This window comes from Arvicanthis niloticus, chromosome 8 (assembly GCF_011762505.2).
Source record: "Arvicanthis niloticus isolate mArvNil1 chromosome 8, mArvNil1.pat.X, whole genome shotgun sequence".
NCBI lineage: Eukaryota > Metazoa > Chordata > Mammalia > Rodentia > Muridae > Arvicanthis > Arvicanthis niloticus.
The window spans coordinates 2,642,210-2,786,388 of NC_047665.1; the positions used below are offsets into that span (position 1 = coordinate 2,642,210).

General features: G+C 39.3%; 3 protein-coding genes across 4 annotated transcripts; all 3 read left to right on the top strand.

Moving 5' to 3' along the window:
* Nucleotides 1-26,359: 26,359 nt before the first annotated feature.
* Nucleotides 26,360-93,573, top strand: LOC117713738 (uncharacterized). The gene is made up of 5 exons (XM_076939830.1): nucleotides 26,360-26,398; nucleotides 27,361-27,487; nucleotides 27,678-27,738; nucleotides 28,849-29,261; nucleotides 93,086-93,573. The coding sequence occupies exons 1-5, from the start codon at nucleotides 26,360-26,362 to the stop codon at nucleotides 93,571-93,573; spliced, it is 1,128 nt and encodes a 375-aa protein (XP_076795945.1).
* Nucleotides 64,463-68,033, top strand: LOC117713962 (cathepsin M-like). Its single transcript, XM_034510528.1, has 7 exons — nucleotides 64,463-64,588; nucleotides 64,775-64,897; nucleotides 65,046-65,195; nucleotides 65,615-65,836; nucleotides 66,206-66,368; nucleotides 66,953-67,070; nucleotides 67,934-68,033. The coding sequence occupies exons 1-7, from the start codon at nucleotides 64,463-64,465 to the stop codon at nucleotides 68,031-68,033; spliced, it is 1,002 nt and encodes a 333-aa protein (XP_034366419.1).
* A 17,080-nt stretch (nucleotides 93,574-110,653) lies between the features above and the next one.
* LOC117713988 (cathepsin 7-like) lies at nucleotides 110,654-114,990 on the top strand. Of its 2 annotated transcripts, none has more exons than XM_034510564.1 (7): nucleotides 110,654-110,779; nucleotides 111,076-111,198; nucleotides 111,321-111,461; nucleotides 112,207-112,435; nucleotides 112,810-112,968; nucleotides 113,738-113,855; nucleotides 114,891-114,990. In XM_034510564.1, exons 1-7 carry the CDS (start codon nucleotides 110,654-110,656, stop codon nucleotides 114,988-114,990), a joined length of 996 nt encoding a protein of 331 aa, XP_034366455.1. The 2 variants fall into 2 exon arrangements, with proteins under 2 accessions (XP_034366455.1, XP_034366454.1); XM_034510563.1 differs by having other exon boundaries at nucleotides 112,207-112,431; nucleotides 112,806-112,968.
* The last annotated feature ends 29,189 nt before the right edge of the window (nucleotides 114,991-144,179 follow it).

Consider the following 144,179-nt stretch of genomic DNA (forward strand, 5'->3'; position numbering starts at 1 on the left):
GCAAATTGTCTCCTTGACATATGCATTCGAGGGTATGGAAATTTTATAATAATAAAGATTCATCCTCATAGATATGCACATGCATTCAAGGGTATGGAAATTTTATAATAATAAAGATTCATCCTCATAGTTCTTTTGATTTAAATTTCCCTTATAACTAAGGGCTTTGAACATTTCTTAATGTGTTTCACAGCAATTCATGGTATCTCTGTTGAGAATTCTCTGTTTAGCTCTGTACCCTATATTTTACTTGGGATATTTTGGTTGTTGGTATCTAACCTCTTGAATTTCTTAGAAATTTTGGATATTAACCCGAGTCAGTTGAAGGGTTAGTGAAGATTTTGTCCCAATCTGTAGGCTGACCTTTTGTCCTACTGACAGTATCCTTTGCCTTACGGAACTTTTGTCATTTCATGAAATCCTATTTATCAGTTGCTGATCTTAGTGCCTGGACCATTGCTGTTCTCATCAGCAAACTGTCTCCTTGACATATGCATTCAAGGGTATGGAAATTTCATAATGATAATGTAAACAATATATAAACTATATATGTATAAACTATAATTTATGTATAACTTACATTATATATATATTTATATATATGAAGAAAAAGTATTTATCAGCTCTAGGAATTCTCTGGAAGAATTTTAGGTGTCAGATATTTATACCTTTATATTATCTGCAAGGAGTGACACTTGACTTTTTTCTTTCCAGTTTGTATCTCCTTATTCTTTCTTGTTGTCTTATTGTATAAGCTAGTACTTCAGGTACTGTATTGTATGAGATATAGTGTGTCAACTATTATGTTGAGGTCCCTGATCCACTAGGACTAGGGTTTTGTGCAGGATGATTAACCTGGCTCTATTTGCAGACCCAAACATACATGTAGACATCCTGTTAGGCAAGTAACATTTGTTGAAGTTGATTTCCATCTTATTCCATTGTATGGTTTTGTGGTTTTGGTGACTTTTTCAAAAATCAATTGTGCATAAGTGTCCATTGGTCACTTGTCTGTTTCTATACCAACAAAATGCAGTTTTTTCATTGTTGCTCTGTAGGACAGCCTATGATCAGGAATGGTGTATTCCTCCAGGTGTTCTTTTATTTTTCAGAATGGTTTTTACATTCCTGGGTTTTTTCTTCATTGTTGTTGTTTATATGAAGATTTGAGTTTCTTTCTCTTTTATTGTCTGTAAAAATTTGTGTTGGAAGATTTTAATTGAAATTGCATTGAAGTTGTAGGTTGCTTTTGGTAAGATGTCCATTTTCACTGTGTTGATGCTACCTCTCCATGTACAAGGAAGATCTTTTCATCACCTGGAATCCTCTTCAGCTTCTTGCTTCAGGGACATGAAGTTCTTGTCATACAAAACTTTCACTTGCTTTGTTAGAGTTATACCAAGATATTTTACATTATTTGTGGATAATGTGAAGGGTGTTGTCTTCCTGAATTCTTTCACAGCATATGTGTGTGTATTAATTATATATTATGTATAAATGAGGACTACTGATTTACTGAAGTTAATTGGTTTCCAGTCATTTTGTGAAGGTGTTTATCAGGTATAGGAATTCTCTGGAAGAATTTTAGGCATCAGATATTTATACCATTATTCTATCTGGGAGGAGTGACACTTGACTTCTTCCTTTCCAGTTTGTATCTCCTTATTCTCTCTTGTCTTATTGTACTAGCTAGTACTTCAAGTACTGTATTGCATAGATACAGAGTAGAGATCTTTGTCTTATCTCTGATTTCTTTAAGCTTCTCTCCATTAAACTTGATATTGCCTATAGGCTTGCTGCATATAGATTTTATTGTGTTATTTATGTATGCTATATTCCAGATCTCCTCATGAATTTTGACATAAAGTGGTGTTCGAGTTTGTCAAAGGAGTTTTCATCACATAATGATATAATCATGTGATTTTTTTTTCTACCAGTTTGTATATATGGTGGGTTATGTTGATGGATTTTCATATATTGGACTATTACTGCATCCCTGGAATGAAGACTTCTAGACCATGGTGAATTATGTCTGCATACTTTCTTGGATACCAGTTTGGGGTGGGGGGGGGGTGTGACTTCATTTTCATTGAATTTAAGAAAGACTTTAATTTCATTCATTTTTTTCCTTCCTGACCCAATGATCAGAAAACAAAGAATACTTAGGTTCCATGAACTTGTAGGCTATCCTTTCTGTTCATGTAGAGAATGTTACCTAGTACAACTGTTTGTGTTTCACCTTCCCACTGAGGAAGACTTGCTAGCCAACAATAGTGCTCCATAGTGATTTTCATCCGTTTCCTTCTTTCTTCTGGGTTGTCTGGAGTCTCTAGGTAGCAGGTACATACTAGTTGCACTGATCCTGATGCCAGCATGAAGTCGTAGAAACAAATATCATATTTGTATCCTAAAATCTCTTTTTTATTGGTTATTTCCTTGGAACAGTTCTGCCTGTGAATTTGTAAGTTCACCCTGCTGCAAGTTGAATAATGGACTGTGCAAGCTATCCATCTTGATTCCCGGAGGAAGAAGAGGAAATGCCTACTGAGTGCTAGAAGACAGATAGGTCATGGGAGGACAGGCACAAATGCTACCAAAACACAAATCTTTGTGGATCTAGAAAGGGTCAGCTCCTAATAGAATCCCGTGCCCTGATGTCGGGCCCTGGAAGGATGTCTTGGAACCCCAGGAGAAATGGCAGGCGTTTGGCCATGCCCCCAGAATCCAGGCTCCTACATGTGGTCCACATCTCTCATTAACCTGCACTGTCAGTCACATAGGACACAGGTAGAGGGCGTGACTAATAGACCTCCGCCTCGAGATTTCCATATTCATGAGTTATCTAAAGGGGGGCATAGCTCAGTTAAGTTATTCCTCCCCAGTCCCTCCTCCCTCCCTATTTAATCCAGCACCCCCTGGCTTTTGGAGAGGGGAGCGCTGTGGAACATTTGCCATGAACTATAAAGCTTTATTTTTTCCCTTTTTTTCCATTTTTATTAGATATTTTATTTACACTTCAGATGCCATCTCCTTTCCCCATTCCCCCCCTTAGGAAACCCCTATCCTATGCCTCCTTTTCCTTTTTGCATTTATACATTTTTTTTAAATGTTAATCATAGGCTTTATAAGTTTGGTATTGCTCAATCAGAGGTGTAACCCACTACCCAACCTAGATATATCAACTATCTTTGACTGGTGGAGATATATGAACATCTGCCTCCCTCTCTCCCCCGTCGTTCTCTCTTTCATCACCTAGCTTCTCTTCTCCTTCTTCTCCTCCTCTTCTTACTCCTTCTCTTCCTCTCAGTACTCCTCCCACCTTAGCTCCTCCTACATATCACCCTTCCTGTTAAAATGAAACTTTTCTCTCAAAATACAATTAGAGCATAATTATGCCAATTTGTACCCGTGAGGTACAAGATAGTCCTAATACCCAGTCCATCATTTTGTTGACTAACCAGCACCTCTGTCATCTATCCTAACTAATACATTTAGTTCTGAACCTGGCTTTAGGATGAATGTCAGCTGATGACCATCCACTCAAATCTTTTCTCTCAAGGTAAACAGCCAGGATTGGCTATGAGGCTATAAGTTTTCAACCCCGTCAGAAATCTAGAATGACTGAGTTAACTATAATTGTGGAAAGCACAAAGCATAGCTTCTAAAACTTAGCCAATTTATAGAGACCTCTGAACACCTGGACACTCCCTCTACTACAAAACTTTGGAGCATCTGTTCTTTTGTCTTCTGGCCCAGGATCATCAGACAGACCTTAGTGCTGCAGAATTATTAAGGGCTGATTAGTCTGTCTAGGCAGATATAATCAGTTGGCTATTCTGCAAGTGTCTTCTTTTCTGGACAGTAATTTGTCTGTAGAAGGAAAGAGGCAATTCTTATCTAGTGGCTGTCTCACCACAACTGGAGTAACTCCAACAATAAAGCTTTAGAACTCTTGGACTCCACGTGTCTTCTGGGGCCTGCTGCGCCAAGGTTTCTAGCCTTTGGAACCTTGGACTTTCTCGTGTATGTGGGAAAGTCCAATGGCCAGACTTTCTTGTATCTGTTGGGACCCCCAGTCGTGTGGCCAGAGTGGAGGACTTCCTGACCCAGCTGCCGGTCCACCACCCCGGCTGTGTGTCTGTGGGACCTGGCGGCATGGAAAGCCTGCCCAGGACCCTGCCACCGGCCACTGCAGGGTTTGTTCCCACGCCCTGAAACTTTATGCTGTGTGCCTTCAATATACTCTACCCCTAAGGAAGGTGTTCATGCCACTCAAGGATCTAACGTGTATACCACCCAAATTCATCTGTTTCTAGAGATGTAATTACAAAGGAAAACCAACTATAAATCACAACATAACTTGAAGTGATATATTAAGTGATATATATATATATATATATATATGTATAATATTTAACAATTATATTTGCGTGATTTACATTTGTTGTGTGATCTACATTTGGCCATCTTTATATGGTGATCAAGGTCAGTTTCCTAACCTTTGACATCAGAGACATTCCACAATGAGCCTTCTCACTGACGCTCAAATTAAAACTAAGTGAAACATTTCATCAGAAAATACTGTCTTCTATTCAGATTGTAAACATACTGTCCTATAAAGGCATGTGCCACCACCGCCCTGCTAAATCTTTTTTAATGTGTTATTTCATTCTTAGATGGAAACATTTCTTCAGAATACTTTTCTCCCTTTTCTCAGAACCACAAATGAATGCCAGACAACTGTCTTAGTGGGGACAGCTCGTTGCTTCTAAACCTGATCACCTGATTTCAATTTCTGATAGACCCATGTTATCTACATTTTTTCTTATTTCTGTACTTAGACTCTGGCATATGTATGTCATACCAGCAATATATAAAATGTTAAACAAAATAAGGAATAATGATGTCACTTACAGCCCAAAGCCTCCTTGGGTTTTTTCTCTAGAACTCACATAGTGGACATAGATAACAGACACCTGTAAGCTGTTTTCTCACTGCTCCCTACACCCAGGGCACAGTGTTTATCTACAAACACAGCTGAAACATTTTTACATGGAAGAATTTAACAAAACAAAGAAAATAACGCTATTTTTGAGAACATATGAAATAATTTGTCAGTTTAACTTATTTTTATAAAATTTCAGTAGGTATTTCTGAACATCAAAGCCATGAGGTTTACTCTTTAATTCTTACCTTGTCATTCATTGTTTGATTCAAAGGTAAGTCACTGAAAAAAACATCTCAGCTGGGCTTAGAGGTGCATACCTGTAAACCTAAGACATTGGGTAAGTTGACAGTTTCTCTGAGTTTTAGGCCAGGGTGGTGTACATAGTGAGTTCTTGGACTGTCTTACTTTATAGTGACATTTTGTCTCAAGAAAAAAAAAATCCAAAAAGAAAGAGAATACTTCATTTCATGGAAATTTTCTGACTGGCCTCTGGACTCATTTGGCAGCAGTGGGATCCCACGGCAGTGCATGTCAGTTATACCTCTGGTGTAATTTATGCTTCCTGTAAGGAGAGAAAAGGAGCATGCATGCATAAAGATCGACTTGCTGAATGGGATCCTTTTCTGGTTCCTTGATGCCTGAAAAACTTTCTCTTAGGGACTCTAAGTGGTGGTGACTCTAGATGACATAAAGGCTGTCCTCAGGGGACCCTGGATGTTATATGCAATATGCATACCCTATATGGTATGCATATAACCAAGTAAACCTTAAAGCCCTTCAGTCCACACCCAATTGTCCTTGTAAAGTGCTAGCCTGGTAGGAATCGGATAATCTAAAGAGACATTCATATTTCTCCCTTTGGTTATGACCTAGTATAACAGTGGACCCTATGACCTTTGAATTTCCCTTAGGATCTCATTCTGAAAAACGACTGACTCTTCTAGGTAAAGACTTCTCTGCATAATAAAAATGTATTCGTTAACTGAATGTTGTTTAGGGGAGGAGCTAAAACGCAGTTAAGCAATGAAAAAAGAGAAAATTCACTGTTCCAAATGAATCAAACTGACCATATGTGTTCATCAGTTTTCAATTTTTATTAATATTTCCTTTCTTTCGAAATCATTTCTGTTTTTGTTTTAGGACTTGTAGGTGTCTGGATTGTGTTTAGGGGTCCCTGGCATTCTAAGAGATGAGAATAAAAACCTCATGCAGATTGTGTTTTTCAACTTTGATTAGACTTCAGGTGAGTTGAATACCAAGGAAGAGGAGCAGCAGCACCCTGAGGAAGAGGAGGAGGAGGACTAGGTTAAGGAAAAGAAGGAGGAGGAGGAAGGGGAAGAAATTCCTGCTTAGTGCTGGAAGACAGAGGGGTAGACTGTTAAAGGACAGGCAAAGCGATGTGAAACAGAAATCTTGCAGATCTGAATAAAGGGTTCGCCCCTGGACTAGGATACTGGGCCAGAAAACCATATGCTGCTGCTGTGTGCCTTCAGCACAGTCTAACCCCAAGGGAGGTGTTCATGTCAATCAAGATTCATTACCCAATCCTGGCCTCCAGGAACACCCTCCAATCAGAAGAAGAGGAGGGTTCTTTCTTGTGCTTTGTTCCCTCCCTGCTTCAGTTCTGCTCCATTGCTGAGCATGCTTTACTGATTGGTGTGATATGCTTTTACCTCTGCTGATGAGTGCTTTAGGGGAGTGTCAGCCGTGAGCTACTAAGTCTCATCATGGTGAGCTTGTGACCACTGCCCCTAACCTGAATTAGCAGTGGACTGAGAAGACGGAAGCCGGGGTGGTGGCCCTCTCCTGGGCAGGGTGAGGTTCCTATGGTCCTAGCCACTAGATATTCTCATTTTGAGACAGTAGTAAACACCATCTCATGGGCTGGGTAGCACTCCAGATTTAAGCTGTGATGAGAAGAGTAGAATCGATGATGTAAAGGATTTCCCAGTGCTTAGGAAATAGTTGTTGCGCTTACTGGAGCCTGATGTTGGACGCCAAACTGTTGCAGCCGGTACTGCCCGTTCCGGTCCGAGGGTCAGGGTCTAGCGAGAGAGAGAGAGTGGGGATAAAGGGGAAGAGACACGAAGAATGGAGACAAGACAGAGATTCTGATCAAGTCTCGTTTATTGAAGGGAATTCTGAGCTATTTATAGGCTTTTGCCACGTGCCTTGTAGGCGCGTGGATACCACGTGCCTTGCAGGTGTTGATATGACGTAAGCCTTACAGGCGTCTATAGCGTGGACAGCACGTGCACCGCAATGTCTTGCAGGCGTGGATAGCACATGCGCCTTATAAGCATGTATGGCGTAGATAGCACGTGGACAGCACGTGAACTGCAATACCTTGCAGGCGTGGCCACCACGTGCACCTTGCAGCTGGGGGCAGTAAACAGCAACACAAAATATGTGGGATATCAGAGTGTGCTTCAGCTGTTGTAGGCTATTGAAAACCAAATCTTTCGTCAGGGTATATGGTTCCAGATGGCTGCAAAGTTGATCTAGCCGCTTTCTGCTAAAGTCGGCTCCCAACAAATAGTAAGTCACACTGAGTAGAATTTAGCTGAGGAAGGGACTGCCTCTAAAACACCCAGAGGTAAGTAGCATGGTGACAGAGAGTCTTAGAGACTAGGATACCAGGATACACATGTTTGTTCATCAGGATTGTCAGGAAATATGGCTCCCAGTCATAACAAAGGAGACAATCCTGATTAACAAACAGCCACTTGACACATCCCCAGATCAAGGTCACTCTTTTAAAAATCTGCTCTAAGGAACATTGCAGCATCACAACCAACTCTCATGCCTGGTGTGCTATAAAGGATCGTTTTTCTTCTTGAGAAAGCCATAGTTCTTCCACATGGGCAAGACATCTGGTGAAACCGTTTGAAAAGAAAAGAAAACCAAACCAAACCAAACCACTGTTGAGGTAAGGACTGGCCTGCCCAAGCAAGGATTTCCACGAGTCCTCATGGATAGAGAATGACATAGCTCCTTCTCAAAGCCAGCCACATGCTTGGCCGAACCTGTAATGGCCTGGGGCCTACGACCTGGGGCCTTTCCCTAAGGCTTTGAGGTGTTTATCAAAAAACAAAACAAAAAACAAACAAAAAAACAAAAAACAAAAACCAAAAACCAGAGGTCTTTTGAAAGCAGGCAGTAGGCATATGTTTGGGAGAGCTGGTAATGGTCTGGGCCCAGGTTCTTTGGAGAGGGCATGTCTCTCATCCGGAGATTCCAACAGTTCCTACCACATGGGGCTGATGATTTCAGTCACAAAACCATTGTAGGCATGGTCAGTAATGTTGGTGAGATCACCCTGTTCTCAGTGGGCAATATTGTTTGATTAGATCCATCTTTAGTTTGTCCCATTGTATGGTGTGGATTCTGCTGACTTCATGAAAGTCTCCCACCTCTTTCCATGTTCCCTGTAGGTAGTATACAAGCTGCTATTCTCCAGAAGCTTCCTCAGCATAAGCCTTATCTCTAGCTAACCACCCCAACTTTATACTTTGTATCTTCTACTTTTTTAACTTTTGTATCCTCTGAGACCTTCCACTTAGGACTGTGTCACTGAAGAATGAACTGCTCTTTTAGGGTATTGGTGAAGTTAAGAAATAATTGTTGAAATATATTTGCTATGTAAATCTCCCAACTTCCAAGTGGCTAAACCAAGTAGTCTCCTCTTCATCCTTAAATTGTTCATAGTATAACCTAGGGTGTAAACCTAAAAGAGACATAAGGATGACAGTATTTATGGAATGCAGTGTCTCTTCTGGCCTGGTTCTTCTTTCAGCATTAGCCAGGGTTAGATGTATGCTACTGTTACAAAGATTTTTTTCTCTTAATTAATATTTTCATTGTGTCTTCTCTGACTTCCTCCCTGGGAAGACATATTGTTTCTAGAACAGCTGTATTTTCAGCCCTTTAGAAAAAAACTATGTTGCCTCAGGGAAACTGCCACTGATCCCAGTGTATTGCTCCCCAGAGCATTGACATTGCTTTCCTCTTGATTAAAGTTTCTAAATTCTTAAGTTAAAGGGTAGTAGTACAACAGAGAATTAAAATTACCCACCGGAGTCATGAAATGAACTGTGCATTGCAGTCACAGGGAAAGGATTTGCATGTGGAACATGGCTTCTGCCCTCAGACCATAACAAGAGGAACAGTGTTCTGTGTTTATTGCATAGTGAAACCGGGTAGGCAATAGCTAGATCACAGACTAACTAAAGGTTAAACTGCAGGGCTTATGAACCCTGCAGTTCAACCATTATGAAGAAAGACCTGATTGATGCAGACTGGGTGATTTTGTAATTTCCTAGCATGTGTTAATTTGTAAGTTTTAAAATAAACACACAAGATTGGTAGGTGTATAAGTTAGAGACATTAGGTTGATCTGGTGAATATTGAATTTCCAGTTAGGGTAATGTCCTATGTGGATCTGTGCAGTCCTCATTGACATATTTAGTCAGCTTAGATGTTTGAGACACAGTCCATTCATTGGCTGCAGCTGTGCATGTCAGGTTACAGGAGTCAATAGCTACCTGTCCACATAGGAGCAAGATCAAAAAGTATTTTATTAATGCCATTGCCTCCGCCAGAGAATGGCCTGCTCTTTTTCAAAGTCAATATATTTATGCATTTTTTGCAATTATATTTATTTTACTCAAAAGTCCATTCTTGGCATTACTTTTTACATTTTATTTTTAAAACAACCATTGCTTAATCCTTATTTGTTCCAATTCACCAGCGTTTCCCTATCACTAAGAATTTCAATTCTTTTCCAAATTGCTTTGATTATCTGTCTCTATTCATAGCAGTATCTTCTGTAGCTCAGGCTTGCCTTATCCTGTATAATTGAGAATTACTTTGAACAGTCAATTTTGCCTCTGCCACCTAGTTCCTGGAAGATAGTTCTAGAACACCTTCCAGGCTGTGCCCTGGCTCATCAGTAGGAAGGAAAAAGGTGAGTACATGAGTGTTTTCTGAGCTCTCAGTTTTTTTGGGTGGTAATTACAAATAAAGAAGAACTTGTGTGAGAACTGACTTCACTGACAATCTTTGAAGCTGACATTGTCACAACACAAGGGAGGGGGAGGAAGGAAGGTGTCAGTTTTCCTGTGTGACAGTACTTGGTATTGGCATTGAGTAGTCAGGTCATCAGTTTAGATGATCAGTTGAAACATATAGAAAACTTATGAAAAATATAGAAAGTTTTTATGACCCTTAGACCTGAGCAAAAGAATGCAGGTTCATTAGTGCCAAGAATTCGGAACTAAATATAAGATTTTAGGCCTTCACTGCCCCAGATACATTCCACATTCTCGGAGGGTTACATTATCCCTGAGTCAGAGGACACTTGCTGGATTAACATTCAAGAGAGGAAGTGAGGCTAATTAACATTTTTTAGACCTCAGGGAAGAGAATCCACCTGCTGGTGGGGAAGGCCCAAAGCAGGAAGACAAATTCTGACCACAAAGAAAGATGCAAGTCATCTGGGTGGTTCCAGAAACTAGCTGACTTTCCACAGTTTTTATGTTATGTTTCCTTGGTTACCCCCCCACCCCCTTGGTTTGTGGTTCAGCCCTATATAAGCCCTCCACTCCCAGCCTACAGGGTCGACACTCCTCTGCCCCTGCATGGGTTACCAGTCTCAGCCTCAGTCGACTGATCCGGAAATATACTTCTTGCTGTTGCATCAAGAATGGTGTCTTGTGAGTTATTGGGTGGCTGCAAATTCCTGAGGCTTAAGGGAGGTCCTCTCTTTGGGGGGTGGGGTGGGTCTTACATCAGTCATTGCAGGGCAGGTGCCGACCTTTGTACTTCTTGTGTTTGTTGTGACGTTATGTTAGAAAGTCTATGAATTTTGCCTGTATGCATGATTATACACCTCAAAAAGTTCACCAGGTCAATAAAACAAAATCCACTTAGCAAATATGGAAACAAAACATGGGACAGAAACTGAAGGAGGGGCCATCTGGAGACCATTCCACCTGGGTATCCATCCCATGTACAGTCACCTAAGCTAAACACTGATGTAGATGTCTGGAAGTGCATGCTGTCAAGAACATGAGATAGCTATCTTTTTAGAGGTCTGGCAAAGACTGACACATTCAGAGGACGATGCTCACAATTAACCACTGATATGATCAAGGGTTTCCCAATGGAGGAGTTAGAAGACTGAAGGAACAGAATGGGTTTGTGACCCCATGAGGAAAGCAACAATACCAAACAACCAGAGCCCCCCAGGGTCTAAACCACCAGCCTGGGAGCACATAGGGAGGGACCCAGGACTCCATCAGTATATGTAGGGGAGGATGGCCTTGTTGGGCATAGGTGGGAGAGGCGATTTGTTGGGGGCCGACTTTTAGCAGAAAGCGGCTATCAGCTTTGCAGCCATCTTGAGCCATATACCCTGACATGAGAATTGGATTACAATAGCCTACAACAGCTGAGCACACTCTGATAATCTTGGTTTAGATACCTTGGGTGTGTGAGATTAAAGGTGTGTGAGATTAAAGGTGTGTAACTTAAGAGTGTGACTTAGAAGTGTAGAGATCAGATTTAGAGACAAGACCCAAGGGCATGATTAAAGGTGTGACCAAAAGGCATGGCTTAGAAGTGAGACTTATAAAGGCGAGAGGCAGACAGAAGAGAGAGGAGAGAATCAGACACTTTAGAGAGTAGAGAACAATTTGGAGTAACAGAGATTCAGACACTAAGAGTAGGTGTAGACATTAGACACTTGGAAGAGAATGGAAGGAGTACAACTAGGAACTAGGAACTCAAGACTTGGGACTTGGACTAGGAAGAGAGACTGAAAAATAAATCAGATTGAAACACACTCTGTCTGGTCTCCATTCTTCGAGTCTGTCCTCACTGTCTCTCTTGCTGAACCCGGACCCACAGACCAGAGCGGCAGCTTGGGCGGGGATACAGTGGCCACCAAAGTGGGCCAGCCTCGGGCTGAAACATTTTTGGTGCCCGAACAGGAACTAGTGCGGTTCTCAACAGAGATTCTTGGTCCCACAAAAACGAACACAGAGTGTGTGTGGGGGGGGGTGAGGCTGGGGAGGGGGTAGATGCGGGCACAGCCTCATAGAAGCATGAGGAGGGGGATGGGATAGGAGGTTTGTGGGTGGTGGGAGGAAGAGGAGTAAGGGGATAAAATCTGAAATGTAAATATAGTACCCAATTTTAAAAAAAGATGAAATAAAAGGAAAAAAAGAGAAAAAAAGAAAAAAAAGAAAAATGGGAGATTTAATAACACAAATGGAAGGATTTAGAAATTTAGGAGGCAGTTTATGTTAATGGAAACAACAGCATAGAAATTGGAAAATCACACCCTTATAGAAGCACAAGGAAGGGGGATGGGATAAGGGGTTCCTGGGTGGTGGGGTGAAGGGGATAAAATTTGAAATGTAAATATTATAACCAATTAAAAAAAAGGGAAAAAAAGAGAAAAGTTGTTAGAACCAATATCTTTTTAAAAAAAATAAAATAAAATGTCAGCCCTCTAGTGTTGAGGACCGCACTCTGCCTGGCTTGGCAGCTACTGTGTTGCTGACCGCACTGCCCCACGCTTTGGGGCTAAGTGCTCTGGTCAAGAGAGAGAGTGGGGATGGAGGGCAAGAGATTCGAAGAATGGAGACAAACCAGAGTGTGTGGTCAGGTCTCGTTTACTCCTTTATTTCCCTATTCACTCTATTACAAGAAAATCCTGGGTATTTATAAGCACAGGCAGGAGAACACAGGTGAAGACATTTTACCACGTGTACCATGCAGCTGGGGTCACTAAACAGCAAAACAAGCTATGTGGGATAAACAAGATTTTTATCAGAGTGCGCTCAGCTGTTGTAGGCTATTGAAAAACAAGTCTCTATCAGGGTATATGGTTCCAGATGGCTGCAAAGATAATCTAGACGCTTTCTGCTAAAAGTTGACTCCCAACACTGTAGAAAAAAAATCTTGATACTAAAACTTGTTCTGAGAATTGTATATTGCAGAATACACAGCCTTGGTGTATCGACTCATCAAGCAAACTGAGCTGACCCGCTCAAACCTCTGAAGTCCTGGAATTCCATCTGGATGCAGTGAAGAAACAGCATCAGAGGCTTATCAATTTACTCTTCCCCCCACCCCTCTTCTAATATCTCAACGCCCATAATCAGCTTGAAGAAGTTAAAGAAGAGTCAGCGCCCCTATTCCCTGGGCTTGGGGACTAAGGCGGTTAATATTGGGCTGTCTTTCTAGGGAAAAGTAGTGGTTTTGTTGGAACAGGGAGGATTAGCTAGGACTTATTGCATAGCCATAACCTATTGGTAGAAATGTGTATAATTATTATCAAGATCAAGTTATAATTTCCTAAATGGTACAAAATTTATTTTGGTTTCAAATTTAAGGTTTTTATTGGTATGAGCTTCTTATTGATATAAAAGTGAGATGAATATTGACACTCTCATGGGCATTTTGCCTGTATAACACATTTAGGAATACAAGGCTTAGACCCAGTCCTTCTTTAACTTTTTTAAACTGATTTGAGATGGTTAGCCTATGAGTTAAGGGACTATAGCAAATTCAAGGCTTGGAGTTTATTGTTAGGGTGTTTTCCATATTTTATTTAGAAATAGCTGAGAGGAGTTAACAGACAACAGTCAAGGTTACCTTACATGGATAGTTGGTTTTCAAAACGTTAGAAATCTATAGAATTGACGTTATACACATTTCTATATTAATGTTCATTTTGATTAGAGACCTATCTGCTCCTGACAGCTTCCTGTCTTGGATTCTAAGAAGAAATTGAGCATCCTTGGAGTTATTCCAGTTGTGCGGTGACAGCCACGAGGCAAGAATTGCCTGTTTCCATCTATAGACAAATCACTGTCCAGAAAAGGACACACTTGCAGAGCAGTCGACTGATTATATCTGCCTAGACAGAGCAATCAGCCCTTAATAATTCTGCATCACTAAGGTCTGTCAGATGATCCTGGGCCAGAAGGCTGAAGATTTGATGCTCTAATGTTTGGTAGTATAGGGGCTTTTCAGGTGTTCAGCAGTCTCTATAAATTGGCTAAGTTTTAGAAGCTATGCTTAGTGCTTCCCATAATTTCAGTTAACTCAGTCATTCTGGATTTCTCAGGGGGTTGAAAACTTATAGTCTCATAGCCAATCCTGGCTATTTACTTTGAGAGAAAAGATTTGAGTGGATGGGTTTTAGCTGACATTCATTCTAAAGCCAAGAAAAAAGCCAGGTTCAAAAGTAAGTGTTTTAGTTAGGAGAGATGACAGAGGTGCTGGTTAGTCAACAAAATGATGGACGGGGTATTAGGACTATCTTGTACCTCACTGGTACAAATTGGCATAATTATGCTCTAATTGTATTTTGAGAGAAAAGTTTTCTTTAAACAGGAAGGGTGATATGTAGGAGGAGCTAAGGGAGAAGGAGTACCTAGAGGAAGAGAAGGAGTAAGGAGAGGAGAAGAAGAAGGAGAGGAGAAGCTAGGTGATGAGAGAGATAAAGAGTGAGAAAGAGGGGGGGGGCATGGAGGCAGATGTTCACGTGTCTCCATCAGTCAAAGATAGTTGATATATCTAGGTTGGGTATTGGGTTACACTTCTGATTGTGCATTACCAAACTTATAAAGCCTTTGATTAACATTTAAAAAAAATGTATAAAAGCAAAAAGGAGAAGGGGGCATGGGATAGGGGTTTTCTAGGAAGGGCATCTGAAATGTAAATAAAATATCTAATAAAAAATTTTAAAAAATCCACTTAACCCTTTGGATTTAATGCTTGTACTTTTTCTCCTTCATAGGGGAGAGGCCCCTTCCTTATTCTCCTAGTGATCTGTGGGTGATTTGTGCTCCCCAAGTTCTGTGGCTTATTAAAATTGGAACTTTACCGAAATTAGGAGAATTAGCCTCTGGCAATGAGTTGCTCTTTGGCTAATCAATGAAAATGGATCAGTCCTTGAGCCATATACACACAACCAATACAAATGCAGGGAGCAAGATGTATTTATATATTTGAGAATTCATTTTCACACATACATAACAGGGAAGAAATTGGAAGGGAAGAATTTTGGATGGAGAGGGAGAAGTAAGGGGGTAAACTGTTGAAGGATATTTGATTATGGTTCATAAAAAACCTAATTGGTTGTAAAGTACCCAAGCTTAGGAAGATACTGTGTTTTAAAATGCAGCTAGGTGTGTCCTGAAAAGATGTAGTTGGGTGTGCCTCTGAAAGCCAAAGCCTCAATAGAATGCTAAAGAATGGAAACTTTCTGCCTATTTTCAGGCAAATTACTTGGGAGGAGTCTTATCAACTTTGCTGCATGACCTTGAGGAGCTATTCAGAAAAGGTGAAAAGTTTAGACCCCTACAGACTTGACTTGGATCCCCAACCCCACCCTCAACCCTATGACAAACCCTCTGCCTGCCTTCTAAGGTGTACAGAGGGAGCTAAAGTCTTCTTTTATATCAGTTAGACCTTTGAGAGCTCTCCTGGTGGGCACTTTCTTTGGACTCTCTATCTCTCTTAGCTAAGCATAGCTTCATGGAAGAAGAGGCTTAAGAAATAGCAGGATACAGATGAAACAGAATTTTAGGAAGGAGAGCAATGGAGCTCACATAGGTTTCAAAAGAAAAGTAGACTAGCTACATAAAAGGGCATAGATAAAAGAAGATTTCTGAACAGCTAGCAATTTAATTATAGAATCAAGCTTGTAAATAGATATTTTGTATAGAGTTAAGAAAATGAAATTAGGGTTGGAGAGATGGATCAGGGGCTAAGAGCACTGGCTCCTTGATCTTCCAGAGGTCCTGAGTTCAATTCCCAGCAACCACATGGTTGCTCACAACCATCTGTAATGGGGATCTGATGCCCTCTTCTGGTGTCTGAAGACAGCTACAGTGTACTCATATAAATGAAATAAATCTTAAAAAAAAAAAAAAAGAAAGAAAATGAAATTAGCTCACTGTGCTAGCATGTTTTTACCATACCTCTTACCTCATTTGTCATTATTGGGAATACATATTAGAAAAATGTAAAAAGGTAAAAGTTACAGAAAGTGATATATTATGCTTTAATTCAAATGTATAAAATTTATTTTAAACGAAAAATATTGTAAATAGAGAAATGGCTTAGTTATGAACATTGGATATTGTTTCAGATGACACAAGTTTCATTCCCAGAAACCACATGGCAATAATCCAGCTGCTGTAACTGCAATCCCAAAGAATTTAATACCCTCTTCTGACCACTGCAGATACTGCACACAGACAAGTACCAACAAAACACTCATAGACATAAAATAAAAATAAAATATAAACTATGGAATCTTTTACATGGATGTCACAGCCTTGAGACCCACAGCATTCAGGACAAGGTATAATGCACTTCTTTCTGATCCTACAGAGAAGCACCTGTGGCTTTCCTCTGAACCACTGTGCTCAGAAAGGAGCCTTATTCTGAGGTTAGACTAGCTCAGCAGAGACGTTCATGTAAGAACAGTAACCACAGTGCTGTTAGGTGATGTTTTCTTGATATTTTCTGCATTTCTGTTCTCTGTCTTTTATATATGAGAGAGCTGTGGCATCAATGCATCTCTGAAATCTGTCTTGTAGATCACACATTATGGATTAGGAGACAGTTTTGCTCTGCAAATCTCCAACTCCCTCAGTGACTAAACTTGTAAGGTCCTATCCCCATTTAAGTTGTTCAAACTCTAATCTGGGGCTCAAACCTAAAGGAGACTTGTGCATGACAGCATATGTGGAACTCACACTGTGTCCTAGGCTGGCTCTTCTGTGGGCATCAGCCTGAGCTGAATAAGTGATCTCTTCCTGGGAAAGATGTTAATTGTACAGCAGCTGTACCTCCAGGCTTTAAAACAATGTTTCTAATACAGGGTTTCCTATGCTGAGTCAGGTAGCATTCATTTCACTCTGTTATTCTTCCACAATTCAACCCAACAAAGGACCCACACACACCACAAACCCACAGACAAAGACATTGCTCTCCTATTGATTAAACCAACTAAATGCTTAAGTTTAAATCTCTACCACCACTGTTGTTTAAAATTGCTTGCTGGGTCATGTATGTGTAAACTTTTTTTTTTTTTTTTTTGGTGGAAGAGGAACAGGATTTCCATGAAGGGCATAGCTTCTGCATTCACACCAGAATGGAAGGAAGTTTATTGTGTACCCTACTGTGGGAAACAGGGTAGGCAATCAGCTGCTGGAGTCACTATTTTGAAAAAGACCTGATTATGGCAGGGAGGTGATTTTTTAATTTTGCATCATGTATTAATTCATGTTCCGTAATGAAGACACAGATTGGTGGTTCTTTGATTTGTGAATGTCAGTTAAGCCAATGAGTATTCAGTTTGCACTCAAGGTGCTTTTCTATGGATCTATGTGAAATCTTCACTGACATCATTAAGTCAGCTCTAGAAGTTGATGCTCAGGCCATTGGGTGTAGTTGTGTTTGTCAAGTTACAGGTCTCAGCAACTAGCAGTTTACATAGAGGCAAGTTCAAATAGTATTTGGTCAATGCTATTCCTGCTATGAGGAATTGAGCTGCTGTTTTTAAATGTCAATATGGTGGACTGGCCATTACTCTGGCCACAGAAAAGGGAAACATAAATCTGGATAAAGAACTGAACTTATTGACAAATGTAGTTCACAGTAGTTCAAGTACTTCCAGTTACTATGGCTGAACAGGTTAGATTACCTAAAACCCAAACACATGACCACTGTGAAAGCTTTCTATTATTTGCAATATTTATGATGGGAAAACCCTTCTTTAAGTCTGAGCTTTAGAATCGACTAGAACATTCTTTAATCTAGGCCATAGCTTCTGTTGGCAGCCTACATACATAAAGCATATTGAAGATGGTAGCTCCTTCTCTTTTTCTTCTTGCCATAGTCTGGCAAAAGAGATCATTTTATTTCTCTTGCATGGCAGGCTCCTTCTTTGGAATTCTGTTTTATGCTGAAGACCAGCTGAGACATATACAGTGAGCACTCTGTAGTCTTCAACCTCCCCTGTTACACAGTCTTTGTTTTACCAGCTGGACCACATTCTGTGAGCCATTCTTATAGATCCACTTTCTGCATACATAGAGAGTTCCATGCTATGAGTTCTGTTTATCTGGAAAACTAATCCAGATATGTTTCTTCACATTCCCACTGAGGGAGATGTGCTGGCTAACAATAGTGCTCCATAGTGATCGGCATCTGTTTCCTGCTTTACTCCCAGGGTTGTCTGGAGAATCAAATTGAAATGGCAAAATAAACCCCATTTGTCTCCATTTAAGAACCCCTTTGTTTCCATTTGAGGACCAGTCCTGATTTCAAAAAGGACATAAGGTACAAGCTTCAGGAATAAACCATAAGTGCCCAAAGTAAGTCATAAGACACAGGTCTAGGAACAGACCATAAAATCCAGAAGATCATAGAACCCCCTCCTAGAGACCAGACAGGATAACCACAGAAATGGGGAAAGATTTCAGCATGGGCCATTTGGGCTGGGCAGCCCTATTTCATCATGTGGTAAAAAATTCATGACATAGGAATGCAGATCATTGACAACCTGGGACCCCTTAGCACCCATCAATAAAATCTGAGATTACTGTATCCTTCTAAAGAGTTCCACCTCTTGGAGTTCTGTGTGCCTTTGTCTGGGGTTCACTATTTCTCTTTTTTTCTTTTATTTCTTTTTTTCCCCCAGGACCAGGGAGGCGGCAGGCCAGCACCCCCATTTGCGCGGGCACTCTCTCCCACACACACCGCCCCCCAATTCCGGGTTTCCGCTAGGGGTGGGTGGGGAAATGGAGGAACCAAAGGTTGCCCAGACACTGGAGAAAGAAAAGTGAGCGCGCCCGGGGCTCCACGTCGCCCTAGCTTGGGGCCGGCCTTGCCTTTCGCTCCCACCCTGTGCCCCGGACTTTACCCCCTCAACTTTCTCTAGTCCTAGCACTCCTGACCACCGTGCCCTCCCCCAATGGACCTGAAAGAACCAGTGACTTCTTCTTTCCCCAAGTGGAAGTTACCCACATCAAGCAATTCACAAGGACACATCAAGAAAAGTAGGCAGGTTCAAGTCAACCATGAAATGGTCACTTTTTAACCCAGTCCTGTTCTCATTAGGGAAATGCTCAAACACAGTCCGTTTTCATAAAGCGCTCTTAATGAGGCGAGCTTGCCAAGTCTACCAGCTGCAGCCCCTGTAAACCAAGAGCCTGGTGAAGAAAGGCGCGCTGGGTGGGGGGGATGGGGCTGGGGGTGGGGGTGGGGCGGGCGGGTCTGGGACTACTGGTAAAATTGGGGAAAACCTGAGAACCCGGGCGAGTTAACCCTTTAGGGGACGAGCCACGGGGAGCGGCCTCCGTGGCCCCGCTAGGCAAATCCTCTAGATAGCGTTCTGACGACGTTAATTTCCTTTGTACTGGTCATTTCTTCTTCTTGAAAAGCTGGGATAAAGTTGACAGTCTTTATAGATGGAAGGAGGTGACAGTAGGGGTTAAAACAAATAAATACTTCTCTCATAAATTTTAGGCAACCTCATCTTGACTTTTAAAAGAAAGACCGGAAGGAAAGAAAGGAAAAAAAAAAAAAAAAAAAAAAAAAAAAAAAAAAAAAAAAAAAAAACCACAACAACAACCGAACAATCCCAAAGCATCACTTTGTACTGAGTTGCATCCCTTTTCTCACCCTCAGCAGAATCTGTTGGATGGGGCCGGGACTCTCCACTGATAATACTGCTTTAACTACTGGAGTTTCCCTTTGAACAAATATTCTATTTAACTGGAGTTAATTTACCATAAAAGACATTCCCCTTGGCACGAATGCACTCATGTCCTTGTACACACCTCTTTGAATGCCTGGACTCTTCCAGAAGCCATTATTTCGGTGTCTCTTTAAAAATCCAGTGCCCATCTCTCTGCTTCCCTTCCTTCCTCCCTTCCTCCCTCCCTCTGTCCTCACTACACCACCCCCAGGGAAATCCTGGCACCCAGAGAGCACTCTTTTTCAGCCAGAGCCCAGAAACAGCCATTGTCCCCTGGCAAAAGAGGCCCAGTGCTGAGCCCTGGGCAGGTGTCTCCAGACATCCCTACCTTTTCTCCCTTCATTAAGTTTTCTTTCCCAACAGAACCCATTTCCTTTGCCACTAAAACTAGGTCGCACCCAAAAGTTTCTCACAAGCTTAAAAAAGAAAAATTGACATCATTATAGGGAAGAAGTCACAAAAGCTGCAGAGCTCCAGGGCAGAGAAGCAGCGACAGACACAGGACACAGGGAAGAACCCAGAGAGCTGGGGTTCCCTATTTCAAAGAATGCTGATTGTTTGTTCAGAACAATTGCTTTTGTTTTTGCGTACTTATCTAAATCTGGGGTCTTCTTTCAAGGATTTTTGAACCGTTACAATGTATAGCAGGTGAATATCAGCTTCAGTACTCCTGACATCAGTGTAAACTCATGGAAACAAATATCATATTTTGTATCTTAAAATGTCTCTTTAATTGTTAATAGGCATGGAACCATTCTGCCTGTGGGTCACATAGTTCACTCTGCTCCAAGATGGATAATGGACTGACTGTGCAAGGAATCCATCTTGATTCTACATGGAGGAGAGGCAGAGGGGGAAATGAGGAGGAGGAGAAGTAAGAGGAGGAGGAAGAGAAAGAGGAGGAGAAGGTGGTGGTGAAGGAGGAGGAGGAGGAGGGGGGGGAGAACAGGGGGAGTTGAAAGATGTTGAGGCCCACATTCTGCCTCAACACTTTTGCCTCAACGCTTTTGGGGCTAAGTGCTCTGGTCAAGAGAGAGTGTGGCTCTTGGGGCAAGAGACGCGAAGAATGGAGACAAGACAGGGTGTGATTCAGTCTCTTCTATTTTCTCAAGTCTCCCTTATTGAAGGGAATTCTGAGGTATTTATATACACAAGCAGGAGAACACAGGTGAAAACATTTTACCACATGCACCATACAGCTGAGGTCACTAAACAGCAAAACAAGCTATGTGGGATAAACAATATATTTATCAGAGTGTGCTTCTGCTGTTATAGGCTTTTGACAACCAAGTCTTTCATCAGGGTATATGGTTCCAGATGGCTGCAAAGTTGATCTAGCCGCTTTCTACTAAAATCTGCTCCCAACAGAAAGAGGAAGGGGGAAAAGTAGGACTAGGAAGTTAAGGAGGGGTAAGATATTCGTGCTGAGTGCTGGAAGCCAGAAAGATAGGCTATTGAAGGACAGTCAGTCGTGATACTGAAAAGAAAATGTTGCAGCCCTGGAAAAGATCAGATCCTGTACTTAATTCCTCCTGCAGGGTAAGTACCTTCAGGGCTCAAGTCACTCAAGATTCACTGCCCTATCAGGACCTCCAGGAAAACCGTCCAATCAGGAGAAGAGGAGGGTTCTTCCGGGGCTTTGTTCCATGCTGCAGGTTTAGCTCCACTGCCAGCAGGCTTGTATGCTTTGTTGTCCTTTGACCTCTGCAGCTTGGTCCCTGATAGCGAGCTACTAAATCTCATCATGGTGAGCATGGGAACACTTCTACTAACCTTAAGGAGCAGTGGTCTGAGAAGCAGGAGTCTTGGTAATGGGCCCTGCCGTGGGTTAGGTGGAAACTATGAACTACCTGTGAGGTTCCATGTGGTTTTAGCCACTAGTTGTTCTCAGTGGTGGCATCAGAATAACTTCATTATGGAGCTGTGTCCGCACAAACCGTTTGGAGCAAGGGCTTGAATGTAGAAACATCCTTAGCAGGATGCCAAATTCGGAGAAACCGAGATTCTCTGGTATCTTTTAGAACTTGTGTACTTGCCTTTTAAGATCCATTTGGAGTTAATTTTGTGGCGGTTGTAAACCCCATCTCACAGGCTGGGTAGCACTCCAAATTTAAACTGTGATGAGAAGAGTAGAATCGATGATGTAAAGGATTTTCTAATGCTTAGGAAATGGTAAGTCACACCTAGTGGAATTTAGTTGAGAGAGGGGCTGCCTCGGAAACACACTACAGGTAAGTAGCACGGTATCCGAATATCTTAGAGATGTTTGTTCATCAGGATTATCCGGAAATAGGGCTCCAGATCCTAACAAAGGAGAAAACCCCAAATAACAAACAGCTCGTAGGCCCATCCCCAGATCAAAAGTCAGTACTTTAAAAATCTACTCAATTGGGCATTGCGGGATCACAACCAACACTAAGGCCTGGTGTGCCATAAAGGACCACTCTTCTTGAAAAAACTTAGTTCTGCCATATGGGCAAGACATCTGTTGAAATCATTTGAAAAGGAAAAACACCGTGGTAAGGACTGGTCTGCTCAAGCAGTGCTTTCCATGAGGCCTTCATGGATAGAGAATTACATAGCTCCTTCTCAAACTCAGCGACATGCTTGGCAGAGCCTGTAACAGCCCTTGGTCTACGAACTGGGGAAACTCCTGCAGTATTTATTTATTTATTTATTTATTTATTTATTTAAAAAAAACAAAAGAGAGCTGCTTCCCTTAAACCAGGCACATGTTTGAGAGAGCTGGTAATGGTCTGGGGCCTGGTCCTGTGGATTGGGGATGTCTCTGATCTTGGGATTTCAAGATTTCCTACCTCAGCCCCGAACCACTGTAGGCATGGTCAGTAATGTTGATGGATGACCTGTGTTCTCCTAGAGCAGCACTGTTTGATCAGATTCCTCCTTTCTTTGTTCCATTGAGTGGTAGTTTCTGCGACTTCATTGAAGTCTCCCATTTCTTTGCATGTTCTCTGTAGGTAGTGTACAAGCTGCTATTCTCCAGAAGCTTCCTTAGCAGCCTTATCTCCTGGCTAACCACCCCAAGTTTATACTTTGTATCTTCTACTTTTTTTAACTTTTGTATCCTCTGAGACCTTCCACTTAGGACTGTGTCATTAAAGAATGGCCTACTCTTTCAGGGTATTGGTATACTTTAGAAATAATTGGTGAAATATATTTGCTGTATAAATCTGCCAACTGCCAAGTGGCTAAACCAAGGAGTCTCCAATCCATCCTTAAACTGTTCACAATATAACCTAGGGTGTAAGGGAGACATGAGGATGACAGCATATGTGGAATGCAAAAGTCTCTTCTGGCCTGGTCTTTGAGCATTAATCAGACCTAGATGAGTGCTAGTGTTCAGAGATTTTTTAAATCAATATGTTAATTGTGTGTTATCTGGTTTCCTCCCTGGGAAGACATATTAATTCTATAACAGCTGTATTCTCAGTCCTTTAGAAAAATGTTTCTGACAAAACTATGCTGTCTCAGGGGCACTGGCACTGATCACAGAGTGTTGCTTCCCAGGACAATGACCTTGCTTTTTTTTTTTTTTTTTTTTTTTTTTTTTGGTTTTTTGAGACAGGGTTTCTCTGTGTAGCCCTGGCTGTCCTGGAACTCACTCTGTAGACCAGGCTGGCCTCTAACTCAGAAATCCGCCTGCCTCTGCCTCCCAAGTGCTGGGATTAAAGGCATGTGCCACCACTGCCCGGCTTACTTTCCTCTTGATTAAAGTTTCTAAATTCTTAAGGTAAAGGGTAGTAGCACAACAGAGAATTAAAATTACCCCTTTGAGCCATGGAATGAGCTGTGTATTGCAGTAACTGGGAAAGGATTTGCATGTGGAGCATGGCATCTGCCCTCAGTCCAGAATAGGAGGAACAGTGTCCTGTGTACAGTGCAGAGTGAAACAGGGTAGGCAATAGCTAGAGCACAGACTAACTAAAGGTTAAGGCAGCAGCTGCAGGGCTCACTGTTATGAAGAAGGACATGATTGATGCTGGGTGGGCGATTCTAAAATTTACCAGCATGTAACAATTCATGTATATCAATAAAAACACATAATTTGTGGTTTTACAATTAGGAGATTGGGTTGAACATTGAATTTCCAGTTAGGGTAATGTCCTATGTGGATATATGGAGTCCTCATTGACATGGTTAAGTCAGCTCAGATTTTTGAGACACAGTCCATTCATTGGCTGCAGCTGTGTGTGTCAGGTTAAAGGACTCAACAGCTACCAGTCCACATAGGGGCAAGATCAAACAGTATTTTATTAATGCCATTGCCTCCGCCAGGGAATGGCCTGCTCTTTTTCAAAGTCAATATACCTATGTGTTTTTGTGTATATATATATATTCTTTTCCAAAAATCCATCATTGTCATTACACTTAAAGTTTCAATTTTTATTTTAAAGATTCACAGCCTAATCCCTTATTTGTTTCAGTTCTCCAATTTTCCCTGATAACTAATGTTTTCACTCCCCCCCCCCCCCCAATTACTTTGTTTAGTTGTTTCTATTCACAGCAGTATGTTCTTTAGCTCAGGCTTGACTTGTCCTGTATAGTTGAGAATTAATATAATTGAGAATTATAATTGAGAATTAATTAGAAAACTCAATCTTGACTATGCCACCCAGTTCCTAGAAGATAGTACTGTAACACCTTCCAAGATGTTCATGTTGTTGTTTCTCTAGGAAATGATAAACCTTCACCCCTTTTGGTCTTCTGATAATTTACTATGTTATAAGTCCCTTGAGATTTTGTTGGTTTGGGAACTTTCTCAGGAGAAACAGTTTTAGTTTTCTCTTTTTAACCTGAAAAGATTGCCTCTCTTATTTCTTGGAAAATCCGTTTTCCAGTTCTTGCAGTAATCAATGTTTGGATTTTTAATACTTAAGTGACTGATTAAGTTTGGGTTTCTTAAATTTTTCTCATATATTATTGTCTCTGTCTTCTAATTTGCTTAAGTTGTCAGCATTTCAGAGCCTACACTCATTTGAGGGAGCTACAATTGAGGAAGTGCCCCAATCAGAATGGCTGTTTGCTAACTTGTTGGGAGATTGTGATGATTGCCAATTGACTAGTGAAGCCTCTTCCACTGAGTGTGGAAGAATCCCAAGGAAGTGGGCCTGGGCTGGAAGAGCCAGCATGAGCACGAGACAGTGACCAAGCAAGAGAGTAGGTCAGGAAACAGTGTTTGCTCATGGTTTTTGCTTTTGTTTTGGAATCTGAGTTTCTATCATAAGTTTCCTCAATAATGGAATGTGGTCAGAAAGAATCAGCCAAATAAACCTGTTTGTTGTTTGAGATACTTTTGCTTTTATGATTTAATCACAACAGTTCTAACATGCAAGTTAGAAAAATTAAATGAAGGAAACATGTTTGCTTAGATGCAACTCCTTATTCAGATGGAATTTAAGTACCTATAGACTTAATACAATTCCCCTTCTTTCTTTTTATTCTGCTTTGCTTGAAACTCATCATTCAGCTTCCTTCTCATGTCCTTCCTTCCTGTCATGCATCCCTATAATAGACTCTGTGCTTAAATTGCATAGTATACAGTAGATGCAATAGCTACTTCAGTGCTAAGCTATTTTGCTTACTTAATGTTTTCATAGCTTAAAATTTTGTTTTTGTTTTTGAAGACAATGTTTATCTTTATGGCCCTGGCTGTCCTCATATTAGGCCTGTAGACCAGGCAGGCCTTATGTAGAGAGAATAAAATTATTTTGGCTTAAAGTGGTGAGAGCAAATGTGGGCCAACATGCTTGGCCTTTATTTATTTATTTAATTGTCAGATGAGTCTGTAATGTACGTGCTTTTACATGGCAAGCATGTGCTTTTGTGCTGAACTTCACCCACATCTTGATTTTTCAAATTTTGGCCATATAATCATTCTATTACCTAGGATGGCACTACTCACAACTTTAATACTGCTGAGCCTCCTCAGCTATTGAATGGCAGGTGCTGTTCTTCTCTCTACCTGATGTGGTTGTTGTGACTTTATGGTAGAAAGTCTATGAGTCTTTTGCCTGTATGCATGAATATTCACCTCATGTGTGCCCAGTCCTCACAGTAGTCAGAAAATGGCCTGAGACCTCCTGAAAGTAGAATAAATGATAGCTGTGAAACTCCTTTAAATAGAGGGAAATGAGCTCACTTATTTGCTGGACCAGCAAGAGTTCTTCATATAGTGTGTAGCCTTTTAACTACCCCTTCTTAAGATCCGTACAGGCACACTACCAGCCCCCACCCTGGTTCCCCTGAATTTGCGGATGATAGTCACACACACACACACACACACACACACACACCCAAACACAAACACACAAACACACACACACACACACACAGACACACACACACACACACATACACAGTAATATTTTTGTTCTGCCTTATGGCTCAGTGGCTGGGCTTTTCCAGCCTCTTGCAGCTACTGTATCCTTTCTTTAATCCTTGCTCAACACTGAATCTGCCATTAGCTTAGTTGCCATTAACTTCTCTTTGCTCAACATCTTAAATCTGCACTCAGCTTAGTTGCCCAGTTACCTCGTCCTTGCTCAACACCCTAAACCTGCTATCAGCTTAGTTGCATTTCTAATCTCCCACCTGGGAAAATGGCCAATGTCTACTCCACCGGGGATCTCATATGGATGGTGACTCCCTCTCCTTCCCAAGCATGGCCAATCCCCCTTTCCTGCCTCCTGCCTCACTTTTCTTGAGTTTAGGAACCTGGAAGACCTGCCTCTTCCACCCGTCCATTGGCTGCTGGCAACTTTATTGATTAGTCAAGATCCAATTGGAAACTAGGACCTTCAGAGTTTACAGGCTGAATCACAGTCAGAGCATCAGAACCATGCCCTATACATCACTGCTGAGCTATCTCTCTTGCCCTATGTTGTTTACAGCAGATTAACATTAACATTGCTAATATTTTTTTCTGTCCAGTTGTAACCGTTGAAACATATGTTCTTTTTTGGTAATAACTTTTTAATGTTATAGTTTGAACTATAATATATAGTATTTCAGGTTTTTGGAAGATGAATACAGAACTGGATTGTATGTATCACTGTCTTGAGAATTTAAGTAAAAAAACCTGTAAGTTCTTTTAACTTTCTGGTTTGGTAGGTTAACTCTGGCGAGGGGCACAGGGTCTTACTATGTATCTTTGGCTGTACTAGAACTCATTGCATACTCCACATTGGCATGCAAATCAATGTGATACCTCTACCTCTGACTTCTGACTGCAGTGTTAAAAGCATAAACCAATAGATGCAGCATGCTTACTGATTTTTATGGTTAGTAACTGTTGATGTTAATACAATTTCTATGATGTGTGGTAAGCACTATTGATCTTGTAGAGCTTGTCTCCTCTTTATATCTGTAATTGCTATTTCTCTAGAAAGACTACATCGTATTCAAAGGGCTGAGAAATGACAGGGGTGAACTTCATTATTGTTTCCTTCTAATATAAGTTTGTAGTTAACAGTAGAACTTCAGTGTCAGGAAATAAGTGGGGCAGGCTCCAGAATTATAAGAACACATTGTCTATGAAGAAGACATGCCCAATGCTGTCTCTGTTGTGCTTTCTTTTGTACACATGTCTGTAATATTCTAGAGTGCAGTGACTTATGAGGATGTGCATGTGAACTTTACTGAGGATGAGTGGGCTTTGCTGGATCCTTCTCAAAAGAAGCTCTACAAAGATGTCATGCTGGAGACCTACAGGAACCTCAGTGCTATAGGTAAAACTGTGAATCTTCTTTCCTGTTTTAAAAGTCAAAAAAACCAGGGCTTTTTTGATACACTGCTGTAATATCAGTTGAGATGGACAAAGAATTTGGTGAGTAAATCATGCATGACTGTAAGGTTCACAGAAGATAGTAACTTACATTTTGCCTAATTTCCATACATACATTTTCTGTTCTATTTTAGGATTTAATTGGGAAGACCAGAATATTGAAGAACATTGTCAAAGATCTAGAAGACTTGGAAGGTAATTTTCTTGTGCAAGGTCATACAAATATGCCTCTGAAGAAATTTTAATGTGTGCTGAAAGTTTTAAGGAAAATCAACAGTGTAAATGAGCACAGTTTAAGTGTATTGATGATCGTTACATTGTAACAAAACCATGTCCTCAGTGCCCTGTAACTGATTTATTTTTGCAAGGCATTCCTTTAAGAAAGAAGGCATGGAAACAATGCCTTAGTATATATTCCCATTTGAAATGTAGCTCTATTAGAGCTACACTGTACAACTGGCAATCTGTTTCTTCTTCCTATGTAAAAGCTATACACATTAAGTGGTAATACATAGAGGCCCCAAAGCTTCTAAGAAGCAAATAGTCTACAGTAAAGCTAGTGTTACTCATAATAAGTAGTGACAGTGCTATAGTTAGACAGGCAGCTTTTGTGAGGGAAGAAGGATGTTGTGCAGTAACCTTAATCACTATATCACATGTTTATGAGTAACAAAGTCAAACTCTGTGATTGTAATGTTCAAACATTTATTTGTGAGTCTTCCTTTCATAGGTATATCATATATCATAATGAATACAAACCTTACATATAAAAGGGATATTGAAAGAAACAATGTACTTCACTCTCTCTGTCTCCCATAACAATTAGAAGACATATAGTGGTTAGCAGTTAGTGTAGACTTTTTGACATGATACAAGTTTGCAATTAACTGGTTTTCCTACTTCATTGGCAATAAATCAGCAACCTCATTCTGCAGAAAATTTCTACAGAATGCTTTTATTTCTCCTTGTTTACTTTACAAATATAGCATGGCTCACATTATAGTGAAACTGCTAATACACTTAGTGTGTTAAAGCTCTGAGTACTTCCACATTTCTTTAAACATGGGAAAAACCTTTTATAGAAAATAATATGTAAAACTGAGCCATGTAATAAATGTTCATACCATCTCAGGTATCTTTGATGATGAAAAACAACCTATAATGAAGGGGAACAGCATGATGTAAACAAAGTGATAAAATCTTAAGGTCTGATGCTGCTTTTATTTACACAAATAGTAACATTAAATCATACAGATGAAAGTATCAGTTTGGTAAATCTTTCACATGTGTCGATTATCTTCTCAGGCATGAAAGAAGTAAGAGTGCAGAGAAACCCTCTGACTATACTCAGTGTGGTAAAGCCTTTGCTTTACATGCTCCCAGTCGTGCTCAAAAGCATGAGAGGATTCATACAGAAAAGAAAGCCCATGGAGTTATTCAATATGTTGAATTCTTTGCACCTTACACAAGTCTCCACAAAAGTAAAAGAACACAAACTGGACAGAAACTCTATGAATGTAATCAATGTCGTAAAGCTTTTGCAAATTGCGGTAATCTTAAAAGGCATGAAAGAAATCATACTGGAGAGAAACCCTTCAAATGTAGTCAATGTGATAAAGCCTTTTTACGACAAGATAGGCTGCAGGTGCATAAAATAATTCATACTGGAGAGAAACCCTACAAATGTAATGAATGTGATAAAGCCTTTGCACAAATCAGTGGCTTCCGTATGCATAGAAGAATTTGTGGGGGTGGGCGGGTGAATGCAGGGAAGCTTTTCATACCAGCAGGGCTCCAACAGACAGGTGGACTCCAGGGTTCCAAAGCTTTATTATTCATGGAGAATGTTGGTGGTCTAGGTGCACCTCCCAGTTAAGCCAGGAGAGAGCTGGCTTAAATAGGGAGGGGGAAGAGAGAAGGGACTGGGAAGGAATAAGTAATTGGGCTATACCCTCTGGCTTTTAGGTAACTCATGAATATGGAAATCTCTTCAGGCTGAAGCCTGTAGTCCTTCCCTCTCCCTGTGTTAGGTGACACTCCTTTTACAGGGGCTGCCTTGTCCTTACTTGACTGAAAAGTGCAGATCAAATGGAGTTCTAGACCAAGTGTCAGGACCCTGGGTTCTGGGGTTGTGACTGAAAACCTGCTGTTGCCCCATTTGGGTTAGGATTCCAGGCCCATGCCCACCCAGGAACCAAAATACCCTTCACAGCCCCACAAGAATTCACACTGGAGAGAAACCCTACAAATGTTATGAATGTGATAAAGCCTTTAATGACATTTTAATCTCCAGACACATGTGATAATGTTGGTTTTAGGCCCCCACTGATGTGTGGAGGCTGGAAGACAACTCTGTGATCTACATTTGGCCATCTTTATATGTTGATCAATGTCAGTTTGCCAACCTTGCACACCAGAGGCCTTTCACATTGAGTCTTTTTATAGATGCTCAAATAAGATTATGTGAAAAAACATTTCGCCAGAAAACACTGTCTTATATTGTAAACATATTGACATACAAGGATAGAGGGAAATAGTAAAGTTGGTAATAAATTTTTTTCTGCAAAACAAAATGGTGTACTATTAAGTTTTTAAAAAATATATATTATTTTGTTCTTAGGTGGCAACACTTCTTCAGAACACTTTTCTTAGAACCACATATGAATGCCAGACAACTGTCTCAGTGGGTACAGCTTATTGCTTCTAACCCTGATGACCTGAGTTCAATCACTAATAGACCCATATTACCTACGAGTTTTTCTTATTTCTATACTCAGTTCTTGGATTATGCATGTCACATACCAACAGTATATAAAATGTTAAAAAAAAATAAGAAACAACGATGTTGCTTACAGCCAAAAGGCTCCTTGGGATTTTTTTCTAGAACTCAGAGTGAGATCCAGGACATCCAGGGCTATACAGAGAAACCCTCAAAAAACAAAACAAACAAACAAAAAAAAAACAACAAAAAATTTTCATTAAGTATTTCTGAACATCAAAGCCATGAGGTTTACTCTTTAATTCTTACCTTGTCATTCATTCTTTGATTCAAAATTAAGTCATTGAAGAAATATATCAGCTGAGCTTGGAGGTGTATACCTGTAATCCCAGGATACTGGGGACAGTAGTAGGCCAGTCTCTCTGAGTTTTAGGCCAGGGAAGTATACATAGTTCTTGGACAGCCATCCTACATAGTGAAATTCTGTGTCAAGGAAAAAAAATTCAAAAGGAAAGAGTATACCTCATCTTATTGAAATTTTCCTAATACAATCTGGTTTCTAGACTCATTTGGCAGCAGTAGGAGCCAACAACAATGCATGTCATGTGTACCTCTGATGTGATTTATTCTTCCTGTAAGGAGAGAAATGGGACACATTTGCATGAAGATTGGTTTGCTGAATGGGATCATATTCTAGTTCCTAGATGCCTGCAAAACGTTGTTAGTAACTCTGAGTGGTGGTGACTCTAGGTGACATCAATGCTGTCTTCAGGGGATGCTGGACCTCAAACAGAAGTCATTCTAAAACTGTGGAAGTCAGGCATTCAGAAAGAACCATCAAGTATGGATTAACTATTAGGGTGTGGGAGCTTTGGATGTAAAAGAAAGAGGAAGAAAAGGCCCTCTAGAGTGCAGTGCTTGGGGTGTACCTGGAAACCAGTTGTCTTCTATTGTGCTCCATGTATAAACTCAGCTGTAGTGGGTCAGTCCTCTCCAGTTCTTCCCTTCTTATTTTTATCTAGGCAACTACACAGATCTGTCAGTTATAGCATTACGAACAATGCACATGGCAGTCACCAGTTAGACCACAAAGCTTCTCAGTCCCTACCACATTGTCCATGTATCCTGCCCCGATGGTAGGAATTGGATATTCTAAAGAGACATTCACATCTCTCATCTCATCTTTGGTTGTGGTCTACTATAACAGTGGACCTAATGACCTTTGATTTTCTCTTGTGTTATTCTGGAAAATGAGTAATTCCTCTAGGTAAGGACTTCTCTCTGTAATATTTACTCATTAACTGAACACATTTCAGTGGACAAATCAGCTAAAATTCAGTTAAGGACTTAGAAAAGGGCGAAAATTCCCTGTTCCAAATAAGTCACACTGAACAAATATGTAAATCTGTTTTCAATTTTATTAATAACTTCCTTTTTCATTTTTCTTTATTACTGTTGTTTCATTTTTTAAAGAGTATTCTCATGATGAGTCTCTAGATGACATGGAACTCTTATCTGTTCTAGAACATCTGAGAATTCTAAATTCCTCTACTGTAAACAGGCTCAGATAGAAATTAGGGAAATGATACCCTTCACAATCCCTGAAGAAAGAAATTGAAGATCTCATAAAATCATCATCATCATCATCATCATCATCATCATCATCATCATCATCATCAAAGACTAGTCTAGGCCTGTGGCCACAAGCTACAGCAGCATACCACTGCTGCTCAACTCAGGCCGTCTGCTCAGGCAGCCAGAGACACCGGCCCTGCTACCCACGAGATGCCAGCGTGGGAGATGGCTCTGCCAATCTTCCATGCTGTTTCCACAAGGCTGGGCTGAGTCCAGATCATCCCACCATCCACGCGGTACCCAGTATGAATGAGACTCTAATTCTTAAAGATTAATCAGAGGCTTTATATGTTTGGTAATGCTCAGTTAACCAGATGCCCACACAATTGGACGTGCTTCCCAATTAACTAACCTAGATATAAATTGTTACCCAGGACTGCTCTAGGTACATGCGTGGTCATCCATGGTGCCTACAACTCTGCCTCGCTGGCTCCTCTTCCTCTTATTACTCTTCCCACCTTAGCTCCTCCCAACTTGTGGGACTTTCTCTCTACACCAGTGCATGAGCATTATAAGAATGATTTTGGGGTGAAAATAACACACAAAAGGCCTGTAGCTTAATTGTCATGGAGTCTATTTCCATTGGAGGCCTATGACATTGATGTCCTTTGTATGCATTCCTCTCAACACACCAATGTTCCAGGTTCTATGAGGTTAGACAATTAAGATGAACATAGCTTTCAATGCTTTTTGCCATTTAAAGTCCCTGTATTTTTAACATTCCTCCAAAAGACAACATTCCCAGGTTCTGTCCAGCTGCAAAATCACTTTTTGCTTACCATTTTTTGTTCTAACTTGCTTCTTAGAAGTATTGTGATTAAATGTGCAAACCAAAGTGTCTCAAAAAACAAACAGGCTTATTTGGCAGAGGCAGACCAGTAAGACAGAAGCATAAATGATAGATGAAAAAGACCAGGCAACCATATGCCCACATTGCATGTGAAAGGGCAACTGGGAGAATGGCACCACACCCCTTGAGCTAGAAGTTGGGATATGCAAGCAACACCCTGTAACAGGTAGGGACAAGGGCTGCTGGGAGAACCTGGCAGCCAGTCCTGTTTTGGGTTGTTGAACAGGCATCTCCACAATTGTCCCAGGGTTAGAGACTTAGAAGTAGGAGGTAAGAAGTTTGCAATAATTTAATATCTCAAAAAAAATTAAACAGTTGAAAAAAACTTTATAGTCCAGTAGTCTCCAGGTCTAAACATGTGCAATAGGGCATGGCATGTGTTACCCCTTTTCCTTTCAGGTAGTGAATTTTCAGACAAGAAAAATACCATTCCTGTTGGCATAGCCAGTCAAGGTTGGAAAGATCTTCTGCATTCATTGAAGCAGTCTAACTAAGTTCAGTTTGTTACTCTGAGTCTAGATGACCATGGTCTCTAAACCCCCAAAGTGGACAGTTTGACATTTAATGATCATCTAAAATTTATTACCTGGCTACTCATTGTCAGTGCCAACTACTGTCACACAGGGAAGCTCTGACCTTCCTTCCTCCCCCTCCATTGTGTTGTGACTACAACAGTGTCAAAGTTGGTTGGTGGACTCATTTTTTAAACAGGTTCCTCTTTTTTTGTAATTCTCCACACCCTAAACCAGGGAGGACAGAAGGCACTCACTCATTCACCGGTATTTTTTCCTTAGCACTTACCAGTAAGGGGCCAGCCTGCAAAGAATTGCAGGACTGTCTTCTCTGAACTGGGTGGCAGAAGGAGGATTGAGTGTTCAAAGTAATTCTCGATTACATAGGACAAGGCAATCTTGAGCTATGGAAGATACTTCTCTAAACAGAAACAAATAATCAAAGCACTGAGGAAAAGGAAATGAAATTCTTAATGATCAGGAAACATTGGACAATAGAAACAAATCACAGATTAGAGCAGTGATGCATTAAGAAAACAAAATTTAAAAAGTATTGACATTAATACTTTTGAGGACTTTTGAGGAAGATAAATATAATTGCAAAAGGCATAGATATGTTGACTTTGAAAAAGAGCCGACCAGTTCCTGGCAGAGCAAATGGCATTAAGATACTTTTTGACCTTGCCCAGAAGTGGTAGTTGCTGAGTCCCGGAACCTGACATACACAGCTACAGACAATTGCCTGGGCCTCAAATATCTGAGCTGACTTAACTATGACAATGAGGACTGCACATATCTCCATAGGACTGTGACCTAACTGGATATTCAATATATATTGGATCAACCTAATCTCTCCAAATTGTACACACACTGATCTTGTATTTTTATTAGATTCATGAATTAATACATGCTAGGAAGTTACATAATCATCCACCCTGTGTCTATCAGATCCTTCTTCATAAAGGTGGCCCCTGCAGCTGCTGCCTTAACCTTCAGTTAGTCTGTGATCTAGCTATTGCCTACCCTGTTTCATTCTGCACTGTACACAGGACACTGCTCCTCCTATTCTGGACTGAGGGCAGAAGCCATGCTCCACATGCAAAGCCTTTCCCAGTTACTGCAATGGGTAGTTCATTTCATGACCCCAATGGGTAATTTTAAAACTCTCTTGTGGTTTTGCCCTTTAACTTAAGAATTTAGAAACTTTAATCAAGAAGAAAGTGAGGTCATTTTGCTGGGGAGCAACAGACTCTGGGTCCTCTGAGGCCATGTAGCTTGTCTCAGAAAGACTTTTCTAATCGGCTGAAGATGCAGCTCTTTCAGAATTAATATGCATTCCCCTGGGAGGCTCACAATACACAATTAGGAGATTAATTAGGATAAAATTTCTGTACAAAACAGCATGCATGGAGCTCTGCTTAATGCTAAGGAGCCAACCTAGAAGAGATTTTGCATTCCACATATGCTGTCATCCTTAACTCTTTTTAGGTCTTTCTCCAGGTTATACTGTGAACAATTTAAGGATGGACTAAAGACAAATGCTGGTTTATCCACTTAGGCAGATGGGTGTTCTACACCGAAGATATTCCTACAATGATCACTCAAGTACAGCAGTTCCCTGAAACAGCAGGCCATTTTATAGTGACAGAGTCCTAAGTGGAAGGTTTCAGAAGATGCAAAGGTAGGAAAAGTAGAACGCAGAAAGTGTAAATCCTGAGATTGGGAGGTCGTGTACAAGATAAATCTTAAACCAACTATGTTTCTTAAGAACAGCAGTTTGAATATTACTTACAGGGGGAAAATGGCAAGATATGGGAGACTTCCATCAAGTCAGTAGAAAATGCCCTACAATGGAACAAAGTTAGGTGGAATCAAACAATGCTGCTCAAGGGGAACACAGGGTACCTCACCAACATTACAGACCAAGCCTACAGTGGCCTTGTATGGGCCACATGGTAGGAAGTATTGGGGTCCTAAGATCTGAAGCAATCCCTCTCCAACATCCTTAGCCCCAGACCATTACCAGATTACCGGCTCTTCCAAGCATATGCCTGGTTTTGGAGAAGAAGTTCTGTTTGTTTGTTGTTTGTTTTGTTTTACCAATACCTCATCGGCTTAGAGAAAGCTCTAAAAGCCTAGGATCCAGGCAGTAACTGGCTCTGCAATACATGTTGCTGGGTTTTAGGAGGTATGTCATTCTACACACGAGAGCCTCAGGGAAAGCCTTGTTTGATCAGGCCAGTCCACAGCACAAAAGTATTTTTCATTTTCAAATGGTGTCAACAGATGTCTTTCCTAGAACTCTTATTCTCAAGAACAAAACTGGGCCTTTACGGAACACCACTTCTTAGTGTTGGCTGTGACTCTTTAATGGCCCACTGAGCAGCTTGTTTGAGGCCTGCTTTGATATCTGGATAAGACTAGTGGCTGTTAATCAGGATTATCTCCTTTCTTATGATCTGGAGCCATATTTCTGGGTATTCCTGGTGAATAATCATGTGTATCCTAGCGTCCTAATTTCTAAGAGGCCTAGTTAACATAAGATTTATCTGTGGATTATTTGAGGCAGTCCTCCCTCTGTTCAATTCTCTGAGTTTGGCATCCTGCTAAAACTGTCTCCAAACACAAGCCCTTATTACACATGATTTGCGTAGATGTAGCTGTCATAATGAATTTATTCAAGTGACCCCTTGAATAGCATATTGAGTGGCTACAACCACAATGAACCTCACAGGTGTCTGCATCTACCCACCAGTTCCCACCCAGCCTTGTGGACAATTTTCCACCCTTGCTCCCACAGCATATGCTCACCATGTTGCTATTTAGGAGTCATCTGACCTGCTCTTCAGCATCTGGCAGTAGCTCTAAAAGACTATGACACAAGCCATTCGATCTTGCTCAGAAATGGAGCTGAACCTGCTGCCTGGCACACTGTGCCTGGAAGAACCCTCTTCTTCTGAATGGAGGATCTGCCTAGAGTTCCTGATTGGCCAATGATTTTTGAGTGACATGAGTATCTCCCTTAGGGTTGGAGTGTGCTGAATACAGACAGCATAGAGTTTCAGGGCCCAGGCTTCTACTCCAGGAGCTGACACTTTCCAGATCTGCAGAGATTTGTGTTTTGGTAGCGTTTATGCCTCCCCCTCATGACCTATCTTTCTGTCTTCTAGCACTCAGCAGGCATTTCCTCTTCTTCCTCCTGGAATCAAGTGGATAGTTTGCTCAGTTCGTTATTCAACTTGCAGGAGAGTGAGCAATTTGACCCACAGGCAGAACAGTGCTAAGGATATTAACAATTAAAGAGAGATTTTATAACACAAAATATGAAATTTGTTTCTGTGATTTCACACTGATATCATATAAATTGCAGCTATTATGCACCTGCTACCAATGAGACTCCAAAAATTCCTGGAAGAAAAGCAAGAAACAGATGAAAATCACTATGGAGCTCTATTGTTAGTAAGCACACCTTCCTCTGTCAGAAGGTGAAAAAACACAGCTGTATTAGTAAAGGTTCTGCAGATGAACAGAAATGATAGCCTGGATCTCTCTATGTATATAGAAAGTGGATACAAAGAGTGGCTCACAAGATGTGGACCTACTGGTCAAACAATCACTGTCCACCAATGGAACGTCGATGAATCCAGGAATTGTTCAGTCCATGTGTGGATGTCTCAACTGGTCTTCAGTATATACCAGAAATCCAAGGAACGTGGCTCTAATGCCAGAAAAAGAAAAATCTTACTAGCCAGAGTAGGGCAAGCAGAAAAAGAAAGAGCACCCATTCAATGCCCTTTATAAATGTAGGCTGCGATTAAGAGCACTGACTGCTCTCTTCCAGAGTTTCTCCGTTCAATAACCACATGATTTCTCCAGTAACCACATGATGGCTTACAACTGTCTAATGGGATATGATGCCCTCCTCTGATGTGCATGAAGACAGCTACAGTGTACTCATAAAAATAAATAAATCCTTATAAATAAATAAGGACTGCAACCTGAAGCTGTGGCCTAGATTATAGATGGAATTTATCATCTCAACAGATTCAGATTAAACAAGGGTTTGACATTTCAAAAACTAGGCAAAACACCTTACAACACCCATTTATTTGTTTTTTAATTGAACTCATGTAACTACAGAAATTTGGTTTGACAATAAGTAGAGTTCTTTATTCAGATTCTTGATTGCCTGTCTGCTTACATGAGATATGGCCATTCAAGGCAATTATAGATCATCTATAATTGGTGACCTCACTAATCATTGCTTATGTTAATTACTGCTATAGAAGTGAAGTTTTCACCCTCCCTTTTGCCCCTTCCTTTCTTTGATGTGCTCTCACCTGCCTTAATGAATTTAATTGCTCAGTGAACACAATTCTTACACAGGTGTCTCTGCATTTGTAAGTCTCCAACAACAGCTAGAGAGGTTGAAGAACACTCATTCACTGGTCTAGTGTTCTTTCTCACTGACCAATTAGGGTTCAACCTAGAAGAGCTGCAACGCCTCTCTTCCAAGCACCTGTCAGTAGAGCAGGGCTAGATGTTCAAAGCATTCCTCCATTACATATCATGAGCCACCCTGGGCTTTAGAAGACACTGTTCTAAACAGAAAGACATAATCACCAGTCCTTGTGAAACTTTCCAGAATATAAGCAAGTAAGAGATCAGAGCACTGATGCATTTAAAGAAAATCAAATTTAAAAAGGGAAACTAATAATTGACTTTTCACAAACATAAATGATGGGTTATTTTTTTGACAGTGAAATGAGCCAATTCTAGCCAGATTAGATTATATTAAAGGCAGGTTTATTTGGAAGCTGCTTTCATGTAAGTGAGTCCACTGACCCCAAGAACTGAGGCCAGGGGAGTTGCCATGGGGATAGAGGTTGTGGGGGAGAGAGAGAAGGTAAAGAGAGAAAGCTCAAGAACAGAGACAAGAGAAGGAGGGGGAAATGGAGATAGAGCATGAGAGAGAGAGGTGGGGGAGAGAGAGAGAGAGATAGAACAAGCAAAATTTCTGGATTATGCAGGGAGGAGTCTCTGGGGAGAAGGGCAACCAGGTAGGGAGTGCTACCTGGAGGCTAGTTCTGCTTCCATATGTAAAATATACAACATAGTACCCTGTCCTTGAATTCAAAATGAGCAGTAGATCTCATTTTAAAACCCCACAGCTATACAGACTTCGAAAAATAGCAGGCCATTTGCTGGTAAAAGGAAGCAATTCCACTAAAATTTGGGAGAGGACAAGGATGTCCATTCTCTCCATATCTACTCAATATAGTACTGGAAGTGCTAGCTACAACAATAGGATAACAAAAAGAGATCAGAGGGATAAAAAATTGGCAAAGAAGAAATAAAGGTATCACTATTTGCAGATGATATGATAGTATACATAAGTGACCCCCAAAATTCTGCCAGTGACCCCAAAAATTAGACCACAGAACTTCTCCAGCTGATAAACAACATCAGCAAAGTGGCCGGGTATAAAATTAGCTCAAATAAATTAGTAGCCTTCCTTTATACAAATGATAAAGAGGCTCAGAAAGAAATTAGGGAAGCAACTATCTTCACAATAGCCACACAAAATATAAAATATCTTGGGGTAACTCTAACCAAACAAGTGAAAGACCTGTATGACAATAACTTTAAGTCTCTCAAGAAAGAAATGGAAGAAGATCTCAGAAAATGAAAAGATCTCCTGTGCTCATGGATTTGCAGAATTAATATAATAAAAATGTCTATTCTACCAAAGGGAATGTACAGATTCAATGCAATCCCCATTAAAATTCCAACTCAGTTCTTCAAATACATGGAAAGAGCAATTCTCAATTTCATCTGGAAAGGCAAAAAACCCAGAATAGTGAAAACAATTCTTAATTACTATCCCTGACCTCAAGCTTTACTACAGAGCAATAGTGATAAAAACTGCATGGTATTGGTACAGAGACAGACATGTTGATCAATAGAATAGAATTGAAGACCTAGAAATAAAACCACACACTTGCCCACACTTGATCTTTGACAAACAAGCCAAAAATATACAATGGAAAAAAGAAAGCATTTTCCATATATGGTGCTGGTCTAACTGGCTGTCTGTATGTATAAAAATGAAATAGACCCATATTTGTCACCTTGCACAAAGCTCAACTCCATGTGGATCAATGACCTCAACATAAAACCAGATTCACCTGAATCTAATGGAAGAGAAAGTGCGAAAGAGCCTCGAACTCATTGGCACTGAAAATTTCCTAAACATAACTCCAGTGGCTCATGCTCTAAGATCTAGAATTGATAAATGGGACCTCATGAAACTGGAAAGCTTCTATATGGCAAAGGACATACTCAAGAAGACAAATCGGCAACCTACAGATTGGGGAAAAAATCTTCACTAACTTCCCATCCGATAGAGGGCTAATATCCAAAATATATAAAGAACTCGCGAAGCTAGCCACCAAAAGACCAAACAACCGAATTAAAAATTGGGGTATAGAACTAAACCAAGAATTCACAGCAGATGAATCTTGAATGACTGAGAAGCACCTCAAGAAATGTTCAAAGTTTTTAGTGATTAGAGAAATGCAAATCAAAACAACCCCGAGATCACCTTACACCAATCAGAATGGATAAGATCAAAACCTCAGGTGACAACACATGTTGGTGAAAATTTGGAGCTAGAGGAACAACCTCCATTGATGGTGGGATTACAAACTGGTACGACTCTGGAAATCAATCTGGAGGTTCCTCAGAAAATTGGAAATAGATCTACCTGAAGACACAGCAAAACGACTCTTGAGAATATACCCAAAAGATGTCATACCATGCCACAGGATCACATGCTCCACTATGTTCATAGCAGCCTATTTGGTGATAGGCAGAAGCTGGAAACAACACAGATGTCCCACAACAGAAGAATGGTTATAGAAAATGTGATTCATTTACACAATGGAATATTACTCAGCTATTAAAGAACAAGAACATCTTGAGTTTTGCAGGTGAGTAGAAAGAACTAGAAAATATCATCCTGAGTGAGGCAACTCAGACCCAAAAGAACATGCATGGTATGTACTCACTAATAAGTGAATATTAACCAAAAAAGAGAAAAATACAGAATACCCAAGATAGAGTCCACAGAACTCAAAGAGTACAACAAGTTGTAGGGTCCAAGTGAGGATGCCTCAGTCCCACATGGGAGGGAGAAGAAAATAATCACAAGTGGAGAGGGGGAGAGGGACCTAGGAGGGAATGTGGATGGGGTGGGGGTGGGGAAGAGAGGAACCTGATCTGGTATTGGGTGAGGGAAAAGTGTGAGGAGCGGGTGTGCTCGAGCTCTGCTTCTTGGCGGTCTGCGCACCATGTGTTTTTCCCTAACTGAGCCACAACCGCAGAACTATTGCGCAGACTCACTGCCACGCAGGATCAGGCTGTTTGAGGTGCACCAATGAGGCATACCCACATGGCAGGTGCTGATTGGGACAGGCAGGGGTATAAAAAGGATGACCATTAAGGGGCTGGAACAGAAAGGCATCGAGAGAGAGGAGAGGACAGAAAGGCATCCAGAAAAAGGAGAGAACAGAGAGGGCATCCAGAGAGAGGAGAGGACAGAAGGGCATCCAGAGAGAGGAGAGGACAGAAGGGCACCCAGAGAGAGGAGAGGACAGAAGGGCACCCAGAGAGAGGAGAGGACAGAAGGGCATCCAGAGAGAAGAGAGGACATAAGAGCTTCTAGAAAGAGAGGACAGAAGGGCTTCCAGAGAGAGAGGAGAGAAGAACTTCCAGAGAGAGAGAGAGAGACAGAGAGAGAGAGAGAGAGAGAGAGAGAGAGAAAGAGAGAGAGAGAGAGAGGAGAGGGGTTTTGAGAAAGAGATAATGGTTAAGGATCCTGAATAAACTGTGTTGAAAAGAACTCTGAGTTGCGTCATTCCTGTCTGCTGGTCGGATAGAGAAGCAACAAATGGTGGCCCGTACAGGGAGTTCAGAACTCAACGCAGTCAGGGCAGCTAGCTGGTAAGTTCCCAGGTAAGTGGGACAAAAGAAAACTCTCAGTTCAGAGACTATAAAGTTCCCAGGCAAGTGGGACAAGTTAAGTTCTCGGATAGGAGATGATATAAGTTCCTGGTTTTGAAGTGAAAGTATAAGTTCCCAGTTTTGGGACAAGTTAAAAGCAAAAAGAAAAGTTCTTACAGGCCGTGGATAAGGTTTAGGTTTTGGGAAAGGACCTTAAGATGGCAGAGGAATGAGGGGTACTAGTCACGGGAGTAAAAGGCACCTGATACCAACCACAGAAGTTTTTCCAGGAGTATGAAACCATCTTTGTTTCTTTTCCCCCCTCTATTAGTATCTATCAAAGGAATGAGGTCAGCAAAAGTTTGGGTGTTTTTAAATTGGCTTAAGAAAGGGTAGTGAATTGATGCACCCTTCTTAATTTTCAGTAAACTTTGGTACTAGCCTAGTCCTTAAATAAGAAGAACACACAGTATTTAAGGGATTTCTTTTTTAATTGCATTAAAAATAAAAGGCACTTGTGCTTCTAATACAAACATTGCACCAAGCAGAATGGGAAATTCACCATCCTCACAGTCACTGCAGCATGCTCTTTGTGGCTTGCTAAAAGCAAGAGGGGTTGGTCTTAAAAGGACCACCATGGAAAAATTTTTACAGGCTATAGATGAGGTTGCACCCAGGTTTTCAGTTTTGGGGTACCTCACACTACCCAGTTGAGAGAAGTTAGGAAAAGATCTTAAGTAGGCTGAAGAAAAGGGAGAACTAGCCAGCGGAGTAAAGCCTATGTGGAAACTGGTGCTTTGAGAATATTGCATTGAGAATAGAGAAGGGAAATGCACTGTAGAGTTAGAGAAGGGTAACGATGCACTAGAGCAACTGAAAGAGGAGCGATCTCAAAAGTCTGAGAACAAAGAAAGTTCTGAGGAAGAAGAGGTTTCCGAAGCTGAGTTAGAGAGGCTGGCGCAAGACCTAGAGGAAGATATAGAACCCTCGGCCACCTCTGTATGCTCCTACTGGAGAATCAGGACGGAGTTTTTGCCCTGAAGCCTGGAAGGAACTACGGGCTCAGTGTTTCCCAGTATTTCAAGATGCCCAAGGCAATTGGCACCATGAGCCTCTTGATTGGAAGGTTATCCAAAGACTGGCCGAGGGGGTCAGAGCATATGGCATTAGTGCCGCTTTTGTGGTTTCTCAACTGGAGTCCCTCCATAGATATTGCATGACACCCAGTGATTGGCAGAATTTGGCTAGAGCTTGTTTATCCCCTGGTCAATACTTAGATTGGAAGGCCTACTTTATAGAGTTCTCAGCAGAGCAGGCTGCTGTAAATGCCACTAATGGCCAGCAGGCCTGGGACCAGGACATGTTGTTGGGCCAAGGCAGATTTGCAAATCAACAAACAAATTACCCTTTGCAGGTATATGAGTAAATCAATTATATAGGGACTAGAGCATGGAAATCTCTTCTCAATAGAGGTGAAGTGTCAGGAAACCTAACCAAGATTGTTCAGGGATCAGCAGAGCCATTTGCTGACTTCATGGCTAGAATGGTGGAGGCAGGGGGAGGACTTTTTGGGGATCCTGATGCAGCCATGCCACTATTAAAGCAACTGATTTTTGAACAATGTACTAAAGAATGTAGGCAGGCTATTAATCCTTATAAGAGCAAAGGGCTAGAGGTGTGGATGAAAATTTGTAGAGAGCTAGGGGGGCCTCTTTCTAATGCCAGGTTGGCAGCCACTGTTATGCAGATAACCTAAAGTCAATACAAAAGTAGAAAATGTTTTAAATGTGGTCAACTGGGACATTTAAAACAACAGTATCCCCAATTTTAAGTCCCGGATGGCCCCAGAGCAAGGGTGCTTGGTCTTTGCCCTAAATGTAAAAAGGGGAACCACTGGGCGAATGAATGCAGATCTGTAAAAGATATCAATGAACAGCCTATCAATGCTGGATATAAAGGGGTCAGGCCAAAAAACTTGCCACAGGGCCCCCGACCTCAGGGCCCTTAAATATATGGGGCAGTAGCCGAGAGTTGGCCAAGCCTGAGGCCTCCAATGCAGTGGGATTGCCATGGTAAGCCACAGCAGGAAGTGCAGGACTCGACCTCTGTTCCACCTCCAGACTCGTATTATCTCCTCAAATGGGCCCTCAATTGGTTGACACAGATTTTCAGGGACTGTTACCATCTGGCACAGTGGGTTTGATTATAGTAAGGAGCTCCATCACTTTGCAGGGCTTAATAATTCATCCTGGGGTGATTGATCCAGACTATACAGGAATAGTAAAGATTATGGTGTCCTCCCCTAGAGGACTGTCTGCCATTTCTCCTGGAGATAGAATAGCACAGATGTTACTATTACCCAGTTGCCATGATCAATTTCCTGCAAAGAATGTTGAGCAAGGACCCAAAGGTTTTGGCTCTACTGGAACCAATTCCATATTTTGTTCCCTGAATCTTGATTCTCTGCCCTTAATAAAATTATTTATAGAAGAAAAATCAATTTCTGGCTTTTTGGATACTGGCACTGATCGCAGCATAATCAGTATTAAGGATTGGCCCAAGGGGTGGCCTAAACAAAACTCAAATCAGATGTTAAGGGGATTAGGATATGCCAAGGAGCCTGAGATGAGCTCTTGATTGTCACACTGGAGAGATGATGAAGGACATTCTGGAGTTTTCCAGCCTTATGTTATGGGGCTTCCTGCTTCTTTATGGGGAAGGGATTTCCTGAAAGAAATGGGCTATGTGTTAACTAATGAGAAGGAATATAGCCCACAATCTCATCACATAATGTCTGGCATGGGTTACATTCCAGGAAAAGGACTGGGGAAAAGATTGCAGGGACAAACGTCTCCCATGCCTGTAAAACAGAAGCAAGATAGAACTGGAGTGGGTTTTTCATAGTGGCCACTGAGGATGTTCTTCCCATGTCGTGGAAATCTGAAGAGCCCATATGGGTTACTCAGTGGCCACTCCCCTCAGAAAAATTACAAGCTGTACAAGAGCTGGTAAAAGAACAATTATTGTTAGGCCATCTGCAGCCATCTACATCACCTTTGAATACACCTATTTTTGTGATAAAGAAAAAATCTGGGAAATGGAGGCTTCTACATGATTTAAAATAAATTAATAAACAAATGATTTTAATGGGACCGGTACAACGAGGTCTGCCTTTACCTTCTGCATTGCCCAAAAATTGGCCTATCATAGTTTTAGATATTAAAGATTGTTTCTTTTCAATCCCATTGCATCAAAAGGACATGGCTAGGTTTGCTTTTACAGTCCCTTCCATGAATCCTGCAGAGCCAGATCAGTGATATGAATAGGTTGTATTGCCACAAGACATGGCCAACAGTCCCACTATGTGTCAACTGTATGTTGATGCCGCCTTGAAAGAAGTCAGACATAATTTTTTGAAAATCAAATGTTATCACTACATGGATGATATTCTTATTGCTGCACCTACTGAGCAGATGCTTGAGGAAGCCTATAGAGCTGTTGTGTTAAGTTTAAGAAAGAAACAGTTAGTGATAGCTCCTGAGAAGGTACAAAAGAGATCTGTGGTTAATTATTTAGGAACAAAAATATCTTTAGGACAAGTAATTCCTCAAAAAAATCCAGATTCGCACAGATAATTTGTGTACCTTGAATGATTTTCAAAGATTGCTGGGAGATATACAGTGGCTTAGACCCTATCTCTCATTGTCTAATAAACAATCACAGCCATTATATGATATTTTACCAGGTGATTTGGACCTCAACTCCCCTAGACATTTAATTAATGAAGCTAGAGCATCATTAACATTAGTGGGAAAGGGCATACAAGATGCAGCCTTGAGGCGTAGAGATGAATCCCAGGATATTACATTATGCATATTGCCAACTGAATGTCAGCCTATGGCAAGGGGCCCCTTTACTTTGGGTGCATCCGAAAATTTCTCCTGCTCAGACACTCACTCATTATCCAACTGCAGTAGCCCAATTAGTCATGCTGGGAATTCGTCAGAATGTTCAACACTTTGGCATCCAACCTACAAGCATAATTGTACCATATACAGCCACTCAACTTGAAGTATTGATGGCCACTGTGGATGATTGGGCAATTTTGAGATGTACTTTTAATGGGACAATGGATAACCATTTTCCAAAGGACCCTATATTACAATTGCTTAATGCTCATCCTGTGGTCTTTCCACGGATCACCCATAGAAAGCCTCTGTTAAATTGCCCTACTATTTTTACAGATGGTTCTAAGACAGGATGTGGAGTGTTTTTAGTTGCAGGATCATTGCCTGTAACCATCCAATTTCCTCCAGCATTCCCTCAAGTTATAGAATTATAGATTGTGATAAAAGTTTTTGAACGATTTTCTCATTCCTTTAATTTGATATCTGATAGTCAATATGTAGTAAATGCTATTAAATAATTGGAAATTGTAGGTAAAATAAACCTAAAGTCCACCATAGGAGAGTTACTTACCCAATTGCAATTTCTTATGTAAAATAGTGAACAACCCTTTTTCATTCAACATATTCGTGCCCATACTGGTTTATCTGGTCCATTGACTGAAGGAAATGATATTGTTGATAAAGCTTCAAAGACCTGTTTTAATGTTGCAAATTTTGTGCTCCATGATTCCCTGGAGTTAGCAAGATACTTTCATAGCTAGTTTCATGTAAATTCTAAAACCCTATCATCTCGCTTTGGCATTCCTCGTGCTGATGCTAGAGATATAGTGAAAGCTTTTCAAGCTTGTGCCCTATTGTTACCCCAGATGGGAATTGGGGTTAATCCCTGAGGCTTACACCCCCTACATTTATGGCAAATGGGTGTCACCCATTTCCCTGAGTTTGGAAGATTAAACTATATTCATGTATCTATAGATACTTCTTCTGGAATTATGTTCACATCCCTGCATTCTGGGGAGAAGGCCTGCCATGTCATTGCTTATTGTTTTGAAGCCTAGGGAGCCTGGGGAGCCTGGGGCATGCCTAAATTTTTAAAGACAGATATTGGACCAGCGTACACCTCTAATTTCTTTATGTCCTTTTGTAAGACCATGGGAGTTCACCTTATCCATGGTTTTCCTTATAATCCTCAGGGGCAGGGCATTGCTGAATGGGCACACCACACCCTAAAGGAATGTTTTCTTAAACAAAGAGGGGGAATAGCCTCCGGCTGCACGCCTAGAGAGAGAGAGTGGCTATATCCCTCTTTACCCTAAATTTTTTTACTCTGGATAAGCAGGGACGGTCTGCAGCTGATCGCCATGCTGATTCCGATGCTACCCATAAAGGCATGGTAATGTGGAAGGACATATTGACAGGAAAATGGAGTGGCCCTGACCCAGTATTGGTGTAGGCGAGAGGGTCTGTTTGTGTGTTTCCTCAGGATCAACGTCAGCCAATTTGGGTTCCAGAAAGACTTACCAGGGTTATACAGCAAGAAGACAGGAATGGAGATGCTAAGAAAGACTCTTCTGCTGATGTGGATGCTACCAGTGATAAGGAGCAATGCTAGTTTTTATTACGTTTGAAAGCTCAATATTTCTTTTATACGCCATCCTAATAATCTTTTCAAAAGCCTTTCTCAGTTTCTTACAGGACAGTCCATTGTTCACATTAACTCGACCAGAGTGGACTCATCCCTGGCCTCCGGATTGACCAGCTGGACCAGGGACCAAACCAAAGCTGTTTGACTCCCCATGACGGGTAAAGAGCATTGCTTGAAAGGGGCAACCTAAGACAGGCATGCTCTCTGTCAAAATTAATAAATAAGGGGGAATTGTGAGGAGCGGGTGTGCTCTAGCTCCGCTTCTTGGCGGTTTGCGCACCACGCGTTTTTCCCTAACTGAGCCACAACTGCAGAACTACTGCGCAGACTCGCTGCCACGCAGGATTGGGCTGTTTGAGGTGCACCAATGAGGCATACCCACGTGGCAGGTGCTGATTTGGACAGGCAGGGGTATAAAAAGGATGACCATTAAGGGGCTGGAACAGAAAGGCATCCAGAGAGAAGAGAGAACAGAGAGGGCATCCAGAGAGAGGAGAGGACAGAAGGGCTTCCAGAGAGAGAGAGAGAGAAAGAGAGAGAGAGAGAGAGAGAGAGAGAGAGAGAGAGAGAGAGAGAGAGAGAGAGAGAGAGAAGAGAGAGGTTTTGAGAAAGAGATAATGGTTAAGGATCCTGAATAAACTGCATTGAGAAGAACTCTGAGTTGTGTCGTTCCTGTCTGCTGGTCGGATAGAGAAGCAACAGAAAAGGACTGAAGCCATGAGGGCCAGCAGAAAGAATGGAAACAGGCAACCTAGGGAGTTTGGGGAACCGTCCAGGATGCACCAAAGACCTGGGAGGTGAGAGACTCTCAGGACTCAAAGGGAGAAACCTTAGATGAAATCCCTAACAGTAGGGAGAGGGAACTTATAGAGCCCACATCCAGCATAAAGCTATGCCATCAAGTGTGTTGGGGGGGGGCGTTATCCCACAGTCAAAACTCTGATCCATAATTGTTTCTGTTTGAAAGAACTACAGGGATAGAAATGGAGAGGAGCCAGAGGAAAAGAAGGTCCAGCCACAGGTTGAAAGTGGGATCCTGCTCAACAGGAGATCCCAAGGCCTGACACTATTACTGAGTCTATGGAACATTCAGAAAAAGGGACCTATCATTACTGTTCTCTGAAAGACCCAACAAGCAGCTGAAAGAGTCAGATGCAGATGTTTGAACCTAACTAATAGACAGAAGCTGCTGACCCCTGTGGTTGAAATAGGGAAAAGCTAGAAGAAGCTGAGCAGGAGGGCAACCCTGTAGGAGGACCAGCAGTCTCAATTAACTTGGACTTCCAAGATCTCTGACATTGGACCACCAACCAGGCAGCACACATCAGCTGATGAGGCCCATATCACATATACAACAGAGGACTGCAGTGTCTGGGTTCAGTCAGAGAAGATGCACCTAACCCTCAAGAGACTGGAGGTCCCAGGGAGTTTAGAAGTCTGGTGGGGAGGGTGGTGGGTGGTGGAGACATCCTCGTGGAGACAGGGGGATAGGGAGGAGGTATGGGATATGGAACAGTGGGAGGGTGCACCAGGAGAGGAATTAAATCTGGAGTAGAAAATCAATCAATCAATCAATCAATCAATCAATCAATAGAAGATACTGTTTGACCTTGCTCCTAGGTGGATTGTTAGCTGCTGAATCCTGTAACCTGACACAGCTGTGGCCAACAGCCTGAGTTTCAAATTTCTGAGCTGACTTAATTATAAAAATGAGAATTGCATATTTATGTGTGTGTGTGTGTGTGTGTGTGTGTGTGTGTGTCTGTGTCTGTGTATATGTAAATTCATAGACCAGTATCTTTACTAGAACTGAATATTCATGGTTTAACTAATATTCACAAATTGTACACCCACCAATCTCTTCTCTCTTTGTTCACACAACTCAAATCAAGATATACTGCAATATTATGTATTTACCCTCCAAGCCTTCAAAAGGTCCTTTCTCATAATGATGACGCAAGCAGTTGATTGCCTACCCTGCTTCCCCCAGCAGTGTAAACAATAAACTATTCTTCTGTTATGATCAGGATGGAGAAAATATGATCCTAATACTGTTGACTAAATGACTCAAGTGGATAATTTTGTAACTCAGTGGTGATACAGACTTTAACTTAAGTATTTAGTTGGTTTAATTAAGAGGACAGCAATGGCATTGCCCTGGGTAGTAACAGAATGGAATCAAGGCTACTTGATTCAACACAGGAAGGCTTGTCTCAGAAGCACTTTTATAAAATATGGATGTGCAACCAATCTAAAATTAACACTGTTTCCCAGGGAGTGAGTAATCATTCATTCAGCTCTGGTTAATGCTTTAAGAGAAGCCAGCCTAGAATAGATTTTTACATTCCACGTATAGTGTCATTCTTAAGTCTCTTTTACTTTCTGGCTCCAGGTTATACTTTGAACAATTAAAAAGGATCATGAGACTACATGTCAAGCCATTGAGGGAGATGAAGATTTACAGAGCAAATCTCTCTTCTAGACCACAATATATGATTTCAGATGTAGACTTAAAAGATGTACCAATGCTACAATTCTCCCACATTCACAGGACAAAAACCACAAACACAGAAAGCATCAAAAAATATTACATAACAGCATGCTGGTTACTGTTCTTTAGATTATTTTAACCTCAGAATAAAGTTGGTCCTGCTGGTTCAGAGGAAGGCTACAGATGCTCCCAGCAGCCAGAAGAGGGCACTAGATCACCTTGAGAGTCGAATATGGCATTTGTTTAACTACTGTTCTCCTTCCATGAAGCTCTTCTCAGCCAACATACAGAGAGAGAGAGAGAGAGAGAGAGAGAGAGAGAGAGAGAGAGAGAGAGAGAGAGAGAGAGAGAGAGAGAGAGAGAGAAAGGAGAGCACCTACTAAGAAAGCTTTCAAAAGTGAAATTGCTTATAAAAAAAATCTCTAGCTCCTTTTAATCCTTTGCAGACTCAACCATGTTACTACATTGATGGGGTGCTCCAATCCAAGTCAGTGTGTGCCCAACCATTTCATCTTTAGTGTGGGGAAGCTCAAGGACATCCAGCTGGTTTTGTCTCAAGTCATATAGCAAAGACCACTGGACACCCCCCACCCCCCAAGCAATTTGCCTCAAAATTGGTGGGTGGAGCTGGAGAGAAGTGAACTCCAGGTGGGAGATTCTGATTTAGGCAGAGGCTCTGAGCAACAAGCTTCTTTCACATATGCTGATGGAGGGCGCCAAGAGGCCTTGGTCAGAAAGTCTTTTGAGATGGTGAAATGATTAACATAATTTACTTTATTTAGTGTCATTAAAAGCATTTTATTTTCCTATAAAGTCTGGGGAAGAGGAATTGAACCCACCTCCTCATTATCCCACCAGGAAGGACTTGGATTTCCTATGTGTACATATCACTGTACAAGGGTCTCAAAGGAAAATCATTGTCAGAATTTTAGAGCAATGGTCAAGAGCAAATTCTCATGGTTCCTGTTCACAAAAGAAAGTCTTTAGTCCCACCTTCAGATGTACTGTGAGCTCCCAATATTAGAATGCAGCACAGTTGTTTCATGTTAATTCCTCAGTACAGAGCCTGCCATAAAAGAGAAAAGAAGAATGCCAGGAAGCACCAGCATGAAGCTGTGATTTCCTTTACTGCCTGCTCTGCCTCTGAAATCTAAGCTCCATGACTTCCTGCTTCAGTGTTTTTACCCTTCTTAGATGGAACAGTGCAGAATCACTGCACAGGAAGAATTGGTATCAGTGTTTAGTCCCATCAGTGAGCCCAAGGCCTGGAGTGAAGGCAAGTGCCTGTTCATTGCCTCACTATGCATTTGGGCTCCCTAAGTAAGCATCTGGGGAATCAAGCCTACATCCTAAACCATCCTTTTTACACAGTCCAAGAAAATTGAAAACATATTTCAAAATTTCTCATATTCTAGAAGAATTAGAAGCATATTTCACAATTTATCAACATTTTGGAAAGATAGAAGTACATTCATATCTCTTCATAGTCTTTCTCTAGGGGAAGCTCTGTGGGCAATAGAATGAAAACAGAAGGATATTTTCAGAAACTCTTGTGTTGGTGGCATTCAGTTGTCACATCTCATTGTTATATTGAGGGGCCTAGCCTACAGAGGGAGTACCATGTGATTTAGGACCACATAATGTGAAACTTCTTAAAAACATATATATTATATCTGTTTCACTTCTCAAATTCTCTGTCTATTATGGCTGGTGAGATGCCAAGCAGGTAAGAACTCTTGCTGCTCTTCAAGAAGGCTAGGCTTTGATTTCAAGCATTCACATGGTGGGTAACAACCATAGGTAACTCCAGTTAGAGAAGATCTGATGCCCTCTTTGGTTTCTATGGAAACAAGGCATGCATGTGGTAAACAAACACATACACATATATACACTCATATACATAAAAAATAAAATAAATAAAATAAAAATCCAAAATATTGAAAAGCCAACCATTAGGAAAACAACCTAATCGACAATGGGATCTAAAACCAGGCAAAGAGTTCTAAAAAATGAAAATAAAATGGCAGTGAAACATTGTTTTTGAAATTTACAGAAGAAAAAGAGTATGATTAAAATATATGAAATCTCAAATAATAATTAAAATTGCAAAAAATTTTAAAATGTGGAAACTCATTCAATATCATTTGCCATCAAGGAAATTCATATTACACTACATTGAAGTTTTATCTTAATCCTTTCAGACTGACTAAAATTAAACAAGTGCTGGTGTTGGAAGACTAGAAAGGGAAACAAGTATTCACTTCTGGTAACATGCAAACTGTTACAACCTTTGTGAACATCAGTGTAAAAGCTATGAGTAGATCTACCCCTGATCCAGCTATGTAACTCTTGGATTACATACTCAAAGGATTGTATATCCTAATGTAGAGATAACTGCTCATCCATGTTCTTTGCTAAATGATTTACAACACCCAGGAAACAGAAACAGCCTAGAAGCCCACCCACTAATGAAGTGATAGTGAAAAATGTGTTTTATTTAAACAGTTGAATATTATGCAGCACTTAATAAAACAAAATTATGAAATTTGCAGGCAAATGAATAGAGATGGAAACAATAGTTTCAAGTGAGGGAGCTCAGGCCCAGAATTATCATGCCTTATGTACCTCTCATTTGTGGTTACTGACTTTGAAGGCTTAGATAGGGTTGAAGGTGGGAGGTCATAGGAGAGTAGGGCAAATAAATAACACTAAAGTCTATTAGGAAGCAGGGGGAGCGGGATGTGATGGGGGTTTCCGGAGGGGAAACCAGGACAGGGGATAATATCTGAAATGTAAATAAAGAAAATATCCAATCAAAGAACAGAAGAAAAGAGAAGTCATATGGAAACCTACTACTGTGGGAGACTTCATGTGAGTCAAAATGTTCTTACTCTATACTAGCATGGCAATGCCCTTAGTAGATACCATAGGATGACAAGAATCCCAGTGTCAGTGCTGAGTTACCACTTGGGAGCTGTTGACTGGTGAAGTTCCATAGAGCCCCAAACGTTACAGTTTATTGCCAATGCTAATGGTTAACCTCCTATTTTTAAAGAAACCACAAAGTTGATTCGCAGACTTCTGGTGGACATCTTTGGCTTATTGACAGGGTGGCCTGAGAGGACATAAGAAGTCAGTGAGGGAGGAGTTAGTCAGGCACAGTGGTCAGAGGGACCTTGCAGCTCTGACTGTCTAACAATCAGGTTGCCTCTTAATTTATACAGGTTTCACAAAACAAAGACAAACTAATGATTATCTAAGAAGTACAGATTGTATCATTTTGTCTTTGGACATGTGTTTGATTTTTCATTGTATGTCCTGGGTTACAAATTCAGTCACAAGTAGAAAATACAAATAGAACAGATTTTATTTTTATTAGTAGCTCTATAAGTCCCATTCAAAGAATCCAAAGAACGTTTCCATCAAAACGAACACATTTATTATATGATAACCTGCTTCTAGGCTGGCAGTATCTGCAGTTTTAAAGCACTGCAGACAAACAGAAACTATTAGAACTAGTCTTTTTATGGATAGCATGTACTAATATATAATTCCTTTTAGGATATCATTTCATCATCTATGCTATAAAGGAGTAAAAGTTTATTTTAATCAACCTAACTTACTGAGTTCTATTCCTCCAAGGGTGTACCCTGTATGATTCCACATTTTTAAACTACATTTTAAGAAAGCTCTACCATATTGGAAAAAGAGGCCTTAATCTGTCACTAATTCTCCTGGGCAATCAGAGTTAGTCAATTGTCTTTTTACCATGCACCAATTATACTGTTTGAGTTTACTTAAGGGTGGCTACCCCAAGAAGATTTTTGGTTTCGTGGCCTAATTTAGAATTTCCCAGCTCACTGCCTACATATTACAATCTCCAGGGCATACAGAAGGCTTGCAAGTAGGCCCAGATAAAGTTATTTTCCTAAAAGCATAAGGGATAGTAAGTTTAGGACTTTCCCAACTGAAGGTTCAGACAATTTTCTTGGGAAAAGACATAAAACAAATCAGAATGCACAAAGTTTCCAAGAATGCAACATTTAGTGAACAATCCTAAAATTGTGTGACAGAATTATCATGATTGCAGCAGTTAGCTCAGCTGTGCTGGAACTGGGTCCAACAGCTGTTCTTGCTGTTTCAACAGGCTCTGCTCTACCTGGCTTGAGACAAAAGACTTAACAATGCCTGAATAGTTACTATGTTGTGGCCTGCTGTGCTCTGCCTGGCTTCGCCTTTCAAAGGCTGGAATTAAAGGCATATGCCACCACTGCCTGGCTTCAAACTGCCGCTCTGGTCTTCAGGTCGGGGTCTAGAGAGAGAGAGAGTGGGGATAAGGAGAAGAGATGCAAGGAATGGAGACAAGACAGAGGTTCTAATCAAGTCTCAAGTCTTTTTATTCAAGGGAAATCTGAGGTATTTATACACTTTTGCCACACCCCTTGTAGGCACATGATATGATGTAAGCCTTGGAGGCATGGCTAGCATGTGGATAGCTGCTTTCTAGCCGCTTTCTGCTAAAAGTAGGCTCCCAACATCTTGCTTTAAGACTTTTGCCATTTCCTTTAGATATGCCTGTGCCAAAAGACCCTGGCTGAAGAAAGAAAGTCCTGACTTGGAAGCTTCATCTCATCTTGGTAGTTTTATTAGTGCTATGAAGTGGATGTTTCTAGAAAAGTCTGATATCAGTCTTACACATCTGCATATCCTGAGAGGTATAGCAATACAACTAGCCTGGAAAAACATTTCTGTTGGTAAAATGATGACATGAATGTTGTAGAAGCAAACAATTTTGTGATTGGATTTAAAGCCAGGTACACAAGAAGAAATTCATACTTTGGACCATTATCAGTCCAAGAGTCTGTGACTAGCCTAGTTATACGCCCTAGAGGAGAAAGTACTATTATTATTTCTTTCAATGAACATAGTATTAAACTGACTCTTAATGACCTTCTTTTTTTTCTGTTTTGTTTTGTTTTTCGAGACAGGGTTTCTCAGTGTAGCCCTGGCTGTCCTGGAACTCTGTAGATCAGGCTGGCCTTGAACTCAGAAATCCGCCTGCTTCTGCTTCTGCCTCCCAAGTGCTGAGATTAAAGGCATGCACCACCACCGCCTGGCATGACCTTCTTTTATAATTATACATTATTACATCTCTCAGCTCTCTTCAGTAGCTTATATTTGTAGTAGGTGGGAATTAACAGAGAGATCCACATCTGGTTGAGGTGAAGAGACTAAGAGAACATGAAATTTTCGGCACTCCATGGAACATATATATCATGCCCTCCCTCTGGAGGAGAAGGCATAATGATTATAAGAGCCCAAAGGGGTATATGATTACACAGAGACAGCACTTTTGAGACACATTTGGGAAGCAGCACATATGAATTCATAGTAGTGGTGACAGCATATACAAAGTCTGTGCAGGCTTAAGACTGAAAAAATTCCAGTATGGAAAGGAGAGATAGGCATTAATTTCCATGTCTGGCTGAAGAGCTACTGCCAATTTATAGCTACTGAGGCAATCAGCTGTCTTGAAGAGAGATACTGGAAGGTGATCCATACATCAGTGGAAGACCACATGTTCAACATAATAGTCACAACACTGTTATTCATAAATAACTAAGACAAATAAAACACAAATGAATGAATGATCAAAAACACAAACAAAACACAGTTAGAAAAATCAATTTTGGTGACTTATTTTAGTGAGAGGAAAATTCAGTTTAGATCTTTATATTGAGAGATCCACAATTAAACACATGCCATGGGGTTTAACTGAGAGTTTCATACATGTCCGTCATGGGTTTTCTCTTCAGACAATGTGTCCTCACCCATGAGGATCTGGTAGTCTTGGAAATCAAAGCATTGCTAAAGAAGGCTTCTTTCTGTGGCTGATTTTTTAGATGGGGCTGATAGCTAAATACCAGTGAGGGATTCTGTGTAGCTGGAGTTTGCTACTTTGTTGGTTCTTCTTCCTTCCACCATTCTGCACCTCTTTTCTTCATACCCATACAAACTACTAGCACTAATTATGAGAGAAAAAAGAATAGATCAAAACCAGAAACAGATTCCTAAAAAATGTTAGCAGTCAGAAATGGGGTGGTGTTATTGTTAGACTACTTCCTGCTGATTAGGTTAAGTTTTCACTTTCAGGATATCTAATTTCTTCTTCCTCCTCCTCTGCCTCCTCTTCTTCTTCTTTATTCTTTTTGCATGACCCTTTAACAAACCGTAGCCAACATCCACAACCAACCAACCGACAACCCAAACCTGCTCTCAATACCCTAGCACTTATATAACTTCTGAGAAGTCCCCAGAATTTAAAGATGACACAACAACAAATAGTATCTTCAGCTTGCAAACTCATGCCTTTGCTAGAGCACGAAGCAAATTATAACCAGCTGCTGTGAAGCAGCCCCAATATCCCCACACCTGAAATTAAAATAAAAACATATTCTTATAACATTTCTGTATTTTTAAAGAAACAAAAATTCCAAAATTCTCACTACAGTTTAATTTTGATGTGAGCATTTTATGCACACTCCTCCTGTCATTTACAACAGTCCTTCATACTGGTTCCCAAATGTCAATAGATGTACTGATGTTCTGCAGGCTTGGGAAAACTCAACTATCTGGATACAGTTTCATAGCAGATTTCAGAAATGTGTTTTCCTAGCAAGATCTCAAGGATGAAGTTGCTACTGATCATGACCTCACATCAGTGAATAATTTTTTAGATTCTACTATGCTGTATACAACTAATCTTATGCATTGAAGTATTCACTATAGTAGGGGATACATGTAGAAGGTGGTGCCAGTTACCTTTTTTGTGGGGCAATTATTTCAAATCTCATTATGCTAGAATGGATTTAGAATGGCGTATGAAAATTAGATCATTTATTCAATATCTGTTGAATAATACTTGGCCCTGCTCAATTTAGATCTCTGAGTAAGCTAACACAATATGTGTACATCCTTCCATTGACTCATGTCATGACATATAATTTACTCTGCATATTCAGCATTGAAAGTCCCAGAGCCATAATAGAGGCAGACTGTGATCTTGAGGCCATCTAAGACAAGAATCCATGTTTCTGTAACAGTATCCTCATTTAATCAAGATGGCTCTACACCTAATATACACTGAAAAAGATATTCTAAGTAAATTGCCACATAAGGGCAGATTGTTCTGTGATACTTGCTATGTAACATGCAGGAAGACTTTGTTGAAGACAATAGAGAAATGTATATGGATAACATGAGAGGGTTCTGCACTGTGGGTGAATAATGTACACTCTCAGAACAAAGACTCAGAACAATTTATACCCATTTAAGGAGATACTATAGCCAAGGTCTGAAGTAGGGTTTCACAAAAATATGAAGGAGATTAGAAACAGCAGGATAAAGCTAAATAGATGTTCAGGATTCTTGCAGCAAACAGCCCAAATTGAGGAGATTTATTCAGAATGTGGTGGTGGAGGAAAGTTCAGATCAGATGTGATTAGACAGCAAGGGTGAGTGTATGTACTGATCTGTTTTATCAGAATTTCTGTCTGACATGGATGTATAGAGATATTGATAGACAACTCAGAGATGGGAATTGAGCAGGACCAGGTATTATCCAACAGAAACTGAATAAATAAATATATTTCAATGATTTACAATGAGCACTATGTTGTACTTACCTAGTGTAGTATCCTTCAATATCATCTGTGCCCTGAACAGCTCTCCACCTGACCCTACCTGCTCTTGGATGTTGGGGACAAGTTGGTGCAGAGTCAGTGACACAGATCTGGGAGCAGGTGAGATGCTGCAGCAAGCTCATCTGAGCACTGTTGAAAGCTCCTTTAGTACCTTCCACACACACCCCCATTAGTTCCAAAGAAGTGTCTATTTTAAACAGCAGTTCCTGATTGGCTGGCATTATTTGCACCAGCAATCCTTGGTATCTCAGGTAGTCCTCAATTAGGTCCTCCTGCAGGAGATGCTGTTTTAGCTGCACAACCCCCAGCATTTACATAGAGGCAGCCCTGCCATTCCTGCTATATCCTATGTTAAGAATTGTCTTGGTTAACATTATATTTTGTGCACACTGGGTAGGTTAGGTTGTTGGACAAATGAGATTCATATCTTTCTGCCCAGTCTCCCCAATAGCAAGAAAGGGAACCAATCAAGTCATATAAAATATTGTTTCTCCATGTAAAAATATATTATGCAATATGAAGAAAAATTTGGTCTAAATTATGAGGGATTAATTTGTTTCTTAATCATCCCCCCTTTAAATATTAGTGCAACGGAAATAACTCTTATCATGACTGTGGTAAGAGAAAACATTCAACTCACAAAAGTAGTCAAATTCCTATACAAAAAAAAATAAGTTGCTGAATGCTGAAGGTGTCAGAGGTAAAGGGAAGGATTATTGTCTGATGAATCCAGAGTCATGGTTTCAATGAATAGAATCAAGGCATTCTAGAGGTACACTTGTTTGTTTGTGTCACATATGAATGTGCTCTGTATTTAATAAAATGATGAAGCAAGTTTTCTGATTCTCGACTGAACTATTCTGGCAAAAGTGCTTAGTCAGTTTGCATTATGTATGTCCTGCCTACAAGGATTAAAGTGGCTCTGATGTGTATTGTTGTGTGAGTGTTGGTGTCTTGGGAGTGTATCATGAGAACCAGAAAAGGAAATAAAATCTGCTGTGGCTTGAGTTACAAGAGATTGCCAGTTGCAAGGCAGGTGTGCTGGGGATGGAGCAAAGGTCTTGTGGTGGACAACCTAGTGCTCTTAAGCTCGGAACTGTGTGTCCAGCCACGAAATGGCTTTACCTGGGATCTCGGACTTAAACTATAAATTTTACTTTTTCATGATCTATGCTTTATCCTCTGAGATCTCCTCATGGAAGGAACAGCCAACTCATCACATAGGGTTACAATATTGAGAACTTGGCCTAGGTCAGAGGCAGCATTCCAGACACCCTCCTACATCCAGAGACAGCTGACCATCAGGTGCTTCAAGACAACGAGGCTCACAGGTGAGACCCCTCCCCTCCACTCTGATATGTGGACCTGCAGGGTACAAACCTTCTCAGGCTACAACTCAACCTGGGGGCAGAGCTGACACTCCAGACCCCCTTCCACACCCAGAGACTGATTGACTCTCGGGTGCTCCTACACAATCAGGCTGTCCTATCCTATCCTTGGTTGCTATTCTTAAACCTGTAGCTTACCTTTAGGATGCATATATACATATATTGAATATAGTACTATTCATGGGCTCAATAACACATGTTGGTAATCAACCTTGGCGGTTTTGCCCATATGGTGATGCATTTAAAATCATGATATCTCTCAGCATGATCTTCCCAGTTTCTATTAGGATAATAGATGGCCCATGCATCAGGGGATGGGGAGTTAAGGGTACATTTTATGCATGCATTGTCATCATTTAAACTTGGACTAGTTCAGAAGGCTTTACTGTTTCTCTCAGTTAATCCAGCTATGGTTTTCCTGTGGAGTTGAAAGATTGCGTGTTTGATATGGTTATTCCCATGTCAGCAACACATATTCCCTTTGAGATTTCACTCATTCAGGTCTTCTTCTGCTCTTAACACCCTAGTAAAGACAGAAGTGAAGTTTTTTGTGTATGATTATAGGGAGCTGCTTAGCCAGTATGTGGCAAAGTAGTCCCTGCATGGAGCCCTTGGAGAAGCCATTGCATTAGACTATGAAAGTGAACTTTCTGGTATGTTGGAGACCCCAAGAAGTTGAAGACACAAGAGACATGAGATATCTATTATTGGGAGGTGCAAACAAGGAATACAAGTAGCCTAGGTAGCAAAGATGAAAGAACAGAACCATTTAAGAATTTTATCATCAGACACGGAGCTATGGTATTTGGAATTGACCAGTTGGGTTTCAGTTTTACTTGAGCCAGTATTTCTTCACTATTCTCTGATTCTTTCCTTTGGAGTGGTAACGTATATTTTGTACCACTGTATTTTGGAAGTATATGATTTGCTTTTTGACTTAGCAAATGGTCAATTAAGAGATTGCCATGAGTCTAAGAAGATGTCTTGAACTTTGAACATTTATTTTTTCCTTTTATTGAAAATAGATTATTTTCTCAAACACTATCCTAGTGAAAGTTTCTTCTCCTTCTACTTCTCCCAATTTCTCCTCCACTTCTTCTTTTTTTAATCTGGATCCACACCCTTTCTGTCTCTGTCTCTCATTAGAAAACAATAGGCTTTGAAGAGATAACAACAAAACATCACAAAAAAATATGATTGAACTATCACAGCAAATTTGGACAAGGCAAACCAAGAGAAGGAAAAGAGCCCAAGGTAAGGCATTGAAATCTGAGACTCATTAATCCACAAACTCAGGAGTCCCATAAGAATATTAAATTAAAAAGTAGAATATATATTCAGAGGACCTGGTGCAGACATGTACAGGCCCCGTGCTTGCTGCTTCAGACTCTGTGAACTTTGAACTTTTAAAACATGTTGAGATGGAAAGAATATAGGGACTTTTGAAGTTGGACTAAATGTGTTTTGAGTTATGGTATTCCCACAATTCTACTGAGGCCAAGGAGTGGAATGTCGTAGTTTAAATGATAATGACCCTCAAAGGCTCACATGTTTCAATGCTTGGTCCACAGTTGATGGAACTATTTGGAAATGTTTAGATGTGGCTTCATTATAAAAGCTATGTCACTGGAGGCATAGTTTCCAAAAGGCATATGCTAATTTCAGTCTCCTCTTTGCTTCTTTCTTAATATGTGTAGATATGATGTCTCAGTTGTTTCTGCTGCCATCAACTGTAAACTTCTGAAATTATAGCTTAATGAAATACTTTTTTAATTAGTTGCTTTGGCCATGGGTTTTTATCATAGCAATAGAGAAAAAACTAATGCATGGTCATAGTAGTGAAGAAACTTCTATAAGTTCCTATTATATTCATAGATTAGTGCATCTCTTAGTCTTCATCCAAGAAACTTCTCTTTGCTGTAGATGCTGATTAACACAGAGACCCACAACTGGTCAAGATGCAGAGAGTAGGAAACTTTGGAATGCCCAGTCATAATTAGAGATGTATATGTCATATTTCTCCTTTAAATATGTAACACTCATTATGGAAAAGTGTAGACAATGAGTGTCCAAGCCAGGGGTAGTTGATGATTAAAAGGGAACTGTTTTGACATAACAAGTAACTACAAATGTGAACTCACAGACAATGTCACAGGATGCACTAGACAATGCAAATTAAGGCAAGATCAAATGTCAACACTGAGTGGGCTTGTGGACACAGATTCTCACCATTAACCATAGTGCTATTGGCAATTTGAGCCTCTTGGAGTGGGTGATTGAGTTTTTTTCTTACACTTTAGCCGTTGGTAAGCTGACTATACCAGTGAAAGGTATAAATTGGGTAAAAATTGTTGCTGATGTGTTTAAATAATAAAGACACAGATTTGTGTGGGTAGGAAAGTGAGAAAGATCTAGCAAGAGTAAAGAGGGTGATTAATGAGATCAAAACACATTATATGAAATACCCAAAGAACAAATTAAATAAAAGAACCATTTCAGAGCTGATTTCTATCCTGTGCTCATATTCTAGACATTGTCCACCATATTCCTTATTGGTGGACAGGGGGGTTGTGGAACCAATCTGCTAATGTAACTATTATTCTTTGAGAAAACCCTCTAAATTCTGTTGACATTTGGGTTACACTAAGGGATTCAGAGTTCTAACAGCTTCACTATCTTCTGTTTTCTTGGGTGAGATGTCAATTTCTATCCTAGAGATCAACACCTGTCTACAGTATGCAGTAATTTGTGGTTGATCACAATGAGGAGAAATTGCTGAAAATTCAGGACAGATTCAGGTGACTAGAATGAGTTGAGTAGAGATGAGAGATTCTGATGGCTTAGACACAGATTCTTAGTAATAAATTGCATCTAAATCTCATGCATGCTGGAGGATAATTTAAGACGATGGTTAGAATGTTCATTAAGATGATAAGTGGCACAGTGATTATTTAATATCACTAATCATTGCATTTTCCTGATGAAATTGGGTGAAGTGGAAATTGCCCAATCTCAGTTTGTAGCCAAGTAGAAGGTTAGGGATCTGAAAATGCAAAAGGATGCCAGCAAAACAGAATCAGAGTTGAAGAGATAGCTGGAAAAGATGGTCAGGCTTCAAATGGGACATAGTGGAGGAAGAAAACCGGGATCAGATTTGAAGGGAGATCAGATAACAATAATGATTTGTATAGGAGTCCTAACAGGAATAACAGGACACAGGGACATAGACAGCCATTGTTTGCAAAAACCCAGGATCAGGACAAGGTAGTATTCAACAGATGTTGAATTAATAAATAAATATTCAATGACTTAGTGACATTATAATAATGTGCACTTTTTATTTCTTAAAGATCCTTCACTGTTTCTTCTATATTTATAAATATATTGGTTAAGTTTAAATGTTGTGTTGGGTAGTGTAGGTTATAGTGTTGACAGGTAACATATATTACTTTCCTGATCTAAGGAAGCAGAAAATGCCACAGTCAAAAGACAAACAGAATATGAAATCCCTATGTGTCCTGTTTTGACTTAAAATGACCCTCATAGTTCCATAGAGAATGGAATTATTAGGAGATGTAGCCTTAGGTGTGGCTTTTTTGAGAAGGTGTGTCACTAGGGGTTGGACTTTGAGGTCTCAGATGCTCAAGCCATGCCCAGTGTGGCACTCTTCCTGTGGATCAAGATGTAGAACTCTGATCTTTCTCTAGCTCCATATCTGCTTGCATGTAATCATGATAGCAGTATATTTAAATGGACTCTGAAATAGTAAGCAAGTCTCAATTAAATGTTTTCCATTATAACAATGGTCATGGTCATGTTGTTTCTAACTAAGATACCATGTAATAGAAAATTATAAAACCTTAGTAAAGGATGATATTTTAACAGTATTTCCTGGGTACTAATTTCTTTCCAAGTGGTCCACTTTCAATACTGGTACAGAGGAAAGTACTTCCAATATGGTGATTGTAAGGAAAACTCAACATGGTGATGGTAATGCAAATTCCTAAACAGAGAAATTGAAGTGAGGGGTAGTATAGTTGAGGACATGGATTAGAGGATTATTGTTTAAGAAGTCCAGAGTTTCTCTAAAGAAAAGTAGATCTTCCCAGCGATCTACTTGGTGATTCTTGCACAACAGTGTTGTTCCTAAGGTCACTGAAATATACATATATGCAGTAAAAGTGGGAACTTTCAGGTGATATATGTGCTACCTGGTGAAAAGATTGACATTTTATAGTTCTTGCCAATACGTTCTTCATTTAAATGGAAGTACAAAAAGCCAGACAGTCCTAGGGGACTCTGGGAGCAAGGAAATTCACTTTGCCTCTTAGGTTTTAGTCTTGACTGTTGTCTTGTTTGAGAATAAATTTCCCCTAAAGATTCCTATGAAAATCATGTCTGTTACACCTTGAGGGGAGGACAAAGTCATTTCCAGGTTTGTATTCTCATAGGATCTCATCCTAGTCGTAGATTAACCAGGGAATATGGTACTGGTTTATGAAGAAAACCATTTTTTTCTTGAGCCACTCTTTGAGCAAAAAGTCACGTATGAAATGAATGACTGTAGAAAGGCTAACTATCTAGCCCACAGCTACCCCCTTAGGACAAGTAGGATAAGATCTACTTAGAGTCTGTATATCTGCAGCCTGAAGGCTAATCACATTACTGCACAGCAAAGCAGAAGAAAAAAACGTGGGGTTTAAATCCTGAATAAAGTGTTGTTGGCCCAGATCCTGGGAATTCAGTAGTCTTTTAAGGCTGTGCAGTGGACTGAGGCAGCAGCAGTCTCTACAGGTAACATTCTGCAACCACTAGAGCAGAAAAGTAAGTGTCCATGAGAAAGAGCCTGGAGATACTTTATGGATACTCAATCATCAGCCTAGGAATGAGAATATTTTCTTAACCTCAGTATCCCTGCTATGTGAATATAGAGAAGGGTGGAGAAGGTAGGGAGAAAACCCGACATCTCCTGGGTTCAGGTTTGTACAGGATTCCATTATGTTAAAGTCTGGTTTTGTCTGCGAAGACTGACATCTGGTACCATATAGAGTAGGGACATGTCCATCTAATCCTGGGCCTACAGAGATAATTTTCTTACATGTCACCACTGGATGAAAGCTGCTTTTCATGATTGGCATGAGTAGATGTAATAGTAGGTGGTATGACTCTAGTCAAGAACTATAGAGGGCATGGCTTAAGAGACCCAGCATATCTTGATTTGAAATCCCAGTAGTGGCTTTCTCTAGTATCTCTTGTTCACTGTTGTCTCTGTCTCACAGTGGCTTTTCTGTGTAACTCTCTCCTCACTGAGGTAATGTGTGTTGTTCCAAAGACCTAAGGGTGGGACAGATGGATCAGAAGTTGTAGAACTTCCCTGATTTTGCCAGGAAGTGTCAAGAGTTAATGCTTAAATAAGCCCATCTATTGATGTGTGTAAGGCAGGAATATGGTGCTTTGTGGCCCAATTCCTGAAGAAACCTTGTGCTATATAAGAGAAGCTTTGGTTTATTACAAATCTTAGGTTAGCTATGTCACAAGTCCATAGCTTTATAAGTTTTGATCTTTGTTATCTTGATACATTTCTAGTAGATATACTGCTCACATTTCTACAATTGTCATGTGCTGCATCTCTCTCCTTTATCTATCATGTCTATACACCTATCATTCATCTATCTGTCTATCATGACTATCTATCATCTATCTATCATCTATCTATCTATCTATCTATCTATCTATCTATCTATCTCTATCATCTATTTATTTATATATATTTATTTCTCATATATTACATCTAGATTAGAGCTTATCCTTTCTCCAATTCTTCCTGGTGCTGTCTTTTTTTATGAAAAATTAAATGTCATTCATTGAGCCTTTAAATATATATGATATATATAAAATGGATATATATATCCATTTTCAAAAATATTTTGATAAATATTTGGAATAATAGTTCAAATAATTGTATCTACCATGGATTTTTTTTCCAGGAAGGAGTAAGAAGGCATTTTAGAAGTGTTGGTGTAGCCACGCCTTCATTTCTCCTCCCTCTCTACATTTTGGAGTCATGACTCCTGCTGTCTTCCTGGCCATCCTGTGCTTGGGAAGGGCCTCATCTTCACCAGCACCTGATCCCAATTTGGATGCTGAATGGCAGAGGTGGAAAATAAAATATGGAAAAACATACAGTCTGGTTGGTAATTTTGGACCTGTCCAGAGGGAACCTAGAGAGCTTGCTGATGGGGGTTATGGGTATAATAGAGGCCATAGAAACTACCTTTTTCTGAAAAATTACATAATTTTTCTTCACCTACTGCAGTAAGTACTTTGTCAGCTTCTGTGTGGTTAAAAACAAGTCATTCATTATTTTTATTTCCAGGAGGAAGAACCACAGAGAAGAGCAGTATGGGAAGAAAATATGAAAAAGATTGAACTGCACAATGGGGAGAATGGACTGGAGAAGCATGGTTTCACCATGGAAATGAATGCTTTTGGTGACATGGTGACTGTGACATATATAGCATTACAATGTGTTTTTCTCTTCAATTCATTGGTGTCTTTTGCTTTTCAATGATACACACACACACACACACACACACACACACACACACACACACACATATATATATATATATATTTTTACCTTAAAGACAGGTGAAGAATTCAGGAAATTGATGATTGAAATCCCCGTCCCAACTGTCAAGAAAGGAAAAAGTATCCAGAAACGTCTGTCTGTAGATATACCTAAATTTATAAACTGGAAAAAGAAAGGCTATGTTGTTACCCCTGTGCGGAGACAGGTATTACTGTGTTACATGCCCATCTTCATCAGCCACTGGGGAAGTTGGGAAGGGGCATGTCTGTGTGGACTGAGTGAGTTCATTTTTATAAAATTTTATTCTTCTTGTGCTTTTATACAAGGCATATCAATCATTTCCACCCACCATTACCTTAGAATTGCCTCTCCACCAAGTGTCCTCTCATATCTTTAGACTTCATGTCATCTTTCATTACTATTTATAACCTGCCCTTATGTGTGTGTATGACAATGAGCACTGTGCATGAACAAACCACCAGCAGTCAAGTCTCCAAAGAAGACTACCCTTCCCTTAACAGGCTTGCATCAGCTGCCAGTGGGTCATTTTCTGACACAGTATTAAGTTTTCTCATGTGGAGTTGATATTTGTTTGTGAATGATTGTCTCTTGTTCTCTGCTTAGGGCAAATGTAATTCTTGTTGGGCTTTCTCTGTGACTGGTGCCATAGAAGGGCAGATGTTCCGGAAAACAGGCCGACTGATCCCTCTGAGTGCACAGAACCTAGTGGACTGCTCTAGACCTCAAGGCAACAGGGGCTGTTACATAGGCAATACATACCTTGCATTGCAGTATGTGAAGGAAAATGGTCTAGCGTCTGAGGCATCCTATCCATATGAAGAAAAGGTAAAGGGATTCTTTATGCTATTGTCATGTGAGGGCTGTTATTGCAGTACTGTCTTCGCAGGTTTGACTATTGATATGGTTTCCTTGTAGGTGATCCTACTTCTACAAACATGGAGAACATGTAAAACCTTTAAATGAAATATACACTTCTTCACTATGAAAAATTCTTATTAACAGTGACACTGAAATGGATGTCAATGACAACATAATTTTCTGTTCCTAATATCCCAGTATCATTTTGTTTTCTGGCATAATGTATAAAAGTCCTGATGTGGGAAGGCTCAACTGCGAAGACTGTGTTGTTCTGACTCTTGATCCACAGAGCCCAGAGAGAAGTAACCTGGTCTTTTAACTCTTTACATTTTCAAGGAAGGACCATGCAGGTATAATCCAGATAACTCTACTGCTAGTATCACGGGCGTTGGGTTTGTCCAAGCAAATGAGGATGCCCTAATGCATGCGGTGGCAACTATAGGGCCCATTTCTGTTGCAGTCGATGCAAGGCATGTATCTTTCCTGTTCTATAAAAGAGGTAAGCCTGTGCTCTTTTAGATATTAGTTGAAAAATTTGTAATGTTCCATGGTATTTCTGTTAAACAGACTTATTTTTCAAAATATAAAACATGATGCATTCATGTGGGTTTTCATATTTTGCAGCTATCCATTCAATAATCTTGTGTATCATTTGTACTTGATACGACAGCCCCTTGCATGTGAGCATTGTGTAATCCATAAAACTTACTGTTTTAACTTAATTTCTCATTTTTTCTACATGTGGTATGGCTTTAAGATGTTTAGTGAAATGGCTTTTCTAGAATAATTTAATGAGGGTCTTGAATTAAGTAACGTATAGTCAGGGGTGTTTGCTTGCAAAGGGGTTCTATCAATGAAAACACAAAATGTGAATGAATCATCTTCTGTGCATGTTCATAATCACTTGGATTTCTCTGGATTCTAATGAGGACTTATATCAAGATTCCTTTCAATGACTGATGCTATGGTTACTGGAGTTTCTGTCACTTCAATAAAATCAGAAAGCAGCTCACTTATTGTTGGTGACCATTGTCCTTATCAAGTTTCTGGGCCTCTCACTGCTTTGTGGATTTTATATTTCAGGTATATATTACGAGCCCAACTGCAATAGTTCTGTTGTCACACATTCTATGTTACTGGTTGGCTATGGCTTCATAGGAGAAGAATCAGATGGCAAGAAATACTGGCTGGTCAAGAACAGGTATAAGCTGCCAATATTATATTTGGAGTTGGAAGGAGATATTTTTCAGTTTCTAATGACAGTTTGCAGAAGTCCTAGAAAATATTATTCCACTTAAGTTAAACAAAAACATTTTCTCTTACTTTATATTCTCTTATGTATGTGAGTGTTGTGTGTGTGTGTGTGTGCATATGGACACATGTGACTGTGTGCTTGTGTGTGTGTATACATACATGTTTACAGACACCTGTATGTGTGTTTGCTTATATGCAGACCATAAATATACATTAGTTGTCTTTTTCATTTGTCTTCCACTTATCAGTATAGGTATTGAAGTTTGCCAACACAAAGCATTCACTCATACAAACTTATATATAAATAAAAGTAATAAAACTTAAATGCCAGGTTACCTTAACACTCAGGAATTCTGTCTGAATTCCCAGAGGCAAGACATAACTGGTAAACAAAGGGTAGACACACTAACCAAGAGAGTGAACTCTAGAATAAGCAAGATTCTTTCCTTTTGCATGGCAGGGCATAACCCTCTTTGGTATTTTGACAGCTAGAATAAATGACTCATACTGCAAGGTCACCGTACTCATCCACTGGTTTCCTTGGGTGCTAATATCACACTTGTGCCATCTATTTTCTAAAATATGACACAATCTTTATTTCTGAACCACCCATGATAGGAGAGTGTTTTATCATTTTCTTGCTGAGATTTTCACATGTGAGAAAATTCTTGGTTTCAAGGCGTACACCCTCTGCCTTTTCTCCTGCTTTCTATTAAGTTGTCTTCTGGCTCAGTGCTCAAATGAGGAATTATTATAATAATGTACTGTGCCGTGTAATTTTCAATAAATAGAAAACATGATTTCTTTCAGCATGGGTACAAGATGGGGCGATAGAGGCTATATGAAGATTGCCAAAGACCAGAGAAACCATTGTGGAATTGCTACATATGCCCTTTACCCCAGAGTGTGAACTGCCTGGTGTTGACAAAGAAGGAATGGACAGAAGACAACATGTAAAGAAGAAGCACTTCCTTTTGGCCACCGCTGTGAATAAAAGACACTGTAGTCATTGAAAAGCCAGTTGTGATGTGAATTATGTGACATATTTACTCTCATAAGACATGACTATTACTATAACTGATCCCATGCACTGGTTTGTATTTGTTTTCTAATAACAATATTATCTTTATTTTTCCTATAACAAATTCAGGCTTTAAAAATAAAGGTTTCTTTAGATGTTGCTCAGCCAATTGCTTTTCCTCTATTGAGAGTACTCTGTTTAGATCTGTACCCTATTTTTAGCTTGCATGATTTTTAAATTTAATTTCTTGAGTTCTTTATATATTTTGAGTATTAGTCCTCTATCAAATGTACAGTTGGTAAAAATTGTTTCCCATTCTGGTGGGGTCAAGCCTGGCATCCAGTTCGGGTATCAGGGGAAGGCAGTGAAGCGTGGCATTGGTGAACAGGAAAAAAAGTTGATGAGTATTGGTGATTAACTATAACTCTTTGCTATTCTGTGGTCAAATGCTGCTGGCTTCTGGCAGTTAGCTTCTTCTTATAGCAGTAGGGGTTTAAGAAGGAAAGTTTAGTTGCTTGGGCTCTTTTCTCTTTGAAGCCTGGGCTGCTTACTAATCAGGTGAGAGGCTCAGAACTTGTTAACTCTTTGTGAGCCAGAGAGAAAGGAAAAGAAAGAAAGTAAGGCACACAGAAAAACACACACATTCTGGATGAAGTGGAGGAAGAAAAGCAGCAACAACCTTGTATTGCTGTTTCACTTTTTATACTTTCTCTAAAAAAAAATACCTCATATGAATATCAGGTAGAATTTTTACAGCAGAACAATTAATTACATGAGTTTCTAAACACTTTTTCATTTTATTAGTTCATAGTAAGTTTAAGGTAATAGCTAATGTCATAGATCAATAAGGTTTAAGGAGTTACCACAAAATTGTTTACATGTCTTTTCATTAAAATATTATCTGACTGAACAATCATTATCTGTCTTCTGGATCCATCAGTTTATTATGAGTTAGTTTATGTATGTATGTATGTATGTATGTATGTATGTATGTATGTATCTATCTATCTATCTATCCATCTATGTATGTATGTATATGTATACACTGTAGCTGTCTTCAGAAACAGCAGAAGTTACTAGATACCACTACACATTTTTGTGATGCACCATGTGGGAATTGAAATCAGGACCTTTAGAAGAGCAGTCAGTGCTTTTAACTGCTGAACCATCTCTCCAGTCCCTCATAATGTTAAAGAAATAATTTTTATGTCCCAAGTTAGTACTGTTTTGTTTGCCTGTGTCTTATTATTTTGAAGTTATATATAGATAAACTAGTCAATATTTTATTTTCTGTCCATTTCCAGAATATGGAATGGTCCACTTCCAGTATATGACATTTAGTTACCAGATCATGGTCTCATACCTAACCTAGAAGGAATGTTTTACTTGATTGTGAATTTGTTCCAACCCTGCTTTCTTTTCCTAGTGCAATTAGCCTGTGACATGTGAAGGTTTACAGAACTCTATTTGCAGCTTTCATTCTATAGAGGGCTTGAAATTACTTGTATCAGTTTAGAGTTCTATAAAATTATTATCAGAAGTTAAAAATCATCAATTCATCTATATAGCATTACAGCATGAGAGTATGTCTTCTTGCTGATCTGCAAGAAATTTGCCCAATAGAGTGCGTTGATTCCCAGGAATCATTAAGCTATGTAATAGTGATAGCAAAGACATATCAATAGCAAGAAGCAATCCTAGGATGAAGTCTCTGAGGACCCTGCATTTCAGAGCTCACCAATTACAGCCATGCAAAGTGGTGGTCCATCTTCAGAAGACTCACTTGCTTGCCTAACCTTTCCTAGATGGCTTCTATCACCATATTGTAGGTTGCTTCCTTGTCCGAATGATGGAATCATTTCCCTTACAGAAGATTTTCAGTTTTAGGAGGTCCCATTTATTAGTTATTAATCTAAGTGCCTGTAGTACTGGTTCTGTTTCAAAAGTCTTTTTCTGTGTCAGTAAGTTCAAGGTCATTCCCAACCTTCTTGTATATCAGGTAATTGTTTCTAATTTTATACTGAGGTCTTTGATACTGCGAGACTTGACTTTTGTGCAGGGTGATAGGAATAGATCTTCTTGTGCTCTTCTCTGTGCACCCATCCAGTTTGACCAGGACCATCTGTTAAAGTTGCTCTTCTTTTTCCCGTATGTATTTCTGGCTTCTTTTAAAAAAAAAAAAAAAAACTGCTTGTCCATACTTATGGGTACTTATGCCTGCATCTTCACCTTGATTCTTCAGTCATTATATCTATCTTTATACCAGTATCATTCATTTTTATTACTACAGTTATGTAGTATAATTTGAAATAAGGAATGGCAAGATTTATAGCAACTTATTAAGTACTCTTTTGGCTATCCTGATTTTTGGTTTTCCATGTGAATTTGAGAATTGCCTTTTCTTTTTTTATATTGAATATTTTCTTCATTTACATTTCAAATGTCATCCCCTTTTCTGATTTACCCCCAATCCTCTATTCCATCCCCACTATTCCTGCTTCAGTAACAGTGCTCCTCCACTCACCTACCCCCTCCCACCTCCCCACCCTGGCATTCCCCTACACGTGGGAATTGTGATTTCACAGAACCAAGGGCCTCTCTTCCTATTGATGCCTGACAAAGCCATCCTCTGCTACATATGTGGCTGGAGCCGTGAGCCCATCCATGTGTACTCTTTGGTTTGTGGTTTAATCCCTAGGAGCTCTGGGTGGGGGGGGGGTGGTTGATTGATGTTTTTCCTATGGGATTGCAAACCCCTTCAGCTCCTTTATTCCTTTCTCTAATTCCTCCATTGGGGACCCCATGCTCAGTCCAATGGTTGGCTGTGAGAATGCACTTATGTATTTGTCAGGCTCTGGCAGAGTCTCTCAGAAGACAGCTATATCAGGCTCCTGTTCAGCATGCCCTTCTTGGCCATTGGCACAAGTTCTTTCTGGTCTGAGCTTGTGCCCTGAGCAGACCTTGGGCACTGGCTCCACACCCAGTTTCACAACACCCAGAGGAAGCTCAACTCACAGGTGCTCTAACACACCAGAATCACAGGCAAGGAGGTCACAACATTTTTTTTGCCAACACCAGAAGTAACTAGGACCCCCAGGATCGGATCCAGGGATACAGAAGAATTGTCCTTTCAATGTCTGTGAAGAATTGTGTGGAATTTTGAGGAGGAGTGCACTAAAGCTCTAGATTGCTTTTAGTAAGGTACATTTTTTACTATGTTAATTCTATTGATCCATAGGCATGGAAGATTTTTCATCTTCCGACATCTTCAATTTATTTTTATTTTATATTATTAATGTTGTTACTTATATACGTTACACCCCGGTCACAGCTTTCCCTCCATCCTCTCCTCCCAGTCCCTCCATTTCTCCTTCCCCACCACGCTTTCTCCATTTTTTTCAGAAAAGGTGAGGACTCCCATGGATATCACCTAGTCTCGGCGTACCATGTTTCAGTAAGACTAGATGCATTGTCTTCTATTGTGGTTACAGAAGACTGGCCAGTTAGGAGGAAGGTATCCAAAGGTAGCTAATGCAGTCAGACACAGTCCCTGCTCCTGCCTTAGGAGCCCCATATGAAGACTTAGCTGCACAACTGCCACATATGTGCAAAGGGCCTAAGTCCATCTCATGCCTGCTCCCTGTTTGACAGTTTAGTATTCATGAGCCCCTATTGGCCTATGTTAGTTGATTATGTAGGTTTTCTTGTAGTGTCCTTAACCCCTCTGGCTCCTTCGATTGTTTCTCCCCCGTTTCCATAAGATTCTCTGAGCTCCACTTAATGTTTAGCTATGAATCTTTGCTTCAATTTCTATCAGTTGTTGGGTAACATGTTTCTGATGACAGTCATGCCAGGCTCCTGTTTGCAAGTATAGCAGAATGTCATTAATAGTGTCAGGAGTGGGCTTCCTCTCCTGGCATACATCTTAAGCTGGCCTCGTCATTTGTTGGTCATTCTTTCCAAAACTTGCTTTATTTTTTTACCCTGCACATCTTTTAGTCAGGGTGAATTGTGGATTCACGGTTTGTAGTTGAGTTGCTGTCTCAACCCCTCCAGTGGCAGACTTGCCTGGTTACAGGAGATTCTGTTTCAGCCTCTTTATCTCCCACTGCTGGAGTCTTAAGTAGGGTCATCTAGTAGATTCCTAGGAGTCTCAATTGCTCTAGTTTTCTAGCTTGTCCCAGAGATGTCTTGTATCCAGTCCAGTTCTCTAGCTCAGTACTCTTTCCTCCACCCTCTCCACATATCATACTTCCGTTTCCCATCCCCACATCCTTTCCCACCAAGTCCTTTCCCTCCATCCACCCTTGATGTCTAATCTATTTCCTCTTCTCAGCGAGATTCAAGCATTTGCCCTTGGGCTGTCCTTCTTACTTAGCTTCTTTGGATGTGTGGTTTGTAGAAAAGTCATCCTGTACTTTATGAATGATATCCACTTATAAGTGAGTACATACAATGCTTTTTATTCTGGTATGAGTTATGTCACTCAACATTATCTGTTCTTGTTCCATTCATTAGCCTGCATATTTCATGATGTTATTGTTTTAATGGAGTATTTAATAAATACTCCATTGTGCACCACATTTTCTTTATCCATTCAATTATAGCTATTCAAATTGATACAGTGGCGGCTGGTGTGCATTCCCACCCCAAGCTCTGGGTTCCCAGATGAAAGACACACACACACACACACACACACACACACACACACACACACACACACACACACAGCCTATGCATTTTAATATGCCTTATGTAGCTCAATGTCTGGGCCACTCTCAAATCTCCTTGTGACTAACACAGTCCCCTCCAATATTCCTGAGTTATTACTTACAAAACTCTGTATTCCATCTTTGTTGCCCTAAACCCACTTATGGGAGCCCTTTGGGGCTGATCTTTCCCACTCTTACATGTTTACCAACATGTCTCTTTGTTGTGTACTTCTCAGGCATGGCAGTGACTCCTCTCCCAGTATGGAGGCTCTCTCCCTTCTGCCCAGGAATCCTCAAGTCCTGCCTCTGTCTCCTTGCCCAGTCATTGGCCTCCAGCAAATTTATTTACCAATTATAACTAACTGGGGAGAAGGGACCCTAAGCATCTCACATATGGGTTCTCATGCAGTTTTGGGGACCTAATTAACCCAGTACATGTAGCAGTAGACCAAATCACAACAAAATATTTTATATTGTTTGTGGGTATCATGAAGTGTGTCTTTTCTTTAATTTCTTTCTCAGCCTGTTTACCATTTGCATAAAGGAAGGCTACTGATTTGTTTGAGTTAATTTTATATTTAGCTACTTTGCTGAAGATTTTAGACATACAGGAATGGTTCAACATAGCTGTTTATCAGCTGTAGGAGTTTTCTGGTAGAATTTGTATGAATAATCTCTCTATGACTTTTATCATGAAGGGATGCAGAACTTTGTTAAAGGATTTTTTCAGTACATACTGAGATGATCATGTGGTACTTTTTCTTTCAGTTTTCTTATATGATGGGTTACATTGATGGATTTTTATGTTGAACCATTCCTGTATCCCTGGGAAGAACCCTACTTAATCATGGTGGATATGTCCTTAGATTCAGTTTACAAATGTTTTGTTGGGTATTTTTGCATCAATGTTCATAGGGGATATTGGTCTAAAATTCTCTTTCTTTGGTGAATCTTTGTGTGGTTCAGGTATCAGAGTAACTGTAGCCTCATAGAATAAATTTGACAATGTTCTTCTGTTTCTTTTTTATGGAATAGTTTGAGAAGCAGTAGTATTAGCTCTTCTTGGAAAATCTGTTAGAATTCTGTAGTAAAACCATCTGGCTATAGGCTTTTTTGGTTGGGAGATTTTGATTATCTGTATTGTTCTTTTTGTTTCTAATTTCTTGATTTCAGCCCTGAGTTTGATTATTTCCTGTTGTCTCCTCCTCTTCTCTGATGTTTTGCTTCTTTTAGTTATAGAAATTTTATGTATGCATTTAAGTTACTGTATCAGGCCAATTTCCTTAAAAAGGTACATTGTGTTATGAACTTTCCTCTTAGCACTGCTCTCATTGTGTCCCACTAGACTGGGTATGTTGTGTCTTTATTTTCATTGAATTCTAGAAAGCCTTTGATTTATTTCTTGATTTTCAACCTGACACAATGTTTGTTGAGTAGAGTGTGGGTTAGTTTCCATGACTTTATATTCTTTCTGTTCTTTCTGTTGTTTAAGTACAGCTTAATCCATGGTGTTCTGATAAGATACAGTGGTTTGTTTTTATTTTCTTGAATCCATTCAGGCTTGCTTTTTGACTGAATTCATGGTCAATTTTGGAGATGGTTCTGTGAATTTCTGAGAAGAATGTAATTTTTGTGCTTCAGTGACATGTTCCGTGGATACATGTTAGGTTCATTTGATTCACAACATCTTTTAGTTTCATTGTGTTTCTGTTTAGTCTCTGTCTGTATGACTTCTACATTGGTGAAAGCAGGGTGTTTAAGCCTTTCACTATTAATATGAGGTGTCATTAATTGATTTAAACTTTAGTAATGCTTCTTTTACTGGTGTGGGTACCCTTGTATTTGGGGTATAGATATTGAGAACTGAGACATTATCTTAGTGGAATTTTCCTTTGATGAGTATGATGTGTCCTTCCCCATCTCTTTCAACTAATTTTAGTATAAAGTCTATTTTATGAAATGTTAAAATGGCAACTCCAGCTTGTTTCTTGGGTCCACTTGCTAGCTAAACCTTTTTTTCCAGACTTTTACCCTGATATAATGGCAGTCTTTGTTTCTGACATATGTTTCTTGTATGTAGCGGAATGATGTATCCTTTTTATGGCATCCATTCTGTTAGCCTGTGTCATTTATTGATGAATTGAGTCCAATGATGTTGAGACATATTAATGACCAATGATTGTTAGTTCCTGTTATTATGATGTTGATGGTGTGTGTCTGCACATATGTGTGTATGTGCATGTGTGTGTGAGTGTTTGCATTTGTGTGCATGTGTGCATGTGTATGCATGATTACTTCCATTTGTTTGGTTTTACTGGTGTGGGATTGATTATTTCCTATGTTTTCTTGTTTGTAGTTAGCCTACTTGGGTTTGAAATTTTCTTTAGGGCTGGCCTTATGGATATATAGTGATTAAGTTTGGTTTTGTAATTGAATATCTTGTTTTTTCCATCTGTGGTGATTAAACTTTTGCTTTATTTAATAGTCTGGGTTGATATTTGAGTTCTTTTATGGTATAAAATATATATGTCCAGTCTCTTCTGGCCTTTGGAGTCTCTGTTGAGAAGTTGGTTGTAATTCTGATGGGTGAGCCTGCCTCTGTATGTTACTTGTTTTTTTTCCCCCTTGCAGCCTGTAATATTCTTTTTTTTTTTTGCTTTGCACATTTAGTGTTTTGATTATTATGTGGTGTGAAGATTTTCTTTTGTGTTCCAATCAATTCGGTGTTCTGTAAATTTCTTGTATATTTATACAAACATCTTTCTTCAGGTTGGGGAAATTTCTTCTATGATATGCCTAAAAATATTTTCTGGACTTTGTAGGTGGAAGTCTTCTTTTTCTTCTTTTCCCATTATTCTAAGGTTTGCTTTTTTCATAGTTTCTCAGATTTCTTGAATGTTTTGTGTCAGGACCTTTTTACATTTTCTTTGATTGATGTATTGATTTCTTCAATTATATCTTCTATGCCTGACATTTTCTCTTCTATCTCTTGTATTCTGTAGTTATGCTTCAGTCTGTAATTCCTGTTCACTTCTCTATATTTTCTATCTCTAGTATTCCCTCAGTTCATGTTTTCTTTATTTCTACAATTTCCATTTTTAAGTCTTGACAATTTTATTCCTTTCTTTCATCTGTTTGATTGTGCTTCAATGTATTTCTTAAAGGAATCAATTCATTCCCTCTTTAAAGACGTCTGTAATTTTTATAAGAACTGATTTAAGATCGTCTTTTTGTGCTTTGGCTATGTTAGGATATATCCATAGCTTTCTGTATCTGGGTTCTGGTGACACTATATTTCTCTGGATCTTGACTATGTTGTTATGCTACCCTTTAGCCATTTGATTTTCTCTAGTGTTGGCTGAATGTTCCTGATGCTCACAAGCCTCTTTTGGAGGCAGCCCGAGCCTTAGGTCTGACAGTGGAGCTCTGGGAACAGCATGCTGCTCACCTCTGCTGGCTGTGCTCCATGAGGAAATGAATGTTCCTCAGAACCTTCAAGTCTCCCCAGAAAGAAAGACAGAGGTCTGGGTCTGATGATGGAGCTTAGGAGATAGAGCTCAGTTCATTTCTGCTGGCTGTGCCCCAGGTGGAGCAGTCAGGCAGGAGATAGGTAGGGTGAAGTCTATCTTGGGTATTTGTCACAGGCTTGTATGGCCCTAGGGCTTGGCAGGTCTTCTTGGGGTGAAGTCTATCTTGGGTATTTGTCACAGGCTTGTATGTCCCTGGGGCTTGGCAGGTCTTCTTTCTCTTTCTAGAAAGAAAGAAATATCAAATGATCAGACTGGTCATAGATCACCCTGGTTTGGCAGGGTGTCTCCCTTTTTAAGTGAGCACAGTAAATGACCATCTCTAGTTCCTCTGTATTTTGGCATGGCATGTACTGAACATGAAGGTGTCCAGGACAATCTTCTAAAATACAGCTCACACACTGAGTCCATCCTGGTACTAAAGAGGAGGCTTCAAAGTTTGTTATATAATAAAATTGATCTTTTGAACTCATTAGAGAAGATTATAGTAAATACAAATATCAAGAGGGTATTACATCTATAACACACGAGCAAAGAACTAATGCAGCCTTAGAATTGGAACACCCAGCTGGGAAATGGAACTATTAGTAGATCCAAGACAGTAGATCCATCAAGACTCATGTGCCACACCCAAGACCAAAAGCAAATTAAAGATGAAACATTTCTGTAGCATTTAAAATATAATTTTCCCCTTTCCAGTAACATCATAAAGAACAAAGGAGAGTTCTAGAGTAAGGAGAGGTGTTGTCCTTTGTGTTCAGCCTTCTGTCCTTTGTCTGTGTGTGGCTTAACAAAAAGAATAAAGGGAAAGCTCAATCAGTATGTTTAGGAACAAACTGACATGAACTGGGCTTTACCTTTCATAATGAGGCCATTTTGGTGCCTGAGCCTTTTTGGTGCAAGAACAGAGGGCTTTCCTTTACATGTGAAATGGCTCTTGGTAGCCAGGGCTTCTGACCCCCCAGAGATGCATTCAGGGCAGTGAGGTGCCCATGAAGCCTTGTCATGCTTTTAGAATGTGGGGAATGTTCCTTATGGCTCCTTCCTGAACAATTCTTATATTCAGGGCAAGACCCCCATGATTAATTTTTTAATGTTTGATTGTGTAGGTCAGTTCATCTCACTGAGGAAGAGCATAGGGACGAATGTGTATAAGGAGTTTGTACAGCAGGCAGATGTTCAACATGAACTTTCTGACCATCTGAACTGTGTGAGAACATTTGCATGGCTCTGAATCAGCAGGGCAGGTGTGTCCTTTGCCTCAGTGCTGTTCTTCCTGTTAATAACCATTTTCCTGTTGATTGTGACTATGACATAGAGCTCATAAATTTTCTCACCTCAGGGGACAAAATCATTCCGTTAGTTATTGTAACTAAGAGTGATGGAAGTTCTTTTATTATTTCTATCTACACTTTTACCACAGCTTCTATGTTCCACTAAGGTGGTTATTGGCTACATTTGTTTGAGGTTGAACCACGTGTATTGGTAGTGAAGATAGAAAAACACAGTACAAATACCTGTCTATATTAGAGAATTAAGACTAGAATATTAATTCAGCCCTATGTTTTTAGGAGACAGATGCTGTATGATCTGTCTCCTAAAAACTTCATCATGCATATCTTCTTGCAGTAAATAGGATAGTACTTCTTGTTGCTAGCACATGCTTAGTGATCTCATGCTTCTGCCATGGAAGTCTTTAAGGTCGCAACAGAAGTAGAGTATCCATTGCTAGTCTCTTAACAATTCTTTACAAACACCATACTTTGGGTCTTCAGTGATGTTAAACATAGTTAAACCTTAGAATTTCTAAGACACAGAGATCAGGTAGAAACATCCTTCTACCATGTATTTCCAGGTTCTTGCATGTGAGAAGCAACAATGAAAGAAGAACAATTCATCTTTGCAAAAGGTATCTAATTCTTTGTTGTACCAAGGTGTAGAATGAGATGTGTGGAGCCATTTTTTTAAATACCAGCTTAGCTTGATGACTGATGATCCCATATCAGACACTATATGGCTTTAAACTGTAACATTATCTTTCACATTTTCACCTCTTCCTATTTTCTAGTCAACTCCTGTATTAGAACTAGCACCAGTGAACTCTCAAGACTTCTCTCAAGATATTCTATCAATTTGTTTATTATGGGACAGGGGTTCCATAATTTTCTTTTTCTTGATTGCCAGCTGTTATGGGATTTTAGTGAGGTTTCTTTTGCTTGGACTGAGAGAATCACCAGTGTCCATCAGCATCATTGGTTTTTTTTTTCATGCCTGTGTTTAGAGGAGCCATGGGAATTTACTGGAGATAATGCCTAGGATTAGAGGACACAAAGCCCATTGCTGAAATGGAAAACATTATCACTTGTGGAGAAAACATAGGCTCAATGGTTGTTACTCAAAACTGTCCATCATGTTTTGATATTTGGTCTGGGGCCATAGGTCAGCACCATTCTCAAGCTGATGTCTAGTTATTATTGTTAGGTCTCAACACACGATGATGATTCTGTATCTGGTGTTTGATGGTATATAAGGAAGTGAAAGGATCTTCAGGTAAGGTTGCCTTTAGAGTCTGTACATTTGAACAAGAAACAGACTAGTAACTGTGATTTCAAGATGCCCCAGTAATGAACTGACCAATAATCATCATTAAATTTCCACAGATACTTGGTTTGAATCACAAGAGAAAAATCATGGCTTTCTTATAGTAATGAGATTCACTGTCTCTTTGGAAAATCCCAATTTAAACCTAGAAAGCCCTTTGTTGACCAAAGCATTGCATTGACTGGAGCTATTTTCAATTTTTTTGTCAGTGATTGACTAACTGGTATTTAAAATTTTAAGAAATTATGGCTGGAGAGATGACTCAGGGATTAAGAGCACTGACTGCTCTTCCAGAGGTCCTGAGTTCAATTCCCAGCAAATACATGGTGGCTCACCACCACCTGTAATGGGTTTTGATGCCCTCTTCTTGTGTGTCTGAAGACAGAGACAGTGTACTCACATATGTATAAAATAAATAAATCTTTATTTTTTTAAAAACGAATTGCAAGTTTAAAGAGAAGACTCCATGGGCTTCAGATACAGAAAACTTGGAGAGTTTAATAATGGAAGAACATATAAAAATAATCTTTGTAAGATATAATGTGGTTGTTTTCAGCAATGGATATTTTTAAGGTTTTTTAAAGGCCTGCCCAATGTAACTATAGGTGTTTTGTCAGTATGGATGGAGAAAATTTCATACTACACCAAGACTAGATTAAGTGATGAAGGCAATCAATGGCTACTGAGATGGAGAAGCAGTTCTCTTCAGGAACCTTCTTGGGAGGTTATTTATTCCCAAGTACTTAGTCCCAAAAGCATGTGCATAAGATCATCAAATTCACCTAGGTGTGTGTGTGTGTTGGTGTGTGTGTGTGTGTGTGTGTTTATATGTAGCAATAATAATTAAGGAATAGGTCACAGATTTGAGGAGAGGGAAACATGTAAAGATTTCAGGGAGAAAGTGAAAGTGAGAGGTACAACAATAAAAATACAATAGTCATGTAGGAAAATTTGAAAAACATAACATTAAAAATGTACTAGTTTGTATACTTTGAGAAAATAAACATTTTTACTTACTATATTTTGGGTACACTTTTTTTCTGTCTGAAACTTGTTATATTTTTGGAAATATTTAATTATTTTCCCATCATTCTAAATTATATGAGCTATGACACTTATTGTTTTAATGCTATTGATAAGATGTTACAGCTGTCTGTAAATATACTCAAGGTTGAATATGTAATAATTTTATAAGGCAGAGGATAATTGTTAGTGATGCATTAAAATAAGGAATTCTGTAGAACAATATTGCATATGAAATCAGAGCATTTGCATGACTTGAGGTTTCTTAATGTCATGGATATAAGCATACAAAGAAGATTCATTGCTTATGCATAAAACACATGAGATAGAGAGAAAGAGAAAGAGAGAGGGGAGGAAGAGAGTGAGATAGACAGAGAATAAAACTGTTATTTTATAATGGGAGAACTGTGCTGCCATAGGACACTGGAGACTAACAAAGAAAACATCCAGTATCAGTAAGAAGTACCTTCTTTTGTAGGTTCTGATCACTAAGGTCCCACATCCACATATAGCTATCACAATACAAGCTATAGCCAATCCTCTTGGCTACCTCCAGAATATGATTATAAGAACTTATTTCTGAAGACATCACCTGTTTGAACAATAGAACATAAAGAAATTAAGCTGATACCTTCCAGGAAACTTCATCTCAAATCTCTTGATTTTCAGTTTTGGAATATGTTATGCAAGCTAATAAAGGAAGAAAAAATATCAATTATGTGCAGGTATGAACTCTGTGAGACACAATAATAACCAGCCTGGTAAGAAATATTCATGGGTGAAATAGTGACATGAATATTGTGAGAGAAACCAATCACTTTTTTTTGTTTTTTGTTTTTTTTTTTTTTTGGTTTTTAGAGACAGGGTTTCTCTGTGTAGCCCTGGCTGTCCTGGAACTCACTCTGTAGACCAGGCTGGCCTCAAACTCAGAAATCCGCCTGCCTCTGTCTCCAAAGTGCTGGGATTAAAGGTGTGCACCACCACAGCCTGGCCAAAACCAATCATTTTTAACTTATAAGATAAACTTATAACTGGCACATTATTGGACCACGAACCTATTACTAAACAGATCACAGGATGCATATCAATATACTAGTAAATGGACATATTATCAAATGGATTTCTAATGATTTATCATTATATTCTTAGGTTCCTGCATCTGTCACCCCTTTAATAGATATATCTATTTGCAGTAGATGATGATCAATACTCATAATATTCACAACCTACCAAAATGTATAGAACAAGAAACATGGAGAATGTTGAGCCCTAAATGGAGAATATTTATTTCATACTGAGGGATCAGTCTTGAAGAGCAGATGGGAAGAGTGTAAGAGCCTGAGGCAGTCGATGATAAGAAGGAAGTGTCTCCGTGACATAGCAGGACAGCTGCACAGATTAAATCACTTATTTCAACATCAGGCAGTAGACCTGTGTAAATCCAGGTGAATCCAAACCAGTATGGAGAGGCAGACACGGATCTTACTGACATGTTGCTTTACTTCTAAGTGTTCAGAGCATTTTTCTTTCAACAATATCCTCCTGTTTATAGACTATTTAATCGGTACAAATTAGAACTCTCCTGCCTCTGCACCATGTTTTTGTCATATGGATGTGTCTTTTTAGGAGATTTATGACATCTTAAAGACTCCTATCCTTCTCTAAATACAGGGTGACCTAGAAAGGCAAATGAAAAAATACTGGCTGTGACTTATCTCCTTGGCCTTCTGGACTAAGCTTCAAGTCTATATCCTAAGCACACATAAGACCTTAGACATTTTAAGTACTATTGCTGGAATGGCGAGTTTGTGTTTTTGTTTTGAATAATTTTAGGTAAATGTTGGCCACACAGTAAATTAAATTATCTTGAATGAATATTTTAGTTAGGTATCTTTGGTGTTAAACATATAATTAACTCCTGAGTCTTTATTCAGATGAACTATCATGCTAGAAATGTCTTCAATAGAGGTTTGTGTAGTAAAAACAGACAGCAGGTAGATTATGAAGAGAAAAGCTTCTGCATTAGAGTATAGAGGATGGTTTCACTCACATGCACTCATAATCATGCAAAAGTGACACACGGTTTTTAACATGTGTAGAACATGAACTCACAGTGTAAAGAGGAAGAAGACACATGATTTCTAATATTTAGTTATGACTAATTTTGTTAGATGTGTAGTTTGTGGCCTGAAGTATCAGTTCATAATAAGAATGTGTGTGGTTAAGGCAAGGGTCTGGTTCCTTGAGATTCCCATCTGAGACAATTACTAGTGTGATACTATTTTATTTTTATTTTGGGGGAAGCCCAGACACCAATAGGTAACCCAATAGCAGAATGGAGACCCCCCAAAGTACTACTTCTAGACAAGCTATTGGAGTTCATTTCAATAAAGGAATAGTGTGTGTCCTTCCAATGAGAAACTCCATGCAACCATAGACTCTGCTGGTGTCATACTTTAGCCATGTGCTATGTGCTGATCTAGTAACCTAGATATATCTATTGTGGGATCCAGCAAGCTCTTCAGGTTTCTTCCTCTGTAGATAAATCTTTTTGTGTTTTTTTTCTTGCATTTTTTTGTTTCTTCCCTATTCCTATCATTTTCTCCCCATTTCTCCACTCATCCAGATCCACTCCCCTTCTGTTTCTGGTTGAAAACCTAACATGGTCTAAGGGATATTAATATAACAAAATGAAATAAAATAAAATACAACTAAAATTATCACATCCAAGTTGGAAAGCACAAATCATCAGAATCAAATTTCCCCAGGAGAAGGCCCAAGAAACAGAGATCCACTAACTCACACACTCAGGGATTTCATTAACTGGAAGCCATAATATGTATGCAGAGCACCTGGTGCAGATCTTCCCAGGCCCTAGCCATGCTTCCCCAGTCTCTGAATTCATATGAACATTGCTTCCTTCCTTTTTTCTTCCACCTTTCTTTCTTTCTTTCTTTCTTTCTTTCTTTCTTTCTTTCTTTCTTTCTTTCTTTCTTCTTTCTTTCTTTCTTTCTATCTTTCTTTCTTCTTTTTTTCACCAAATAGAGAGTTGTTTGCTTTATATTAGTTTGTAAACATCCTATTTCTGATGTTTTAGACATACAGCTTTATTCTGTGGTGATCAGATAGGATGCCAGAATTTATTCAATTATTATTATTAATAATAATAATTTATATTTGGTATCTATTGAAACTTGCTCCATGTCTGAGTATATGAAAAGCTCTGGAGAAAGTTTTATAAGGTGATGAGAATAAAAATTTCTTTTCTGTGTTTGTGTAAAATGTTCTGTACATATTGGTTTAGGTCTATTTGGTTTATAGTGCTCTTACTTTTTTATGTTTAGTTTTTATCTGCATGACCTGCCTATTGGTTAGAGTGTGATTTTGAAGTCTCCCACTATCAGTGTGGGAAGTTTAAGTTGTGCTTTAACCTTTAGTAGTGTCCCTTTTACAAAGGTCGGTGGATTTGTGTTTGGGGCATAGATGTTGAGAGTTGAAATGTCATTTTGGTGAATTTTTTTCTCTGACGAGTTTGTAGTGTTCTTCCTCATCTCTTTTGATTACTTTTGACTTGAAGGCTATTTTGTTGTATATTAAAATGGCCCCACCAGCTTTTTTCATAGGTCCTTTTATTTAAAATGCCCTTTTCCAATCCTTTATCCTGAAGTAATGAGTATCCTTGAAGCAGAAGTGTGTTTCTTGGGATGAAGCAGAAGGGTGGGTGTTGTTTTACATTCATTGCATTCATCTGTGGTTTTTTTTTTTATTGTGGAAATGAGACAAGTGATGGTAAGAGACATCAATAAACAGTGTTTGTTAATTGATGTGGTTTTGTTGTAGTGTGTATGTTTCCCCTTTTGGTTTTCTATTGTGTGTCTGGGTCTGTCTCTCTGGGTCTCTCTCTCTGTCTCTCTCTCTCTCTCTGTGTGTGTGTGATTAACCACATTATGTTGAAGTTTTCCTTCTAGTACCCTCTGCAGGGTTGGATTTGTAGGTAGTTATTGCTTAAATATAGTTTTATCTAGGAATGTCTTATTCTTTTCATCTATGATGATTGAAATTTTTGCCTGTTATAGTATTTCTCACTAACATCCATGGCTTCTTAGAATCTGCAGCACATCTGTCCAGGTTCTTCTGGGTTTTTAAGTTTTCACTGAGAAGTGTAATTCTAATTGGTCTGCTTTTATATGTTACCTGTTCTTTTTGTCTTGTAGCTTTTAATATTATTTCTTTGTTCTTTATGCTTAGCATTTTAATTATTATATGTCAAGATAATGTTCTTTCGTGTTCCATCCTATTTGATATTCTACATGTTTCCTGTACCTTTATCGGCACCTTCTTTTGATGTTTGGAAAATTGTCCTAATTGATTTTGTTGAGAATATGTTCTGTACCTTTGACCTGTGTTTCCTCTCTTTCCACTATTCCTATTATTCTTAGAGTTGGTTTGTTCATAGTTTCTTATAATTCCTGGATGTTTTGTTTTAGGATGTGTCTTAGTCAGGGTTTGTATTCCTGCACAAAACATCATGACCAAGAAGCAAGTTGAGGAGGAAAGGGTTTATTCAGCTTACACTTCGACATTGCTGTTCATCACCAAAGGATGTCAGGACAGAAACTTACACAGGGCAGGAACTTGGAGGCAGGAGCTGATGCAGAAACCATAGAGTAGTGCTGCTTACTGGAATGCTTCCCCTGACTTGCTCAGCTTACTTTTTTATAGAACCCAGGTCTACCAGCCCAGGGATGGCACCAACCACAATGGGATTGGCCCTTCCCCTTTGGTCACTAATTGAGAAAACATCTTACAGCTGGATCTCATGGAGTCATTTTCTCAAGGGAGGGTTCTTCTTCTGTGATAACTCCAGCTTGTGCTAAGTTGACACACAAAACCAGCCAGTACAGGATGCATTAGATTTAATATCTTTTGAATAATGAATCTACTTCTTCTATTATATCTTAAATGCCTGAGACTCTTCCTTCTATCTCTTGCATTCTGTTGGTCAAGCTTGCCTCTGTAGTTCTTGTTTGAATTGTTAAATTTCATTTTCATATTTCCCTCATTTTCCCTTATTAATTTCCACTTACAGTTTATGAATGGTTTTATTAATTTCTTTCCCCTGTTTGTGTTTTCATAGATTTTAAAATGGGATTTACTTATTTTCTATTTAAGAACATATTCACATGTTCTATTTAAGAACATATTAACATGTTCTATTTAAGAACATATCATATTCACAAGCGCTGTTTTATTGCACTTTCCTTGTATTTTAGGTATGTTGGAAAATTTAGAGTATCATGCAATAGGTTTGTTATGCTCTAGTGGAGACATATTATACAAGCTCTTATTGGTTTTGTTTTTTACCCTGGTGTCATGGCATCTAGGAATGGAAGGTTATAATTTTAGGTGTTGGTATTTGGTCTTCTCTATGCTGAGTGGTTGTGTTATTCCTTAGTTTCTGTTTCCTTTCTGGTTCTTTGGAGAGTGTTGTAGCTATATGTTGCCTGCCAGGGCTTAATAGGTGTGGCCACAGGGGCTTCCAGGTAAAATGTGTTTCTGGGTATTGTAAGCTGACACTTAGGAATGGTGGTATACTGTTGGTGCTGATGTGGTTAACAGGAGGAAAGAAAAAAGGGTGTTTCACTGGGATCTGTTTGGTTAATTTTATAATAATGAAGGCATAAAATGAGGAGAAGCCACCATAGAAGGTCTATTGCAGAGCTTCGATGAGCCTGGGGGATTAGACTTGAAGGAATGCAGGGAGAGGTGACGATCTGCAGTTTGCTTACCTGCTTCCCTAACAGAAGTAGGCTGTGGTTCCCCAGGGACTGCCTGATAGTGTTGGGTGTGAGATGAATCAATGAATAAGGGGAGGAAAGATAGGCAGGACAATCTGTAAGATTCACTGGAGATTGGGGCAGGGGAGAAGGAAAGCTACAGAAAGTCTTCTGGTACAGAGCTGGAGATAAGAATAGTGATTTTTAAAATTACTTAATTTTTTTTACAGTCCAGCTCTTCTCCCCTTCTAGTTCCCCCTTTCAATTTCCTCATCCCATTTCTCCTCCCCCCCATCTCCAAGAGGATGTTCCTCAAGTCTCTCAAAGGTGAAGGGAGTTTTCTCCCACTGAGGAGTAGCAAAAAGAGAGATGAAGTTCTTCAGGTAGCCTACCTCCTTCCTAGCAGGAGTGGCTTATGGATTCAGAGGGAGTGCTTGCTGGAGTTTGGGGTAGGGTAAAGCAAGAGATGAGGGGAGGTTAGGAGGATAATGTCTCTGCAGTTCACTGAAGATGGGTTGCTGGGAGGTTGGTATATATGTTCTACTGTATAGCTGGGGATGAGACTGTAATATCAGACTTGAAGGAATGGAGGGAAGGGTACAGCTTTGCAGATACCCTACATGACTTCCTGTCAGGAGTACCCTGCACCCATAGCTCATGTGTTCTAATATGGTTATTAGTTGCATTTGTTTGAGGTGGAAGAAAGAGAAATAAAGAGAAAGAAAGAAAGAAAGAAAGAAAGAAAGAAAGAAAGAAAGAAAGAAACACAGGCCAATGTCATTGAGGGACATAGACTCAAAAAATATCAATGAATTACTTCAAGCAGAATACAGACATACATTGAAAATATTATGCATCATTAATACTTTGCCATTATCCATTAAATGCAGGGATGCATCAACAATACAAATCAATAAATATAATAAACAACAAAATAGATCTAAAGGCAAAATTAATACTATCATATCAATAGATGCAGGAAAAAGTCTGTGATGAAACCCCAAACCCTTCATCATAAAAGTCCTAGAGAATAAAGGACTAAAGGGAACAAACCTTAACATAATCAAAGCTATATATGAGAAACCTACATCCAATATTATCACCCTAAATGAAAAAAAGCTTGAGCTTGAAACAATCCAAATGAAGTCAGGAAAAAGATAGGGAAGATCAATATCTTCATTCCTTTTCAATATTGTGCTTAAAGCACTGGATAGAACTATAAGGTAAGAGAAGGAAATTAAAGGGAGTTAAACAGAGAAAGAAGTGAAACTACCTGTATTTGCAGATGATATGATATTAGACATCAGAGATACCAAAACATCTACCAGAATACTTCTAGAAACTATGAATACATTAAAAAATGTAGCATGATACATAATCAACTCACAGAAATCAATAGTTTTATACACCAACAGCACACAAACAGGAGGAAATTAAGGACACATTCTAATTCACAATAGCTTCAAAGAGAAAATATCTAGGAATCAAAATTCCCATCTCATTTTAAAAGAACATTGCTTTATTTGCTTTTGAGGGTATTTTTTTGGAGAATGTGTTGAGAAGGTTGTTGTTGTATTGTGTGTTTGTTTGTTTATTGAGACAGAACTTAAAGTGTGGTGGGTATTGGTGGAAGAGTCTTATAGGACTTGGAGGAGTGGAAGAAAATGATCAACATATATTTTAATTTATAAATTGTTTTAAGTAATAAAATGATACAATAATAACCCAAAAATGAAACAAAGTTCAAGAGAGAGTCCTTAGGTAATAAAGGATGTTTTTCTTTGTGACATATCTCCTGGCTTTTGTCTGTGTACAACTCAAAACAGAGAAGTGGGAAAGCAACCAATCTATTTAGGAAGAAATTAACATGAGCTTCCCAATGAGATTGGCCAATCCCATTCCACAATGACAGGCCATTTTGGATCATGGATACCCTTAGAAAAAGCACTTTCCTTCACATATGAAATGATTTGTATGGACAAGTCAAAAGTCAGCAGTTATGCATACCAGCCAGTGAAGTGCCCTTGGTATCTGGTCATTATGTTGGAATACTGAGGGTGTTCCTTGTAAATCATCCCTGAACAGTTATGTTATTCAGTGCTAGACCCCCATGATTATCTTTTCTTTATTTGCTTTGGCAGGTGAGTTTATTTCTCTGAAGAAGAGCATAGGTGTGAATATGTGTTGAGATGTTGTATAGCAGAGTAAAGTTGGGTATGAACAACCTGATGATTTGAACTATTTGCAGGAATACTTGCAAGGCTATGAATCAGCAGTGTAGGTGTGTTTTGACCCAGGTGCTGCTCTTCTGTTTGCTCATTTTCCTGCTGATTGTATCATGCAGATCTCAGACAGTGCCTAACCTCAGGGGCCACATTCATGAGTCACTGAGACTCAGAGTGATAGAAGTTCTTTTATCCTGTTATTTACCATCCCCAGCTTAGATGTTCTACTAAGGTGGTTCTTGGATGTATTGACTTGAGGTTGGAGAATTTATGTGTTGGTATTTAAGACAGCAACATATGGTACAGGTATCTTCAGAGATTAAAGAACAATACTATGTTGTTATGTCCTCCAAGTGTAGTCAGATAAATAGTACAAGTGCAGTTTCAAAGTGTACCTCTTTTGGTGCTGAACACAAGGACAGGAGTTCAAGTTATTTGCTCCTTTTAAATGAATCTGTTTTTTTTTTCTTTTTGAGACTTTAAGGGATAAATATTATGATAGAATTTAGCTTGTGTATATGTGAACACAGTGGCTGAAAAACTGATTCTGGATCCAAGAGGGATGACCTAGTATATTTGAAGTCTCTTACCAATTCATCTACCAGTGTTCTTGTTATTCATATGTCTTGTAGGCATGAACCAGAGAGAGGTCTCACATTAAAAGAAACCAGTTGAGACATCCTTCTCACCAGTACTTCTAGGTTCTTGAGACAAGAATACCTAGAATACAGTACTCAAGAAATTTAAGAAGCAGATGAGATCAAATGAGGATGCTCCAGTCCCACCTGGGAGGAAGAAGAAAGCAATCATGGGAGGGAGAGGAAACAAAGGACCTGGGTGGGAGAGGGGAGAGGAAGGGGAAAAGAGAAGCATAAGTAAGTATTGGGGGTGGGGAGGAGAGAAGCCCTGAGGGTCAACAGAGTAAATGGAAATATGCAACTTTGGGGGGTGGGAAGTGAAGGAAATCTCTAAAAAGTACCAGAGACCTGGGAGGTGAGAGAATCTCAGGACTCAAAGGGAGAGACATTAGATGACATACCCAACAGGAGGGGGAGGATACTTGTAGAGTCCACTTCCAGTAGAAAGACAGTGCATCAAGTGGAGGTATGGAGTTGGCATCCTACAATCAAAAACTCTGACCCAGAATTGTTTCTGCATAAAAGAACTACAGGGACAAAAATGGAGAAGAGATAGAGGAAAAGGAGGTCCAGTGACTGGCCCAACATCTAGGGGGAGGAGCTGATACTAAAATCTGGTTCCCTAATTGGTTCTTGATTGAGAGAATGGCTGATGCCAATTGCGGGCAAAGAAAATGGTGGGACTTCTGGATCCCAGGAGGAAGAGAAGGTCACAGGGAAGGAGAAGGCTTTTCGGCTAGGCTTTGAAACAGGAGGTGTAAGGCCCCCGCGAAGGGAGGACCTCACCCAATCCTCAGGAATTTGTGGCCATCTAATAACTCACAAGACACTGAACTTGATGTAACAGCAAGAGGTATATTTCAATCAGTATACTGAGGTCAAGATCCATGACCCATGCAGGGGCAGTGGGATCTGACCCCGGGGCTTTGGAGACAGAGAGAATTTAAAGGCAAAAACCACAACTCAGGGAGGAAACCACAACCCAGGGGGAGTTAAGGGGGGTTATTGGAGAGCACCTGTGGAAAGTTTCAGCCCATTATTCAGTTTGTGACAGGGTACAAGGAACAGACAGGGAGAACATTCTGTATAGGCTATTCTCTAAAAGCCTGTACGTAATCAGCCATCTATCTTGTGGTCAGTCAAGTTCCTGAAACACAGAGCTCATGACCAAACTGACCCACACTCTTGTTTCTGCCCAGCCTGCTAGGAGATTTTGAAAATTCTTAACCCTTTCAGAGGCATGCAATAAACGTAAAATATTGAGTGGCTGAAAACTGAAATAGGCTAGCTGGTAAGTTTAGGGCTAGGGATTTCTATGCCCAGAAATTGTGTTATCTGGCAAGTTTTAAAATAATAAAGTGGTCTAGTGATTTTTTTTTCAGTAGAGCTAAGGTGAACGGAGACAGAAAGAAGATGAGTTGGTTGTTGGTGGCTTGGGGAAGCTAGCTGTGCATTCCCAGGGAAAGGGGTAAGCCTGCTTTTTAAAGTTACATGAAACAGATTGTGCCCCACGTTGTGTGCCAATTTGTTGCAGTAAATTTCCAATTCCAATAAACCCATGCACAGAACACACAACTCAGTTATAATATTTATAAGCCACATGTCTAGATTGGGCAGATATATCACTTCCCTACTCTGTTCCTCAGCTATGAGATCCCTTGCTACTTGTGGCTTCTCCAGGCCACGTGATTCTGCTCCATCTTCCTTCCACCTCCTCTTTCTCTTCCTCTGTCTCATCTCTCTTCTCATCTACCCCTCTCCTTTTTCTCTTCCCCCTCTCTAAAACCTCCAGTCCCATTTTTCCTTCCACTACCCAATCACAGGCTATAGCCTTTAGTTGACCAGTTATAATTGGCAGAAGGTTCACATGAAATCACCTGAGTACATGATCCACTCCTGGTTGGGGCAGCCCCTCTTGAGGAAGAAGAATTAACATCAAAAGACAAACAGCACCAGGGCAACCTACAACATGAGAGGGAAGCTGAATTCCTGAAATCTTAACAATATGGCTGGATAAAGAAGATCTGTAATATGATAACACCAATTATTTTGGGAGTATATATCGGGCCAAATTTCACAAAGATCCCCTAGATGAGGAAATACAGGCAATGAATTGTTGTTGATGGAGGGAGAAACCTGATAGCTATTTCAACCCTAAGTGTTCAGCCTTATTTGCAAGTTCATCAGATCAGTGCTGAGTAGATTAATTATATGCACATTTATACATAGCAACAATGATAAGGAAGGGATCATGAAACTCACAGGAAGTAGATTTGCATGGAGGACTTGCTTAGAAGTAAAAAGTGTAAGTGGAAAGAGACATAGGGTAAATATATGTATGAAATTCTTATGTATAAATTTTTTTATCTTTAATAATTTATTTTTATTCAAATTACATCATAATCCCTGATTCCTTCCCTCCTCCCCTCCCAGGCCCATTCTTACAAATCCTTCCCACTACCTTCTTTCCTTTTCCTCAAAGAAGCCTCCCTTGGATTCCACACCTCCTTGGAACATCTGGTCTCAGCAGGACTAAACATCCTCTTTCACTGAAGCCCAACAAAGCAGTCCAAGTAAGGGAAGGGGATTCAATGGCAACCAACATAGAGACAGCCCCTGCTCCATTTGTTAGGGTACCCACATGAAGACCAAGCTGTGTACCTGCTACGCCAGTGCAGGAAGCCTATTTCCAGTCCATGAATGCTCTTTGGTTGGTTTCTTAGGTTAGTTGACTCTGCAGGTCTTCTTGTGGTGTCCTTGATCCCTCCTGCTTGCTCAATTCTATACCCAAGTCTTCCATAAGACTCCTCGAGCTCTACCTGATGTTTGATTATGGGTCTCTGCATCTGTTTCCAGCTAATACTGAGAAAACAGGAGACAGTTTATGCTAGGTTCCTGTCTGTAAGCATAGCAGAGTATCATTATTAGTGTAAAGGGTTGACTCTGTCCCATGTGATGGGACTCATGTTGGGCCAGTCATAGGTTGGCTGTTCACTTGGCTTCTGATTCATCTTTATTCCTACAAATTATGTAGTCAGGACCAATCCTTAATGAACTAAAGAAAAAGTTACGATGCTGGTGTGTGTTTACAGGCTTATGCAGTCTGTTATCAGGAAAGTGGAACCGAGAGGTCTGTGTGGGCCTGTCTGGCTGCCTAACCCACGTGGCAGAGTACCATGTGGTGGGCCACAGGCATAGTTACTCTGCAGCAGCTGTGGAAATTCATGGTCAGTAATGGCAGGTAGCAGTGATGGAATACACGTATCATAGAGGTGATGGCAGCAATGGAGGCAGGCCATGTGGCGTTGGTCCTGCCCGTTACAGCAGCTAGCGACTGCAGCAGCCAGCAGCATTGTGGTTCCCGAAGTATTCGAACTCGGCCAATGCACCAGTGTTAGTTGTTAGAAATCCGACCGCAGTTCAGAACAGACCACTCCAGACCACATGGTTCCAAGGGGGAGGAGGTTTATTCAGGAGATAGGGCAAAGGTGGGGAGAAGAAGGTGGAAGGATAAGAGAGAAGAGAAGTAGAGGCTGGCCATGACCACGTGGAGAGAGAGGAAGGGGGGGATGGGATAGAGAGGCAAGAGGGTAAGAGAGAGAGAGAGAGTAAGAGAGTAAGAGATTAAGAGAGTGAGGAGGGGGCAAGCAGCCCCTTTTATAGTGGACCAGGCCTACCTGGCTGTAGTCAGGTAACTGTGGAGGTGGACTTTAGACAGAATACTAACAGTCAGCATATTAAAATTTGTCAACTCATGTTTGCTTTTGAGGGGACTCGATACATGCGTACATGTTTAGTAGCCTGCTTGAGTTCTTGTCCTCACTGCATTTGACGATGAACTCTTATGTGGCACTGGGCTGTGTCATTTGAGGATGTAGCCGTGCACTTCACCTTGGAGGAGTGGCAGGACCTGAATGCTGCCCAGAGGATTCTGTACAGGGATGTGATGCTGGAGATCTATAGCAACCTGGTGTTCCTGGACCCCTGCATTGCCAAACCCAAGTTGATCTTCAAGTTGGAGTGTGGATTGGGGCCATGGAGCCTAGCAGAAGCTTCAAGGTGGAGCCTCCCAGGTGTTGATAACGTGAGTACTCTGATTGACACCAGCAAGGAAATTCCTAAGACACGTTTGCAGCAACTCAGAAAAACTAACCAGAAGACATGATTGAAGCAGAGCTAATGACTCAACAGGAAGTCTCTGAAGGGACAACATCCTGTCAAGGCAGAGCACCTGTAAAACCTTTGTGCGGCATGTTACAGAATACCAAGATTCAGACACTGTACAGTGATGGGAAGCTCTGTGAATGTAAGGACTGCAAGAAAGTTTTCTGTAATAATTCAACCCTAAATAAGCACTACAGAAGAACTCATAATGAATACAAGCCCTATGAATGTGACAAGTGCAGTAAAATGTACTACTGGAAGTCAGACCTCACAGCTCATCAGAAAACTCACAGACCTATTAGTGTAGTGGAAAGGACCTATAAGTGTAGAGGATGTGAAAAAGCCTTCTTCCGCAGGTCTCACCTCAATGCACATGAAAGAACCCATTCCGGTGAGAAGCCTTATGAGTGCACAGAATGCAGGAAAGCTTTCTATTATAAATCCGACCTTAGTCGACATAAGAAGACTCATTTGGGTGAAAAGCCGTTTAAATGTGAAGAGTGCAAGAAAGCTTTTTCTCGAAAGTCAAAACTCTCTATCCATCAGATGACTCATACGGGCGAGAAACCATATGAATGTACAGATTTCGAGAAAGCTTTCTCCCATAAGTCACAACTCACTGCACATCGGATCGCTCATTCATCTGAGAATCCTTATGAATGTAAAGAATGCAGTAAATCTTTCCACTGGAAGTGTCAACTCACTGCACATCAGAAAATGCACAAAGTTAAGTGCGGGGATACCTGCACGAATGACAACTGAGAACACTCCTGCGGATGTATCCAATAAAATGAGGCAAATCTTTGCATATTACAATAGAAAGCATTTAACTCACAGTGCCACACAGACCCACAGGACAAGCAGTTATAAAAAGAGCCAAGTGTACCTTAAAAGAGATGCTTATTACACAAAAAGAGTAATAAGAACTTCCAGGGACAGACTAAATAATGTTTTGTTGGTGAGAAAGGAACAAGAGCAGCTGAGAGACACTGGGTTAATGAAAAAGCCGAGGAACTGGGCCAACCAATGTCCTGTAAGTATGTGTTGACATTAGAGCGGAAGCCTGCAATAGTTTTAAGATGGGGACATGGTTATGCTCATGTTTCTACAGGGAATGAGAAAATGTGGTTACCAACACAATTTATAAAGATTAGATCTGACTAGGAAAGAGCTCTTATCAACTGAGACATGCATGTTTTCACAAAGCAAATAGCCCAGGTGATTCACTCTCACATACAGATTGTCTCATTTACTGATTTCTCCGAAAAAAAAAATGCATGCAAATCAACCTCAAAAGGGCTAGCCCAAATGAGCAATCCCTCAAAAACTGGGCAATACATAGACTTAACAGAAAACACATGACTGGACAGACAACACTGAGAATACACAATGCAAGAACTGGGCAATAAATGATACAACTTGCTTTTTAAAAACTAGCCAAGCCTGGCAGTGGTGGCGCATGCCTTTAATCCCAGCACTTGGGAGGCAGAGGCAGGCAGATTTCTGAGTTCGAGGCCAGCCTGGTCTACAGAGTGAGTTTCAGGAGAGCCAGGGCTACACAGAGAAACCCTGTCTCTAAAAAACCCACCCCAAAAAAACCCTAACCATTTCCCCCTCCTTAGGCCCTCAACAGACATTTTTCACTCCAATTCAGCAGGAAGTAATTACATATAAAAAGACTGTTGTACAACCCCTTAAGTTGGAGTGGGTGGTTTTGGTTATTTGATGTATTATGGTTGTTATCATCTATAGTGGTAGGCTGTTTTGTTTAGTTATTCCATATTAATAGAAACTTAAGGTTGATTTGTTTAATTATTGCATATTGATAGAAATTTAAGATTATTTTATTTAGTTATTATATATTAATAAAAATTAAGGTTGTTTGCTAAAAAACGAAAAAGAAAAAGTTACTTTGTAAACTTTGAAAAAATGAATGTTTTAAATTGCTATGTATAAGTTTGCAGTTTGTGGCGACCCTTTTCTACATGCTGTTCAGTCTCTAGAGCTTAACGTGCTACATTATTTCCCAAATACTCTAAGGCACAAGGGGCAATAATAGTCATGCAACATTGTTTGAGAGACAGTGACAAAATTATGAAGATGTGTATCACTATGTAGAACATATACTTTTAATGGATTTAGATTTATCTAACAACAGCATGACATTCATACATTGAAAATAAAGCTGTGGGGGAGAGAGACAGAGATACAAAGAGAAATGGAAAGATAAAGACTGACCAAAGAGATAGAAAGGAATTATGCATAATGAGGCAACAATTCTTTTACTAGATAATAGTTGCTAATAAATAAAAAGCCTAGTGCTTGGCATAGGTTAATTTTTTTTTATTGGATATTTTATTTACATTTCAGATACCGTCCCCTTTCCCCATTTTCTCTCCCTAGAGAACCCCTATCCCATGCCCCCTTTTCCTTTTCGCTTTTATACAATTTTTAAAAATGTTATCAAAGGCTTTATAAGTTTGGTAATGCTCAATCAGAAGTGTAAACAAATATCCAATCTAGATAGATCAACTATCTTTGACTGGTGGAGACACATGAACACCTGCCTACATGCCCCCCCTTCTCTGTTTTTCTCTCTCTCATCACCTAACTTCTCCTCTCCTTCTTCTCCCCCTCCCCTTACTCCTTCTCTTTCTCTCAGTACTCCTCCCACCTTAGCTTCTCTTACATATCACCTTTCCTGTTAAAATAAAACTTTTCTCTCAAAATACAATTAGAGCATAATTATACCAATTTGTACCACTGAGGTACAAGATAGTCCTAATACCCAGTCCATCATCTTGTTGACTAACCAGAACTTCTGTCATCTCTCCTAAATAAAACACTTAGTTTTGAACCTGGCTTTTTTCTTGGCTTTAGAATGAATGTCAGCTGAAAACCATCCACTCATATCTTTTCTCTCAAAGTAAATAGCCAGGATTGGCTATGAGACTATAAGTTTTCAACCCCGTCAGAAATCCAGAATGACTGAGTAAACTGAAATTATGGGAAGCACTAAGCATAGCTTCTAAAACTTAGCCAATTTATAGAGACTGCTGAACACCTGGACATTCCCGAAACTACAAAACATTGGAACATCTGATCTTCAGCCTTCTGGCCCAGGATCATCTGACAGACATTAGTGATGCAGAATTATTAAGGGTTGATTACTCTGTCTAGGCAGATATAATCAGTCGACTATTCTGCAAGTGTGTCCTTTTCTGGACAGTAATTTGTCTGTAGATGGAAAGAGGCAATTCTTGCCTAGTGGCTGTCTACCCACAACTGGAGTAACTCCAAAGATGCTCAATTTCTTCTTAGGATCCAAGACAGGAAGCTCTCAGGAGCAGACAGGTCTCTAATCAAAATAAACATTAATACAGAAATGTTTGTCACGTCAATTCTGTGGATTTCTGATGTTTTGAAAACCAACTATCCATGTAAGATAATCTGGACTGTTGCCTGTTAACTCCTCTCAGGTATTTCTAAATAAAATATAGAAAATACCCTAACAATAAACTCAAAGCCATGAATTTGCTATAGGGCATTAACTCACAGGCTAACCATCTCAAATCAGTTGCAAAAGTTAAAGAAGGACTGGGTCTAAGCCTTGTATTCCTAAATGTGTTATACAGGCACAATGCCTATGAGAGTAACAATATTCATTTCACTTTTATATCAATAAGAAGCTCGTACTAATGAAAACCTTAATTTGAAATCAAAGTAAATTTTGTACCATTTAAGAAATTATAACTTCATCTTGATAACAATTATACAGGTTTCTACCAATAGGTTATGGCTATGAAATAAATCCTAGCTAATCCTCCCTTTTCCAACAAAACCACTACTTTTCCCTAGCAAGACAGCCCAATATTAACCACCTTAGTCCCCAAGCCCAGGGAATAGGGGCGCCGACTCTTCATTAACTTCTTCAAGCTGATTACAGGTGTTGAGATATTAGGAGCGGGGAGGAAGAGTAAATTGATAAGCCTCTGACGCTGTATCTTCACTGCATCCAGATGGAATTCCAGGACATCAGAGGTTTGAGTAGGTCTGCTCAGCTTGCTTGATAAGTAGATACATCAAGGCTGTGTACTCTGCAATATACAATTCTCAAAACAAATCTTAGTATCAAGATAATTTTTTACAGGGCTGACATTTTATTAAAGATGTAGGTTCTAACAACTTTTCCTTTCTTTTTTCCCTTTTTTATTGGATATTATATTTACATTTCAAATTTTATCCCCTTACCCCATTCCCCCTACCACCCAGGAACCACTTATCCCATCCCCCCATCTCCTGCTTCTATGAGGGTATACCCCCACCTACCCCCTACTCCCACCTCCTCACTCTCAGATTCCCCCCCACTCAGTGTTCAGCCTTCATGGGACCAAAGATCTCCTCTCCCACCTATGTCCAACAAGGCCATCCTCCCCTACATATACAGTTGAAGTCATGGGTCCCTCCCTATGTGCTCGTAGGCTGGTGATTTAGACCCTGGGGAGCTCTGGTTGGTTGATATTGTTTCTCTCCTCATGGGGCCACCAACATTTTCAGATCCTTCAGTCTTCTCTTTAACTTCTGCATTGGGAAACCTTGATCATCTTAATGGTTAGCTGTGAGTAGCTGTCTCTGGGTATGTCAGACTCTGGGGGACCTCTAAGGAGACAACCTTATCAGGTTCCTGTCAGCATACACTTCCTGTCATCCATATCAGCATCTCTTTTTGGTGACTACACATGGGATGAATACCCAGGTGGAATGGTCTCCATACAACTTCTCCTTCAGTTTCTGTCCCACACTTTGTCTCCATATTTGCCCCCTTGGGTATTTTGTTACTCCTTCTAAGTAAGACCTAGGCATTCATACTTGTTCTTTCTTCCTCATGAGCTTCATGTGGTCTGTTATTTGAATCTTGGCTGTTTCAAAGCTTTTGGGCTAATATCTGCTTATCAGTGAGTAAATACCGTGTGTGTTCTTTTGTGATTGGGTTGCCTCACTCAGGATGATATTTTCTAGTTCCATCCATTTACCTAAGAATTTGTCGAATTCTTTATTTTTAATAGCTGAGTAATATTCCATTGTGTAAATGTACCACATTTTTTGTATCCATTCCTCTGTTGAAGGGCATCTGGGTTCTTTCCAGCTTCTTTCTATTATAAATAAGGCTGTTTTGAACATAGTGGAGCATATGTCCTTGTTATATGTTGGAGCATCTTCTGGATATATGTCCAAGAGTGGTATAGCTGCGTCCTCAGGTAGTGCTATGTCCAATTTTCTGAGGAACCGCCAGACTGATTTCCAGAGTGGTTTTACTAGCTTGCAACCCCACCAACAATGGAGGAGTGTTCCTCTTTCTCCACACATCCTCGCCAGCATCTACTATCACCTGAGTTTTTGATCTTAGCCATTCTGACTGTTGTGAGGTGGTATCTCAGGGTTGTTTTGATTTGCATTTACCTGATGACTAAGGATGTTGAGCATTTCTTAAGGTGCTTCTTGGCCATTTGAGTTTCCTCAGTTGAGAATTCTTTGTTTAGCTTTGTACCCCATTTTTAAATGGGGTTATTTTGTTTCCTGGCATCTAATTTCTTGAGTTCTTTGTATATATTGGATATTAGCCCTCTATCGGATGTAGGATTGGTAATCATCTTTTCCCAATCTGTTGGTTGCCATTTTGTTTTATTGACAGTATCCTTTGCCTTACAGAAACTTTACAATTTTATGAGGTCCCATTTGTCAATTCCTGATCTTAGAGCATAAGCCATTGGTGTTCAGTTCAGGAACTTTTCCCCTGTGCCTAGGTCTTCGAGGGTCTTCCCCACTTTCTCTTCTATTAGTTTCAGTGTATCTGGTTTTATGTAAAGGTCCTTTATCCACTTGGACTTGAGCTTTGTACAAGGTGAAAAGAATGGATTGATTTGCATTCTTCTACATGCTGACCTCCAGTTGAGCCAGCACCATTTGTTGAAAATGCCGTCCTTTTCCCACTGGATGGTTTTAGCTCCTTTGTCAAATATCAACTCACCATAGGTGTTTGGTTCCTTTCTGGATCTTCAATTTTATTCCTCTGATCTTCCTGCCTGTCTCTGTACCAATATCATGTAGTTTTTATCACTAATGTTTGTAGTACAGTTTGAGGTCAGGGATGGTGATTCCCCCAGAAGTTCTTTTATTGTTTTGTTATTCCAAATGAATTTGCAAATCACTCTTTCTATCTCTATGAAGAAATGATTTGGAATTTTGATGGGGATTGCATTGAATCTGTAGATTGCTTTTGGCATGATGGCCATTTTTACTAAGTTAATCCTGCCAATTTAGGAGCATGGAAGATCTTTCCATCTTCTGAGATCTTCTTCGATTTCTTTCTTCAGAAACTTGAAGTTCTTGTCATACAGATCTTTCACTTGCTTGGTTAGATTCACTCTTAGATATTTTATATTATTTGTGGCTATTGTGAAGGGTGTCGTTTCCCTAATTATTTTCTCGGCCTCTTTATCCTTTGAATAGAGGAAGGCTATTGATTTGTTTGAGTTGATTTTATATCCAGCCACTTTACTAAAGTTGTTGATCAGGTTTAGGAGTTCTCTGGTGGAAGTTTTAGGGTCACTTAGGTATACTATAATGCCATCTGCAAATAGTGAAATTTTGACTTCTTCTTTTCCTATTTGTATCCCTTTGACTTCCTTTTGTTGTCTAATTGCTCTAGCTAGGACTTCCAGTACTATATTAAATAGGTAAGGTGCGACTGGGCAGCCTTGTCTGGTCCCTGATCTTAGTGGGATTGCTTCAAGTTTCTCTCCATTTAGTTTGGTGTTGGCTACTGGCTTGCTGTATATTTCTTTTACTATGTTTAGGTATGGGCCTTGAATTTCTGATCTTTCCAAGACTTTTAACATGAAGGGATGTTGAACTTTATCAAATGCTTTCTCAGCATCTAGTGAGATGACCATGTGTTTTTTTTCTTTGAGTTTATTTATGTAGTGGATTACACTGATGGATTTCTGAATATTGAACCATCCCTGCATTCCTGGGATAAAGCCTACTTGATCATGATAGATAATTGTTTTGATGTGTTGTTGTATTCAGTTTGCCAGAATTTTATTGAGTATTTTTGCATCAATATTCATAAGTGAGATTGGTCTAAAGTTCTCTTTCTTTCTTAGGTCTTTCTGTGGTTTAGGTATGAGTGTAATTTTAGCTTCATAGAACAAATTGGGTAGAGTTCCTTCTGTTTCTAATTGATGGAATAGCTTGAAGAGAATTGGTATTAGGTCTTCCTGGAAGGTCTGATAGAATTATACGCTAAACCCATCTGGTCCCAGACTTTTTTTAGTGGGGAGACTATTAATTACTTCTGTTTCTTTAGTGTTTATAGGACTGTTTATATGGTTTATCTGCTCCTGATTTAATTTTGGTATCTGGTACCTGTCTAGAAAATTGTCCATTTCATCCAGATTTTTCAATTTTGTTGGGTATAGGCCTTTGTAGTAGAATCTGATAATTTTTCAATTTCCTCAATTTCTGTTTTTGTGTCTCCCTTTTCAGTTCTGATTTTATTAATTTGGATACTGTCTCTGTGCCCTTTGTATAGTCTGGGTAAGGGTTTTTCTATCTTGTTGATTTTCTCAAAGAACCAGATCCTGGTTTTCTTGATATTTTGTATAGTTCTTTCTGTTTCTACTTGGTTGATTTCAGCTCTGAGTTTGATTATTTCCTGTCGTCTACTCCTTTTGGGTATATTTGCTTCTTTTTGTTCTAATGCTTTCAGGTATGCTGTCAAGTTGTTAATGTATGCTATCTTCAGTTTCTTTTTGTAGGCACTCAGAGCTATGAGTTTTACTCTTAGTACTGCTTTCATGGAGTCCCACAAATTTTGGTATTATGTATCCTCCTTTTCATTAAATTCTAAAACGTCTTTAATTTCTTTATTTCTTTCTTAACCAGTCATCCTTGAGTAGTCTGTTGTTCAGTTTCCATGTGTATGTGGGCTTTCCGTTGTTTTTGTCATTATTAAAGACCATCCTTAGTCCATGGTGGTCTGATAGGGTACAAGGGATTATTTCAATATTTTTGTATGTGTTGAGGCCTGTTTTATGATCAATTATATGGTCTATTTTTGAGAAGGTATCATGAGGTGCTGAGAAAAAGGTATATTCTTTAGGTTTAGGGTGAAATGTTCTACATATATATCAGTTAAATCCATTTGGTTCATAACTTCTATTAGTTTCATTGTGTCTCTGTTTAGTTTCTGTTTTTATGATCTGTCCATTGCTGAGAGTGGGGTGTTGAAATCACCCACTATTATTGTGTGAGGTGTGATGTATGTTTTGAGCTTTAGCAAAGTTTCTTTTATGTATGTGGGTGCCCTTGCATTTTGGGCATAGATGTTCAGAATTGAGAGTTCATCTTGGTGTGTTTTTCCTTTGATGATTATAAAGTGTCCTTCCTTATCTTTTTTGATTACTTTTTTTTGAAAATCAATTTTATTTGATATTAGAATTGCTACTCCAGCTTGTTTCTTGGGACCATTTGCTTGGAAGATTGTTTTCCATCCTTTTACTCTGAGGTAGTATCTGTCTTTGTCACAGAGGTGTGTTTCCTGTATGCAGCAAAAGTCTGGGTCCTTTTTATGTATCCAGTCTGCTAGTGTATGTCTTTTTATTGGAGAGTTGAGTCCATTGATATTAAGAGATATTAAGGAAAAATGATTGTTGCTTCCTGTCACTTTTGTTATTGGGGTTGGAATTATGTTTGTGTAACTATCTTCTTTTGGGGTTGTTGGAAGACTACTTTCTTTTTTTTTTCTGTGTTGTAATTTCCCTCCTAGTGTTGGAGTTTTCTATCTATTATCCCTTGAAGGGATGGATTTGTGGGAAGATATTGTTTAAATTTGGTTGTGTCATGGAATATCTTAGTTTCTCCATCAATATTGATTGAGAGTTTTGCTGGGTATAGTAGTCTGGGCTACCATTTATGTTCTTTTAGGGTCTGTATGATATCAGTCCAGGGTCTTCTGGCTTTTATAGTCTCTGGTGAGAAGTCTGGTGTAATTCTTATAGGCCTGCCTTTATATGTTACTTTACTTTTTCCCCTTAGTGCTTTTAGTATTTTTTCTTTGTTTTGTATATTTGATGTTTTGATTATTATGTGACGGGGTATTTCTTTTCTGGTCTAGTCTATTTGGGGTTCTGTAGGCTTCTTGTATATGTAAGGACATCTCTTTCTTTAGGTTAGGGAAGTTTTCCTCTATAATTTTGTTGAAGATGTTTACTGGCCCTGTAAGTTGGAAGTCTTCACCCTCATCTATACCTATTATCCTTAGGTTTGACCTTCTCCTTGTGTCCTAGATTTCCTGGATGTTTTGGGTTATGAGCTTTTTGCATTTTGCCTTTTCTTTGACAGTTGTTTCAATGTTTGCCATGGTATCCTCTGCACATGAGATTCCTTCTTCTATCTCTTGTATTCTATTGGTGACGCTTGCATTTATGACTTCTGGTCTTTTTCTTAGGTTTTCTATCTCCAGGGTAGTCTCCCTTTGAGATTTCTTTATTGTTTCTACTTCCAGTTTTAGATCCTGGATGCTTTTGTTTAATTTCTTCACCTGTTTGGTTGTGTTTTCTTGTAATTCTTTAAGGGATTTTTGTGTTTCCTCTTTAAGAGTTTCTATCTCTTTACCTGTGTTTTCCTCAAATTCTTTGATAGTGTTATTTATGACCTGAAAGTCCTCTAACATCATCATGAGAAGTGATTTAAATTCCGTATCGTGCTTTTCTGGTGTGATGTGGTATTCAGGGATTGCTATGATGGGAGAACTGGGTTCTGGTGATGCCAAGTAACTTTGGTTTCTGTTATTTACATTCTTGTGCTTGTCTTTCACCATTTGGTTAACTCTAGTGCTACCCTCACTCACTGGTTCTTACTGGAGACTGTCTTTCCAGTTATCTTGCTTGTGTCAGAACTCTTCAGGGTCCAGATGTCTCTGTGATCCTGTGATCCTGAGCTCCAGCTGCTCTGAGTGCAGTGTCTCCTCTAAGATGTCTCAGGGTAAGGTGTCTTCATGAGAGCTGACCAGCTAGGTGTTCTCTGCTCTGAGTGCAGTGGTTCCTCTAGAATGTCTCAGGATATGGTGTCTGCTGCTCTGAGTTCTGTGGCTCCTTTTGGATGTCTCTGGGTATGGTGTCCCCTGCTCTGAGGTTGGTGTCCTCTCTAGGATGTCTCAGGATATAGTTTCCACAAGGGTGCAGACCTGCTGGGTGTCTGCCTCTCTGAGGACACTGGCCTCTTTGGGATGTCTCAGGATACGTTTTCTACAAGGGTGCAGACCTGCTCGGTGTCTGCTCCCGCCACCTGAATAGATTAATTTTTTTGAAAGTCTCAGCCAATATGGTCATTTAGACCTCCAACCTGTATAGGCTACAGCCAATATCCTTAGTTACCCATTAGAACTTGATGATAAAACATTATATGTTGAAACCACAATAGATCCAAGACATAGAATATGGAGAAATTGAGTTGTTACTGACCTAGCCACTTTATTTCTTCTGGATAACTTCCATAGTTCTAGAAGGCACCATCACACTATTACTGTGGAAAAGAATCATTGATACTCAGCAGTGAACCCCATGAGGTACAGCAGTGATTGGGCTGGCATGGCATGTCCAATGGTACAGTTGTGGCATAAACATTATGAGTCTAACCCAATATCTAATAGATGATAAGTCCTGCTTCACAAGAAGAAAGACATAAATGTCACCACAGAGCTGAAAACCTATGGCTAGGCAGACCACAGGCCTGAGGAGATAATCTACAACTGTAATGTCATTAAAAAAAACCAAGGTTTTAAATGAGCTCCTCGTGATATATTGTTCTCACATATTAATGGATCTCTCAGCCCTTTTGTGGAAGCTTCTACTTGAAGTGGATGGCAATGGACACAAAGAACTATAGTGGGTCAAGCAGACTAAGACACTACAGAGAGACTAGCAGGCAGTGGGACAGATCCACACACCCCTTCCTCCATGGTTCAGGTATCACTTTGGAAAGCTGGAAGGATGTGTGAGAGCCATAGGCGGTTGATGACTACAAGGAAACAGTGTCTTCTGAATGCAGTGTGACAGCTGTACAGATGAACTCATAGTCAATGTGAGAGCACATGTGTAGGACAAACAAAATGAATCCAAGCATGAACAGGGCAGCTAGGCATGAAATTACATTCCTAGACATGGAGCTACTAGCAAGTTTTAGCTTCTGGAAAAGGCAGAATCATTCATCTCTAAGACTATAGACTCTGATAAGTCAACTACATCCCACAAATATTTGAGGATCAACAATTAGTCTTGATGTTTTAGAAAATCTCACAGAAAAATATGTAGCTAAGGATGTTCAGATCTAGGAAAAACAGGTAGAGTGGGGTGAGTGTGAGCTAATAACTCACAAGAAATTCTCAAAGAACTAATTAGACAAAAGAAATTCCAGGGATCAGTTCTATAGATTTTTTAAAATAATCTGGTTCCTGAGGTTCCTCTACAGTGGTGGAGTGTGGAAGACCCTGTAACCAATGTAATAATGTGAACATGTTATATAAAAAAGAGAAGTATCTACAGCTTGATGCTGTCTTGGTTAGACTGGATTCTGTAGTTTGAAAAACTTCATAGTTTCTTTTTCTCTCATATGACCACTTTACTATTGTCCTTGAGAGTTTGTGATAGAATAACAATCAGGACTGGTTGAAAATTCAAGCAAGATCACTGTATAATGAGCTTTGAATGGCAAAGTTTAGCAAAGGTGAGAGAGTCTTATGGTTTAGACAAACTTCTAAGAATCAAACAACTCTCATCATTCATGCATTTTAATAAAAAACACCAGGAAGCTTTGGCAGACTTTTCTTTAACAAAATGAGTGACACACTGGCCTCTCATTAATTCTACTGTAGATTCCTTTTCCCCCAAGAACTCTGGAAAAGGATAGTTAGTCTCTTGCAATGTACCTTCACTGGAAATAAACATGTATTACATATATGTGCCACTCTTCAAGGCCCCTCAAAGTGAAATTCTTGACAGACTTTTAGGACAACAGAGAAGATTCACAAACTTTCTGTACATTAAAAAGGTACCATTACCTAAATTAATTCCACTTCAAATTAGAAATATCGTTAAATAATGTTACTATATTTGAATTTACAACTCAAAAATTATGAAGTTCTTGTATCTAAAACATCTTAAAACATTTCTTTACAGAAAATGAAGATTTGTAAATACGGAAAATTTAATAAAAGTTTGGGAGAAGGCTAAGGGAATTAGTTAATTAATGTTTTAAATTTTATTTCCAGGAGGTTTTCTTTTATAAAATGTAGCATAAATGTGTACTTTATGCTATTTCTCTTATACTTATGCCAAAGAGGATATGGCAACATTTGGCACAGTATTAGATTCAGGAAGCATGATATTAAATTTTACTGGAAAGTATATGTGTGTCCACACAATGGGTCATTTTATCCACTTCATTATTGAACTCCTCCTCTGCTGAAGTCACCTTTTAGTGAGCGTTTACATGGGACACAAATATCTTCATATCCTTTGAACATTTGGAAAAAATCTATTCACGTACTTCTTCACCAGATGTCTTTCTCACCAATTTTTAAATTGTGATCTTTCCATGTCCCTGACCATCCAGCTACTCCATTGGCTACAGTCAGGAAACAATCACACATCTTGTCATTTCTTCTTCCAAACAAACTGTAGTACCATGGGTACTGCCCAAAGTTCTACATACTATGAAGATTTTTCTTCACCAGAGTTGTCCCAGAAGGGGTTGTAATCTTGCAATTGTCCACTTCTGGGTGGTGTCTCCATAACATGCAGAACTATTGATAAACCAGGTCCTAGTCTTCTCTTCTTCAGTCAACAGATCATAAGGAACTCTTCATGAGACTACAGTGCACGAGTGGCAGCTGACAGCATTGTAACAGGAATAGCAACCATAGGCATTTGGGCAACTTCTTCATGTAACTTGCTTGTACCTTCAGGACTAGCTTGGGCCTGATCACATATATACTATTCCATTTGTTAATAGACTGCTGCTGTGCATGTTCTACTTTATGACTTGGTAGGTACAATAATGCTCAGTTCATGATGGCCAGTTCAGCTCACATGATAACTTGGTGTCCTCTTGTAAAATATTCACTTTCCATTTTGGTCTAGTGGCAGGCCAACAGTTGTTTTTCAATAGGTGAATAGTTGTCTGCAGACAATGATGAAACTTTGCACCAAAATGTCAAAGGTCTCATTTGTGATTTACCCACAGTGGCTGCCAGAGGCTCCAAACAGCATCTCTATCTGCCAATGACACCTCAAGTACCATTGGGTTTGAAGGATCATATGGTCCAGAAGGTAAAGCAGCCTACACAGCAGTCTGAATCTGTTGAAGAGACTTCTCTTGTTCCAGGGCCCACATAAAGCTAGCTGCTTTCCAAGTCTGTTGGTAAGTGGGCTCATGTAACACACCCAACTGAGAAGTGTGCTATCTTCAGAATCCAAGTAGACTCACTAAATGTTGTGCTTCTTTCTTGGCTCAAATAACTTCAGTTCCCTCTCTCCATCTGTGCTGTCACTGGGAAGACATTGTCTCTAAAGTTCACAAACCACATTTGTCATTTCTTTCTTGCAGCCTGAAATACCTCACAGTTTGTTATTGCTGAGAACAAAAGTTCCCAAGTGTTTAATATTTCTGATTGTCTCTGGAAGGCATGTTACTTCATCTCTCTGTAGCCACAATGTATGTAAACTCTGGATTTGTTTCAGTTCTGTGAGGTTATGTGAGCATTGCTTGATTTAGTAGGCCAGGTTTTTCTGCTATTTTCCTTCCTTCTGACTCCTACAATCTCATCTATTCCTCTTCTCTGGGGTTCCAAAATCTCTGAAGGAAAGAAACAATAGCTCTTTTTATGAGTTGTCAGGAACCATGTAGGATAGGCTAAGGCTGACGGGTAGCTTTTCTGAAGGTATCCCACCATTTTTGCATGGTCTGAGAAGAATGAGCTCAATGGCGGTGTTAAATTAAAAACAGAAATAGGCTTGGGACAAATTTATGTTCAAGAAAAAACATTCTGATCCAAGAATGAAGTTACAGGTGTGCACTATGATAAGGCAAGACCATGTAAAAAACTATTACTTTGAGGTTGTAATGAGCATATAGAATGAAATACTACATTGAACTTAATATCCACATACTTCTGTAACTCCCATTTTATGTAACATTTTATCTATAAGGTAATTTTATAAATAACTTTTTGTCTAAGAAGATGTAAGTAGGCCAGAAAAAAGAAATAAAATTGTTGGTTGGAAGGTTTGGCTTAGGAGACTCTGCCACATCCATCCATCCATCCATCCATCCATCCAACCAACCAAATATATATGTCTGTTTGTCTATATGTACATGTGTAGGTAGTGTGTGTATGTAAGAATGCGTGAATACTTATGGAATGTATGAGACAGGTGGTTGGGCCCAACGAAAATGTGAATGTATTAATGTGTAAATGAGAATGTGAATGAAAATGTAAATGTATTGTCTGTGTATATTTCCCTATATAAAGCATCTTAATTTTTTTCCTTTCCTTACTCTCTGGTTCAAAAAGTGTTAACCAGCCTAGCTAAAGAGGCTTCTGGGTGCCTGAACAGAGAAGGGAATGATAGCATTTTGTTTTACTTAATTATCTGCTGCTAGGCAACAGGTGTTTATTATTGCTTAAGCCAGTGTTTTTTAACCATAGAATAAATAAAAACTTTTAAAGTACTTTTAGAAGTTATCAGCAAGTATTTATTATAGTTAGAGAGGTAAAAGACCAGAGACCATTAGTGTTTAAAACTACCTCTGACACCACCAGAATTTAAAACTAGATCCAACTCTGTGTCCCACTTCAAACCATTCAGGCCAGGCTGGATCCAGGCAAGGAGCTACCCAATATTGTGAGATATTTACACATGGTCTTCCTATCAGTCTTACAACCACTATTCACCGGGATCTTTAAACTTTAATTATGTCAGTACTAACCTAGGAACTTGAGAAAACGTAAATATCTTAATGTAATTTCCTGCAGTTCTGATTCTGTAGATCATGGGTAGGTTTAAGAATTAGCTTTCCTAGGAAGATCTTGAGAATAAAGTTGCCAGTGATCATGAACTCACTTGTATGAAACTGTGCATTAATGATGAATTGCCTTACATGATCAAATTTACTCATGGACGTGTGCCCTGCAGTGAAGGATGCAGAATAAAAATGATCTTTAAAAAAGTGATCCTAACTACCTTCCTAATGTGAGGAAATAATATTAAGTTCAGCCATGCTAGAGCAGTATAGAAAAGGCAGGTGAGCTTTGAATCCTTCAACTTTGTTCCTTGACCACAGTTGATTCTTGACACCATCTGAGATGATACTTAATTCTATACAAGAACATAGCCATGATTTGATGAATGTGCTTATTTTCCTCATGCTATTTTGGGTAAAGAAAATCTAAAGAAACTGTTGCCTAAATAGAACTGTGACACTCGTTATGCCAAAACTAAGAACACTTCTAGAAATACATTGGTTGAGTTTAGATTTTATACAAATTTGTTAGTGTAGGATTTAGGGTAGTTAAGTTTCATATCTTCTCTGATCCAAGGAAACAACATAATGCTAGAATGAATGGACAAACAGAATATGGGGTGTTGATGCAGTGGAAAAATCATATAACTTGGATAAAGAGAATATTTTGATGGTAGCTACTAGGGACTGGTTGCCCATTCAATATTAGCATAGTAGAAATTTACTTCAACATGAAAATGGTGAGGTAAAACACCCCCTATAGTGCCATGCAAATTCCTAAACAAAGAAAGCAATGCTGAGATTGAGGACAGGGACTAGGGGTTTATTTTTTTAATGAGTTCATGGTTTCCAGGAAGCAGATGGAATCTTCCCAGATATCTACTTGGTGGGTTTTTTTTTTTTTTTTTTACAATGATGGTGTTCCTAAGGCTACTGAGATTTTAATCTCAAATTGTAAATGTCAGAACTTTTAAGTAATGTTTGTTACTGAATGAAATGATTGATAGGTCTGTTGTTACTTTATGATGGGTGCTCAATTTAACATCAAGCAGAAAAATGTCAGTAAGTTTCATGAGACTACAAGTACCAGAGCATTCATTTTCCTCCTCAGCTTTGGCCTTGTACAATATTTCCAAAAGACAACCATCCAACTTTGAACTTCTTCTGAGATCTGTCTATTTTCCTTGTGACACTTTAACAAGGCATGTGCAAGTCCATGTTCTCAAGGGATCACAATGTAGCTTTGAATTAAACATGAACTACAAGACTAGAATATTCTGACTAGCCAACTCCATGATTGTAACCCAAACTTCTTATTTTAAAATAAGTCCTAACATAAAATATTACACAGCTTTACCTGGAAACTCTTCACATCTACTTTGTACCACTGTTGAGATAAAATGACCAGCTATTATGTTATCCAAGCCTTGAAGGTTGGTTCTCTAACTTCTTGTATTAACAGCTATAAGTTCCCCTTCACAGACTACTTAGTTCACACCCACCCCTCTAGGATAGATAATATCAGATCTCAGTATGACCTTGGAGGCTCAATCCAGTGTCCTGATAGTCAACCCAGAAGAAGGGAAATAATGGCTGGGTGGGATAAATAACCAGAGACAAGGGATTTAAAGCCTGGGGTGTTCATTGGTCAGATTCTGACAGCTCGGCAGCCTCTGAAGACCTGTGGAGTGCACTGAGGCAGCAGTAATCACCACAGGTGAGGCCCTACATTTGTCAATGCAGAAAGAGAATTGACCCTGGAAGACAGCCTTGAGAGACTCCTTGGAGAATCAGGCAGAGGCCCAGGAATGAGAATGACCTAACTTCCACAACCTTTCTGCATTGAGGCAGAAAAGGATGGTGATGCCAGAGAGATACCAGACACCTTCTGGGTCCAGGTTTATATAGGTTCCAAATCAGTGTAAATTTTTGTCCAGGGAGGATAATGACAGCCAGCACTATGCATACCAGGATCATGTTTATATTATCCTGAGCCTACAGAGATCATTGTATTTCACATCATCCCTGGATAAATGGTTCTTTTTTTATAATTGACATAGGCAGAAAAAATACCAAGTGACATGTCACTTGTCAGTTCTTATAGGGAGTGTTGCTTAAGATACCCAGAAAGGTGTGATTCTGGAATTTCAGGATATCTTTAGTACTCCATCATCACAGTATTTATGGTTTCCTGTGGCTTTTCCATTTGAGCTTTTTCTCACTGAGTTAATGAATTTAAGGCAAAACTCAATGGTTGTATAGAGTACCAGGAATTTTGATTTTTCCCAATATTTTAAAAGTAGGACAGTTTAGAATGTTTTCACTCAAGAGAGAATATTTTAAACAAGCCCATATCCTACTCTGTATGAAGAAGGTGTATGACAAAATGTAATCTCAACTTCTGGGGAAAAATTGAACATAGAATCAGATGACACATGGAGAAGTTTTGTATAATTTCAAATCCTCAATTAACTTTTGCAAGTCCTCAGTTATATAGAATTTGACATTTGATGTCCACATTCTTTCTGATCATGTAAACTTACAGAACGTGTCAGTTTACGTTTCTAGAATTTTGCCCACATGTTGCTTAATTTTAAAATAGCTGCATAACATCTCAAGTTCAAACTCATATTTAGCCATTTCCAAAACCTTGAGTAAATATTTGGGAATATTTGTATCCAGCATCAATGACTTAATTTCTCAAAAGTGTTAGCTCATTATCTGATTCATTTTTCTTCACTTTCTAGGTGCTTGGGACATGACTCCTGCAGTCTTTCTGACTATCTTATGCTTGGGAGTGACCTTGGCTGTTCCAACACCTGATTATAATCTGGATGCTGAATGGGAGGAGTGGAAGAGAAGCTATGGGAAGACATACAGCCAAGTATGTCACATGGACACACAAAGAGAGTCCTTGTAGAGAATTCTCATTTCTGTTTAGGGTTCATGGATATAATAGCAGCCTTAGATGCCACAGCTAACTTAGGTAGTAATGTAATATAGGGTGAATGAACACAAGGTAGTAGTTGTCTCCCTTAATCAGGGTGTTGAGAATAGCTTACAGTGTCATTCTGAGATTGCTCTATATGATCTCTATACATTTGTAGTAATGGGTTCACCTGTTCAGCTAGGGCAGAGGCATAATCAGAGGTAAATATCTTCTATTACATTTATTTCCAGGAGGAAGAAAAACAGAGGAGAGCATTGTGGGAAGAAAATGTGAAAATGATCAAACAGCACACAGTAGAGAATGGCCTATGGATGAACAACTTCACTGTAGAAATGAATGAATTTTGTGACATGGTGAGTTTTACCATAGAAATGCATGAATTTTGTGACATGGTGAGTGTGATTCAAATTGTTTCACACTTTTGCCTTTTCTGTTTTCTTGTTTAAATGGATTCTTGATGTTCTTTTCTATGAAGACTGGTGAAGAAATAAGAATGATGACAGATGGTTCATCTCTGACTCTGAATAATGAAAAACACATCCAGAAACGCAACATCAAAATTCCCAAAACTTTGGATTGGAGAAAGGAAGGCTATGTGACTCCTGTACGAAGCCAGGTATGACAAGATCACATGGCACTGTTACCCAACTACTAAAGGTACAACATGTTCTTGATGGTCTGTGTTATTTGATTGTGAAATGACATGCTATTCACTAAACACATTTCTATAACCTGGGAGCCAAGGTACTGTCCTTAGCATTCTGTTGCTAGCAACAAATGTTTCTTTCTTGTCCCAAGGAATGTGGAATCCCTAATGCATGTATTCCCTAGCACTTTCTGGGCCATATGTATACAGTATCATTTCCATGCATTACTTACTGTTAAATCTTCACCTATGGTTCCACTCTAATCCCCCTGTAAATGTATTTAAGGACATTTGTTGTATTTCTAGTTACTCAACCTAGAACTGATCTTAATACTTGCATGTAATTAAAATTATATAAAAGCAAAAAGGAGGAGGGGGATGGGATAGGAGGTTTCTTACAGAGGGGAAAATGGGGAAAGAGGATAGTATCTGAATGTAAATAAATAAAATATCCAATAAAAATATAATAAAACCATGAAAAAAGGACATTTGTAATACCTGTAGTCTAGTATACCATAGCTGCTTGTTCATATGTGTGTGTTTGTTGGGCTATTCACTGTAGCATGAGACACATCCCTATGGAGACTGACCCATCTTACCTAGACATCCATCTAATGTTAACAGTTAGTTTTTTTGAAAAAAGACTCAGCTGCATGAATTATTGTTTTAGTGAGTACTTTTTTTGGTAGATAACTATCTTTTCTTCCTTCCTCAGGGAGCATGTGGTGCCTGTTGGGCTTTTGCTGTGGCTGGTTCCATAGAAGGACAACTGTTCAAAAAAACAGGCAAATTGCTCCCACTGAGTGTTCAGAACCTAGTGGACTGTTCCAGATCTTTTGGCACTATGGGATGTAAAGGAGGCAGGATCTACAATGCTTTCCAGTATGTGAAGAACAATGGAGGTCTGGAGGCTGAGGTAACCTATCCATATGAAGCAAAGGTAAGTTAGCTTCCTGCATTGTCATTTCAATTAAGGTTTGGCAAGGGGAAAATGCCAGAAAAATACACTGTATTCAGAGATCACATTAAATGTAGAATCTCTCTGAATACCATCAATGTTGTCATTACTGTATCCAGAACTATAAAGTTTTCTGAGTCCATGGTTTTACATGAAGAATGGCTTAACCATTTTATGTATAATATAGATTCAGGTCCAAATCTGCCAGACAGATTTCATGTCCTACGATAATTTATACAGTCCAGATGTGGGAATGTCAAAGTACAGTGCAAAGTATACAGTGTTGTGCTTTTGGCTCATGATATCCAGAGGATAAATGGAAGTAACCAAGTCTCTTAACTTTTTACCATTTAAAGGAAGGACACTGCAGGTATCGTCCTGAATATTCTGTTGTTAAGGTCATCCGGTTTTTGGTTGTACCAAGAAATGAAGAAGCCCTACTCAATGCTCTAGTGAATAATGGACCTATTGCTGTTGGAATTGATGCTCAACATGAATCTTTTAAAAAATACACAGGAGGTAAGTGTACATTCTTCTAGATATTGATAATGAATGCTTGTGACCCTTTGGGACATTTCAGGTTGATGTCTTAATATTGTGTAAAATTTGATGCCAATAATAGGCTTTGCTAATTTTACACTTGCCCATGAAAAAAACATTTGTGATGTTTGTTTGTCACATGACATGTAATGTATATGAGTACTCCATTATTTATCATTATCATTTAGTTTTATTTACTCCACTTTTATCTACTTGTATCTCAAAATGTGAAAGTATTATCTTTCTAGAACTGAATTCTAGAAAGCACCCTGAATTAATTATTTTGTTCAGTTATGATTTCCTACTGGTGAGATGACTCAATGTTAAGAGCACTGACCACACTCCCAGAGGTCTTGAGTTCAATTCCCAGCACCACATGCTGGCTCACTACCATCTGTAATGGGATCTGTTACCCTCTTCCGGTGTGTCTGAAAATAGCTACAGTGTTCTCATATACATTAAATAAACAAAAAACCTACTAGTTTAAAAAAACCTGTTTTTAATAAAAAAATACAAGATGTGAAAGTGAAGTGTTTGTCAACAAAGTTATGCTCATTTATATATATTTTCATATTTTGTTAAGAACTTGTTTGAGGATTTCTGTCAACAATTGTTTGAACTTTTACTGTCATTTACTAATTTAATTTCTGTCATTTTAATTTGATTAGAAAATGCCTCACATACTGATGTTGACCACGGTCATTCTCGGGCTTGTGGTGTCTTTCATTCCCTTGATCTTATTTTTCAGGTATATATCATGAGCCAAACTGCAAACGTGATTCTCCCAACCATTCTATGCTGTTGGTTGGCTTTGGCTATGAAGGCCAAGAGTCAGAGGGCAGAAAATATTGGCTGGTAAAAAACAGGTATGAATTGCTAAAAATTATTCCTATTTTAGGTTTCTAATGGACTTTCTGTTTATGGTTGGAGTTTACATACACATCACTGAAAGCACTGTTAAAATTAAGTTGAAAAAGAAACAATTTCTTTTCATAGCTCGAATGTATGTGTGGGGTGTGTGCTTGTGTGTGTGTGTGTGTGTGTGTGTGTGTGTGTGTGTGTGTAGGTGCGTGGGGACATACCACACAGGGATGCATTTGTGTATAGACCTAGTGTTGACATCAGTTGTCTTCCAAAGTTGTTCTTTACTTTATGTATTTATCTAGTTAATATCACTAATTTCAGATTTTTCTATTTTGGGTAGTGTGCTTGTCTAGTTCCTTCTATTTGTTTCCTGACTTCTGCCAATACTGATTAGCTGCAAAAATATTCTGGCTTTAAACACGTTACTTTCATTTATTTGTAGGTTTGGGTATTTTTATGAATGAATGGTATGTGTGGGCAGAAGCCCTTGCAGATCAGAAGTCATCACAGTCTATTTCTAGTTTTGGGTAATTGTCAGCTCTCTGATGTGGGTGTTGGGTAGGAACTATTGTCCTGTGGAAGAGCTCCAAGTGCTCCTAGGCACTGAGCCATATCTTCAGCCTCATTTTGGCTTTAAGAAGAACTTGAACTCAAGCTGCAGACCTTACACTTGTGTGATCTGGCTTTACTCTCCAGTATTTTTCTGAGCCTAGAAGAATCATTATAAATTATATTGTCACAGAGTTTGGATTCTGTTACTGGTTTCTTTGGGACCAATATCATATTTGTTCCAGTGATTTCCTGTTTTCTATTTGTTATGTCTGAACAACCTTTGAATGGAAAGATGTCCTAAGCTTACCTGTTGAGATTTTTACTATTCTTTGTGAGAAAACTCTTGGTACCTCAGCATTGATCCTGTGAATTTTCTGATACAATCTATTAAGTTGGTCTCTAGCTCAGTGCTCAAACCCAAATTTATTGTAACAATCCACTATACTGTGTCTTTTCTACTAAATGGAAAACCTGATTTCTTTCAGCCATGGTGAACAATGGGGTGAAAAAGGCTACATGAAGATTCCCAGAGGTCAGAACAACTACTGTGGAATTGCTTCCTATGCCATGTACCCTGTCTTGTGAACTGCCTGGAGATAACAGTGTAGGGAAAGGCAACATATCCAGAACAGCCTTATAGTCTTCAAAGTGGTGACTCTGCTGTGTGTCGAAAACACTTGAGTCATTAGGAAGCCAGAGTAAGATGTGAATTCTGTGATTACTCTGATTACTCAAGTAAGACATGGCTGCTGGTGTAATTGATTGCTTTGCACTGGTTTGTATTAAGAATTTTTGTAATCACTTAATTTTAATTTTTTCATTGTACTAAATGATGTATTCAACTACTGAAATTTAAATTAAAATGTAGTACCTAGCATGTCTTTTTGTGAGGTGATTTTTTTGTGAACAAACACAATATTCATCTTGGGTACCAAACTGAATGGGTGCTATTTCTAGGAGTTAGAGTGGGTGACTCCTCTGTGATGGATGCTTTTCTATCATTGGCTGTGGTTTCTGTGGAGAATTCTGTTTATATACAAACAATAATTTCCTGAAAGGCTATATGAAAATATTGATAATTGACTGTTTAGTTGACATGAATTTACCCAGTTTCATTTCTTTGCCACTCTGTGGAGTGTGATGGTACTCTGTCCCCACTGCATTATTTTGGGTTGTGACTCTCTGTTTCTAACACCTCAGTCCTGTACTAGCTTCCCTGAAACTTTGACATAAAAATATAGGTGACCATGTCTGCTTTTACAGGAATAAATATTCAGAAGATTCATTCATCAGTGTGCTGAGTGCTGACAGACCATTCCAACACAGGCTGTGTAGTCACTCTCCTCTTTTAGTATTGTCTACATTTGGTAAGCATTCAGCTTACCTATCTGATGCATTTGACTTTGCCATAGGTATGTGTTTCAGAAAAATAGCAATCCACACAACAATATAGACAATGTATATATTGATTATCTATATAGTATTTAGTATTACATAAAGCTCAATCATTTAGTGCAGACATCATAATGTATCCCCAATTCATAATACATCCCTGGGAATGGGGAGTTGGGGCTTCACAACAAGTCCACTAATAAAGCCACTTTAGCATCTGTGTGTTCCTGGAGCTGATAGATCCTCTCATCAATGTGCTCCATAAGCTTCTTTTCCATCAGTTCCATGTTTTTAGAAAGAATCTTTCCCAAGTAGCAGCAAATAGGTTGCTCTTCCATCAGAACACTGACAATGCCCTCTTGGGGTTTGGAGATGGTTTCTTGCCACCTGGCATTATGTCTCACATGGAGATGGTTGACCTGACTACATAAATTCTGGAGAAAAGGCAGCAATTCAGAGTTGGGCACATTTGAGTTCCCACTTGCCTTCTTTGGCAAGAAAGAAGACACTGTGTTTTTAAGATCACTTTCAAGGGAATGGATTTGTGGCGTTAGGTGACACTCATGGTTTGTGGTATTTCCTTCTCCAGATGGCTGTGTGTTTTTATCAATAAGAGCCTTTAAATTTTCAGTGATGGCTGAAGGTGTCAATCCAGTTCTAAAAGGATGATTAAGGATGTTGAACACTTCTTTAGGTGCTTCTCAGCCATTCGAGTTTCCTCAGTTGAGAATTCTTTATTTAGCTCTGTACCCCATTTTAATAGGGTTATTTGGTTGTCTGGAGTCTAATTTTTTGAGTTCTTTGTATATATTGAATATTAGCCTTCTATCAGATGTAGGATTGGTAAAGATCTTTTCCCAATCTGCTGGTTGCCATTTTGTCCTATTGACAGTGTCCTTTGTCTTACAGAAGTTTTGCAATTTTTTTTTGTTTGTTTTTTGAGACAGGGTTTCTCCGTGTAGTCCTGGCTGTCCTGGAACTCACTCTGTACACCAGGCTGGCCTCAAACTCAGAAATCTGCCTGCCTCTGCCTCCCAAGTTCTGAGATTAAAGGCGTGTGCCACCATTGCCTGGCGAAGCTTTGCAATTTTATGAGGTCCCATTTGTCAATTCTTGATCTTAGAGCACAAGCCATTGGTGTTCGGTGTTCTGTTCAGGAACTTTTCCCCTTCTCTTCTATTAGTTTCAATATATTTTAAAATTCTGGCTACTGCAGTGCATCTTGGAAATTCTTATGGCAGATATTGCTATAGGATTGTTAGATATAGAGGGAAAATACTGCGAAGGGAGCGAGGCTGTCTTGGCGGAAAAAGCAACCTGGACCTTGAGTCTTTTCAAGGTTGGGTGTAGACTGTGGAGAAATATTATGTATAGTGGAAGAGATGGGGTTCCCCAATAGAGATACAAGCAGATAATAAAATAACATCTTTGTGGTTTGTCTGGTATGACTGAGTGGTTTTAAACTTTTTTGACTGAGGTAAAGATGAAAAGAGAAGTGCCTCAAATTACACCTTTGATCTTATTGTCTTCCACACTCAAAATTATTCTTGTCTCTTTTATATTATATTGAAGGGGAACGGAAAGATCCTGTATGGGAAGCCCTAAATTCAGTCATCATGCAGAGAATAGTAATGAGGAAAAACTTGACTGTGGGAGCATCAACTCTTCCAACCATTTCCCTTGCATTTTAGGATGGATTCTGAAGGTGGCCTCTGCTTCTCTAGACACTGCCATTGAAAGTTTCCTTCCATCATAGAGATGAATCATATCCATAACTTACACTGTGCTCTCAGGAGATAAATCTTTATCAAGTTGTCTCTCATTATAACCATTCATGTTCTTGACATTTAATTTTTCCCATTTTAGACTATGAATGATGAAGACTGTAGCTTGAAGTAAAGCATGGTCCAATCACCAGCTCATCATACTTCCTTTGAAAGCCTGGGTGCAACTGTATTAAAGTTTGTCTTTTAGGAGATCATCTTCTTCCTGTATAATGGCTCTGTTAGTATCCAGCCTTACAGGCTCACATAATCTAATGTTGGATATGTGAGAATAATTGGATGGTTTCATTTTAAAGTTTCTAAGACTCTTCATGGTTTAGTAAATAAAACCAGTACTTAGACATTTCTTTCAGTTGTTTGATCTTTTTTCTTGATTTGAATGTAGATAGCTTTATCCTGGTTTGTCCTATGGGGTGAGGTACATATTCTTTTTTTTTCTATTTACTTAATACCACCCTATTTGAAGGTGTTATTTTTTCTAGTGTAACATCCCATTTGCCAAGGCTAATTAACTGATTTAGGTGCCAAGTAATATGGCATTTTGATCTGTGTCATTGGTATAGAACCTCATATTTGTTTTGACTCCTTTTCTTCTCCCACTAGGATATATATCACTGTTATCCCAGTCTTTCTTCTAGACACTTTCTTATCAGGGAACATCTTTCTGGGCATGAAGATAGGGATGTGGATGAATCTTTGACTAGTTTGCCCTTGAATAATATATTTAGTGCTCTCCTGATTAGGGAAATTTGGAAACTTTTACAAGTCAGGTTGATGTCTGAGGATCTCTTACTGAGTAATAACATCATGTAATATGAGAATTCCCCTTCTATTTCTTGTTTTTTCTTCTCAGGACCTTATCCATGTCAGAGTACTCTGCAGCAAAAACTTGAGAATTTGTTCATCAGGTTTTAGTTAATTCTGGATTAATTCATAGATCAGAGAAGACTTGGGCTTATTTGCAGAACTTTTGAAGATTCTCTTTGTGCTACAGAATGTGCCTAATTGTGTGATGGCTTTGGTAAACACTGATATCTGGTGACCATTTTTCCCTTTGCCATCCAGATGATGCTCAGTCCAGCAATAGGACTAAAAGTAAAAAAAAAAAAAAAATCAGAAACGTTTAAAGCATGTTTTTAAGCATCTCAGTATCTAGATCTCTGCATCTTGTTTCTCCCAGTCATGTATCCAGGAAGGGTGCTCTGACTAATGTGGTTGTACTAGGATGGGAGACTGTGAGTGTTACTCACTTTAATGTCCTTGTGACGTTTTCAAGATGGATGTCACTTGAGGTTATGTGCTTTCTTAAGATCACTGTTCTAGATGTTGCTAGTTTTTTTACTTATAGCTTAAATATTTATGATGCCTCCACTCCAGAAAGAATATCAATTTCTTCCAGATTTTTTTGTAGAAGGATTGGCCAATACAAGACTAGCTTAGAAAGAGAGAGAGAGAGAGAGGTATAGGAGAAATATTCTGTATTAGAAAGGCTTAAGGACCATTTTATTTGTCTAGTGAAAACAATTGCAATTTCCTATCACATGCAGAAGGGATTTTCTAGTATATATTAAATAATAGGTTGGTCAAGTTATTAACTAGTAAGAAAATACCATGATCTTGTCTGGGCACAGTCTGTGAGATTTCTTGGCTTTCTGAGGAGATGGTGGAAGGCCAATGATGCTCCAGGATATATTTTTCCTTGTGCTCTTAATGGTCTCTTGTCCAATTTCTTTCAGAAGTTGAAAATGATAGGCAAAGATGGTGGTATAATTGGCAAACAAGGAACCAAAGTTACTGTCTGTTTCACTTTTGGTGGTATTTTCTCATGTGTCTCTATAGAACATAATACTTGACTTTCAGGGACAGTGTACACTCATTTTTCTAAGAAATGTTATCATTTTGTCTCTGACCAATTTGTCACAGGTTGTCACACTTCACAGTCCAGGCACTATTTTTTTCCAGACTTGAAAACTTTGTTTTTGACCTGCATGGATTGGTGGCCTCTCTCCTTCTAATATCCAAATCAGGTATTCCCATGAAAGATGAGAAATTACACTGTAATGCAAGCCAGGGCCCAGTAGGGGGCGCTTAGTGTCTGCTCACTTATCAGGTTTTGATTCTTAATATTGTCACCAAAATCACCAAATACTTTAGCTTGCTTAAATTGTTTTGCACATTTTAACAAAGGAAAATTAATGACATTTTATTTTGAGTCAAAGAGCATAGTGAAAATTGAGATACAGACAGACAGAGACAGACAGACAGAGACAGACAGAGTGCCAGAGAACATTCATTTTTGCTTATTAGGATTAATTAGAAAAGCATTTGCCCCTGGGATAAAATTCATAAAATCTTGCAGCCAATAGTTAGTGATGAATTTCAGGAAACCATCAATATTAACCCTCAAAGTCTGGCTGCAAATAGAGTTTCTGTAAGGTCTATATGATACTTCTGTTGCCCTTCCATACAAAGATATTATGGTTGAGGGTGGTTTATGAGAAAAGACCTTGCTTAGAGAGAAAGAAAATCAAATGATCTGCTTGTTCATGGACAAGTCCCTGTTTGGCTGGGTGCCTCTCATTTCATAAACTTCTGTTTAAAGTGCTAATCATATAATAAAAATATGTGTTTCATCTCAACAGTAGGTAAATATATCTGCATCTTCTTAAAATAAGGTTAAATGTTCAAAAATTAAAAGCAGTTCTTTTGGAATGGATAATGTTTTTTGGAGAGGAAAGAGTTTATTTCATCTTATATTTTACAGTACATTATAAATGGTAGTCAGGACAGGAAATCAAACATGAACTTGGAGGCAGGCACTGAAGGAGCGGTCATGAAGGAATAGAATTACTATCTTGTACAGACTGACTTCTTATCCAGATGTTCATGGGTAGCACTTGGAATAGTAAGTTATCAGTCAAGAAGATAACCCATAATTATTTGCCTACTAGACAATCTGATGGAGACATTTTCTTAACTGAAGTTTCCTTTTTCATTTTGACTCCTGTTAGACTATATTTGATAAAAGACAAAGAACGAACAAAAAAGAAAGAAAGAGAGAGAGCACAAAAGAGAGAAAGACAGAAGTAAAGAAAGAAGGGAGGGAGAGGGAGGGAGGAAGGGAAAGAGGAAGGAAGAAAGAAAAGGAGGAAGGAAGGAAGGAACAAAGGAAGGAAGGAAGAGAAAAAAGAAAGATTTTCTCAAAGAAACAGCTCCTGGATTTGTTGATTCTTTGTATAGTTATTTTCTTTCTACTTGGTTTATTTCAGCCCTAAGTTTGATTATTTCCTGCCATCTACTCCTCTTGGGTGTATTTGCTTCTTTTTGTCCTAGCACTTTCACATGTGCTGTTATGCTGCTAGTGTATTCTCTCTCCAGGTTCTTTTTGAAGGCACCCAAAGCTATGAGTTCTCTTCTTAGCACTGCTTTTGTTCTGTCCCATGAATTTGGGTATGTTTTGCTTTCATTTTCATTACATTCTAAACAGTCTTTAATTTTTCTCTTTATTTCTTCCTTTACCAAGTTATCATTGAGTAGAGCATTGTTCTGCTTCCATGTGTATGTTGGCTTTCTGCTATTTTTGTTGTTATTGAAGAGCAGCCTTAGTCCATGGTGATCTGATAGGATGCAAGAAATTATTTCAATCTACTTATATCAGTTGAGGACAGTTTTACAACCAATTATATGATCAGTTTTGGAGAAGGTGCCATGAGGTACTGAGAAGAAGTTATATTCTTTTGCTTGAGGATGAAATGTTCTATAGATATCTGTTAAAACCATTTGGTTCATCATGTCAGTTACTTTTACTGTGTCTCTGTTTAGTTTCTGTTTCCATGATGTGCGCATTGATGAAAGTAGGGTGTTGAAGTCCCCCCACCCCCTATTACTATGTGCAGTGCAATGAGTGCTTTGGGCTTTAGTAAAGGCTTTAAAAAAAAATAAATGTGGGTGCCCTTGTGTTTGGAGAATAGATGTTCAGAAGTAAGAATTCTTCTTGGTACCCCATTCCTTTGATGAGTATCATGTGATCTTCCTTATCTTTTTTGATAACTTTTGGTTGAAAGTCAATTTTATTAGATATTAGAGTGGTTGTTCCAGTTTATTTCTTGAGACCATTTGCTTGGAAAACTTTTTTCCAGCCTTTTATTCTGAGGTAGTGTTTGTCTTTGTCACTGAAGTGCATTTCCTGTCATCAGCAAAATTCTGAGTCCTGTTTACATATCCAGTCTATTAGTCTATGTCTTTTTATTTAGGAATTGAGTCCATTGATGTTAAGAGATATTTAAAAAAGTGATTATTGCTTCCTGTTATTTTTGTTGTTTGAGGTGGAATTATCCTTGTGTGGCTATATTCTTTTGGGTTTGTTGATAGAATATTACATTCTTGCTTTTCCTAGGTTGTAGTTTCCCTCCCTGTGTTGGAATTTTCCATCTATTATCCTTTGTAGGGCTGGATTTGTGGATAGATATAGTGTAAATTTGGTTTTGTCATGGAATATCTTGGATTCTCTATCTATGGTAATTGAGAGTTTTGCTGGGTATAATAGGCTGGGTTGGCATTTGTGTTTTCTTAGGGTCTGAATGACATCTGCCCAGAATCTTCTCCCTTTTATAGTCTGTGGTGAAAAGTCTCATGTAATTCTGATAGGTCTGTCTTTATATGTTACTTGACTCCCCCCCCCCACTGTTTTTAATATTCTTTTTATTGTGAATTTGATATTTTGACTATTATGTGATAGGAGGAATTTCTTCTCTGGTTCAGTCTATTTGGAACTCTGTAGGCTTCTTGTATGTTTATAGGCATCTTATTCTTTAGGTTAGGGAAGTTTTTTTCTATATTTTTTTTGAAGATATTTACTGGCCTTTTAAGTTGGGAGTCTTCACTCTCTTCTATACCTATTATCCTTAGGTTTGGTCTTCTCTTCTGTCCTGCATTTCCTGGATGTTTTGGGTTAGAAGCTTTTTTGCATTTTGTATTTTGTATTTTCTTTGACTGTTGTGTCAATGCTTTCTTTGGTATCTTCTGCCACGAAAAAGATTTTCCCTTCTGTCTCTTGTATTCTGTGGTGATGCTTGCATCTATGACTCCTGATCTCTTTCCTAGATTTTCTACTTCTAGGATTGTGGGGCAGAGGACCATGAAAGAATAGCACGGTTTCTGGTGGAGCACTGGCTAGAGATGGTCAGAGACCCAGAAGTATCCCTGCAAAAAATATTTAACCTCAGGCCTGCCCTGAGGACATGGGGTACAGCTACATCCACTTTCTGCCATGACAATAAACCTTTTAAAGTCATGGACTTTTTTGTGTCTTTGGGGCCCACCGTGGGGAGCTGTGGAGGGAGCCTTCAACCAATGAACCATCCCCTATACTCCCGCTGGAGGACCTTTCTGCGTTCAGCCATGGAGGCCACCAGTTCAAGCAAGCTACCTGAGCCAGCCATGATCCTGCCAAGCAAGTCGCTGCTACCAAGAGTCTTTACCCCATGGGGTACCACTGGAGCTTCTCCCCCTCATCCCCCTCAGCTGCAGGCCAGTCCATCCCGTATACCTCCAGTCTCAACTTTTCTGTGGCTCCCAGTATTGCGTGGTAGTCCAGGTGTCTGAGACCAGTTGATCCCTGCATGCCTTCTTGCCTGGGGGTCCCTACCCAAGAGTTCTGCCCCTGCTTGGTCTCAGGCTGAGACTTCTCCACACCTGGGCAGAGTCCTGTGGCTTCTCATAGCCCCACATCTGCCCGGCGTTGTGTGGAATAAACTCAGTCAAATTCCTGCACTTCTGCCTCCCTGAGCTGTGGCAGATACACGGGAACCACAACTCAGCCCAACAGAACCCAGACCCACGGGCAAGCCACAGCCCCATAACTGGTGGAGGATGTGGACAAAACCAGTTTCAAGAGTACTCCCACTGGTGCCCACAAAAAACCACTCCATGACAGTGAGTAACCACCAGCCTAGTTCAAAAGACTAGGCCTCTTCCCCACCTCTCTCCTTTTCCATGTGTTCCTGGTCTGCTTCTTCCTTTTGACCTTTAACTACAGCCTCCTCCAACTCAAGGGCAAGATGGTGGTGATGCGCTAGCCTCCACTCTTTGCCCAACCCCACAGAGAAGGCACCCACATAGCTAACAACCGTATTTCTGATAACAGCACCTCCTATCGAAGGCCTCTCATCCTTCTCCTCCTCCTCTGTCATTTTCAGCCAGTTTGCCTGAAGCAGTGGGTCCAGGACCCTGCTTGCTCCCTTCACCACTGTGTTCCTTAGACCCTCATTCTAGGACTCCTCTTCTTGGGGGAGACATTTTCCTCTCCTTTTGAGACACTTTTTTTCTGGCAGCTAAGAACTTCAGGATGGGCCTGGAGGAGCTGCTCTCAGGAGCTACCGGCTCCAACCCAGCTTCCACATTTCTCCCCTATGGCTCAGTCTTTTACACAGTCTTTCACTCTTTCTGGCTCTGACTCAACTATCAAGCCGCTACACTTCTTCCTTTAAGCTTTTCTCCAAGGTTGGCCTTTCTTCTCCTTCTCTACATTTAGTATTTACCAGCTAAGAAAAACAAACAGGGAATACAGGAGACCTTTCTGCTAGAGCACTCAGCTACCATGTGGCTGAACAGCCACCATATGGCAGAGCAGGCCCCTACCCCACTACTTCTAAACCCACCAAGGACTATAGAGGAGCACACCTGAAATTCTTGGGTTTTTTATTTTATTTTGAGACAGGGTTTCTCTGTATAGCTTTGGCTGTCCTGGAACTCACCCTGTAGACCAGGCTGGCCTCAAACTCAGAGATCCACCTGCCTCTGCCTCCCAAGTGCTGGGATTAAAGGTGTGAGCCACCACTGCCTGGCTTCACCTGAGACTCTTAACCGAAGTTTTTAATGCTTTTTCTCCCTAACAGAAATACCTGAAACAATGTTTGTGCTTTTCAACCCAAATTTTTCTTGCCTTTTTATTTAAATGTTTTTTTCTCCCTAACATTTGTGATATATGTCCAAAATTTTTTCAACTTGCTTGAGATTTCTTTAAGGTTCAAAAGTCATCTAATCTCCTTCCACAGGTCAAATCAACTATACTGATAACCATTTTTTCAGCCCTTAATTAACAACTAGTTTCCTTTTACAGACAAACTGTTGCTGCCTATCCCAGATACATAATTATCATGATGTTTCTCTTCCTCAGCCATCCAAAATAGACAAAAAGGTGCCTTCCAAGATTAATTTCCTCAGACACCCTTGCTTTTCTAGGATCATAATGTGCTTGCTCCTGAGTAGCTTGATACTTGCTACCCACCCTGTACAGACATCCTTCTGCTGGGGTGCTGCTCCCCTGTTGTGATCAATCTACAGGTGCTTCCACAAACCCAGCAGAGCCAATGCCATCTCCTGGAACCTGCCTGGGACACCAAGCTGCCTTCTTCCAGACACCTCATCTGATTGAAGACTTCCAAGAGATACACACTGAGATCCAGAGACATGCAGTGTCCTACAGAAGACAGACCTAGGCCTTCTAGCTACATATGAACTCTCTTGCCAAAGTCAAATGGCTACTGAACTTAGAAAAAGTTAAATGTTAGTAAAGAAAACATAATGTCCTTCTAGATTAATAAGATGTTATTATCCTCAGCCTGTATAACCCATGACAATGATCCTTTGCCTTCCCAACCTCCGCCCTGTGTTGCGGCCCAAGCTGCCCCACATTGGATGCCAAAAATGTTGCGAACCACTCTATCAATGTTGGAACCCGCACTGCCAAAAGCCTCGGGGGCTAAATTGTTAGAGACTGCCCCAAGCAGCTTCGGTCCACAGGTCAGGGTTCAGCAAGAGAGAGAGTGAGGACAAACTCAAAGAATGGAGACCAGACAGAGTGTGATTCAATCCCATTCATTCTTCAGTCTTCCTTCTTCTCTCCAAGTCCCAAGTCTTGAGTTCCTAGTCCCTATTTCCTAGTGCCTCCAAGTTCCAAGTTTCCAGTTCCAAGTTCTCTGCCAAGTGCCTGCTACCTAATGCCTAATAACTAACTCGAAGTTGTACTCTAGTCCAAGTGTCTTCTTCCTAATGCCTAATTCCTACTCCAAGTTGTACTTAACTCTTCTGTCTGCCTCTCGCCTTTTATATGTCTCACTTCTAGGTCATGCCCTTAAGTCATGCCCTTAGGTCTTATCTCTAAATCACACCTTAAGTCACACCCTTAAGTCTCAGCTCTAAATCACACCTTTAAGTCTCACACACCCAAGGGAAAATTTGGGGTATCTAAAGCAAGATGTTATCAGAGTGTGCTCAGTTGTTGTAGGCTATTGTAATCAAATCTCTTGTCAGGGTTTATGGCTCAAGATGGCTGCATGGATGATAGCCACCTTCTGTTGGCTCCCCACAACCCTCAACTCTCCTTATCCTGTGACTTAATTGTGCTACCCCTATACCTGCATAGTGTTTTCTTTTGACTTCTACCTCATTCAAAATTTTCACTACAAATGACAGTCATTCCAGTGATGCCCTACTTTTTTAAAAATGAAAAGGGAGGAATTGTGGGGCAGAGGACCAGGAAAGGATAGCATGATTTCTATTGGAGCACTGGCTAGAGATGGCCAGAGACCCAACAGGTATCCCTGCAAGGGATGGCATGCATTTTGCCATGATCCCAGAGTCCAGGCTCCTGACACAAGGCTGAAGACCTCCATTGATTGACGGCTTTCAGTCATGGAAGGCAACACCCCTACCAGCCCTCCACAGGTAGAGGGCATGACTATAGGCTGCAGAGTCTCAAGATTTCTCCATATTAATGAGTTACCTAAAGGCCAGAGGGCATAGCCAATTAAGCATTTCTTCCCAGATCCTCCTCCTTACAAAAGATATTTAACCTCAGGCCTGCCCTGAGGACACAGGGTACAGCTACATCTACTTTCTGCCATGACAAAAAACCTTTTAAAATATGGACTTCCTCTTGTCTTTGTGGCCTGCCATGGAGAACCATAAAGGGGGTCTTTAACCAATGAGTCACTGTCTATTCTCTCACTGGAGGATCTCTCTGTGTTCCAGCCATGGAGGCTACCAACTCAAGCAAGCTATCTGAGCCAAGCAAGTCATGTTGACCAAGAGTCTTACTACCCCACAGGGCACTGCCAGAGCTTCTCTTCCTTGTCCCCCTTGGCTGCAGGCTGGTCCAGCCCTTACACCTCCAGTCTCATCTCTTCCTTGGCTTCCAATGTACCTGGTAGCCCAGAAATCTGAGACCAGTCGATCCCCACATGCCTTCTTGCCCAGGGGTCCCCACCCAGGAGCTCTGACCCTGAGGGTCTCAGAGTGAGATCTCTCCATTCCTGGAGTGGAGTTCAGTGGCTTCTCATAGTTCAGTGTCTTCCTGGTGCTGTGTGGAGTAAACTCAATCAAATAACCATGCTCCTGCCCTCTGAGCCATGGTTCCAGCTTCCTGGAGAGGCAGATGTTCAGGAAACACAACTTAGCCTAACAGGACCCATGCTCACACATGGGTACCACAAACCCACAAGGATTGTCTCCCTTTGTGGTTTCTTTATTGATAATATTTGCATTTTTAGATCCTCGATGGTTTTGTTCAATTACTTCATCTGTTTGTTGTGTTTTCCTGTAATACTTTAAGGGATATATGTTTTTCCTCTTTAAGTGCTTCTTCCTGTTTGCTTGTATTCTCCTGTACTTCTTTAAGGGAGTTATTTATGTCCTTCTTAAAGTCTTCCATCATCATCATGAGATGTGACTTTAAATCAGAGTCTTGCATTTCTGGTGTGTTGAGATATCCAGGCCTAGCTCTGGTGGGACAGCTGGGTTCTGATGATGCCAAGTAGTCTTAGTTTCTGTGGCTTTTGTTCTTGCCCTTGCTTCTTGCTATCTGGATAACTCTGGTGTTAACTGGTGTTGATGTTTCTGACTGTGGCTTGACCCTCCTGAAAGCCTTTTTGTCAGTACCCCTGGGAGACCAGTTCTCTCTGGGATGAATTTTGGGGATGGAGAGCTGTGGCACAGGGTCAGCTCCAGGGTGCAGACAGGAATCAGGAAGATCCTTTCCCCAGATCTTTCTTGGTTTCTGTGTTCTGATGACTCTGAGATGGTCCTTCTTGGGCCAGGAATTTGAAAGGAAGTGATGGTTCCAGGTTTCGAAGCACTCCGAGGAGACCAGCTGACTCCCAGTGGTATCTGGATGTGGATTGCTGTGGCATAGCATTAGCTCCCTCAAGAACTTTTATAGAGAATATAGTTAGCTAACTCCAGTTCCTCTCAAGTTTGGCAGGGCATATACTTACATTGAATGTGTTCAGAACAGTTCTACAAAATATGACCGCATAATAAGTCCATCATGCGGATGGAAAGATATCTTGGCATTTAAGAGCACACACTGCTCTTACAGAAGATCAAAATTCAATTGTCATCACAAACATAAGGACTCAACAACCACTTATAACTCAAGTTCTTGGGTGATCAGAAACTTCTGATCTCTGTGGGTACCTGCACTCACATACACTTCTTCATAATATACACAATTATAGACAGGAAAGACAGAGTCACTTAAGTTAGTCATATTTTATTGAGATCAAAGCAGATATTGTCTTACAACAACATGCAAATGAATACACTGTCCAGGATGCAATGGGAAATTCAGCCTGAGGATAATTCTGCCCATAAGATTAGGGTTCTGTATTTAGAAAATCAGAGAATTTCATATTCATCTCTGAATTGTCTGATTTGAGTTAATAGATTGGGCACTTTTGAGAAATTATTCAATTGTAATTGATATTTAGGAAAACTGTCCAGTAACAGGAGATTTGAAACTCTCGTGGAATAGTTTCTCCCAGACAGAGGAAGCAGGAGAGGTCTTTGCCATAGTAAAGAAAGCCACCATGTTTTTAGAATTATTTTTATTTTCTTATGAGTTTATTCATGTTTTGAGTATTTCATGTAGTATATTTTGATCTAATTTCCCCATCATCAAACCCCTTCCAACTACACCTTCTACCCCCACCCCAACATGTATCATATCTCTTTTTCTTGAAATGAAAAACAAAACAAAACAAAACAAAACAAAACCCTCAAACCAGAGGGAAACAAAGCCAAACCAGAAACAGCACACAAAGTAAAGTAGTTCAGTTTGGGTAGCCCAAATACTCTTAAGTATTGGTTTAGCTCTGGAGTGTACATGATCTACCTAGGATTAGTCCATTGAAGAAATCTGATTTTCCCTCTTCCAGCAGCTATCAGTTGCAAATAGCTTCTCACCTTGTGGGACAAATTATCCACTTTCCCATCCTGTGTTGGGATTTTGTGTTGCTTGAGCTTGTATAAGATTCTGCAAATGGACATGGCCAGTTCAAGTGTACATCATCTCTGATGTGTCTGAAAACTCAATTTCCTCAGAGCTGTCAACCACCTCAGCCTTTGTAATCTTTCCTTTTCCTCCATTGCATAGATTCCTGAGTCTTGAGTAGAGGAATGCAATGAAGACAACCAACGGGAGCTGATTCGTTCAGTCTTTCAGTCTCTGCTCAGTATCTAGGTGTAGAGGACCACCAAGTTAAATATTATAAATGGTGTAAAACAACAACAGCAGCAGGAACAACATAAATCCACAACAACCAAAACCTAAACCAAAACTAAAACCAAACCATTCTTCTATGTAAGACCATGTTTCACGACTCTGGGAATACCACCAAGCTACATCTTTCCTATGAATCCCCCAGCTAATTGTTTATTCTTAGGGTGGTTTTTTAGTCATCTGGAACTTGCATTTACAAAAAAACTTATTTTACTTACTTTTCTCATTGTGATGAGATAATACCTTACTAAAGCAACTTAGGAAGAGAAGATTTTATTTTGCCTTACAATCTGAAGGCAGAGACCATAAAATACAGGGAAATCATGGTTGCACAGGTTGGTGAATTGGGTCCTATTGTGTTCACATTAAGAATTAGAAAACAAAGAATGTTGGTGTTCAGCTCATTATCTCCATGTTTTAAAATTGAAAATAGATTCTTCTCCTGTATATCACATCCAGACCAAACGTTCCCTCCCTTAACCCCTCCCATCTTCCCCCACTTCCTTCTTCTAAAAATTCATTCTTCCTATGTTTCTCTTCAGAAAAGAGTAGACCTCCAAAAGAAAAAAAAAAAACAGGACAAAACAAGATACAGTAAGATAAGACAAAAGCCCTTATATTGAGGCTAGACAATGTGTCCAATAAAAGAAAAGATTTCCAAGAGCAAGCAAAAGAGTCAGAGATACACCTTCTCCCACTGTTAGGAATCCCACAAAACATCACCTAACAGCTATAACATGTGCAGAGGACCTGGTGCAGATCCATGTTGAACCCATACTTGCTGCATCAGTCTCTGTGAGCCCATGTGAACCCTGCTTAGTTTGAAAGAACTAAGTAGGCCATGCTCTCCTGGTATCCTCCATTTGCTGGGATGCCTATAGTCTTTCCTGCCTGTCTTCTGTGGGGTTCCCCAAACTCTGAGGTGAAGGATACAATGGAGACCTTCAATTTAGATACCATCTTCATAATGTATGGCTTTGAGTCTCTGCACCCAAAAATCCCCTCTGAAGTTAATTGGACAAGAAACTGATCTATGAGTACAGCAGAATACAATTAGGAATCATGTCATTGGTTTTTATTTTTTGCTAGTCATGTTTGGATCTACCCTATGACTCTAGGCTGTTTCCACTTCCTAACTATCCAATTAGTGTTGAACATGGTTTTGTAGAGTTGGCCTCAAGTTAAATCAGACATTTGTTGGCCACACTCATAAGTTCTGCACCAATATTGCCCCAGTATATCTTGCAGGCAGGACAGATTATAATTTGTATGTCTGCATTGATGTCCAGGTTTTGCTTTCAGTGTCATGCAGAGTACTTTCCCACATGGAATAGACTAGAATGTAGGGGTAAATGCTCCACGTAGGCACCACCTCAAACCTCTCTATGTTCAGTGAAATTAGTAGGTGTTTTGTTCAGCAATGTGGCTCCATTGCCATTTCTAGAGAGTGACTATCTGTCCCACCATTGGCTTTGATTCTTTACTCTGGGATCTCAAGCCATTGGACCACTCCCATCTACATCAGGATATTACACACCAAGCTAAACCATTTAAGAAACATCCAAAGAGTATATTTAAAGATGGGTATTACTAGTCCCCATCACATTTATAAAAAACATTTTATATTATAAGTTCCTTTTACTAACTTTATAAACAAGCACATCAGATTGAGCATAGACTCCAGTACTATGAAAATGCATTTCCTCTGTTAGTGCAAAATCTACTCAGTCCATCTAAGAGTTTCCAGTCTTTATCAGTCCCAACAATGTCCAAGTGCCCAAAGTTTCTTCCAAGGCTCAACACACTATCCCACCTTTGTTCTCATAATAATAATAATAAAAAGCCAACATTGAGAGTGTATCTGCCAAATCCTACAAGGAGAAAGGATGAGATAGCAATAACAAAAATGTGAAAGAAACCTAAATCCCGTAGGACAAACACCAAATTCTGAAACCATGTGTTTTTAAACTGTGACTTTTGATGGAATCATTTTGGATCTAACAGGCAAAGGACTTAATGCCTCTCCAAGGTTTCAATCTATAAGAAATTTATTTTTCTGAGAAGTCCGTGAGACCTTATTTTTTATATTTACATTATTGTTCTCATCTTGAGTCATGATTTATAAATAAATCTAAATATAGAAATCTATCTAGAAATCTAGAAATCTAAATATATTCTGTACCATCAATAAAGGATAAGTTTCTAATTATTCTCATCGTTTTCTTTTTCTACAGAAGGCCTATTTTTAGTAGGCTCTTCGAAATCCAAGAGTTGTGTTTATGTGTTCTGCCACGGTACTGGGGTTTGTGAACTCCACTCATACAGACTAAACTAGGAATGCTAGGCTACATTTAGCCTATGGTCATGGGAAGCCCCGATACACTGCTCAGGTGGTGGGAAAATGCAGTTTAAAGTGGGTGCCTCAGCTCGATTGGGAAACAACATAGACTGAGGCCAAAGATGAAATTCCTTGACTTCTGGGCATTCAGACCATGCTTTAAACTGCATGGAGGAGTCATAATGAAGGAGAGCCCACAGGATGAAGATGAGATTGGGGTTAGGGTTCTGAAACTCACAGACATCCAGATGCTACTGGGTCATGGGGAGTTGGGAAGGAGCAGTTAACTGACAATTGTTCTTAGCTTGGCAGCTATTGCCCAGTAGTACGGAGGGCCCTTCAGCATGAGACTTAGTGCAGCTCTGTAGATAAATGCTTTCTCCATGCTCCCCATGGCAGTTTTTGACAAGAAAGACAGTCCTTGGTTTCAAACTGTTTATTGATTGTTCATTATGGAAAAAATGGGTGTGTACTACTTCCACAGGGTGGACCTAAGATTAAATATCTTTTGCATGGAGAATGGTATTAGAGGGGAAGCTTATTAGCTCAACTCTCATGGCCCATCTTGATACATTATTAGCATAGAGAACTCTGTTCTGATCTATGTGACCATAGGTCACATTTCCTATGTGGGAAGTGTGGCCATTTTCCAGGCCAGGAAACTGGTAAGAAGCAAGGATCCACCTACCATCTCTGATGGGAGCCTGGGTGCCAAGGTCTCTGAACCTACTCAATCTTACCAAGTTTCCTGTCACAGTCCACTGCCTCACAAACAATCTCATAAAATGCCTATAAAAGAATACTATTAACTACTAAATTTCCAGCTGACTTTGTCTCACTGTTATGTAGGTGAGGAGGGATCTCAGAGTCATAGAATACTTTCAGTTTATCTCTTCTGTGAGTGATGATTCAGTACTCATGGTAAGGAAATGATGAATCTAATTCTCTTTAGTGAGGAAACAGAGATATTTCATTTCCTCTGTTTTCAAAAGGAAAATATTCACCACCATTGTCCTAGGCCTTTTATCACTCCATCCAACAGTGAATCCCATCCTTCAGTGAATAAAAGGTGGAGCTTTCCAGTTATCTATTAATTACTTTTGGTGCAATCTTTGATACACTTTTAAGTATGTAAAACAGAAAACCAAATTTAAGTTTAGCCTTTTTGACTGGTAAAATTCATTTAGTTTCAATTGCTGTGATCAAAGTCTATTACCATAATTAAGTTGGGCACTTGTCTTAATGTTTCTATTAATGTAAAGAAAAATCATGATCGAAGGAACCAAACCAAACCAAACCAACCTATCAACCAACCAACCAAACAAACAAACAAACAAAAGAAAAACAAGTTGTGTAAGAAAGGGTTTATTCAGTTTATCTTCCACATTGCTGTTCATCATCAAAAGAAGTCAGGTCAGGAACTCAAGAAGAGCAGGAACCTGGAGTCTGGAGCTTGAGAAGATGCTATAGCAGGGTGCCACTGGCTTGCTCATCATGGCTTACTCATCCTGTTTAAGGCCACTAGCCCAGGTATGATAGTAGCCACAATGGGCTGTATCCTCCTATAGAAATTACCAATTAAGAAAATTTCCTATAGCCAGATCTTATAAGGCTATTTTCTCAATTGAGGTTCCCCTATTTTCAGTTAACTTAAGCTTGTGTCAAGTTAATATACAACCAGCCAATTAACTCAGGTATTATTGGTGTTAAAACTTGGTCTGCATTCAGGTAGTAATAGGAATGTGTTTATGCAAGGGCATTGGTTAGTAGACATTTCCACTTTCAACAGTTATTAGTGGGGCATATAATTCATTTATATTTTTTTATAAGGCCCAGATACCATTAGGCTTAGGTATCCAAGTGTCAGTATGGTAACTTTATCATGTATAACTTAGAAATAGCTAGTGGAGTTTGAAAAATGTATGCCAGTTCTTCTTCCTAGACCCATGCTCCCAGAAATAGTACCCAGACTCGAAATACCTTGGTAAAAATACCTTGGCCATATACCTAGACACTTCTTTGATTATATCATAACTTACCTACTTATTCTAATCTACGTTCTTCCATGTGACTGGTCACCTGTGCTCAGGGTACCAGGCTTGTGTACCTTCACATTTGACTCATTGTCCAAGTGAGTCTCCCATGCCTGTCTCTGTTGAAAAATTCATTTTCTGTCCCAGATGTCTAACTTCTATTGTACCCTTTTCTACAGGCCATAGAATTTTTAATTAACGGAGAATGCATCCACATAATAACAAGATAGTCTCTCTATAGGAATTCTTTTCAACACAGAAATAACATGTCTTTCAGATGGGGATCCCCATGTAACCAGGAACTCTGTTGACATCATTCACCTGCCATTAACTATGTGGTGATTCCAGCCTGATAGATTTATCTATGGTATGATGGAGCAAGCATTTCTCCCTTTTAATCTGAAGACAAATGTTAATATTTTATTCTTTCCATTATATTTATGACTTTATTTTCAATAACGAGCAAGCCAAAAGATAACCAAGCAAATTTACATTTTGTAATGAAGTTAAATTTGGTATTATTATAAATTTAGGCTGAGAGAAAACAGAGAATACATTCCACAAAACTGTAGACTCCCAGAGACCCATCAAGTTTATTTTTCAATAATAAATTACTTTTAAATCTTTATTAGAAATTATAGAAAATACAAAACTTAAAAGCAAGTTTACATTTCTCACGTGAGTTAGGAGCTAATGCACCTGAACAAATGGAATACCCAACTGAGAAATATAACTCACCAGCCAATCTCTAAAGCAAAATCAAATTAAGAATTTATTTTTACCAGGCAGTGGTGGCACATGCCTTTAATCCCAGCACTTGGGAGGCAGAGGCCGGCGGATTTCTGAGTTCAAGGCCAGCCTGGACTACAGAGTGTGTTCCAGGATAGCCAGGGCTACACAGAGAAACCTTGTCTCAAAAAACCAAAAAAAAAAATTCTTTTGTAGAATTTAAAATATATTTTCTCCTTTACACTAGTGTATTGCATTGACCATGTGGGAGTTCAAGGGTCAGAAGGGATGTTATCCTTTGTGGCAATTATTCTGATCTTTGTTTGTGTGTGAGCCCAAAGGAAATGTTTGGAGGGAAGACAGCAATGTGGGTGCTTAGGAAGAGACCTAGAAGTACTTCCCAATGGGACTAGCCATTTTATTCTATAGGGGAAGTACAATTTTATTACCTGAGCACATGTTGTTCCAGAAATAGGGTGTATTGCTTTGCATGAATAATTGCTTTTGGTAGCCAGGGTTTCAGATTATCTCATGGTTGTGAGGTGCCCATGAAGCTTGATCATGATTTTAGAAGATGGAAGTTGTTCCTTGTGACTCATCCCTGAACAATTCTTATATTCAGGGCTCAAGATTAATTTTTCCTTGTTTGATTTTGCAGGTAAATTCATTTCACTGCAGAAGACTATAGATGTGAATGTGTGTGGTAAGTTTGTACATCACAAGGAAGTTGGATATGGACCCTACACAGTCTGAACTATGTCCGAGAGGATTTGCATGGCTCTGAATCAGCAGGGCAGGTGTGTCCTTTGCCCTAGTGCTGTTCTTCCTGTTCATGACTATTTTCCTGTTCATTGTGTTTATCACTTAGAGCTCAGACACTGCCTTATCTTAGGAACAAAATTCATGAGTCAGTGGGACTCAGAGTGATGGAAGTTCCTGTAAAATTCTTACCTACCTCCACCCATAGTTCATGTGTTCTAAGATGGTTATTGGCTGCATTTGTTTGATGTGGAAGAATATGTGCACTGGTGTTGTGTGTACAAAAACACAGTGCAGATACTGTTATACATTAGAGGGAGAATTGAGAGTAGAGTATTAATTCAGCCTTGTGTGTAGCCAGATAGATGCTGTATGAGCAGCTTCACTATGCATAATGTTTTTGCAATGAACAAAACAAGAGTCCATGTTGTTAGCTCCTGCTCCATAATCCACTCATCTATTGTGAATGTCTTTAATGTGTGAATGTTCTAATAGAATTACACAGGAGTGCCAAGGATCATGGTGAATAACTAATCATTTATGAAAAACTATCTCTATCCTCAAGATAATATATTGACAATTGCAAGTCCCTCATGAATTTCTTACATATGTTTTGCTCTGAGTCCTCAATAGTGTTAAAGGTAGTTAAATATTAAAAGGTCTTAGAGACAGAACTAATGTAAAAACATCCTTCTGCTCTTATTTCCAAGGTTTTTTGACAGTGTGTAAGACAGAATTATAGAAGGAGAGGAGTTCATCTTTGTAAGTGATATCTAGTTTATTGATGTGTCAAGGTGTATATTGGAATTTTAGAGTCATCTTCTTTAATACCACCTCAACTTGGACATGGATCCCACCTCTAGAACACTATATAACTTTAGGTTATAACTTAATGTTTCACATTTCAACCTCTTTCTATTTCCTGGTTAGAATTTATATCAGAATTACCACTAGCGAATTGCTATTAAATATTTTATTTGTTTTTATTATGCAACTGGATTTTTATCATTTTCTTTTTGATTGCGTGTTGCTGTGTGACATTGGTAAGGTTTCTTGTGCCTGAATTAAGAGATGTACCAATGTCTATCCTATATAAATTTAGCCTACAGAATCACTAGTATTTTTCCATTCTGTATTATAGAAGCCATGGGGATTTACTGAAGATGAAGCCCAGGAATAATGAGCATAATGCCTCTTGCTGAGGAAAACTCCTTGTGTGGAACACCCAAGCCTCAACTGTTGTTACTCATAGCAATATAATGATTTTTTTTTTAATGAAATTGAGCTGTATTCATAGATGAGTGTTTTGCTTTGCTATCATGAGAAAAGCTTCCTCCTTCAAAACGTAGGGAACAAAGGTGCAAAGAATAAGATACCTTAACAGTCTTAATTGAGATATTTCTATCAAATCCATCTCTTCAGGGTTTAGGGGACAACATGGACAAGGAATCAGATTTGTAAGGGCCAGAGGAGGACATGAGAGAAGCAGCAGGGCTGATGAACTCATGAATTCACACAGAGTGTGGCAGCTTGCACAGAATCTGCACTGGTCTGGGTCGGATGGGGTCCTATTGGTAAAAAGAGACTTGGACAGAACCCCTATCCCTAACCCAGAAATTGTCTCCAATTAATAACTTCTCTGAAATGAAAGAGTAGTTTTTCTCCAAAGGAGTGTCAATAGGTATACCAACCACAATTAAGTCCAGGCACCATGACTAGCATTAGCTGGCCAACATTAAATGAAATCAATTGCATTTTGGAGGTTCTTTGTCTTATAATGCTTTGTCAGGTTATGTTCATTTGTTTTGCTTTACATTTGCTATATATTATGCCTTGTGATTTTCTGTTTCTATGGAATTTTCTGGTGTGAATGTTTGTGTGTTTCTACATCTTTATGTGTTTCATTAGCTTTTCCTTTGTCTCTTTTTCTTCTCATTTTTGTGGTCCTATTATTATTTTAATTTTTATGGAATTTTACATTATTATTAATAACTATTATTTAGATGTCAAGTTTTCTCTTAATTAGAGGTAGAATGAAGTCGAATGACTAGGATATATGTGGAAGTGGAGACAGTCTGGCTGTAGTTGAGGAAAGAGAACCCCTAACCTGAATAATTTTTTAAAAATATATTTTCAAAAAAAGGTTGAATCAAAAATGCAAAGAGGTCTAATGTCTTGGGAACAAGTTGAAATCTGAAGTTTGATAATATTCATAATAATATTATTTGAGTACACAATGAATTCTGTCCAAGTCTCTATGTTGTATAATTTTTGTATATAGTAATTTATTTTCAAAGCAGTCTGTCCAGGCCAGCTAGACAATCAAGTGAGACCCTTAGACCCTGTGGAGAAGACTGAGATGCGAGAGAAAATAAAATGGCACAGCACATCAAGAAGTCTGATCAAGCTGCCAAATTTTTATTGTTCACACAAGTTATATACTCTAAAAACAGGATATGGGTAGGTGTAGGAAAGGAAAGAAGGCTTTGCAGGTGGAGGAAGCTAGCTGCAGCTGTGGGATGTAACTAAGTTATTCTTACAAAGCCCTTCCGTTACCAGGAGCTCTAAATCTATCTACATCTATCTAGCAGGAAGTTGTCTAAATCTAGAGATCAGGAGGAAGGGTAACTAAGGTGGGTTGCTATATGGCCTTGTTTGAAGTTCTGAGAACTGACAAGTGAATCATGGAAGGTAAGCAGAAAGAAGAATAATAGATAGGAGAGCCAAGGGTGAATGTTTGCCAAGAGTAAGGCCTTGCCATGGCTTCCCATAGCAGTCCTGTAAGTTGGATAATGTTCATTTTATAATTTAGGAGACCAAGAAATCACAGCACACATAGGAAATTGTTTAAGGCTGTATTGATGACTAAGAAAATTACCTGCTCTTATGACAGCTGAATTGCTTCAAGGGCTAAAGGGTGACTAGCAGCCAGTTGTTTCGAATGTTTGTCTAATCTCTCATTCTTCCTGTATCCTATCTTCTCTTCCCCAATGTGCAGCAAAATAATTTTCAAAGTAATTTGCAAAAATGCATATGTCATTAAAAATCTCTGCAACTACCCAAGTTTAAGTGAAATGTATGTGTAAATGTGTGTGTGTGTGTGTGTGTGTGTATATACATATATGGGACATTTAAGGGAATTGCCACTGAAATAATCCTGTGAAAGCATCATGAAAGCAAAAGAAAGACAAGTATGTGGTTTGCTGATAAATATTCCCCCATCACCTTTGGTATTTGAATATTGGGTTCCAGTTACAGAGGTTTCATAGCTGTAATTTTGATACAGACATGATGTCACTGGGAGTAGGTTTTGAGATTATATAGACTCATTCTACTTCTTTTCTTTATTTCTTTTTCTTTATGCTTTCCTTTTCTAAAAGTGAGCTTTTAGCTCTATTTCCCTATATCTATATCTATATATTTCTATTTCTATATCCCTAGCTTTCTGCACTGATGAACTTTTATGTCTTTGTAATAAGAAGTCAAAATACACATTTTTATTTTTCTATAATAACTACTACTACTACTACTATTACTACCACCACCACCACCACCATCTTCACCACCACCACCATCTTCACCACCACCACCACCACCATCTTCACCACCACCACCATCTTCACCACCACCACCACCACCACCACCACCAAAATTGTTGGCTAAATAAAACAACCTACCTCTGCAGTCCTAGCAAAAAAAGAATAGTTGAGTATTTAGAATTTTGTTTCTATATGTGATTTTTATTCATTATAATCATTATTATTAATAATTTATTTCATTTTTTAATTTTTATTTGATATTTTATTTACATTTTAAATGCCATCCCCTTTCCCCATTTCCCCTACCTAGAAAACCCCTATTCCATGCCCCTTTTTCCTTTTTGCTTTTATACAATTTTTTTTTAAATGTTACTCAAAGGCTTTATAAGTTTGGTAATGCTCAATCAGAAGTGTAACCCAATACCCAACCTAGATATATAAACTATCTTTGACTGGTGGAGACACATGAACATCTGCCTCTATGTCCCTCCCCTCTCTTTCTCTTTCTCTTTCTCATCACCTAGCTTCTCCTCTCCTTAATCCTTCTCTTCCTCTTGGTACTCCACGCACCTTAGCTCCTTCTACATATCACCCTTCCTGTTAAAATAAAAATTTTCTCTTAAAATACAATTAGAGCATAATTAGGCCTATTTGTACCAGTAAGTTACAAGATAGTCCTAATACCCAGTCTATCATTTTGTTGACTAACCAGAACCTCTGTTATCTCTCCTAACTAAAATACTTAGTTCTGAACCTGCCTATTTTCTTGGCTTTAGAATGAATGTCAGCTGAAAACCATTCACTCATATCTTTTCTCTCAAAGTAAATAGCCAGGATTGGCTATGAGGCTATAAGTTTTCAACCCTGTCAGAAATCCAGAATGAATGAGTTAACTGAAATTATGGGAAGCACAAAGCATAGCTTCTAAAACTTAGCCAATTTATAGAGACCGCTGAACACCTGGACAGTCCCTATACTACAGAACGTTGGAGCATCTGATCTTCAGCCTTCTGGCCCAGGGTCATCTGACAGACATTAGTGATGCAGAATTATTAAGGGCTGATTACTCTGTCTAGGCAGGTATAATCAGTCGACTACTCTGCAAGTGTGTCCTTTTCTGGACAGTAATTTTTCTGTAGATGGAAAGAGGCAATTCTTGCCTAGTAGCTGTCTACCCACAACTGGAGTAACTCCAAAGATGCTCAATTCTTCTTAGAATCCAAGACAGGAAGCTGTCAGGAGCAGACAGGTCTCTAGTCAAAATGAACATTAATATAGACATGTTTGTAATGTCAATTCTGTGGATTTCTGATGTTTTGAAAACCAACTATCCATGTAAGGTAACCTGAACTGTTGTCTGTTAACTCCTCTCAGCTATTTCTAAATAAAATATAGAAAACACCCTAACAATAAACTCAAAGCCATGAATCCCTTAACTCACAGGCTAACCATCTCAAATCATTTTTGAAGGAAAAAGGAATTTCATTTTTCAGGAGCAATCACCTTGTATCTATGTCTCTGTATTTCTTATTTTATTCTTGCAAATTTGAGCAAGGATTTTTAGTTATTACATAGGCTTTTTCCCACTGAAACACGAATGTAAATAAGGATTCTTGGATCTGCTGTTATCAAATTATGTTTGGATACATTCAGATTATCACTGTCCTAGTTGATATTGGGCAACTCTAAAGCCACACTTGTAGTTGAGTGGAGTTTTTTGAAAGGAAGCATGTCATAATATCAATCTTAACATAACAGATATATGTCACATAATATACAGACACACATGCAAGCTGTTTTTACTGTTCTTTCTTATTACTGAAAATAGACCCTCCTTTTGTACAATATTTTTGACCATTATTTTCCATTCCTCCACAAATCTCCCTCCTCCCAGCACTCTCCAACCACTCCTCAGAATCCATATCCCCATTCATTGTTGTTCAGGAAAAACAAAACAAAACAGAAAACCAACCTCTAAAAAACCAACCAACCAACCAAACAAAAAACCCAAATTCAAATGTGGAGCAAGGGTTGGAGATGTGTGATGAATTGTCTCTCTTTTGCTGCTGAGAAAGAAAGACAGTTTTTTTTTTTTAAATCAAGAATATAGCCACTGGAAGTCACCATTCTCAACCAGAAAACCAGGAATATATGGGCAACAAAAAATTCTCCTATAAGGTTATAAAAAATAGAAATTTAGGTTGGTAGGGAAAGGGTTTTTTGATTTTTTGGAGGTTGGAAGGGCTGCAAGGATAGAGGAATACGATGAAGTATGTATCAAAACTCAGTAACTAATAAAAACCAAAACATAACAAAAAAAGCGTGATGATGAAACCATTTGTTTTGTCAATTTGGATGAGACAAAATTTACAGAAACCCTTTGGATGAAGTGCCCGGAGCAGACATAGGGTGCCATATCTGCACCAAATCCCAGAACACCCAGAGGAGGTGTTAGACTCCCAGGAGCTCCTAACTCAAAACACCCAGGAAATCTAGGACACAATGAGAAGACCAAACCTAAGGATTATAGGTATAGAAGAGAGTGAAGATTCTCAACTGAAAGGGCCAGTAAATATCTGCAACAAAATTATAGAAGTGAACTTTCCTAACCTAAAGAAAGAGATACCTACAAACATACAAGAAACCTAGAGAACTCCAAATAGACTAGACCAGAAAAGAAATTTTTCCCATTATATAATAATCAAAACACCATGTGCTCCAACCAAAGAAAGAATACTAAAAGCAGTAAGGGAAAAATGTCAAGTACTTATAAAGCCAAACCTACCAGAAATACACCAGACTTCTCACCAGAGACTATAAAAGCTAGACATTCCTTGACAGATGTCATACAGACCCTAAGAGGACACAAATACCAAAACAGAATACTATACACATCAAAACTCTCAATTACCATAGGTGGAGAAACCAAGATATTCCATAACAAAACCAAATTTACACAATATCTTTCCACAAATCCAGCCCTACAAAGGAAAATAGAAGGAAAACTCCAACCCAAGGATGGAAATTATACCCTAGAGAAAAAGAAAGTAATTGTCTTCCAAAAAACCCAAAAGAAGATAGCCACAAAACATAACTCCACCTCTAATAACAAAAATAAAAGGAAGCAACAATCACTTTTCCTTAATATCCATTCACATTAATGGGCTCAATTCTCCAATAAATGACATTGACTAACAGACTGGATATGTAAACAGGACACAGCATTTTGCTACATACAGAAAACAAATCTCCATGACAAAGACAGACACTACCTCAAAGTAAAAGGCTGAAAAATAATAATTAATAATAGTAATTTATAATAAATATACTAAATATTACACAATAATAGTGGGAGACTTTAACATCCCACTCTTATCAATGGTCAGGGAAGAAATAAATAAAGAAATTAAAAACTTTTTAGAAGTTAATAAAAATGAAGACACATCATACCAAAACTTGTGGGACACAACAAAAGCAGTGCTAAGAGGAAAACTTATAGCTCTAAGTGCCTACAAATAGAACCTGGAGAGAGCATATACTAGCAACTTGACAGCACAATTGAAAGCTCTAGAACAAAAAGAAGAAAATACACCCAAGAGGAGTAGACAGTAGGAAATAATCAAACTCAGGGCTGAAATCAAACAAGTAGAAACAAGAAGAACTATACAAGTATCAACAAAACCAATAGCTGGTTTTTTTTGAAAAAATCAACAAGATAGATAAACCCTTAGCAAGAATAACAAGAGGGCACAGAGAGAGCATTCAAACTAATAAAATCAGAACTGAAAAGGAAGACATAATGGCAGAACCTGAAGAAATTTAAAAAAAAATCATTAGATCCTACTACAAAAGCCTATACTCAACAAAACTGGAAAATCAGGATGAAATGGACAATTTTCTATACAGAATCAAGTACCAAAGTTAAATCAGAATCCGCAAACCCATCTAAAGAGTCCCATAACCCCTAAAGAAATACCAGCAGTCATTAAAAGTCTACCCACCATAAAAAGCTCAAGATGGTTTTAGTGCAGAATTCTATCAGGCCTTCGAGGACAACCTAATATCAACTCTCTATAAACTCTTCCACAAAAGAGAAACAGAACACTACACAATTCACTTTATGAAGCCGCAATAACACTCATGCCTAAACCACACAAAGACCCAACAAAGAAAGAGACCTTGAGACCAATCTCTGTTATGAATATCAATGCAGAAATACTCAATAAAATTCTTCCAAACTGAATCCAAGAGCACATCAAAACAATCATCCATCATGATCAAATAGGCTTCATCCCAGGAATGCAATGATGGTTGAACATATGAAAATCAATCAATGTAATCCACTGTATAAACAAACTAAAATGAAAAAACCCCACATGATCATCTCACTAGATGCTGAGTAAATATTTGAAAATATTCAAAGCCCCTTCCTGGTAAAAGTCTTGGAAAGAACAGGAATTCAAGGCCAATACCTGAACATAGCAAAAGCAATATACAGCAAAGTAGTACCCAACATCAAACTAAATGTAGAGAAACTTGAAGCAATCCCAATAAATCAGGCACTAGACAAAGCTGCCCACTCTCTCAGGCTGAGAAAGAAATTAGGGAAATGACACCCTTCACAATACTAAATATCTTGGTGTAAAAGTAACCAAGCAAGTGACAGATCTGTATGACAAGAACTTCAAGTCTCTAAAGAGAGAAGTCGATGTCAGAAGATAGAAAGATCTCCCATGCTCATGGATTGAGAGGATTAATATAGTAAAAATGATGATTTCCCCAAAAGCAATCTACAGATTCAATGCAATCCCCATCAAAATTCCAACACAATTCTTCATAGAATTAGAAAAAGCAATTCTCAAATTCACTTAGAATAACAACAACAAAAAAACCCCTCAGAATAATGAAAACTATTTTCAACAATAAAAGAACTACAGGGAGAATCACCATCCCTGATCTCAAGCTGTACTACAAAACAATAGTGATAAAAAAAATCTGTATGGTATTGGTATAGAGAAAGGCAGGAAAATCAATAAATAGAATGTAATTGAAGACCTAGAAATAAACCCATACATCTATGTTCACTTGTCTTTGACTAAGGACCTAAAACCATTCAGTGGAAAAAAAACACAGCATTTTCAAAAAATGGTTCTTGTTCAACTGGAGGTCAGCATGTAGAAGACTGCAAATCAATCAGTTCTTATCTCCTGGTACAAAGCTCAAGTCCACATGGATTAAGAACCTCCACATAAAACCAGATACACTGAAATGATAGAAAAGACTGTGGGGAAGAGCCTCAAACACATGGGTTTAGGGGAAAATTGCCTGAACAGAACACCATTGGTTTTTGCTTTAATATCAAGAATTGACAAATGAGACATCATAGAACTATAAAGCTTCTATAGGGCAAAGGACATTGTCAATAGCACAAAACGACAACCAACAGATTGGGAAAAGATCTTTACCAATCCTACATGTGATAAAGATCTAATATCCAAAATATACAAAAACTCAGGAAATTAGACTCTAGACAATCAAATAACTGTATTAAAAATGGGGTACAGAGCTCAGCAAAGAATTTTCAACTGAGGAATATCAAATGGCCAAGAAGCAAGTAAAGAAATGTTCATGAGATTTTAG

Coding starts and splice junctions, on each gene's coding strand:
- LOC117713738 (XM_076939830.1), top strand. CDS start 26,360: ATGGCCAATGTCTACTCCACCGGGGATCTCATATGGATG. Junction 26,399..27,360: donor CCGGGGATCTCATATGGATG/GTGACTCCCTCT, acceptor GTAATATTCTAG/AGTGCAGTGACTTATGAGGA. Junction 27,739..28,848: donor AGATCTAGAAGACTTGGAAG/GTAATTTTCTTG, acceptor TTATCTTCTCAG/GCATGAAAGAAGTAAGAGTG.
- LOC117713962 (XM_034510528.1), top strand. CDS start 64,463: ATGACTCCTGCTGTCTTCCTGGCCATCCTGTGCTTGGGAAGGGCCTCA. Junction 64,589..64,774: donor ATGGAAAAACATACAGTCTG/GTTGGTAATTTT, acceptor TTTTATTTCCAG/GAGGAAGAACCACAGAGAAG. Junction 66,369..66,952: donor TTTCCTGTTCTATAAAAGAG/GTAAGCCTGTGC, acceptor TTTATATTTCAG/GTATATATTACGAGCCCAAC.
- LOC117713988 (XM_034510564.1), top strand. CDS start 110,654: ATGACTCCTGCAGTCTTTCTGACTATCTTATGCTTGGGAGTGACCTTG. Junction 111,462..112,206: donor TGACTCCTGTACGAAGCCAG/GTATGACAAGAT, acceptor TTCCTTCCTCAG/GGAGCATGTGGTGCCTGTTG. Junction 112,436..112,809: donor TCCATATGAAGCAAAGGTAA/GTTAGCTTCCTG, acceptor ATTTAAAGGAAG/GACACTGCAGGTATCGTCCT.